This window comes from Anas acuta, chromosome 24 (genome assembly GCF_963932015.1).
Source record: "Anas acuta chromosome 24, bAnaAcu1.1, whole genome shotgun sequence".
In the NCBI taxonomy this organism is placed as follows: domain Eukaryota; kingdom Metazoa; phylum Chordata; class Aves; order Anseriformes; family Anatidae; genus Anas; species Anas acuta.
In genome coordinates this window covers 4313691-4450653 of record NC_089002.1, presented here as the reverse complement: position 1 = coordinate 4450653, position 136963 = coordinate 4313691, and the positions used below count along the sequence as shown (strand labels likewise).

Sequence of the window (136963 nt, the reverse complement as noted above, 5' to 3'; positions counted from 1 at the left end):
GCCACCCCACAGTGGGATATAGCCAAAGCCAGCCAGCAGAAGGGACCAGGAACCTTCCCCATCTCCAAAGGGCCATATCCAACCCTGCATATGCTGTGTGGCCTGGGAGTCCATGGAAGACTCCACAAACAGCCTGGAGAAATGCCCCAAACCCAAGATTTCAGCAGAAAGGAGGTTCTCAACCCCCTCTAGGGCAGCCACAGATGTGGCTGGAGATGGTTCCCACGCTGGGCTGTCCCCTCCTATGCAGCACGGGGACCTCCTTCCCCATTCCCTACCTGGGGGGTTAAGCCAGAGCTCCAAAAACCAGAGAACTCACACAGAGACCACTCAGTCACCAACCACGGCTGCCAACTCAGGGTTTCTTGGTGTCCTGCAGGCCACGTCACCCCCGCCCGGCTCCCAGCAGCATTTCCAGGCTCCCCGTCACTGCGATATTCGCGGCGCGCTGAGTCAAGAGGCCAGGGCAGGCGGCAGGTGGGCTGGGACGTAGACAAGCTTTCCGAATTGTGCGCCACACGCAAGCAGAGGCTTACTTCACCCCGCAGCAATGAGTGCAAGCAGGGGCTCCTGGGCCGAGCGGGGACATGGGCTTGACCCCTCTCCTGAAGTCCCCCAGGCAGGAGATTGAAGATTGCACGGCTTTAAAATGTCCTTGTCAGGCGTAGAAAACACAGCCAGGCACCAGAGATGCGGCCAGCTTGATTCAGGGTGTCTCTGAGCTCCCACTGGGATCTCCGCCAGGCACAGAAATATGGTTTGTGCAGCCGCACCTGGTGCACGCTTGGCGATGTCCCCATTGCGTGGTCACGCATCAGCTCCCAGCACCAGCACCCAGCATCACCACGGCTCCATTCAGCACCTGGGGTTCCCCCACCCTCAGCATCAGCCCGTTGGGTACCCGGAGCTGAAGCCTTCCCACTGGCATCGAGAGCTGCCAGATGTGGGCAGGACTCAGGGATGCAAACACCCAGCCCCACCGGCATCTTCGGGGTGCTATTTTTGGGCAGCGATGGGATAACTCTCCTCCAGGCTGGCAGGGAGAGAGAGAAGCAGAGAAACCCACGCGGGGATGCCTGGGCTTTGCCCAGTGCCTCACTGGGAGCTGAGCCCAGCTCAGTTTCCCCGGGGATGGCACCATGATGGGGACACCACGGTGGAGCGGCATCGCCGCTGCGGTCCCCTGGCACATCAGGACGCGAGGTCGGCACAGGGCAGGAACAGTGACCTCCTGGGACAGGACGTGACGGGCTGGCAGAAGCACTCACGGACCTTGGCACCACATCAGTTGCCTGCCGTGCCTCTGGCACCCAGAAGCGATGACAAACCCAGGGCATCGCTCTGCCTTTGGTGGCTCTTTTTTCCAGTCCTGCCCCAGCTCCAGGGCTGCCAGCAGGAGCTTACCTAGGACAGGCTGAGCCCACGCCAGCCCCACTGCCCACAGCTTGCCTGGGGGTCACCTCCACTGAGGGTAGGGGACAGCAGCTGGGGACACCAACAGGGCTCTGTCACCACCTGCCCTGCCTGGTCCCACTTTGGGACAGGGAAAAGCTGCAAACAGCACCTTGCGTTCTGCCCTCCTTCATCAAATGTCAGGTGCTCTCAAGTCCCAAAATGATCCAAGCAACCCCTGCTATTTTATATCAGATTTTCCCCTGGGGGTGGGGGAAAACACAGCCACACAGCTACATGTTTCGCTCCCCGAGCTGTGCCCTGGGCCAGCAGGCAGGGAGTTGGGATGCTCTGCAAGAGAAGGAACCAGCCCAGCCCCGGGCTCCACCAGTACCAAGGGCAGATTTCTTCACCATGCCAGCTGCTTGCTTGGGTGCTTGCTCACCTTACGCAGGGACAAACATCCCAGCCCAGAGTCCTGCCTTGCTGACCTCTGTGCCTGCAGTCCCAGACAGTACCCAGTATGTCCCAGTTAGCCCAGCCCTACTGTAAAAAACACACCACTGGCCCACTACAGCCTGGGCACATGCTCCTGGTCTCACTGGACCTTCAGCATCCCCTTACCTCCACCAAGGCCTCCTCTGGTGTTCTCAAGGCTCCTCAATCAGGATCACTCTCTGCTTCCCTTTCCCAACTCCTCCCTTACATTTTCACATCCACACCCCTCATTTCTTCGCCCTAAATGTTTCCACCTGCACCCTCACCTGCCTCCATCCCCTCCTCCTCTCTGCACCCTCCTCCCCTTGCCCCATGCAGAGTCCTTGTCGTGCTCCACCCCATTGTGGTGGAGCAGGGAATGTTTTTTTTGGCTGAAAGCATCAAAGCTGCTGGGGTCCAGCGTGATGTCCTGCACCCATCCCAGCCCTGGTGGCACCAGGACCAGCCATGGTGTGGATGGGGTAGCTGGTAGCCTGCAGAGGTCCCCAAGGCCACTGTGGTGGTGGCAGGCACCCTGAGGGCTGTCCCTCCCCAGGATGCTTTGAAGCCAAGGGGAGCAAATCCTAGACAAAGAGCAGCAGGTTTTGGAACCCCCCCCCCAAAAAAAAAAACCCTCTTCCCAGGCACCTTCATGTGGGACCCTCCCTGCTGCACCCCCCTCCCTGCAGAGTTTGTTGGATCAGAGGGGCTACAAGGTGTCGGAGCATCCCCGGATCCCAGTGACTCGTGCCAGGCCCCAGTAACTGGGAAAACAAACTGGTTTAGGGTAGTCCAACAGTGGTTCAGCTGCACCCTTCACTGCTGCCACCAGAGAGCATCATGGGGACATTTAATCGAGCAGTCCTCACCCTAGATCCATCCCAAACCCTCCCGATACAGAGCCAGGCTGAGCCTGCTGATGGCTTTTGCCATGAACACGTGCAGGGAGCTGGTTCCCATCTCCTGGGGGTTAGGAGGTGGCACAGATCCCAGGGGATCTGGTGACAGCAGAGGGGGGCTGTGGTCCTTAGGAAGGAGGAGAACCTCCCCAAAAACAGTGGTCAGATGGTGTGGGGAACACCCCAAGATCCCACGACATTCCTCCCCAGCTCCCGCAAAGCCGTCGTGATCCCACAGGTGGCAAAATGCTGCAGGAACGCTCGGGGACATCCAGCCCCAAGTGCCGGTGATGTTGAGAAGCTGATTTAATTTCACAACCTGCAAAGCCCTTGGGGAGGAAACGGGGCCAGGACGCTGGGGCTGGCTCTTCCCTATCCCTGGCACTCTGACTTCAAAACTGAAGCGCCACAGGCGTGCACAAATCCACATCCCTCTCACATCCCACCCTGCCACCTGGATGGGCAAAAACACCCCCGGTGTCCCCTTTCTGCTGCTGCTCGTGACTGGGGTCACCTCCTCCTTGCAGGGCGCGGGGAAGCTGACGTCCTTTGCACCCCAGCACAGCAGCCAGCGGGGACTGGGGGGGAACGGGGAGGGGGGGGAGCAGCCAGCAGCCGGTTATCTGATCCCGGCCGCTCCGGTGTAAACTTAGCATGGCCTTTCGGAAAGTTCTTGCTGTGGCAAAACACGCAGTAAATCACTGCTCCGGATGCCAACAATATTTCGAGATTAGCAAATCTTACAGAGCTCCTTGAGTAAACGCTTGGTTCAGGGTCAAGGTTTGCAGCCCTGTCAAGTGTAACTGGGGGGCTCTTGCTGTGCCAGTGCACCCCGGCCCCCCGGGACTGCGCTGAGCTGCAAATGCTTCTTGCTCTTTGGGGAGAGTGGGGCAAAGTCTCGAGCTCAGCTGGGCACTAATTCTGCACCAGAGTCCCGCTTGGGGGGCGAAGAGGAGGGAGAAACACAGGATAGGGGCAGCAAGCACCTGGGAGCCAGCACCACGTGCACCCAGACGGACGCAGGCTTTGCATGCTGCAGCTGATTAACACCTGAAACACACTGCCAAGGCCAAAGCAGCTCGGAGCTGGCATTTTAAACCAGGACACGTTCCTGGCTCATTACGGGGAGGCTGAGGAAGGTCTCGTGCTACACCTGAGGCGAGGCTGCGCAGCGCGACCCTTTCCATCTATGGATGCCCGCTTGCAAACCAGCGATGCCAGCCCAGCCGTGAGCCTGTAAGCTGAGACGTCTTTGCTCCTCCTGACCACCAAACAGCCCCAGAAAGGAACGGTTTCCCTGCACTATATTTCCATGGAGGGGGGGGGCTGCAGCCCAGCACCAATCCTGCCCTCCCATCCGAGCCCCTCTGCCATGCACAGGGCAGAATAAATCCCAAGGGCAGATTAAAATACTTGGGATTAAAACCATTTTGGTGCAAGGAAAAGCAGATGGATTTGGTTTTCTTTTTAATCACTGGGAGCTTTGCACCCCCCTCTGCAACCACCATGCAAGAAGTAGTCCCTAAATCTAAAAGATGAGGCATTTTCATGCAGCAATGTGTGGTGTGTGTGTAGGGGGTAATTTTGAAATAGGGCTCTCTGCACCCCCTGGGAGCAGGTGTAGGGCCAAAGGGGATGCATCTTGCTAAGAAGCCCCATTTTTGGTGTCCCATGGGGGTTGGCACCTCTCCTCCTCACCCAGTCTGGGACTGCTTCACTCCTGGTTGTGGGACGGAGCATCCCAGCTGGTGCTCAGCCCCTGTGTCCAGGCAGGGCCCCCTGCACCCCTGAGCATCAGGGGAAAGGGGCAGGTGGAGGACGTTGCATGGCACCCCGATTTGGGGTAGAAATGGTGCAAACACAAGTGAGCTGAGCCCACCAGCCCTCAGCAAACCTCCTGAGAGCCGGACAAGCAGGGAGAAAAGTCTCCAGAGGAAGCTTCCCTCTGCCGTCAGCTCTCCAGAGAAGTTTCTTTGCTCGAATGCTGCCATCCAGTGGGACAAACGCCCTGGAGTGGGAAAAAGCTGGAAACGTGGCCGTGGGGGTCCTGGCCCCAGCCCCAAGGCAGGTCAGCAGCCCCAGGCTGCCCAGGGGGGTCCTGCCAGGAACCTGAGCCCCCAGCTCCGTGACCCAACCCTTGTTTTGTTAGGGGGTGAAGTCAACAGTGCTCCCATGCTGCAGAGATGCTGAGCCAAGAAGCTTCAGCTCCTAACATCCTCCCGAAATGTGGCACCTGGTGGGATGGGAAAAGGGGTCCCAGCACAATGCCCAGTGCTCCGCAGGGAGAGGGTTTGCAGCGGGATGTTTGCGTCTTGAATACACCACGCTAGCAGAAAACCAAATACCAGCGTGTATTCATCAGCACTGGGGCTGCAAGGGATAAACAAAACACAAAGCTCCCCGGGCTCAGTTTGGTGAAGCAAAACAATTTTGGCAGCGGCAACGGAGCAGTGCAACGGCGATCTTTGCATCCGCAGTGCCCAGAAGCCCCCCGGATCCCACAATGTGCCCGTTTGTTGTCACGGTGGGTGGCTGGGTTCCTGCAGCAAAGAGCTTTCAGTGGGAATATTCAAAGTTCAACCTCTTTCAGCAGCGCAAGGTTTGCTGGATTGTGCCAGGGGCACAAAGGGACAGTGTTTGCTTGGGAGCGGGGAGGTTTGTGGCTGGGAACACGGCTCTTTTCTTCTGGGCACAGAAGGCATCTGAGCAGAGTCAAGGCGTTATCGAAGCAGGATCATAGTCAGAAGCTTGGCTTAAAGGGAGCAAGGAGAAAATATTTGTGCATACGGAAAAAATAAATAAATAAAAATCTGGGGATTTCTTCTGGCTGAAGGCAGCAGCCATTCTTCCAGAGTCATTCCGGTTTCCAGGAAAGGAGGGATTTTCCTCTGAAATTAAAAGGGAAAACCCCTAAATTTTTATTCTCCTGCTGTGCCAACAGGAAATTTCTCCATGGAGCAACAAACACGCCTGCTGCCCTCTCCTCCAAGATGCACAAGTGCTCTTCCAACCCCTTGAGATCAGCCAGAAACCGTCCCCAGACCAGCAAATCCCTGAGGACCGCAGCAAGGCAGCAGCGGCAGGGAAGGAAAGGGGACGGGAGTTATTGCAGAGCACAAAGGGAAGAGATTTGGTGTAGGAAAACTGGGCTATGTCTGAAAACAGCCACACTCCAGCACAAAGGCTAAGGTCTGTGCATAGCTCGTCACACCTAAAATCCTCATGGCTGTGCCCAAAGCCCCCTCCGTGTGCTTTATTTGCTGTGTAAGCACTGCCTAAGAGAGGCAGAGGAAACATTGAGGGTCTGGGCAGGTGAATGATGAGGAAAGGGGATTTTTTTTTTTTAAGATATCACTGGTTTTAGAGAACCTTTTCCCACTGATGGGTCTGGAGTGGTGAAACCACGAGCAAAGCCCAGCAAAGCAGAATGACCGAGCCCTGCTTCTGAGCTGGCCCCTGGCCTCTGCAGCCCTGGAGCTGGCCCAGCTACCTCTGAGTCACCCGGGGAAGGCAGCAAAGCTCTGCCCACTGGACCAACGCCAGCACAGGTGACTGCACAGCCCGGCCGGCGTTCCCAAGTCCAGACAAGCTCGCAGCCATGGGGATGAAAGTGTCGGGGCAGCGGCAGGGCTGGATCTCCATGCCTCTCCAGCATGCCTCAGAGGGGACCCCAAAACCTCTGACCCCTAAAGGGGGCTGTTCAGCTTCACCCCCGGCTTCGGGGTGTACCCCTGGGCAGCTCCCCACTACCCGGGCTGGGGCCGGCTCCCCACCTTGATACCCACGGGGCACTTCCCCAGTGCCTGACTCCCCCATGCCCAGGTCCCTCTGGGTCCCCGGTGCCCGGTGCTCCCGGTTCCCGGTGCTCCCTGGCCCCTCGTACCCAGGGATGCTCCCGGCTCCCCCACACCCAGGTCCTCCCAGGACCCCCATGCCCGGTGCTCCCGGTGCCCGCTGCCCCCGGCTCTTCCTCCCCCGGCCGCTCCCGGTGCCCGTGCCCTGTCGCTCCCCGTTCCCGGTGTCCCCACCCCCGTACCCCAGCCGGTGCCAGGTGCTGTCCGGCTCCCCCCCGCTCCTCCTCTCTCCTCTCTTCTCCTCTCCGCCCCGTCCCGTTCCGTTCCGTCCCTCCTCCCCCGGGAAAGCGAAAGCGCAACGGCGGGCGGAAGCCGAGCCGTGCCGCGCCGGGGGCGCACGGGGGCCACCATGGCATCAAACATCGGCAACTTCTTCCGACGGAGCCTGCGACGATCGAGCCGCAAAGGTGAGGGCAGGGAGGGGCCGTCGGGACGGGACGGTGCCGGTACCGGTGCCGGTGTCGGTGCCGGCGGAGCGGGGACTTGCCCGGGTAGCGCAGCTCAGCCCCACCGGGAACGGCCCCGGTAGGGTCCCCCCAGCCATGCCCTGTGCCCTCCCCACATCCCCGGTGCCCTCCCCACATCCCCGGTGCCCTCTCTACATCCCCGGGGCTCGCCGCAGCCTCTGCGGGGCTCAGCCCTTGTGCTGCGCCCCGTCCCCGCGGAGCCAGCCCCGTCCCGAACGAGCCCGCTCCATCCCCCGGGGATTCGCCCACCCCCGGGCACTGGCAGCCAGCCCTGGAGGTTGGCACCCACAGCAGGGGCAACCCCCGGTTTCTCTCCAGCCACGTCCCCAGAGGCTTTGCCAGCCCTTTGCCCGCTGAGCTGGCATCGTGGCTCCGGGCATGGTGGCCACACGAGCCCTCGAACTGGCCCGGAGCAGCTCCACCAGCCCCGACAACTACGGGGTGCGGTGCCACCGGGGCAGGCAGCACCGCAGGGCCCCCGGGAGGGTGGCGCAGAGCTTGGTCCTTTGGGATCTGCCAGCACTGCCGAGACAGGGGATGGATGGGGGGCTTTGGCTTGCCCCCACCTCAAGCCGGGGCCAGGCTGGGGATTTTGGGGCTCGGTGTGACCCCCCCCCCCGTGAGCGCTGTTGTGTGCAGGCTGGTTCTCGCTCTCGGTGTGATATCTCGTTTGTTTTTCCACGCTCAGCAGAAAAGGCTCACTGAGGCAAAAGCCATTTCCTCCCCGCCGGGGCAGGTGGGTGGCTGCGCGGTGCGAGCGGCTCACTGCCATGCAAATACACGCGTGGGGCCGGGAGATTTCCCCCAAGCCGCAGCCCAGGAGCTGTTTGGGCAGAACAAAACAGGTTGTGCCGCATCACGAAGCGGCCCCGAGCGCTGCCCTCGGCTGATAAGGAACTCCCCCAACAGCGTGGGAAGCTGTTCATGCAGAAAAACCTCCTTCTTTCAATGCCGGTGCCTTTTCATCGCGGGCCAGGGTGCAGTGCAGCAGCCTTTGCCCTCTCCGTGCCCGTGGGAGGGAGGGGTGGGAATGCACAGCACCAGCAGCTGCTTCCCTTTGGAGCTGCGTCCCCACCACGGGGGGACATTCCCTTCTTGCAGCGGGGGGCTCTGGGCTATTCCCAGTCCCTTCCAGCTCGGACTACAGCAGAGCTGTTTGTTGGCTGAGACAGCAGAGCAGCAAATCCCGTCCTGTGGCAGCAGCCTGCATCCCCAGGATGCGTGGGGAGCTGCTAATCCTGGTGGTTTGGGGGAGTGCTGGGATGCCACATTACACCAGTCCCGTGCTGCACAGCGGTGCATGGGCCCGTACATCCCCAGAGCTCATCTTCCAGCAGCTCAGGGATGAGGTGCTGTGGTCTTGGAGGGATTTAGGCTCGGATATTGAGAGCTTTGCAGCCCAACGTGGTGCAGGGGAGCCCAGCCAGGTGGGTGGCACCGTGCCCTCAGCAGTGCTCTCTGGGCTGGGCAGGATCGTGTGCTGACACCACAGCTCGGTGTCAGCAGCTGCCCCGCCATGGAAGGTTTTCTCTTAAGTGTTTGAGAAGATGCAAATGCAGATCCTGTTGGAGAGCACATCTTGCATTCCCTGAAATACAGGCCTGGACGGGACAGGACAGGACAGGCAGGATTTAACCATGCTTTCACCTTACAACGTGCGAGGGGAAAGCAAGCAATGCTGGCAGCCAGCAAGGACGGGAGCCACCAGCAGCCCTCCCCATGGCACAGCCTGGGCAAGGCGATGGAGAAATGAGAGATGCCTGGGGATAGGTGATTCTGGTCCCTGGGCAGGGACCACCTGTGATGGGACAGCGAGTGTCACCTCCTCAGCCAAGCTTTGTGCTCCTGTCGGCTGCCAGTGGCCAGGAGCGAAGGCTGGAGCCCTGCTTCAGGACTAAAGGAGATGGCTGCAGAGCTGGGGGGACAGGCAGGGTGGGCCCTACCCCAGAACTGCCATCAGAGGAGGACATGGGAGCAGCCAGCCACAGCTGGGTATTGAGCTGCAGGAAGCCCACGGGATACTCCAGGATCCGGGGGCAAACTGCAGGAGTTGTTTCACCCAGGTGTTTATTTTCCTGCCCGTTACACCTAGAAGCAGCTCAAGCATTGCTGTAATGCTGTAATCAGAGGCAAGACCAAGCCCAGGACAGCTGCAGTGCAGGGAATTGGGTATTTAGAAAGTCACAGCTGGCTGCTGGGAGAGGGCAGAGCTGTGGCATGGCCTCAGCTCCCTGCCAGCTCCGGGCTCCTCCACTGCCAGCCCTCGATCGCGCTGCCCCGCGGCACCCACCCCAGGGCCCTCGGAGATGTCAGCTCGGGCTCTTCTCCTTCTCGTTTCTCGGTTTGGGGCTGTGACAGCTGACACTCCCCAGCTGTTTCCCCCAGCCCGCCCACCAAGAATGAGGATGCAGTCGCAGGGAGCTGCTTCGCGCTGGGAGCTGCAGCTTAGGGAAAACCCTCGAGTATCTCGTTTGCAATCAGCAGTTCCCAGGACTGAGGGCATCTGGCAGGGAGACTTTGGGACTCATCGCACTGGAGCTTTTGGAGGTGCTTAAACAGCATCTGTGCAGGCTGTTTGCTGTTTTTTTTCCCCCTAAGAAAATAAATTTAAGTGCTCCAAAAACATTCCCACACATTTCTGCAGAGACCTTCTGCTCTCCACCACCCCACGTGCCAGCTTTGCTCTGGGTACCCCTCTGCCCTCACTGACACAGGGTGAAGGAGTGCTGGGGGTTCTGACAGTGCTCAGATTTTCTCTGAAAGTCTCCTAAAAGATAATTCTTTCTTTCCTTTTCATGTCTTGTGCCAATGGGTCCCTGGCTGTTCACCACCACCCTTGCAGGGTGCACAGGGCATCGTGTCCCACTCCCCTCTGGTCGGATCTCGGGTAGCTCTGCATCTCCTGTCCTGCCACTAGGACACCTCCTGGCCTTTCATTTCACTGTGCTCTCTCTTTCTCTTTTTATTTTTTTTTTTTGGTTTGGGTTTTGCTTTTGTTTTTGGCTACAGAAGGAAAACAGGAGGCCCCTGCTGCAGAAAGCAACTCCTCGCGAGCGCTGCAAGGGAAGGCAGGAGACCGGAGCTCTGTCCTCTACTCTGCCGGACAGTTTTTCTTCGAGTACCTGGTGGTGGTGTCGCTGAAGAAGACTTCAGATGGACGTTACGAACCCAAGATTACATACCAGTTCCCAAAGGTATTTAGCCCCACTTTGGGGGAAAAAAATGAGCTCCAGCAGCAAAATCACCTCTTAGGGAGGTGGCACATGGAGACCCCCCCTTTGAAGAGTATTAGGTGCCTGCACTGTGCCCCGATATCCATGGGGTAAAACAGGCTGAAATTGGGACTTTGGGGAGCTGCTTGCCCAGGGATGTGCAGGCACCTTCTGCTTCGGTCTCACCCAGGGACGCTGGGGCCAAAAGGTTCCCCCCTGCCCCCAGCAGCACCCCGGGGCTTTGGGCATCGCCCTGACTCGTGGCATCACTTTGTTCCAGCGCGAGAACCTCCTGAGGGGCCAAAAGGAGGAGGAGGAGCGCCTCCTGCAAGCCATCCCCCTCTTCTGCTTCCCCGATGGCAACAACTGGGCGCCCGTCACTGACTTCACCAGGTACCCACACCGCTGCGGGGTCCCGGCCGCTGCTTCCCACCCGGTGCCACCATACATGGGGGCTGCGGGCTGGGAGAGCTGCCCCGTCCCCATGCCTTGTCCCTCCTTGCAGTGAAACCTTTTCCTTCGTCCTGACGAATGTGGATGGCAGCAGGAAGATCGGCTACTGCAGGCGGCTGCTGGTGAGCATCCCCCATTAGCCCCAGGGGATGGTGGCGAGTGTGGTAGGAGGTCTCAGAGGAAGGGGAGGAAACTTTGGGAATATGCCAAAGGGCTTTGCACCAAAATTATTAACAACTCTGGCATCCAAACTGCCTTCTCCAGGCCTCAGCACCATCTGCTTATGCAGCATGGGCGTCCTTGGCCAGAGCACCGGCTCTGAAAATCCTCCAGCGGGCAGTTGTTTCTTTTCCTTTGAAATGCCAGAGCCGTTCCTGCCCCTCAAAGGGCATCTCCTCAGGTTCCCAGCACATCTCATGTGGCGAATGGGGCTGGAGATCACTGGGGAGAGCATGGAGGTGGTGTCGTGGGGCTGGGAGGTGCTCCAACCCTTTTCCATCCTCTTCCAGCCGTCCGGCCGTGGCGTCCGCCTCCCTGAGGTCTTCTGCATCATCAGCTGCCTGGGCTGCTTCGGGCTCTTCTCCAAGGTAGGGACGTGGTGGCTCCATCCAGCACCGTGGTGGCCCTGGCAGACACCAAGCCACCCACCGGGGTTTGACAGCTCCTTTCTGCCTCCCCCAGATACTGGACGAGGTGGAGAAGAGGCGCCAGATCTCCATGGCGGTGATTTACCCCTTCATGCAGGGCCTCCGGGAATCGCCCTTCCCGGCACCAGGGAAGACGGTCACCATCAAAAGCTTCATCCCCGAGTCGGGCACAGAGGTTGGTGGGGTTCTGGGGGCTCAGCACCTTCTGGTCTGCTCCAACTGTCTGCTGGAGCATCCTCCATATCTGCAGCACCCATGGGTGCTCCCTGGAGCAGTGGGTCAGGCTGGGGGGGCTTCATGCCCTGGGAGATGTGGGTGCCCCCTCCCTCCTCACCAAGGAGGAGAGCAGCCAGTGGTGAGGATGAGGAGGAGGAGGAGGAGTAGAAAGAGGAGGAGAGAGAAGGAGAAGGAGGAGGAGGAGGAGGAGGAGGAGGAGGAGGAGGAGGAGGAGGAGAAGGATGAGGATGTGAATGAGGATGAGGCTGGATCCCATCCACAGTGATGCCACCTTTCATCTCCGCCAGCCTGGAGCTGGAGCCACCAGCACAAAACCTTGCTCAGCACCGTTCCTTAGCTCACTGCTGCCTGCACGAGTGGCCTGGTGGCACAGTGCCCACGGGGCTCATCTCACCCACGCACAGCACAGGGCCACGCTAGGACAGGCAGAGCCTTTGCTTTTTTGCTTTTCCTTTCTCCTCCGGTGAAGCTTCAGTGAAAAAAATGGGTTGGATCTGTCCTGGCACCCCACAGGATAATGTCAGTGCTGAGCATCGCCAGGGATGTGTCCTGCCAGGGTGGGTCTGGGAGCAGGATCCCTTCTCTCTAGTGCAATTTGGCAGCTGGCTATCAAATTGCAAGAGATTTCTTCATCCAGGAAAGCTTGCGCAAGGGCTTTGCACATTGCTCAATGCTCTGGCTGAGGGCCAGGCTGCAGGGTGCGTGGCTGGGGGTGACGGAGAGGGAGGACACATGGGGACGTTCTTCGAAAGAGATGGGCTTTGGGGCTCCAGGCAGGGGCTGGAGCAAGTCGGGGAGATCCATGAGAAAACAGGAAGGGGGTGAAAATAAATCCTGGGAGCTGCACGGGCTGGGAGCTGGGGACCACGCAGGATTTGTGCTGGAAAGGGGCTGCGGAGCACAGCCAAGCCCTGAGCCGCTGGCTGGGAACACAGCTGGAAGGGTGTCACAGCACAGGGAGGAGAGGGACAACCCCAAACCCAGGAAAAACGGGGGCCAGGGCTGTGATGGGCAACACAGTCCTGCCTGTCCCTGGCTGGTCGCTGTCTGGGGCTGCCCAAAGCGGGGAACAGGCACCCAGCAGGTTTAGGAGGCTCCTCTCCAGGGCAGAGCCAGCAGGACGGACAGACCACCCGCAAATATCTGCTCGATGTTTCACCTTTGGGCCATCCTAGCTGTCACGAGGCGAGCCAGCCCACTGAGGGAGTCTTTTGAGGAAGCTTGTGCGGTTTTTATAGCAGAAAAGTCATGTCCTAATCCTTCCTCCTTTTCCCGGGCAACTTTCTCCACTGTTGCTCACAGGCGAGCTGTCAGCTGCTGAGATCAGGGCACTTCCCTGCTGGGCTCCTGCCAGAGACTCACGAGCACTGGAGAAAAGAGGCATTTTGGTTAAAATTCCATTACCCCAATTAATAAAAGCCACAGTACGCAGCACCACTGCACCTTCATTGCTGTGTGTCCCAAATCACCACGCAGGACAAGGTGAAGTCTGTGCTTTGCAGAGGGTCTTGATGGAGGTGCTGCAAACTCCAGGAAGGGTGTTTGGGCAGCGCTGTGGTCATTAATTGCTCCCAAACTGCCTTCCTGGGGAGCCAGGTCGGTGCTGGGGAGATGTTTCACCTCCTAAGGCGGTTTGGTGGCTCTCCCTCCGCAGCTCATCGAGCTCACGCGGCCCCTGGACGCCCACCTGGAGCACGTGGAGTTCCAGGCGTTGCTCCAGCGGCTCAGCCCCGACCTCATCCTGCACATCTTCGCCTCCGCCGTGTTGGAGCGCCGGCTCATCTTCCTGGCCGAGGAGCTGAGGTGAGTCCTGAGCTCTTTATTTTCTAAAAAAAAACCAAAAACCACAAACACCACCAAAACCTTGCAGGACGCAGCTGAGCTCAGGGTGCTCCTTGTCCTCTCGCAGCGTCCTCTCGCAGTGCATCCACGCGGTGGCCGCTCTCCTCTACCCCTTCACGTGGGCTCACACCTACATCCCCGTGGTCCCCGAGTGCCTGCTCGACACCGTCTGCTGCCCCACGCCCTTCATGGTGGGCATCCAGATGCGGCACCTGGAGCGGGTCCTGGACCAGCCGATGGAGGAGGTATTTGAGCCAGGGAGGGTGAAGGTGGCTGGATGGAGACGTGGATTTGTCCATGGCCCTGCGGTTGTGCTGGCGCCGGGGCTGAAGGCTCAGGTTGTGCCCTTTTCTCTTCTGGAGGGATATTCTCCGGATCGGAGTTTTGTGTCCCTCTTTCTTCTGGCACCTGGGGCAACACCTCCACGTCCCCAGGGTGCTGCCCCAGGACCCACAGCCCTGACCCTAAGGGATCAGGGAGCTGACATCAGCTGCTGGCTGCCGGCATCGTCCCAGCCCTGCAGAAGCAGAGGCTGGGGACAGCCACCAAGCCTGGGGCAAACACAGCCCCTGGGGAGATGCCTGCAGCACAGAGGGACCGAGCCCTCTCCTGCCACCCTCGTGGGCTGCAGACACAGTGGTCTGATCCCAAAATGGGTGGGAGGAGGCCACGGTGCCAGGGGATGTCTTGGTGAGTCTGCTTGCTCAACCTGGTCGCTCTCTCTGCTCTCTTTCAGGCTCTGATAGTTGACCTGTGCAAAGGGAAGATCATCCGGGCGGTAGGTGCCCCTGCATGGGGTCTGGGGCTGGGCTGGGCCCCCTGTCCCCCCTCGGTCCCAGCTGCCTGGCAGCTCTCCCGTTTGGGTGTCAGAACGGCAGGGTGTCCCCCTGCTGCGGTTTAACCCGGCCGGCAGCTCAGCACCACGCAGCTGTTCGCTCACCCTCCCCCTTCCCCCTCTGGGATGGGGAAGAGAAACAGGAAAATGAAGCCTGTGGGTTGAGATAGAGACGGTTTATTAGGGCAGAAAAGAAAATAAAAGAACAATAGTAACGATAATAGTAGTACTAATAAAAATGTGTGCAAAACAAGTGGTGCACAATTGCTCACCACCCGCTGACCGATGCCCAGCCTATCCCCAAGTACAGCCACCTCTATATACTGTTCAGCATGACCCCATAGGCTATGGAATACCCCTTTGGGCAGTTTGGGTCAGCTCTCCTGGGTCTGCACCCCCAGCCTGCCCGCTGGCAGGACAGAGCAAGAAGCTGCAAAGTCCTTGGCTTAGTGTAAGCACTGCTCTGCAACAATTAAAACAGCAGCGTGTTATCAACATTCTTCTCATTCTAAATCCCAAACACAGCACCCTACCAGCTCCTAGGAGGAAAATTAACTCTGTCCTAGCTGAAACCAGGACACCCACAAATGGGTTCCTCCACCCGCTGCAGCTGTCCCATGAGCCAGAGCACCTGGGTCTGTGGGCATGCCATGCCCAGCATCACCGCGCGCTAATTAATTAATGAGCCCTACAGAAAGCCCCGTTGCTTTCCAGGTCGGGGATGAGGAGGAGATCTTGCCCATCAAGCTGCAGAACGAGATGCTGACGTCTCTGAACAGGCACAACAACAACAACAACGTGCACAGTAAGGGCTCCTCGTTACAGGTGGTAAAATACGTGCAGCTGCCCTCTGCGGGTGGCCACGGTCCCCAGCGAAATGGCTTTTCTAATGGCAGCTGGCCTGAGGTGTTCCTGCCCCAAACTGGGGCAAAATGCAGCCCCGGGAGAGAAATGCCTCGGCCCTTCTCCTGCCCTGCAAAACGTGAGAGCAGGAGCAAGTGATTCTGCTGCAAAAATCAGGTTTTGTCAATATTTAGCCTGCAAAGATGCTGCTGCCCCAGAAAGCAAATGCAGCCAGTGCTCCTTTATCAAAATTAGCTTACAGGCAGAGGGAGGTTTTAAGCAAATAACAGTTTGTTGGGATGGAAGCACAGTCTGTGAGCTGGCCAGGTTAAAATAGGACCATCTGTCATATGTCCACAAGTGCCATCCCCACCCCTCATGCTCTGTGTCCTCTTCCAGCATCCGAGCAGGTGAACACGCTCGTCTCCGAGGCCTTTGTGCAGTTCTTCGTCCGAATCGTTGGACACTACGCCTCGCACATCAAGTGGAGTAAAAACGGCCCGGGGACCTTCCAGGAGCGAGCCTTCTGCAAAGCCATCGCCTCCAAGACCAACCGCAAGTTTGTGAAGAAGTTTGTGAAGACCAACATGTTCTCCCTATTTATTGAGGATGCAGAGAAGAGCAGGATCCCGCAGGAAGGTAAACGGCCTCATCTCTCCTTTCTTCACTGGTCGGGTGAGCTCTGCAAAGTCCTGGGGCATTTGGTTAAGGGAAAAAGATGCCCCGTGCCCAGGGCAGGCTGCAGCACCGGGGTGGGGATGCTCAGGACAGCGAGAGGCACCCAGGAACCCATTTGCCTTCCATACTTACATTTCTCCAGCCCTGTCAAGCAATTAAAAAGCCATCCCCAGGCTCATTTTAGATCTTGTCTGGGGCTGAGGCAGGCTTACCAAGGGCTCAATGTTCAGGCAAACATGCCAGTAGCAGCACAAATATTTGGCTTGCACTCAGGCAGCAGCTGGGAGCTGGCTCCTAGCTGTGCTGCCAGCAGGTCCTGACTCATCTCTGCCGCCGGCTCCAGCGCGGATCCGTGGTGGCTGGGTTGGTGCTTCCTCGTGCCCAGGAGGGCACCAGCCCGAGCCGAGCCTCCTCCCAGCTCATGATGAGAGCAAACAGAGGCGAGAGAGGTTGAGGACGTCACCAAAAACATCTGTTGGTGGCCAAAGATGTCGTGGCCTGGGGTGTAGCACAGCAGAGGGCATGTGGGGCAGTGCCACAGGCAGCACCTGGAGCCCGTGGTGGGTCCCTTACAACCCACCTGCAACCTGCCCAGTGGGGCAGAGGCATGGCACAATCCCAGCTTTCCCATCATCTTCCCAGCCCATGTCACCGTTGTGGCTGGTCACAATCTCAGGGCCTCCCACTTTGTTTCCTCCTCGCTGGCTGCATAGGAAACACAGAAATTGAGCCAGAGTGACGGCATGGGTTAAAGCCTTACACTAACCCAAGCGTGACAAAGCTCATTTGGGGTGGGTGGAGAGCGCTGGGTGGAATTGCCACAGCCTCGATGCCACCGTCACCTGGGTGGCAGCCACGCAGCCGGGCCCTCCCCGCACCCTGCTGCTCAGCTCCGTGCACGAGCAACGGAGCGTGGATGCGACAGCTCTGGCACTTGCGGTGTTTGGTGACGGCACACAACTTTTTCTTGTCCACAGTGTATTTCCAGCAGAAGATAACAGAATACCACGAACAGAAGAAGCACCGGAGGGACTCCTGAAGGGTAGCCAGGAGCACCGGAGCTGGAACTGAGCAGGTCTCTGCCAGCAGCGCTGTGCTGGCTTGAGCCGTGCCCCGTCCAAGGGCAGAGCACGCTGGACTCTGCTGGATCTGCCCACCCGTTCCTGCCTGTGACTCATGAGAAGCACCAAACACCAGTTTCAACCCTTTCCTTTCTCCCTCAGGGCACCATTGCACTGGCAGACTTTTGCACAGAGCTAGCACGCGGGCTGTGGTTTCTTTTCCAGCCTTGCTAGCGACAGGGACAAACCACACCTCAGTGCCCAGCTCTGCACCGAGCCTTTGGCCGCACCAGGACCTCACGTGGAGATGGAGGGAAGTCAGGGAGCAGGTGCCTGCTGGCTGCAGGACAACAAGGGCTGTAGAGTAATTGTTAAAGAAAAAAGAAAAAAAAAGGATGAGAAGGAAATGCTGTTATTTCTAATTAAAACAAACCTAGGTTTTGCAAATAAGCAACATCCTATGAAATGTGTTTCCGAGGATTCTGGTATTAGCGGTTGTTTCACTTTGTTTTCTGTCGAGATATGCTCATTGTTCAATGCCAGCAGGAGCAGTCTCAGTGGGTCTTAGCAGTTTCCTCTGTAGTAGCTCTCTTCTTTGTTGGTACTACTTGGAGCAACAGTCCGAGTTTAGCTCTTTGAAGAAACGAAAATACTTTTTCCCAACAGGTTATTTATTCGCACTGTAAGCAAACTGTGAAGGCCACCGGGCTATGTTTTGTCGTGGAGGGAAACAGCAGATCAACAGCTTCGGGCAGGGAGGAAATAATAGTTAAATCAAGTAGTAAAACATCAACATTCTACTTGTTCCTGGTTTTGATGCCAACTTTTTTTTAAAACCTCACTGTTGTGTTTTTTTCAGTGCTGTTTCTGAAATGTGATGCCTGTAGCAGATAAAGCTAAATTGCAGTGCTCCCTCCCTCCTTTTCTAACACATTCGCCCAGGGAACAAGCACTGCAGCACAGACAGCAGGGGCTGGCTGCAGATGCACCTGGTTCCTTCCCAGTTCCTTCCCTTGGGGGAGAAGTGGATGAACAGGGAAGGAAACTTGCTTCTCCCCAGCAAGAGCTGTGGTAAAAAGCAGAGCTTCATCCTCCTCTGTGGGACTGCAGAGCCAAGCTGCCGTATCGCTCAGGAGCTGCTGGTCATATGTACCACACAGAGATGGTTATCAAAACTATCTTTTAATACAGCTTTTGCAGTGGCATTGAGTTGCCACTGAATGCCACAGTGAGAGATTTTATATAAACGTGACAAAATAAGCAGGCTGTCTGCCAGACAGCTTTCACTTTCGGAGCCGTTGAACTAACAAAAACAAGAGACGCAAAGGGCAATTATTTTAGAACTATTTGTGTAGTCATGCACAAATACAAGCAACAGAAGAACGCTTGGACAGAGGATAAAAAATGAACAGCAACGAAACACTCCATCCACGCTGAAAGAAAATCAGTGATGTTTTGATCAACTCCCATGTGTGTTTGAGGGAGAGAACCAAGCACAATTTGTCAGAAAAAAAAAAAAAAAAAAAAAAAAAGAAGAAAAAGAAAAGAAAAAAACAAGTGGTTTTGGCACTGTAAGTACCTTCTTTGACTCCACAAGTTCGCTCTCATGGGTAGAGAGAAGGTTACAAGCAGTCAACAGGAAGTTAAAGGTTAGCGATCTTTCTCTGTGCTCTTTTCAATTGAATCTGCCAGCAGAAAAGGGAAACGGGTGGGGAAATTAAAGGCACTGATCAAGAATTGTCCCTTTGGTAAAGACCACTCGCCTCCCTCTTTTCCTTCTTGCTCACCGTCACTTTGAGAAGATGCTGACCTCTTTTGGTTGTGAGGTGTAACACAACATCTCACTGAGAAAAATGGGAAGTGGTCCTTGCTTTGGCAATGGGTCTTCGAAAGAGTCAGAAGTCACACAAGGGACTGGAAGACTTGCTTCCGCCTCAGAAAAATGTCATAGAAGGTGCTTCCTTAGGTGCTGAAAAGAAAATGGAGATAAGAACCTGCTCCCTAACTTAAAAAAGATGTCATCCAAAGGCAGCCAGTGCTACAGACATGAGCATGGGTTAACTACAGCGGGTTAGAAGGGTTCACGCTCTCCTGCGTGCTTGAAATACAGCCTTAAGCTACTTAAAGCACTTTTCCTTTCGATTTTGTCATGGAGTAAGGGACTTAGATCCATTTCCAGTGACCAGCTCAGGAAAGCATTGTTTGGGAAGCATCCAAGTCCTTAGCTCAGCCTCTCACTTGGCTACAGGGAAGACAAAAGGGGAGAACAGGGATGGGTACAGAGGAACCGGGCAGCTTCCTGGCACTAACCCCTCCGCCCACCGTCCAGCAGCAGCTCCAGAGCTACAAGCAGCTGAGGATGCTGGAGCAGGCTCCAGCCTGCTGGAAGAGGCAGTCCCCATGTGCTGTAAGACGAGCTGTCGGGGAAGAAGACTGGCGTGGCTGAACAGGGAACTTTTGCTGAGTCCCCAGGAGAAAAAGAAAGTTTATGTCCAATGGTAGAAGAGACAGGCAAGTTCGGGAGAGAACAAGGAAATTGCCAGTATATGCAGAGAAAAAAAAACAGAAAGGCTGAAGCCCAGGATGAGCTCAGCCCGTCCACTATGGTAAAAGAAAACAAAAAAATGTTTTTATAAATCTATTAACAGTAAGAGGAGGGGCAAGGAAAATCTCCATCCTTTACTGGATGTGGTGGTGAACATGACTACTGAGGACAGGGAAAAGGCTGAGGCTCTTAATGCCTTCTTTATATCTGTCTTTGATAGCCAGACCAGTTATCCTAGGGGTACTCAGCCTCCTGACCTGGGAGTCTGGGACGGGGAGCAGAAGAAGCCCCCTGCAGTTCAGGTGGAAGCAGTTAAGACCTGCTGCTCCACCTGGGCTGTCAAAAGTCCATGGGGCTGGATGGGATCCACCTGAGGGTGCTGAGGGAGCTGGCAGATGTGATTGCTGGGCTGCTCTCCATCATATATCAGTGGTCATGGTCATCCAGAGAGGTCCCGGATGACTGGAGACTTGCTAATGTGGCACCCATCTGTAAGAAGGGTCATGAGGAGGATCTGGGGAATTACAGGCTTGTCAGCCTGACCTCGGTGCCAGGAAAGGTTAAAAACTGACATTTGAGGGAGCTGGGGTTGTTTAATCTGGAGGAGGCTCAGGGCAGAGCTCATTGCCCTCTACAAGTACCTGAAAGGAAGATGCGGGGAGCTGGAGGTCAGCCTCTTCTCACAGATAACCAGTGATAGGACCAGAGGAAATGGCCTCAAGTTGCAACAGGGGAAGTTCAGGTGGGAAATGAGGAGACATTTCTTCACAGAAAGAGCAGTCAGACATTGGGAGGGGTTGCCCAGGGCGGTGGTGGAGTCACCGTCCCTGGGGGTGTTCAAGGAAAGGTTGGACGTGGTGCTTGGGGACATGGTTTAGTGGGTGACATTGGTGGTAGGGGAATGGTTGGACCGGATGATCCTGGAGGGCTTTTCCAACCTTGATGATTCTGTGTTTATATGAAAGAGGAAGAAAATGGCCCAGGGCCACAGTCTTCCCGCAGACCTCCAAATCCTCCCACTGTTACCCTCCACTCCTCCTGTATCTTCTCCCTTCCATTATGCTGTAAGTCATCCTGACAGCTCTGCCCTCATTTCCTGTGCCTTCACGACTTCAGAATGTACTGAAGAAAATACACTGTTTATTTCTTTGAACTCGGTCTGCCTCTCAAACCAGCTGCTTGTAGGTGGAGGCACAGCATTTGCTGCTAGAGACAGAATCACAGAATGTTAGGGATTCAGAGGGACCTTGAAAGATCATCTATTCGAATCCCCTGACTGACTGAGGTAACGGGGCCTCCCACCATGGGTTCTCCTTGTGCGGGTGCTGCTCTGTGACACCTCTGCTTGGGTGGCAGAGAAAGCTACAATTTTTCCGGATGGCCAGAAGAATTCCCTTTCCTAACCAACAAGGCTAAAGAGGGAACCAAGGCATTGTTACAAGCAATAAGACTGAGATTTGGGTTCCTGCGGTAATTTTATCAGATCTTTTCAACACTTCAACGCTTTGTAATTACAGCTTTAGTTAGCATGTCTGATGCAACTTTTGATGCTAACGTGTACATCTCATTTGTGAAGAGCATTGTATATAGGAAAATAGAGACCAACATTCAGAAAATTTGGGAACATACCAAAGTTCTCCATTGAGTATTTCAAGATGGAGCTACTTAGGGACTCCAAGAGTTGTGCGATAAATTAACCTCATGGTTGCCCAATGTCACCTGGCTAAAACAATTATTTGTATTATTCTATTGCTAAAGTGTTTTATGTTTTGTAGTAAGAATGTCCTAACTGGCTATGAATCCTGGAAAAAGCATCAACTTCGTTAGAAGATAGAATCAGGAAAATACTTTAGGAAGTGCTTAGAAAAAGAAAGTATTTTGTAGAAACACGTAAAAGAATTTACTAAAAGTTTAGAAAATGGGGGATTGGAGTAAGTAATAGATGCTAAAGGGTTAACTGTAGAACTATAGCAGGTCTGGAGAGGTCACCCCAGCTGATTTTGCAAGTTTTAGCTAACACAGATGTATATTGTAAACTAATCACAAGGGCAGGACTGAGACAGGATAGCTCTGGAAGATAAGGGATTTCTATAGCCCAGGCCATTGTGAACACTAGTTAGCAAGAAAAGAAAAGCGACAAAACGGGAAGATAGCACATTCCTTGTTAAGCAAGAACGGGTTTAGGCGAGTTTTAGGGCTGAAGTGAAAAGTCCATAGCGAGGAAGACGTCCAGCCTTCATCCCGAACACCCCGGCCCACGACCACAAGGTGGCACTGAGCGTGTGCACTTGGGAGGATTTAAAGGCGGAGACAATGGAAACGATTTCTCGGAACTCATTGTAATAAAACCGCCCTTTAAGGGAAAAGTTACGAATATGTATAGGCGTTTTCTTACCGGTGTAACCCCTTCTGTATAAATACAGGGTGAACTACTGTGGTGGGTGCACATGATTGTGGTGGGGTGACCCCCAGTGCTGCCCAGCGCTGAATAGACACACCTACTTTACAACTTTACAGGTTGTGGGGTCTGTTCATAGATTATGGAGTTTGTGTACAGGTTGTGGAGTCTGATTACAGGTTGTGGAGTCTGTTTTCCTCACGTCACCATCTTGTCCCACCTTTCCCTCACGGGCTGAGGCAGCCTCAAGATGGCGACTGTGGGGCGGCCTGTGGGGAGGCAGGGGGTTGTGTGAGGGAGGGCTGCAGGCAGCATGGAGGGCAGGCCCAGCCCTCAGCCATGGGGCTGGGGAAGATGCTGAGACCCTCCTGGAGTGGCCTCGCTGGTCTGGAGAAGGGAAGGAAGGCTGCCTTGCCCTGGCCAGCGTGCCTTTTGTGTGCACTTCGAGCGTTAGGTGAAGCTCTGGGTTGTGAGCAAAGGTGCACGCTAATGAGAATGGTAATTTTTGATGCAAACAAAATAAAGGGAAATGTGCCCAGAAGTCACACCGTCCCGCTTCCTTAGCTGGCCAGTTCCTGGGTGTCCATTGGCATAATGCTTAAGGGTGACATTTCAGTCTCTTTCATGCTTGTTGCAGGAGTCATTGTACACCTTGGGTAATTATCCCTGAAAGGTTGTGCAGAAGAATCCAGTGTTAATGCAGAAGGGATTGTCCAGCGGGTGCAGTGATGGAATTCGTTCAGGGTTGCGTAAGTGTAAGAGATGACCGTCTACCTTCATGTTACCCAAATGCTGTTCTTTCCCAGGCATTCATTCCTTTATAGTCCTGGTTATGTTCCAGAAAGGTGGTTTATTCTTGTTCCCAAACCCTCTAGTATCATGCCATTACCTTTTTTTTTTTTTTTTGGCCAAATTGGTGTACTTCAAATGCTGGTTAGAATGGGGTGTAGTCATACTGCCTGTGTTAATTGTCTAAATTGGAGGGGGGGTGGTGTCCACATAGGTGAGGTAGGGGAGAATTGCCTCCAACAGGCAGTTCAGAGCACCCTGAACAGCAGTCCTCCTGTTTTGGAGTTTTCTTCTGAAAAATCCTTTATTTATTTATTTATTTCCCCTCTGATAATTAAACAGGATCTGGTCTCTTAGCTTGGTCCCTGTTGGGTTCTGTGAAGCCCTCACAGGCTGGCACTCATTTTGGTCCTGAAGAAAGCTGGCCTGCTTTCTGACACTGCATTGCTGGCAGCTCTGCAATCACGATGAAATGCAGAAATACTAGAAGTGTGATTGTTGGTAAATAGAGCAGAATAAATCCTCAAGGACATCACAGCTGAAGATTCATGAATGCAGAAGAGCATGAAGGGCAGTGGCCCAAGGGAATAAGCAGACACCATAGGCCTGGAGGGAATGCCCGTAGCACGTAATAGGTTATCTGATTACAAAGCCACTCAGATATTGATTTTTACAGCTTTTTGCTTTATTCTTAATTTGAAATTCTTTTCAGTTTCCTAACAAGAACAGGAGCAGACTAATTTAAAGCAGTCTTTCGCTTTGGAGAGAAGTTCCTATATCTGCTAATCTTGGGCTAATCATGGTTGCCAGGATCCTGTTTTTTGTTGCTTATCTTTCCTTTCTGGTATTCTATATTTTGCAGTTGCTGGGGATGAGAGAGAAGTAAGGCATGAAGTAGAGAACAATCTAACAGGTATTCTAGAGTGAATAGAATGAATAAAACTTTGTACGACTAACTTGAAGTGGTTAAGTGTTGGATTTTCTCTGTTCTTTAGGTTTCTCATGCAAGAACGCATTGCTGATTCCTTGTATTTTGAGGAGCTAGAGACAAACGTTCCAAAAGTGTTCTTGTGTTTCCATGATTTCCAGAGGAAAAGGAAAAGTATGAAGGAGCCAACTTAAATTTGTCTAGCAGGAAACTCCTTGATTTCTCTAGTTTTGCACCCAAGCAATATAATACAAAATTCAGTTTGCTTTCCCATTTATTTTTATTTTTTATTTATTTATGTATTTATTTATTTATTTATCTGTGGGTCTTTCAGGACATGGAGCAGAACTGGATGGTTTATCTAGTAGCTAATAAAACATTATGCTTTTCATGTCTTTTGCTCAAATCTCTGTGGTTTCTCATGCATATGGCAAATTTTACTCAATTCGCAAAACTGCTGCTGGAAGGCACTTAGGTGGCATCGTACTATGATGACTGTAGCAGAATCTCTAGAGTATAATTTATTATATGATTGCTCTGTTCTTATAGTCCACTTAGGGCAAGAGCCCTTTGCAGTGAGCAGATGAAGCTGCCTAGCCGTTAGTCACATGGATATACTTTTACTACCTATTCGAGATGAAAACAGTCCTCTTAGTGTTTTCTGCTGTTGAAGTGGACAAAGAAGAAACAAATATTTCAGGATAGGCTGCAGAGAATGTGTAGATTTGGGAAGAGTTTTAACTAGACCTCCTGGAAAAGGACAGAGGCGATGTCTGGAGGCACTGGAGTGGAAAGTATTGACTGATAGCGTCAGTCTTAGAAAAAAACTCCTGTCCTCTTACATCCTGTCCACTGTGCCCTACCTATCTCATATGCCCAGTTCCTAGAATGTTGCAAATTTATTTCCTGCTGCTGTCAAATGAAAGATAAGCTGGGAGGATATGAGAGACACTAGCCGCGTGCAACTCTACATCGCTATTCAGCAGCTAATACAGAGCCGGTTCACTGCGTAGATGTTTCTGCCAGGCTTATTTGAAGACACATTCAGGTTTGTAATGTCCCAGATGTCCAGAGGCTGCTTGTACACAACTCAGAGTGCTCCTGAATTCAACAGCTGACTATAGCAGAAGTGGATTAATGTGCTGCTGATGCTCACTAACATAACTACCAAATGTGCCAACCTAAGTTAGTTGTTCCAACAATGCTGCCTTTGTTGAAGGCAGGTCAAGTTACTAACAAGTCTCCTTCATTTACACCTGTAAGATGTTACAAATTTGGAAAGATTTGTGAATATTTCTTGTGTCTTTGTTTTAAAACACCCAGTTACGTATTTGTGTTTCATGACAGAGGACTGGTGCAATCTGTAGAGATAAACTATACCTAGAAATACCCTCAATTTCACCATATGATATCAGATTATCTACGGCTTTGTAGACCAGAAGTGTGTACCAATAAGCCTTGCTATCATGACTTAGTTATTTAACTTCTATGTTTTTAAGATCTGAGGCCTTCAGGGCCTTTATTCATTGCCTAGGTGAAGAATTTATGCATAAAAAGTTTAATTGCATTCAAAGAATCAAAGAAGTTAAATAAGGAATAGAGCTTATATATTGAAGCTTATTATATTAATTATTTGTCTTTCCCAGTGTGTGTAATTCAGACCTTAATGGTATGGTGCCCACACAAATGCTTTTGCTGTCTCAGAAATGATCCAAATGATAAGGGTATCAGTCAGTAAGTCATTAGGCAGTTAGTGAAGGCAGTGGTAAGGAAGAAGGAAAAAAAAAAGAAATAACTTAGCGAGAAGAGAAAACAGGAAGTCAGTATAGGAAGTGAAGAATGCAATCATCTAAGCCTGTTTAGGAAGGAAAAAAAAATGATTTTGTTAGCTATTATTTTATGTTATTTTAATTTTATTTTTTAGATAATTTGCAGTAGAGAGACAAAATAATCTCAGGCACAGTTGTAAAGAGCCTGATGTCCTGTAGCCACATCAGACCAGGCAACAGAAGTTCCTTCTTCTCTCCCCTCTCTTCTCTCCATCTCTCTGTCCTCAGAACTGGACAAGAACCCACAGGCAAGATGAAGTTTACATTTGCATGATATGATTCATGGACATCTCTGCCTTTCCACATTCCTTTTATTCCATGCCATGCAGTACCTAAGCTGGTGCTTCTTCCAATCTTCATATCAACAAATTAAAGCCATTTTTATATCATATTCAGCACCTCTGGGCCCAACTCATGGGATTAAGATGAGAATCTTAGCTGAATTTTGGTATTTATCCATAATCCTTAGTGGATGTTTGTACATATCACTATGATAACAGAATTCAGTAACTTGATCAAAATATGTGTAATCTGTAAAATTCATCAGATGCTTTACCACTTTGCTGATTTGGACCTTATAAGCATGGGCAGTAATTAACATTTTATAGGCAACTATTTATGTGAGTTGTTGAAGATAAAACTCTAGAAGGAAGTGTCATGCTCCCGTATCTCAAAGCCCATTGCTGGCTGTGGCACTGGATCTGTTGCCATGAGAGAATCTGTTTCCTGTATTTGGGTTTAGAGTCATTCATTGTTTAAAAATAGAGCAATTTAGACAAAGCAAATATACTACAGCTTTCCACTACATTTGCTTACTAATAGCTGAATCGTGATGCTGCACTACTGGAAAAGTGTGGTTATTTTTTCAGGGAAGGTTTGTGCATCCATGTGTCTCATCCTTTCAGCAGCTTTCAACCGAGCAATCCCGTGTGTACCCAGCTTCAGCAACCGGTTACAAATGGATCGTTTCTAAGCCCGGTTCAGCAAAATTCTATGAATAAACCCAAGGCTTTGTGCTGCTTCGTTTAGGTGGACCTGTTTTTCTCTTTCTCAGTTCCAGAATGTGGAGCTGTGGCTCTGAAGAAAACAGTAGCGTATTCTACAGGTCCTGAGAAAGCTGAGTTCCCTGGTGGTTCTTCAAGGTGGAATGAAACTTTTGGTGAAGGCTGCACGTTGACATATGTAACATCTTCAGGCTCTGGTTGAGTTTGGTGCCTTAAGACAGCATATGTTGTGCAGTCATTCTTATCCCCATTTGAACTTCTATTTGTATTTTTTCTTCCATCCTTCTGAAAAGAAATGAAGAGTGAGAAGTTACAAAATTCACCTTTTTTTTTTTTTTTTTTGTTATATTAGTCTTGGCTCACTTAAAATTACAAATATTTTTGCCTCATATCGTGAAGCTGGGGAGGAGAGCAGAGGATGCTGTAGAAAAGGGAAAGCGTGCTCAGAGAAGTTTGGGAAACTTCTTTTACACCAAACTTTGCTTCCTCAGTCTTAAGGGACTGGGTAGAAAGGCGCAGTGACAGTTAGCACACAGAATATTTAGGGGGGTTGTAACTAGCAGATTTTTCCTTTGATGAGAAGCTTTGTTGATCTTACTAAAGGTTCAAGGCCAGGGAACTTTCACAATTACATATTGCATTATTTTTTTCTGAGTATTGTAAAGCAAAACATGCAGAGGGGTTATGACTTAGCCAAATAACTGAGTCAGGTTGTGCCTGCTCTGCAGCCACATTTGGCAATCACAAACCCAGACCGCTAGCTGCAGTCTGCTGGCTTGAGCGGATGCTACGTGTTCGCTGTAGGATGTGTGGTATTGTGTGCTTTGTAATCGCCTTGAGTGGTAAGCACAGAGCCACTGTCTTCACGTGACAGAGATCAAACAAAACACCAAGAATGAGGGATTTTTGATGCTCTCTTACCTGCTGCACTCCTTTTCTGAAATCAGGATGTCTGCCAAAGTCCATCTCTTTTCCTGCCACGAATAACAGAGTCTCCTTTGAGTGCAGAACCACACCTTTACCTTTTCATCATAAAAATGATTGCCCTCTCTCTGCTGTCCCTGATTTAGCTCACATGTTGCATTTTTCTCAGCTTGGTCTTGTCTCTTCCCTTTGCAATGATACTACAAGTAAACCTTACTGGCGTTCAGGGTGCTGGGAAACCAGGCCCTAGGGGCAGGGAAAAATAGAGAAGAGGATTAGAGAGCTTTACCTGCTCTTTTCCTTCTGATGTAGCTGGTGACAAGGAGTGTAACAATAGCAATCAGGGCAGCTGTAGCCAGGATGGAACTCAGCACCATGACAGCATAAAGAGTCCTGCAAGGAAAAGCGTGGTATCTCCATTACTATTTACAGCATGAGAGGCGATTAGGCTAATATGGAAGGGGATTTTGTGTGTTGAAAAATGGAGTTTGGTTCTAGGATAAAAAGTCTGCATGCTCTCTCTAAACAAGTTTGGTTCTGGGTGGTCAATACTGGTTTACAGACACAAAGGATCCATCCCAACTGTATTTTCTTTGGCACTTGGCAGGTCCAGGGCATATTCAGAAGCTTGAAATCTCTTCCTGCACTCATTTGCGGTGCTACTAGAGCTCAAAGGCATCCCTCATCAGGATGCAGTTGCCCTTCTCATGATCTCTGATCAGGATCATTATGTTAGCTTTTACCTCTTGTCCTTTTTGCTGGCATCTGTGGGGCTGGCATCCAGTTCCTGTTTTTCCCCTTGAAAAAAGAAACAAAACACAGGAACAGGTGATTTTCCCACATCGATCCATCCCTGGTGACTTTCTCTCATGCTAAAAAATCCTGCACTGCAGGCTGGTTGGATGCTCCAGAGTTATTGCTTGTTTGTTACCCATGAAATTGTGCACAAGAATATTCCTCCTGTGCTATTTACCCACAGAAGACTTATTAATGCAGCAGGCACTAGAGTGGGATCATCCAGTTTGTCGAGAAGGATCTGGGAGTTTTGTTTAGGTTGTTCAGTAGTACTTTTTATCAATGAATCTAAATAAAAACATCAGGTGTAGGCCCAGCCAGACAGCTAGTAGCTAGCTGGACAGGAACAGACATCCTGCGAGTCCAGTTTTCTTCCCTTTTGGTTATAGTCCTCTGTTTGTTTTGGTTTGTTTTTAATTCTTGTGAAATATTTCCTACTGAATTTCATCATGCCTTGGAAAACATACTTATTTGATGACTATATCACGTGCAGAGGGGCAAAAGAGTTGTGGTTTCTGCTTCCCTTTTAAGTTTGGGTTCTGTGACAGATCAAAGGGAAAGGACAGCTACTGTCGGGGTTAAGTTTTGTAGAAGGGATAGGTAAGCCATGAAAATTCATACCATTTTAGAAAGTGATGAGTTGCAATTGAATGCTGTTAGAAAGGAAGCATTTTAGAAAAGGAAAAAAAAATTCTTGTGATCTTTTTCTTAAAAAAGAAATCTTGTGGTTTCCCCTTCCCTCCACATTTTTCACTTGTCAGAAAAATCAAATAGCTTCCACCAAGTATCTTCTGTTTTGCTGCTTTCTGCCCCAGCTAAAAGCAGAAGAAGTAAAGTGTGAAAGCAAATAGAAAAGTTTATTAATGAACAGTGATAAAGAGATGAACTCAGGTAGAAATTCAGGTAAGTGTTCAGATCTCTTGGAGTCTGTTTCATCTGCTGATGTGAATGTTAAATTTCATTAGTCAATGAAGCCAAACCAGACTGCCTCCCTCCCAAGAACTGGCTGCAATTTCTACCATTAGTATGTATCAAAAAATCTGTGTAAGAAAGGAAATTCAGGAATTATCTGTGTCTCAGGAAATTTCAAGGCTCAGAAGAGAGCTCTTTAATGTTGAACTGGAGTCTTTCTTGTCAAGTACTAAGAAACTGCTGACTTTTAGAAGATCATCATTATTTCTTTGATTAACTCACCCAAAACTTCCAGCATGATCCTCTTCAGCAGTTTGTTTCTCCCCTGGAAATGGCTCTCGAGATGGTATTCTCCTGAGTCATTAAGTTGGAGATTTTTCAGCCACACTCTAATCATTTTCCATGAGAAGTCATTCGTCATTTTAGTCCTTCCTACTTTAATGATACTTTGATCAGTGTTAGCTCTGATAATAGGTTGACATGTAGCTCGGGACACCATTTTGCACCACAGAAAATGTTGAAGCTTCCCGACGTTGATTGTCACAGAATAGGAGCAATGAAGGAACAGGGATTTCCCTTTTTTTGCAAATATTATTACAGGTTCTAAAGACAACAAAGTGATGATTCATTAGAGGGGCAAGAGACAGGAAAATGCAATCCCCACAACAGCAGACATCTCACCCAACAAAGAGAACTGGCAGAAGAAGTTAGCAGCCCTGGTATCAGGTTCCAGGGCTGTCCTTGCTGTCAAATTCCCCAGGTGCTGTGACATGGAGCTACCTCTGTGCTGTGTTCAAATTTAGGAGGGTGTTGCTCCATCTCACAAGTCTTTTAACACCTTTAATAAGTCAGCTACTTGAGTTATCAAAGCCTATGTGAAAGATCTCTGTGACTGGAAAATGTTTTCAACAAAATGGAAGACCTTATACCCTCCAAAAAAGTATTATTTTTTGTTTGTTTGTTTGTTTTCATCAACTTGTCTGAAATGTTTCTGCCCCAAACCTAAACCCATTTGTTTTTGATGAGTATAATCCCACAAAATTGTATTCATGGTTTTTGACAGTAATTTTTTAAACAATGATTTCTTTCCCTTTGACTTTCTTTCCCTTTCCCTTTTTGATTTAATGTGGAAAAAAAAAAAATTCCTGGCCATTTCTGCCTCTAGATACATGCGGATACATATTGCATTTTCTTATTGCCCTCGATAATCTCTAGTGGAATCTCTGTGACTAGATACACCATACTTTGCTATGGAACAAAAACTGGAAATGAGGCATCATTCTTGATTTATTTTGGCTGTCTCCCACCCAGTGCACTGTTGACCTCATAGCTCACCCGTAGGTGAAACCACCATCTGTATTCTTTGCAGCAAAATTTGCTTCAGATCTACCCAGACTCCACACTGGTATGTGCCAGAATCCTCTCGTCGAAGTGCTGCCATGCTAACAGAAAACCAGCCGCCTCCAAAGTCTTTCAGCTGAACAGGACGATACTGTGCACGGTTAGGATTAAGCCCTTCTTCTGAAGGGAATCTCAAGGGTAAGCCTGGACAATATTTTTCTGGTTGCTCCTTGCACCAGAATTTCTTCTTGTGTAAATGCTTGTGCACATCATATGAACAGTTAGCTCTGAAGGTGTCTCCCTCTACTTGCAGAAACATGTGCGTGTCCTCTCCTGGCATGCACAATCCTTTCAAAAAAATAAAAAAATAAAAAGAAAATTGATGCTAGAACTAATGTCATCTTATTATGTCACTTTTTCTTACGTTATACCACTAATACCGCTGGGACTGTGAGAAGAGTTATTTAACTCTGCAGTTTTGCATAAATAAACATCCATGCCTAGCCTAGAAAAAGGGTGCCGCTACCCTTTTTCCATTGTTATTCAGATTGTTCCTCTCTGTGGACTCAGTATTTATTGGCAGTAAGAAAGCAAACAGCAGCTAGCCTGTCTGACATTGCTCACAATACCTCATCCATCACGAATCTGGAGCAAGCAACACAGATTTCCCTCCCCATATGCTGGATGATTTCAGACTAAGAATGCTTCAGTGGTGGGAGAGGAAGGTCTAAGAAGGTCAGAAATTGCCAGGTATCCCTCATAAAATTAATTTCTGGACAAACTAACAAACTACTGTAAAGAAAAAAGAGAAGCCAAAAGCTTGTATAATTAAAATAAGCACATTTCAGGCTGAATGTGTCCTCCCCTTGTAGTCCCTCATTGACATCTGGCAGTCTTATTCTGTGTCTGGCCATAGATGGCCTGAATAAAAAGTGTAAATAAGAGTGTGCAATGTACACAACAGCACAGACAGTACCCCGTTCCCTGGAGAAATAAGAAGTCTCTGAGCCTTACCTGGTAGTGCCAGCAAGAGCAGCAGGGCTGGAAAACTGCCCATCCTCAAGTAGAAAGTGAGAAAAAAAATATCCCAGATCTTCTTTATCACTGAGGAATTCTCTAGTGCTGGGAACTTAACTTGCTTTGTCGTTTACAGTCATCTGCTGCCTAGTGATGTTTCCAGTTTGGAGTCACTAACATCTTTTAACCACAATCTTAATATTACTTCCCATGTGGGAAGGCTGCACCATGTTTACTGGCTGCTTTTTTTTGCTTTAAATATATTGTTTTCTAGATAGCCATATTTGGCAACCATGCTGTGTGGCTGGGAAAGAAATGGATATTTTTGGTCTCTAGGGCCACCTTGACGTACTACAGAGCAGCTTTCAGTAGGACGTGTTCATTCTTCCTGCTGTTTTGCACTTAGATGCAAGACCTGCCAACCTGCCTGGGTGTCCTGGGGCACTTCTGTACACTATAAATGTGCCAACATGTTCTAAGTGTTACCATTTGGGAGATGTATTTTGAGTTGGGGTACTCCAGCATTTTATCATGAATCCACATTAAGTAAGATAATCAGTTTTTTTATTTAGCTTTGTAGGCAATGCAAGGAAATACAGAAATATGTGGCCTTGGGTTTGGGGTGTTTGGGCAGTTAGATGCAGCTTCATTTGGGGGAGTGATAAACAATGATCATGTTGGTAACATCCCTTTGAGAAAGTAGATGAAAGGCGGGGAAAAGAACAAAGAGTTCATGCTTTGAACGTTTCACTTGAGAAATGAGGAAGCAGGCTCAGGGTTGTGCGTAGCCTTCACGTCCCTTCCTGTTACATTCTGCAGTTTCGCATCTCTTTCCACACCGACTATCCACTAAGGATCCATTCTGCCAGAGGAAATCTGTGGGAGCTGGTAACCTTGGGAAAAGAGAACCTGTCACCTGGCAGTACTGTGAAATAACATCACGTTGATGGGTCTCAATCCAGACCCCGGTGGAGTGATGCTGGAGATGAGTTTCTGGAATAACTGCCTGGGTATGGAGCAGTTACTCGCAGTGACTAGAGGTGATAGCAGAGCACTGCATGGCCATGAGTATAGCAAAAAGGTCAGTCATTAGAGGGTGGAGTCTCAGTTACAAAACTAATTTCTAGACAATAATACTGGCTTTCAGTACAAAGCACACACTTCTGGTTATATTTCACGCCTCTGGAAGAAGCGTTCAGCGGTTTTGTAGAGGTACAGGATGTGCTGAAAAAAGCTATTAGCTCTTCAATGAATCAAAAGCTCCTTGGGGAATTTTGACAGAACCATGTCTTAAAATTTTTACATTGTCTGTGTGTGCATTCATGAGTTCCACAAGAACACACGGTGGTTGAGCTGCATTACCTGAACTGTTGTTTATGTTCACTGGCATATCTGTGCTTTTATTTACAACAAAGCGTTGTCTGGCCTGGCACTGAGCTGGGGGAAAATGGAGCAGAGCTCTGTCACCTTTACTGTGTCTGGGGAAGCATCTCTGCACATAGGTAAGTCTTTGCTGGATCTCTTGACAAAAATATTTCATATTCCTCTTTCCCCCCAACCCCCAGTTCCATCTCCTTCCACCAGGTTCAGGTGTTGCTGGCAGCATCCTTTCACTTCGGTTGCGTTGGGAAAAGTTGGTCAGCGGCAATGAGAGAAGGTGAGATGGTGACATTGCCTCTTTAGGGCGATAGGTCTGTCAATACCTATGTCCTGTGGGTCATCCTTTTCTTTCTTACAGCAGGTGGCAAAGCTTTGCTGGAAAATGATTGATGTTCATTTCCCCGTCGATTGTCTTGGTTCAGCTCTAAGCAGTGCTCTCGAGGAGGAGCTGATTCCATCATGTGCATGCTTTACGAGGTCACCAGGGAAGGGGAGGACCCGCTGTTCATTCAGGCTTGAGTTGTTCTCCTCTGTCTCTCTGTTTTTCCCACTCTTGCTAATGACAAAAAGATCAGCACGGCCACCACAAACTTGACAGCCAGGAGTCCGCCAAAGACGTAGAAGACAGTGAAGTCAGCTTCAGGATGGATGCTATGGGGAGCCACAAGCAAAACAAAAAAAGGCTTAGCAAGGAGGGGATGGTTCAACCTTTAAAAAAGTTCTTATATCTTGGTAGTACAAAGTGCAAAGATGGTAGCATCTCGTGTGACAAGCAGTCCCTGCCTGGGCATAGCAGAGCCTTGGAGGTTAGAACAACTATTATAAGTTTTAAGTTTAAGATCTCACATATGAATTATAGAATCATAGAATCTGTTTTAGGTGGAAAAGACCTGCAAGATCATCGAGTCCAATCTTTAACCTAGTATTGCCGAGTCCACCATTAAATTGTGATCTGCAGGATTTGTTTTGCCTGTCCCTGAAGCACTGCATTCCATTTAGAAACTACACAGCAGCTTTGAGAATTGTCATGGATTAGGAATAGGCAGAGAATATGCCTGTGGCAGTATTCAGCTTCAAACAGAGGTGCAGAAGCTAATCTAATTTAGTCCTAGGAAAGTTAGAGTTCACGGCCTGAGAAAATGTTTTATGGCTTACCTGGAGATGCTGTGCACAGCTCTAGGCTCCTCTGGCATTTGGGTTTCCAGGACAGCTGATGACAGAAACAGAACAGTTTAGTCTGCAAGTGTTTCTGCGTGATACCTGTTGGTTTCACAAAACCAGTGCCCCAGTTAGGCACAGGTAACCAAGAAGAGACTGGACAATGAGCTGCATGCTAGGAGATTAATCTGGGTAATTATAGATGACGTGTGTTAGATGTCTGTAGTAGTTGCTGTAAATTAGGAACTAAAAAGAGACAACAAAGCATGGTACTTCCTTAGGAAAGTAGATGTTTACCAAAATAAGGCCTTGATATCTGCAGACACGTGAAATTTAAGTTAAAACTCAGGAACTCATAAAACACAGAGCCTCAGGACCTACCTGTCAGCACTTTCACTTGCACCTTCTGTAAGGTGTTTGTTTCCCCCAAGAAGTCGGTCCTGCACTGGTACAGCCCAGTGTCCTGCTTCTTGAGTCGCTTCATGGTCACCGTCAGGACCCCTTTGTGGACGTCATCACTGATGGCAGTGGTGCCGTTCCTGTTCTTCAGGAAGGGCAGCCAGAAGCGGCGGGCGCTCACCACGTGTTGGCACTTGGTCTCATCGATCTGCTTGCACCAGCTCTTTTCTCTCCACCGCTGCTGCCGGGGGTTGTAGGTACAATTGATAGATATGGTCCCCCCCTCCTCTCCGTACACCAGGGTGACGTTGTCTGCAGCACAGGATGCTAGAAGGAGAAAGTGGTGAGCCACATCTCTTTTACATCTATTGCTTATCACCATGTTTAGGCTAAACAAATGCCGTTTTCCTCTTTTACAACTCTAATGATGACTGCTGCCAGCTGTAGGGCTGGCTCACCTGTCTGCTTCCCTCATGAGAGTCTTGGTTCAGACTTTGTTGAAATATGTCAGTAGTGACCCTTTTGACTCGTGTGTCATCTGGCTCGTGCCAGGCAGCTCTTGGGGAAGGGACTGAGGTAACCGTTCCGTTAATATTTCAGATTTTCTGAAGCTCAGCCAATTTTGGTCTTCATCTTCCCCTTCTGGCCCTGTGGTGACGGCTGTGGATTGCAGTCTGGAGCGCAACCACATCACGCTTGCTGTAGTCGTTGGGTTCCTGCCCATTAAGAGGAAGCAGTTGGCCAGCACGACTGGGGGATTAAAAATAAACTTGCATTTTCCTCTTGTTCTGAGGAGCATGAAGCTGGGTATTCAAGTAGATTGACTGGACGCCAGGCAAACTGGCTTGGCTTTTAAGAGGTCTTTTCACAAGGCAAATCATCAAAACACAGCTTGACACAATAATGACCAGTTGTTTCTGAGTAACACTCAGATTTGTCCTGCTGTAACACCCCTACTTTGCAGCATCCGACCTGCCTACCTGAATACAGCTGCAGCAAGGTTCAAAGGTATAGATTCCACATATGTTCAGAAGTATGGATTTGGCTCCAGTGTGCACTCTGCTGTGGAAAAGGTCCTGTGCAGTAAATGCCCATGAAGATTACCCCAATTTTAAGGGCTTTACACAGCCAAAGGGAAGCAAAACAGCCTTGGTGGATGCTGGAAGTGATACCTACAAGTGCCCAGCTAGCTGTTTAGCAGGTTACTTCTTAATCCGAGTCCTGATTCCAGAGTCAGCAGATGTTTTCACCCTGTCTTTTAATATCCTTTTAATTTTAATCCTGTTTATAAGTGATCTTCAGCTTCTTTTTATATATATATATTTATTTTTTTTTTTTATTTTTTGCTTTAGTTCCTTATTTCTGATTTCCATTCCTCTTTGTGGTGGGCAAAGACAGAAGGGACCATCTTAACTATAAATAATTCTGGGGAGGAGTGCAGTGTGGTATTTATGGAAGTATTTGTATTTCTAGTGAAAAAGGCTGAGGCTTCTGTGAAACCATACGTAACACTAAAACAGAAGTAAATTTAAAAAAAATAGGTCATTTTAAGGACTTTGAGCTGGCAGAGCCTTTTAATAATATGTCTTAAAATAATCATAAAAATTCTGAGTGAATTGTAAACTAAAAAAAAAGAACCACTAAAGGTCTTTCAGGCTTTCCTAGAAGAAAGTCTAAAAGTGGAGCTATGCTCTCCAATTATCTAGCACCTACAAGCCTTTATCCTGATATTTTGCTCCACTGGGTACTTCCAGTCAAGGTTTACCTCTCTCCATGCCCAGTCCAGTCCTGTGCAAGCCAACTAAACATGTTAACTCCCTCTCTTATTTCTCTTGTGGACCGTTCCTTGCCCCTAGTTCAGTTACCTTCAGTTCCTTGGCAGCCCCAGGTACTTCTCTTACTGACCAAAAACACCTCTGCAAAAATGTCTTGATCAGAGTCATGGCATTTAAAGATTTGCTGATGCCCCTGTGGAAAAACTGTGTCATTATCTTTTCAGCCAATTCTGCTGACGGGTCCTTTACTGTTTGTTCTCCCTTGTTGCTTGCTTCCGGAAACAATATAGTGGACTTTTTTTCCAAGTGCATTCAGATTTTTGTCATAATTGAGATAGGTTTCTGTGCTCCCAAAGTCTACATCTGTTACCTTTCTGTGCACTCTTTCAGATATCTAGCCTCTCCAGAATTTGGCTGCAGAGGGGAAGCTTTGAGCTGGGAATACCAGCTAGATCCTGTGCCTGGTTTCTCATTGCAAGTGGACATTGCTGTCCAAGCTGAAAATAGAGACTGGGAGTGTTGCCCTCTACAAAGATGTTCTTCTTGGCTTATTGCAATACCTAAGATTTCAGAGGAGAGGCCCCTGCTTCAATGAATTTTATTTTCCTCCTCTGGAACCACAGCTGCTGCATTTTACATTCAACCCCCTACGAATGCAAACAAGTAGGATTTTGCAGTTTCACTCTCAGAAGGCACATAAGACTCCTGTTATAACTCAAAAGGATCCCTGTGAGAAAAGGTGAGTGCTTGGATCATTGCCGGCCCTTTGTTAAATTAAGAGAAAAGAGCAAACTTCAACCATAATAAGAGTTTTTATTGGTCTTCTGAAGAGCTGCATGCTACCACAAAGATGCCTTTGCATCCAGAAGGAGCTACTGTATCTCATGGCCTGTGCAGTCTTTTCCTGTAGTATTATCAATAATCTTATATGAGGGTCAGATCGAAAGTTTATACCAGTCCTTTACCCTGCCCGTTAACTGAAACCCAAGGCCATGCATGCTTTCTTACCTGACAAAAGCAACAAGATGAGGTGCGTGAGCTTCTCCATGTCTGTCCAGCAGAGAAGCAGTCAAGAGATGAGTCTGGACAAAAGCAAAAAGGATCATTGCCCAAGAGCAGCTTGCTTTTCCCCCCTCCTTGCTCTGCCGGAAGGAATGAGCACAGGAACTTGGCATCTTTTTCAGCCTGTGGATTGAGCAATTCGTCAGGGACAGGCATTTCTCTCACAAGCTGAAAATTCAGGCATCAGCATTGCCCACTCACCACCAGAATTTAGTCTAGACAGACCGAAAGAGAACATCATGTGATGGTGTCCAGCATTAGCAAACTGATTGGCTGCCCTTTTTTATTTTTTGATTTATTTACTTGGAGATCTTCCATGCTAGTGCTGGTAAAGCCTTGCTTCCTAACTTACAGAAACAGGCAGATAAACATGCAGATCTACCCATTAATAAACGTACCTTCTTTTTCTTTCCTCTAGTTAGTGTTTAAGAAAATGGTAACTCATAGCACCTAAAAATTCTCTTACACATTCCAGCTCTTGTTCATTGTTGCTCCACTAAGCACAAGTCTGGATTCTCTTTGATCAGAAGCAACTGTGAACCTGAACATGTATTTCTTCCACTTGATTGTCTTTTACTATTACTCTTCCACTGTTTGACCCAGTGTAACTGACTGCAAGGATAGCAAATAGTTAGGGGAATCGTGGGCTGGATGATCCATTTCTGGAACCATTTTTCTTCCTTTCGTGTCGAGATAAACATGGAAACCCTGACATTCTCAAAGAAAAAATCAGCTTCCCTGCTGTAGCTTTAGCAAGAGAAACCGATTGGAAAGCTGGATGTGACTGGCCTGTGAATAACGAGAGGTTCAGGCCCCTTTAATCTGCCACCTGTCTGCAGAGCTTGGTGCAGCTGAAAAAGTGCTGGGGCTTTTGGTCTTTTAGAGGAATTGAGCTGACACCCAGCAAACTAATTTCTCATTGCTCACCAGATGACTGCTAAATAAAGACAGCAAATGCATAATTTAGGGTATGCCCAGCAGAAACAGGGAAGTGATGGTATCCAAGGCCCTGATGAGCTTTCCCATGAAACCTCACATGCATTTCTGGTCCTCTGTGACTTTAGAAGAAGCCACTGGATCTTGCTTTCCATGCTGTAGCAAAAAGTAAAAAAAAAAAAAAAAAAAAAAAAAAAAAAAAGAGTGCATGCTGGTTTTCTCTGGCAGCACTGGTGAATAAGCTGGGGAGAGATGTCTTATAACAGTGACGGGTAGAGACCAAGTGCATGGGAAATACATGTTTGATAATTTATGGCGAGGTTATTCAGGATAACAGGGGGTGATCAGGTCTCTGCCAGTTCAGTGTTCCTTTGGCAACTCTTGGAAATTGCCAGCCTGTATCAGAGCTACACTGGAGATCCATAAATAAATTACATGTTTGACTCACTTGGACATTTACATCAGTAAATAATCCACTCTTAAAGTACTGTCACTTCCCTTCTGTTGTATCACCTGATGTTGAGAACAGCCCTCTTCTTCTTCTTCCTCTGTTGTATTTGTCATACTTCCTGCAACTTCTTTGCTCAGCCTACCAGATTCTTGCTCTGTGCAACTGTCTGTACAAGACCTTCCTCATATCTATATCAGGGCTCATCTTTGCAGCTGGCAGAGCAAGACAAATTCTGTTCAAAAAACACCCCAGTGCCCTCTCCATTCCTCTGATGTAGTACCACGTTGTTCCCTTCCTTCCTTTCTGCAGAAACACGCATCTTGGTGGTCATTTCCTGGCACCCTGACCTCAGTGCTTTGACATGGTCTCCCTATTCTCCTGGAGAAGCTGGCAGCCCATGGCTTGGTCAGGTACACTCTGCTGGGTTAAAAATTGTTTGGATGGCCGGGCCCAGAGAGTGGTGGTGACTGGAGTGAAATCCAGCTGGTGACAGGTCACAAGAGGTGTTCCCCAGGGGCTGGTGTTGGGGCCCATTCTCTTTAATATTGTTATTGATGATTTGGATGAGGGAATTGAGTGCACCCTCGGTAAGTTTACAGATGACACCAAGTTGAGGGGAAGTGTCGACCTGCCAGAGGGTAGGGAGGCCCTGCAGAGGGACCTGGACAGGTTGGGTTAATTGGCGGAGGCCAATGGGATGAGGTTCAACATGGCTAAGTGCTGGGTCCTGCACTTTGGCCACAACAACCCCATGCAAGGCTACAGGTTTGGGGGAGAGTGGCTGGAAAGCTGTGCAGAGGAAAAACCCAATGGCAGCAAAGTGAGAGTTTAATCCTAGAACATTGGAATAAGTTTGCGTGGCCATAATAACCGAACCCTTGGGAGTGGGATAGAGCTTCTACCAGTGAATATAGTTGAAATACCAAACCCACCCATGGCCAGGCAGCTACTGCTCTTTTTCAAAAGGATACTTCACACCTGCCTCTCCATAAGAGTCTGCATTTTAATAGAATCAAAAAAAAGCAAATGTGCAAGGGATCCTGAGAATTAACCAGCACCTCTGTCTGGCCTGAGAGAATCTGCATACTTGTGACAAAATTCACTTCTGGCCTCTAACAGGAGAGGTCTTAAAATGCATAGGCAACATACACATGACAGCAAAAACATAGCTCTTTCCCTGGTGTCCATGCACACATTTTCTACTCCCCATTCCCACTTTCTATTCCAGTTCTTTTTCCAGTTCTTTCCTCCTGTTGCTGGATTGTTGTGGGGTTCTGTGCTTCTTCTTTTTTTTTTTTTTTCATTAACTGTGTGCAATGATAGCATATTCCACATTTTCATCTTTGGGGTTCTTGGGAGCCTGATCCGGTTCAACATTACAGTAGAGAGATTCCTCAGGGCTGCGTTGGGATTTAAAGTCCAGGGTAACATATTTTAGGTCTTTGCTGTCATCCTTGGGAGTTTCCATTCTTTCAGTGCTCTCAAGCTGTGAAAAGAAAGGGTAAGCAACTGTCAGCATGATTCAGCACCAAGACACAGCTGTTATCAAGGGAACGAGATTTTCCTAGGGTAAAGGAGAAGCCATGTAAAATGTTACCTTTGGTCATGACAGAGGTGAAAGGACAGAAAATTCTTTCCTTCATCTCCTCTCCTTGATATTTGTTACAACCTCATCTTCTAGCCTTGCTTTCTAGTCTTTGAGTCATTTCTCAGAAATTACTATAATTTGCTCCACCGTGTTTGGTTTTGTTTGTTTTGTTTTCCCCAGTGGAGTTACCTTCCATTGCCCTCTTTCTCTCCATCTAGCAACATTCCTTTCTCTGGTGACATTAAATGCCATTTCCCCTAATGCTCACAACCAAAAGTGAGCACCAAGGCCCTCATCCCATGGGTCAGCCAGCTCCTTACAGATTATTGGTAAGGGATTTAGGTGCTGTGTGGGAAATCAGTCACTTTCCTTACCTGCGTTGTGTCCTCTGGTTTGTCATAGATGTCCTCTGCTTGCCTGTTACCTTTGCAAAGAACCATAACCATAGGTTTTAGAAACAGAGAAATCTGTGACAATGCATGGGTATTGTCTGTGCTACAAGAGTTTGGGGAAAGGCTTTGGGATTGCCGAGTGAATGAAGCAATGGGTGTGCCAATGGGACCCATCTACCCCGAATCTGGTGAACACGTTGCCCCCACTTCACTTCTCTGAAATGTTAGGACACGTTCTGTGCATGTCTGGAGGAGAGTGGCTTTGACTCACTGTGAGAGGAGGTGACAACAAGGAGCCCCTCTTGAGGCTTCCCAGGCTGTGCATGCCTTATCTTCTCCAGGGCACAGTGAGTTGAGAATAAGCTCACTTGGAGTGGAAAAATGATGGTCAGAGAAAGACAGAATAAAAAATGAGGCATCACCGGTTTCCACATACCTCTTCTCTTCAGCTTTCTGTGGTGCCTGATGCATGATGTTATCAAGATAATAACTACCGGGATGAGCAGGAGGTGCAGGACTGTGGATATTATGATGTAGGTGATTACACCTTGGCTAAAGCAGGAAGAGCAAAGGAGTTACCAGTGTTAGATAACAGCACGGTATGATGCTGGCGTAGCCCATTACCAAACGGGAATCAAAAAAAGGGGCAGGAATAGCTTTCATGTACTTGGAAGGAGGGGATCAGGTTCTTTGGGAGGAATTCTGTCTTGATTGTTGTAACTGGCTGTGCCTTCTGAGTTTTTGCTAAACTTACTATTTGTCCCTTTAAAACAAACCACTGTTTAAAGTTCAGAGCACAATTCCAGGCTCTCTGAAACAGGTACTGCTTTTTTCCTCCTAGATTTTCCTGCACCTTGCAAACTAGAAGATGATGTATGACTGTACTCTTGGGTGCTGATGTAGTATTCATGACAACAGATACCTAATGGGGAAAGAAAATCCTTTACATTTAACAACCTGGCAAATGAAGAATGAAATACTAGCCAAGTATTGCTTCACAGTTAACTATTCAAGGACAAGAATAAACGAAGTCAAGACTGGCTTTGGGACAGAAACTGAGGGTTCCTATTTCTGCAAAGAGAACACCCCAAAGAGTTAGACATCTACATTTCCAGGAAGCTAGGAGATGATTTCATCTGTCCATTTCTCCCTTTGTAATTAGGCTCTGGGCAGGAACTGGACGAGGAGAGGTTGTCCACTGTAAGGACGCCTGTCCCATCCAGCTCCTCTGTAAGCGGGAGTCTTTGCAATGCCCAGAGGCTGCCTCCCCCAGGAAGACTGGGCTGCCATGAACAGGACATCAGTAATGCTTGTCTGTGTTCAAGCTCAGAGGCTTTTTGTTGGTGGTTTTTTGTTTGTTTGTTTGTTTTTGGCCTTACCCTGCTTGTGTGCTGTTGCCAGGAGGGTAATTTTGACTGGTGCCTGTAGTGACTGACAACGTTGTTGCAGCTGGTCCTGCAATCACAAAGAAGAAGAGAAGAACAATTACTGGGCTGTTGTGCATCCCCCATCTGAACGTCCCTGCCATTGCTACCATGGGTGTAACTCCAGGTGTGCTGTGACAGACAACACAGACGAGGCACCCAGACTGCGACGTGTGTCTTCGGGAGCTACCAGGAGCAGACGAAGCAGCAGAAGGATGGAAAGGTGGGAGGGAGAGGGAAGGAGCTGCCGAGGAGCCCTGCTCCGTGAACCCAGCCCAGGACGTGGCAGAAGTGCTGGAAGTGCAGGCAGAAAAGCTCCCTGGCAGGGATCTGCAGGTAGCAGGGAGGTGTTGAACAGCCCTGTGCAGAAGCAGACAGAAGCTTGTACAGACAGAGACAGAGAAGGAGAGAAGGTCGGGTACTCAGTGCTGGGGCACAGGTCAGGAGGGAGAGCAAGCAGGGGAGGCGAGGCCAAAATCTGCCAGCAGGTACTCACGCTTGGCCACAGAGAGCCGGACCTCCATTATCTGGGTGAATGGAAAGGATGTGTAGGGCTTGTAGAGTGCACACCAATACACGCCAGAGTCCTGTGCCTGCAGCTTCTCCATGGTGATGGTGATGCTCCTTTTCTGGGTGTCATCCCAGATCGAGGCTCTGCCTTTCTTGCCTTTGCTGATACTCCGTGGGTAAGTGGTATCTGTGATCACCACAAGATCACACCTGCCAGTCTGACCTGCATATCGGCACCAGGCTTTTCTTTCGGAGCGGTAACCCAGGGCATGGTACGGGCACTGCACAGAGAGACTGTCCAACTCCAGCTTGTGAAACTCTGCAGAACAACAAACCTGGTGTCTGACCCGCAATCTGGGGCACGAGGGATCCATCTCCTGGCACAAGCTGGGCACCTGGGCCAGGCTGTGGCTGTCAGCCCGGGCAGGGCACTTTGGGCAGGGCCACAGGGAGCCGTGCGCCTCGGGGACAGTGGGGTCTGCAGGGCTCCTTCACCCCGTGCTCTGTGAGCAGGGAAGGTGGAGAGTGAGGGGATGAGGGTGGGGGCTGATGGATGAGGTCGGGGGAAGCTGCTCACTGTGTGCGGGAGGAGGATGGAGCAGGGCAGCAATGACGTTGCCTCCTGAAAGGACTGGAGTTTGCGTGGGGAAAAGGTACTCACCCTTGAAAACAGTCAGTGAGATCGTCTTCAGTGGAACATAGTCTTGCCAGCCTTTCCTATAAGCACAGAAATATGTGCCTGAATCCTCTACCCGTAGGTCAGTCATTGTGATGGAAAAAATCCTGTGTATGGGGTCATCCTGTATGGTAATGTACCCCTGTCTGGCCCGTTCTGTGTACAGATCTGTTATTGTGTCAATTATTGTCACTTGAACCTGACATTGTTGATCTATCCAGCGGCACCAGGACTTCAGATCCCGGTACTCATCCTCTGCTGGGTAAGGACACAGCACAGAGAGGTTGCTTCCTTCACGCTGGCTCAGCTCCCCAGGTGTTTGGGCTTGGAGACCTGCGAATACCAGAAGTGGTGAAGGAGAAGGGAGCTGGTGCAGGGCTGTCGTGGGCTGTGAGCCTGGAGGAGCCAGGTGTGGGGTGTTCTGAACTGGGGCTTGTTCTTCCCTTCCCTTCCCTTCCCTTCCCTTCCCTTCCCTTCCCTTCCCTTCCCTTCCCTTCCCTTCCCTTCCCTTCCCTTCCCTTCCCTTCCCTTCCCTTCCCTTCCCTTCCCTTCCCTTCCCTTCCCTTCCCTTCCCTTCCCTTCCCTTCCCTTCCCTTCCCTTCCCTTCCCTTCCCTTCCCTTCCCTTCCCTTCCCTTCCCTTCCCTTCCCTTCCCTTCCCTTCCCCAGCCCCCAGGACAGCCGGTATCGGTATCGCTGTCCCACCACTGCAGGGCCCTGCAGGCAGCAGGACTGGGGACGGGTGTCCCATGGGAAGCCCCAGCCATGCCCAGCCCTCCTCGTACCTGGGAAGCAGAGCGGCAGCAGGAGGACGACTCGCAGCTCCATGGCCTCCCCAGCGCGCCCCGTTGCAACGCGTCTGCCCGGTGAGCCCTCCTGCCTCCCACTGACGCCGCTGGAGGAAGTGCCTGAGGTCTTGCCTTCCCACGGAAGTCCTTCACCACGTTTTGCAAGGCCACCAAATAACAAGAGCAGCTCAGGGTGCGTTAGGGGAAGTGGCCGAGAGCAGAGCACGGCCCGTCCTGACGCCAGAGGCCCTTTGCTGCTCTCCCTTGGCCGTTGTCATGCTCTGCCCTCATGCCAGTGGCAACGGGGCGCTCCTTTGGCATTTCCAAGGCTTGGGAGATGGGGCAGGTCCTTTGCTGTGGCCCTGCCCTTCCCTCTGTGCTCCCCAGGTGCCCCCTGCCCAGGCCCTTGCCCAAAGTCCCCTCAAGGCGTGGTGGCAGAGAGGCCGAGCTCTGTGCAGGGAGCCTCCTCTCCATGCCATGCCTCCTGGGGCTCTCCTCCACCACAGGCAGTCCCCTCGTTGCCCATGCTTTGCCCGGCACCAAGCCCGTGGGCTGCCTGCCCATGCTGTGCCAAGCTGGAGGAACCAAACGGAGCCACTGGGCTTTTGCACAGTTTATTTGACTGGAACAACCGCAGAGGGCCCTGGTGCGGGGACCCATGGGGAAGTTCTGAGGGTTTGCAGGGAAGTGAGGGAAGTGTGGGCACTCTGGGGTGAGGCCGTGCTTGCTGCACCAGCTCTGAGGCAAGAAGTGGCGATGTGCTGCCCCTGGCAGAGCCGGCGGGCGGGTGGCAGAGCCCGGCCTGGGCCGCGTAGCAGGGTTTGCCAGGTGTGGGCTGGTTTCTGTTCTGAGGAGCCCCGGGAGTTGCCGTGCTAAGAGCCCGGGGAGAAAGCGGGCCTCGGTTCGTGGGGGAGGCCGGCCTGGGTTCTCTGGAGCTCAGGGGCGACAGCTTGCAGGTTGGGATTTCCCTCAGGACATGTCTCCAGGCTTGGAAACAGAGATCCTTTTGGTCCTAGGTCTGGCGTCAGCTCCTTTCCTCCTCAGGCAGCTGTCCAGGGCTGCCTTCTGCTGCCCTGCGTTTCTGAAAGAAAGAGGGAGGCAGGCTCCTCAGTGACATCAGCCCATGGAGAGAAGCGTGTGGAGGAGGGCTGCTCATCCATTCTGGAGCATTAAGTGACTGCATTGCACCTCTCGCTCCCCAGTTGGGAGCCGTGGACAAACAGCACGTGCAAGTGCCACCCTGGGGCTTCTCTGGAGCCCAGGTGTGCTTTTGCCATTGTGGGTGTGTGGTTACCTCTTTTCTGCAGCATCCCCTTCTCTGAAGAAAAACGAGGAGCAAGATGACCAGCACCTTATTGATGAAGAATCCTAGGAGGGCCTGAAGGGTGAAGCTCCATAAGCTGTCAAGGAAACAGAAAGGAAAGGGAGCAGATCAGCCCATGGAAGAGAAAAGGCCTTCACCCAGAAGGAGAGGCTGTCCTTCATCCTTCCTTCTCAGTATCTGCACCAACAACACAGCCAGTGGGACCGAGCACACCCTCAGCAAGGCTGCAGATGACACCAAGCTGGGTGGTGCAGTGCATACAGCAGAAGGAAGGGATGCCATCCAAAGGGACCTGGGCAGAAGAGGGCCCACGTGAACCTGATGAGGTTCAACAAGTCCAGGTGCACTTGGGCTGGGGCAATCCCAGACATGAGGACCAGCTGGGAGAAGAACTCACTGAGAGCAGCCCTGGAGCTGTTCAGCATAAGGCTGGACAAGGCCCTGAGCAGCCTGACCTAGCGGGTGGCATCCCTGCCCATGGCAGGGAGGGTTAAGAAGATGATCCTTAAGGTCCTTTCCAGCCCAAGTCATTCTATGATTTTGCGGAGAATCTCCATAGAAATGGGGTTTCCAATACACTTCCAAAAGTGGCCTCCTCTTCCCAAGACATATTCTAATTTGTCCCCTTCCACACTACAAGAACTCAATAATACCCTTTCCTCACACAACATGGAAATAAGGAAAGGCAAAGAGTGCAGAAAATGAGAGTGACCAGGTGGATTCATTGCCACACTGCAGTGAGAGAGGAGAGAAGGCAGTTCCCAGGAAGCTAGGACTTGATTTCATCTGTCCACTTCTCCCTTTGTAATTAGGCTCTGGGCAGGAACTGGAAGAGGAGAGGTCGTCCACTGTAAGGACGCCTGTCCCACCCAGCTCCTCTGTATGCAGGAGTCTTTGCAATGCCCAGAGGCTGCCTCCCCCAGGAAGATGGGACTGCCATGGACAGGACATCAGTAAGGCTTGTCTGTGTTCGAGCTCAGAGGCTTTCTTTTGGCCTTACTGTGGTTGTGTGCTGTTACCAGGAGGGTTACTCTGAGTGCTGCCTGTAGTGACTGACAACGATGTTACAGCTGGTCCTGCAATCACAAAGGAGAACAATTACTGGGCTGTTGTGCACCCCCCAATCTGAACGTCCCAGCCATTGCTACCATGGGTGTAACTCCGGGCGTGCTGTGACAGCCAACACAGACGAGGTGCCCAGACTGCGACCTGTGTCTTTCGGTTCCACCAGAAGCAGGCAAAGCTGCAGAAGGATGGAAAGGTGGGAGGGAGAGGCAAGGAGCTGCCGAGGAGCCCTGCTCCATGAACCCAGCCCAGGATGTGGCAGAAGTGCTGGAAGTGCAGGCAGAAAAGCTCCCTGGCAGGGATCTGCAGGTAGCAGGGAGGTGTTGAACAGCCCTGTGCAGAAGCAGACAGAAGCTTGTGCAGACAGAGATGGAGAGATGGAGAGAAGGTCAGGTTCTTGGTGGTGGGGCACAGGTCAGGAGGGAGAGCAAGCAGGGGAGGCGAGGCCAAAATCTGCCAGCAGGTACTCACGCTTGGCCACAGAGAGCCGGACCTCCATTATCCGGGTTAAACGAATGGTTGGGTAGAGCCTGTAGAGTGCACACCAGTACACGCCAGAGTCCTGTGCCTGCAGCTTCTCCATGGTAATGGTGATGGTCCTTTTCCGGCTGTCATCCCAGATCGAGGCTCTGCCTTTCTGGGCTTTGCTGATATCCCGTGTGTAATTGGTATCTGTGCTCACCACATGTTCACACCTGCCAGTCTGACCTGCATATCGGCACCAGGCTTTTCTTTCAGAGCGGTAACCCTGGTCACGGTATGGGCACTGCACAGAGAGACTGTCCAACTCCAGCTTGTGCAACTCTGCAGAACAACAAACCTGGTGTCTGACCCGCAATCTGGGGCACGAGGGGATCCATCTCCTGGCATGATCCGGGTGCCTGGGCCAGGCTGTGGCCATCAGCCAGGGTAGGGCACTTAGGGCAGGGACGCAGGAAGCCGTGCGCCTCGGGGTCAGTGGGGTCTGTGGGGCTCCTTCACCCCGTGCTCTGCAAGCAGGCAAGGCGGAGAGTGGTGATGGGAGGGTAGGGGCTGATGGATGAGTGATGAGGGGGAAGTCACTCACTGTGTGCAGGAGGAGTATGGAGCAGGGCAGCAATGACGTTGCCTCCTGACAGGACCAGAGTTTCCATGGGGAAAAGGTACTCACCCTTGAAAACATTCAGCGAGATCCTCTTCAGTAGAATAAATCTTTCCCAGGCTTTCCTATAAGCACAGAAATATGTGCCTGAATCTTCTACCTGGAGGTCAGTCATGGTGACAGAAAAATTCCTGTGTATGGGGTCACCCTGTATGGTAATGTGCCCCTGTCTGGCCCGTTCTGTGTATGTGTATGTTCTTGTGCCATTTATTTCCACTTCAGGCTGACATCCTTGAACTGTCCAGCGGCACCAGGACTTCAATTCCCGGTACTCATCCTCTGCTAGGTGAGGACACAGCACAGAGAGGTTGCTTCCTTCACGCTGGCTCAGCTCCCCAGGTGTTTGGGCTTGGAGACCTGTGAATACCAGAAGTGGTGAGGGAGAGGGGAGCTGGTGCAGGGCTGTCATGGGCTGTGAGCCTGGAGGAGCCAGGTGTGGGGTGTTCTGAAGTGGTGCTTGTCCTTCCCTTCCCTTCCCTTCCCTTCCCTTCCCTTCCCTTCCCTTCCCTTCCCTTCCCTTCCCTTCCCTTCCCTTCCCTTCCCTTCCCTTCCCTTCCCTTCCCTTCCCTTCCCTTCCCTTCCCTTCCCTTCCCTTCCCTTCCCTTCCCTTCCCTTCCCTTCCCTTCCCTTCCCTTCCCTTCCCCAGCCCCCAGGACAGCCGGTATCGCTATCGCTGTCCCACCACTGCAGGGCCCTGCAGGCAGCAGGACTGGGGACGGGTGTCCCATGGGAAGCCCCAGCCATGCCCAGCCCTCCTCGTACCTGGGAAGCAGAGCGGCAGCAGGAGGACGACTCGCAGCTCCATGGCCTCCCCAGCGCGCCCCGTTGCAACGCGTCTGCCCGGTGAGCCCTCCTGCCTCCCACTGACGCCACTGGAGGAAGTCCCTGAGGTCTCGCCTTTCCACGGAAGTCCTTCACCATGTTTTGCAACAACACTGAATATTAAGAGCAGCTCAGGATTAATTTGGGGAAGTGGCCAGGAGCAGAGCACGGCCCCTCCTGACGCCAGAGGCCCTTTGCTGCTCTCGCTTGGCCCCTGTCAACGGGGCACTCCTTCGGCCATTCCGAGGCTTGGGAGATGGGGCAGGTCCTTTGCTGTGGCCCTGACCTTCCCTCTGTGCTGCCCAGGTGCCCCCTGCCCAGGCCCTTGCCCAAAGTCCCCTCAAGGCGTGGTGGCAGGGAGGCCAGGCTCTGTGCAGGGAGCCTCCTCTCCATGCCATGCCTCCTGGGGCTCTCCTCCACCACAGCCAGTCCCCTCGTTGTCCATGCAATGACCAGCAGTGAGCCTGTGGGCTGCCTGCCTGCGGTGTTCCAAGCTGGAGGAACAAAACGGAGCCACTGGGCTTTTGCACAGTTTATTTGACTGGAACAACCGCACAGGGCCCTGGTGCGGGGTCCCATGGGGAAGTTCTGAGGGTTTGCAGGGAAGTGAGGGAAGTGTGGGCACTCTGGGGTGAGGCCGTGCTTGCTGCACCAGCTCTGAGGCAAGAAGTGGCAATGTGCTGCCCCTGGCAGGGCTGGCGGGCGGGTGGCAGAGCCCGGCCTGGGCCGCGTGGCAGGGTTTGCCAGGTGTGGGCTGGTTTCTGTTCTGAGGAGCCCCGGGAGTTGCCGTGCTAAGAGCCCGGGGAGAAAGCGGGCCTCGGTTCGTGGGGGAGGCCGGCCTGGGTTCTCTGGAGCTCAGGGGCGACAGCTTGCAGGTTGGGATTTCCCTCAGGACATGTCTCCAGGCTTGGAAACAGAGATCCTTTTGGTCCCAGGTCTGGCGTCAGCTCCTTTCCTCCTCAGGCAGCTGTCCAGGGCTGCCTTCTGCTGCCCTGCATTTCTGAAAGAAAGAGGGAGGCCAGTGTCCCCTTCTCTGAAGAAAAATGAGGAGCAAAATTACCAGCACCTTATTGATGAAGAATCCTAGGAGGGCCTGAAGGGTGAAGCTCCATAAGCTGTCAAGGAAACAGAAAGGAAAGGGAGCAGATCAGCCCATGGAAGAGAAAAGGCCTTCACCCAGAAGGAGAGGCTGTCCTTCATCCTTCCTTCTCAGTATCTGTATCAACGACACAGCCAGTGGGACCGAGCACACCCTCAGCAAGGCTGCAGATGACACCAAGCTGGGTGGTGCAGTGCATACAGCAGAAGGAAGGGATGCCATCCAAAGGGACCTGGGCAGGCTGGAGGAGTGGGCCCACGTGAACCTCATGAGGTTCAACAGGTCCAGGTGCAAGGTGCTGCACTTGGGTTGGGGCAATCCCGGACATGAGGACCGGCTGGGAGAAGAACTCACTGAGAGCAGCCCTGGGGAGAAGGACTTGGGGTTCAGGTGGGTGAAAAGCTCGACATGAGCCAGCAGTGAGCTTGCTGCCAGGAAGGCCAACTGCATCCTGGGCTGCATCACCACAGGAGCAGAGGAGGGAGGGGATGGTTCCCATCTGCTCTGCCCTGGTGAGGTCCCACCTGGAGTGCTGCGTCCAGGTCTGGGTCCCCCAGCACCAGAAGGATGTGGGGCTGTTAGAGTGGCTCAAGAGGAGGGCCACAAAGATAATCAAGGGGCCGGAGCAGCTGTCCTACAAGGAAGGACAGAGCTGGGGCTGTTCAGCACACAGAAGAGAAGGCTCTGGGGTGACCTCATTGTGGTTTTCAGTACTTAGAGGGGGTTGTAAAAGGGATGGAGAGCACCTTTTGCTCAATCAGATAATGACAGGACAAGAGGGAATGGTTTGAAACAAAAAGAGGGGAGATTTCAATTAGAGGTTAGGAGGCAGTTCTTCCCTCAGAGGGTGCTGAGGCACTGGAACAACTTGCCCAGAGAGATTCTGGATGCCCCATCCTTGGAGGTGTTCAGCATCAGCTTGGACAAGGCCCCGAGCAGCCTGATCTAGTGGGTGGCGTCCCTGCCCATGGTGGGAAGGGTTAACAAGATGATCCTTAAGGTCCTTTCCAGCCCAAGTCATTCTGTGATTCTGCTGGAGAATCCCCGTAGAAATGGGGTTTCAAATACACTTCGAAAAGTGGCCTCCTCTTCCCAAGACATATTCTAATTTATCCCTTCCCACACTACAAGAACTTGAAAATATCCTTTCCTCACACAACATGGAAATAAGGAAAGGTAAAGAGTGCAGATTGTGACAGTGACCATGTGGATTCATTGCCACATGGCAGTGAGTGAGGAGAGAAGGCAGTTCCCAGGAAGCTAGGACTTGATTTCATCTGTCCACTTCTCCCTTTGTAATTAGGCTCTGGGCAGGAACTGGACGAGGAGAGGTCGTCCACTGTAAGGACGCCTGTCCCACCCAGCTCCTCTGTAAGTGGGAGTCTTTGCAATGCCCAGAGGCTGCCTCCCCCAGGAAGACTGGACTGCCATGGACAGGACATCAGTAATGCTTGTCTGTGTCCATTCACATAGGTTTTTGGTGTTTTTTTTTTTTTGTTTGTTTGTTTGTTTGTTTTTTGGGGGGGGGGGGGTTTGGCCTTACCCTGCTTGTGTGCTGTTGCCAGGAAGGTAATTTTGACCGGTGCCTGACAATGTTGTTGCAACTCGTCCTGCAATCACAAAGAAGAAGAGAAGAACAATTACTGGGCTGTTGTGCATCCCCCATCTGAACGTCCCTGCCATTGCTACCATGGGTGTAACTCTGGGCGGGCTGTGACAGCCAACACAGACGAGGTGCCCAGACTATGACCCGTGTCTTCAGGAGCTCCCGGGAGCAGGCGAAGCAGCAGAAGGATGGAAAGGTGGGAGGGAGAAGCAAGGAGCTGCCAAGGAGCCCTGCTCCATGAACCCAGCCCACGACATGGCAGAGGTGCTGGAAGTGCAGGCAGAAAAGCTCCCTGGCAGAGATCTGCAGGTAGCAGGGAGGTTTTGAACAGCCCTGTGCAGAAGCAGACAGAAGCTTGTGCACACAGAGACAGAGATGGAGAGAGGGTCGGGTTCTCGGTGGTGGGGCACAGGTCAGGAGGGAGAGCAAGCAGGGGAGGCGAGGCCAAAATCTGCCAGCAGGTACTCACGCTTGGCCACAGAGAGCCGGACCTCCATTATCGGGGTGAAATTAATGGTTGCATTGGGTGTGTAGAGTGCACACCAGTACACGCCAGAGTCCTGTGCCTGCAGCTTCTCCATGGTGATGGTGATGCTCCTTTTCTGGGTGTCATCCTGGATCCAGGCTCTGCCTTCCTTGCCTTTGCTGATACCCCGTCTGTAAGTGGTATCTGTGCTCACCATGAGTTCACACCTGCCAGTCTGACCTACAGCTCGGCACCAGGCTTTTCTTTCGGAGCGGTAACCCAGGTTGTGGTATGGGCACTGCACAGAGAGACTGTCCAACTCCAGCTTGTGCAACTCTGCAGAACAACAAACCTGGTGTCTGACCCGCAATGTGGGGCACGAGGGGATCCATCTCCTGGCACAAGCTGGACACCTGGGCCAGGCTGTGTCTGTCGGCCCAGGCAGGGCACTTAGGGGAGTGCTGCAGGGAGCCGTGAGCCTCCGGGCCAGCGGGGTCTGCAGGGCTCCTTCACCCCGTGCTCTGCAAGCAGGGAAGGCGGCGAGCGAGGGGATGAGGGTAGGGGCTGATGGATGGGGACAGGGGAAGCCGCTCGCTGTGTGCGGGAGGAGGATGGAGCGGGGCAGCAGTGACATTGCCTCCTGACAGGACTGGAGTTTGCGTGGGGAAAAGGTACTCACCCTTGAAAACATTCAGTGAGATCCTCTTCAGTAAAACATAGCTTTGACTGTAAGCACAGTAATATGTGCCTGAATCCTCTACCTGGAGGTCAGTCATGGTGATGGAAAAATTCTTGTGTATGGGGTCATCCTTTATGGTAAAGTGCCCCTGTCTGGCCCGGTATGTGTAGAAGTGTGTTCTTGTGCCGCTTGTTGCCACTTGAAGCTGACATCGTTGATCTGTCCAGCGGCACCAGGACTTCATTTCCCGGTACGCATCCTCTGCTGGGTAATGACACAGCACAGAGAGGTTGCTTCCTTCGCGCTGGCTCAGCTTCTGAATTGTTTGGGCTTGGAGACCTGAGAATACCAGAAGTGGTGAGGGAGAGGGGAGCTGGTGCAGGGCTGTCGTGGGCTGTGAGCCTGGAGGAGCCAGGTGTGGGGTGTTCTGAAGTGGGGCTTGTCCTTCCCTTCCCTTCCCTTCCCTTCCCTTCCCTTCCCTTCCCTTCCCTTCCCTTCCCTTCCCTTCCCTTCCCTTCCCTTCCCTTCCCTTCCCTTCCCTTCCCTTCCCTTCCCTTCCCTTCCCTTCCCTTCCCTTCCCTTCCCTTCCCTTCCCTTCCCTTCCCTTCCCTTCCCTTCCCTTCCCTTCCCTTCCCTTCCCTTCCCTTCCCTTCCCTTCCCTTCCCTTCCCCAGCCCCCAGGACAGCCGGTATCGGTATCACTGTCCCACCACTGCAGGGCCCTGCAGGCAGCAGGACTGGGGACGGGTGTCCCATGGGAAGCCCCAGCCATGCCCAGCCCTCCTCGTACCTGGGAAGCAGAGCGGCAGCAGGAGGACGACTCGCAGCTCCATGGCCTCCCCAGCGCGCCCCGTTGCAACGCGTCTGCCCGGTGAGCCCTCCTGCCTCCCACTGACGCCACTGGAGGAAGTCCCTGAGGTCTTGCCTTTCCACGGAAGTCCTTCACCATGTATTGCAACAACACTGAATAACAAGAGCAGCTCAGGATTCATTTGGGGAAGTGGCAGGGAGCAGAGCACGGCGCGTCCTGACGCCAGAGGCCCTTTGCTGCTCTCGCTTGGCCCCTGTCAACGGGGCACTCCTTCAGCCATTCCGAGGCTTGGGAGATGGGGCAGGTCCTTTGCTGTGGCCCTGCCCTTCCCTCTGTGCTGCCCAGGTGCCCCCTGCCCAGGCCCTTGCCCAAAGTCCCTTCAAGGCGTGGTGGCAGAGAGGCCGAGCTCTGTGCAGGGAGCCTCCTCTCCATGCCATGCCTCCTGGGGCTCTCCTCCACCACAGGCAGTCCCCTCGTTGCCCATGCTTTGCCCGGCACCAAGCCCGTGGGCTGCCTGCCCATGCTGTGCCAAGCTGGAGGAACCAAACGGAGCCACTGGGCTTTTGCACAGTTTATTTGACTGGAACAACCGCAGAGGGCCCTGGTGCGGGGACCCATGGGGAAGTTCTGAGGGTTTGCAGGGAAGTGAGGGAAGTGTGGGCACTCTGGGGTGAGGCCGTGCTTGCTGCACCAGCTCTGAGGCAAGAAGTGGCGATGTGCTGCCCCTGGCAGAGCCGGCGGGCGGGTGGCAGAGCCTGGCCTGGGCCGCGTGGCAGGGTTTGCCAGAAGTGGGCTGCTTTCTGCCCTGAGGAGCCCCAGGAGTTGCTGTGCTGAGAGCCCGGGGAGAAAGCGGGCCTGGGTTCGTGGGAGAGGCCGGCCTGGGTTCTCTGGAGCTCGGGGGCGACAGCTTGCAGGGTGGGATTTCCCTCGGGACATATCTCCAGGCTTAGAAACAGAGATCCTTTTGGTCCCAGGTCTGGCGTCAGCTCCTTTCCTCCTCAGGCAGCTGTCCAGGGCTGCCTTCTGCTGTCCTGAGTTTCTGAAAGAAAGAGGGAGGCAGGCTCCTCAGTGACATCGGCCCATGGAGAGAAGCGTATGGAGGAGGGCTGCTCATCCTTTCTGGAGCATTAAGTGACCGCATTGCACCTCTCGCTCCCCAGTTGGGAGCCGTGGACAAACAGCACGTGCAAGTGCCACCCTGGGGCTTCTCTGGAGCCCAGGTGTGCTTTTGCCATTGTGGGTGTGTGGTTACCTCTTTTCTGCAGCATCCCCTTCTCTGAAGAAAAACGAGGAGCAAGATGACCAGCACCTTATTGATGAAGAATCCTAGGAGGGCCTGAAGGGTGAAGCTCCATAAGCTGTCAAGGAAACAGAAAGGAAAGGGAGCAGATCAGCCCATGGAAGAGAAAAGGCCTTCACCCAGAAGGAGAGGCTGTCCTTCATCCTTCCTTCTCAGTATCTGCACCAACAACACAGCCAGTGGGACCGAGCACACCCTCAGCAAGGCTGCAGATGACACCAAGCTGGGTGGTGCAGTGCATACAGCAGAAGGAAGGGATGCCATCCAAAGGGACCTGGGCAGAAGAGGGCCCACGTGAACCTGATGAGGTTCAACAAGTCCAGGTGCACTTGGGCTGGGGCAATTCCGGACATGAGGACAGGCTGGGAGAAGAACTCACTGAGAGCAGCCCTGGGGAGAAGGACTTGGGGTTCAGGTGGGTGAAAAGCTCGACATGAGCCAGCAGTGAGGTTGCTGCCAGGAAGGCCAACTGCATCCTGGGCTGCATCACCACAGGAGCAGAGGAGGGAGGGGATGGTCTGCGTCTGCACTGCCCTGGTGAGGACCCACCTGGAGTACTGTGTCCAGGTCTGGGGCCCCCAGCACCAGAAGGATGTGGGGCTGTTAGAGTGGGTCAAGAGGAGGGCCACAAAGATGATCAAGGGGCTGGAGCAGCTGTCCTACAAGGAAGGACAGAGCTGGGGCTGTTCAGCACACAGAAGAGAAGGCTCTGGGGTGACCTCATTGTGATTTTATGTACTTAGAAGGAGGCTTATAAAAGGGATGGTGAGCACCTTTTGCTCAATCAGATAATGACAGCACTAGGGGGAACGTATTTAGATAAAAAGAGGGGAGATTTCAATTAGAGGTTAGGAGACAGTTCTTCACTCAGTGTGTGCTGAGGCACTGGAACAGCTTGACCAGAGAGGTTCTGGATGCCCCATGCTTGGAGGTGTTCAGCATCAGGTTGGACAAGGCCCTGAGCAACCTGATCTAGCGGGTGGTGTCCCTGCCCATCGCAGTGAAGGGTTAACAAGATGATCCTTAAGGTCCTTTCCAGCCCAAGTCATTCTATGATTCTGTGGCAGAATCTCTGTAGAAATGGGGTTTCAAATACACTTCCAAAAGCGGCCTCCTCTTCCCAAAACGTATTCTCATTTGTCCCCTTCCACACTATGAAAGCTCGAGCCCACCCCGGAAAACGAAGCGTTTATACAGTGCTGTGCAGGAGATGTATCCCTGCCCATAGGAAAACCATAGAAGAAAAGAACTAGAAATTATCCTTCCCTCACAAAACACAGAATAAAGGAAAGGCATAGAGTGCAGAAAATGAGAGTGACCAGGTGGATTCATTGCCACACAGCAGTGAGTGACGAGAGAAGGCAGTTCCCAGGAAGCTAGGACTTGATTTCACCTGTCCACTTCTCCCTTTGTAATTAGGCTCTGGGCAGGAACTGGACGAGGAGAGGTCGTCCACTGTAAGGACGCCTGTCCCATCCAGCTCCTCTGTAAGTGGGAGTCTTTGCAATGCCCAGAGGCTGCCTCCCCCAGGAAGACTGGACTGCCGTGGACAGGACATCAGTAAGGCTTGTCTGTGTTGGAGATCAGAGGCTTTCTTTTGGCCTTACTGTGGTTGTGTGCTGTTGCCAGGAGGGTAATTTTGACTGGTGCCTGTAGTGACTGTCAACGTTGTTGCAGCTGGTCCTGCAATCACAAAGAAGAAGAGAAGAACAATTACTGGGCTGTTGTGCATCCCCCATCTGAACGTCCCTGACATTGCTACCATGGGTGTAACTCTATGCATGACGTGACAGAGAACACAGACGAGGTGCCCAGGCTGCGACCCATGTCTTCGGGAGCTCCCGGGAGCAGGCAAAGCCGCAGAAGAATGGAAAGGTGGGAGGGAGAGGGAAGGAGCTGCCGAGGAGCCCTGCTCCATGAACCCAGCCCAGGACGTGGCAGAAGTGCTGGAAGTGCAGGCAGAAAAGCTCCCTGGCAGGGATCTGCAGGTAGCAGGGAGGTGTTGAACAGCCCTGTGCAGAAGCAGACAGAAGCTTGTGCAGACAGAGACAGAGATGGAGAAAGGGTTGGGTTCTCGGTGGTGGGGCACAGGTCAGGAGGGAGAGCAAGCAGGGGAGGCGAGGCCAAAATCTGTCAGCAGGTACTCACGCTTGGCCACAGAGAGCCGGACCTCCATTATCGGGGTGAAATGAATGGTTGGGTAGAGCCTGTAGAGTGCACACCAGTACACGCCAGAGTCCTGTGCCTGCAGCTTCTCCATGGTGATGGTGACGGTCCTATTCTGGGTGTCATCCTGGATCGAGGCTCTGCCTTCCTTGCCTTTGCTGATACCCCATGTGTAAGTGGTATCTGTGCTCACCATGAGTTCACACCCGCCAGTCTGACCTACAGCTCGGCACCAGGCTTTTCTTTCGGAGCGGAAACCCAGGGCATGGTACGGGCACTGCACAGAGAGACTGTCCAACTCCAGCTTGTGCAACTCTGCAGAACAACAAACCTGGTGTCTGACCCGCAATCTGGAGCACGAGGGCATCCATCTCCTGGCACAAGCTGGACACCTGGGCCAGGCTGTGGCCATCAGCCCTGGCAGGACACTTTGGGCAGGGCCGCAGGGAGCCGTGAGCCTCGGGGCCAGCGGGGTCTGCGGGGCTCCTTCACCCTGTGCTCTACAAGCAGGGAAGGCAGCGAGTGAGGGGATGAGGGTGGGGGCTAAGGGATGGGGTCAGGGGAAGATGCACGCTGCGTGCGGGATGAGGATGGAGCAGGGCAGCAGTGACGTTGCCTCCTGACAGGACTGGAGTTTTCGTGGGGAAAAGGTACTCACCCTTGAAAACAGTCAGTGAGATCCACTTCAGTGGAACATTTATTTGACTGTAAGCACAGTAATATGTGCCTGAATCCTCTACCTGGAGGTCAGTCATGGTGATGGAAAAATTCCTGTGTATGGGGTCACCCTGTATGGTAATGTACCCCTGGTTGGCTCGTTCTGTGTGCGCGTATGTACTTGTGCCGATTATTGCCACTTGAAGCTGACATTGTTGATCTATCCAGCGGCACCAGGACTTCAGATCCCGGTACTCACGCTCTGCTGGGTAAGGACACAGCACAGAGAGGTTGCTTCCTTCGCGCTGGCTCAGCTCCCCAGGTGTTTGGGCTTGGAGACCTGCGAATACCAGAAGTGGTGAAGGAGAAGGGAGCTGGTGCAGGGCTGTCGTGGGCTGTGAGCCTGGAGGAGCCAGGTGTGGGGTGTTGTGAAGTGGGGCTTGTTCTTCCCTTCCCTTCCCTTCCCTTCCCTTCCCTTCCCTTCCCTTCCCTTCCCTTCCCTTCCCTTCCCTTCCCTTCCCTTCCCTTCCCTTCCCTTCCCTTCCCTTCCCTTCCCTTCCCTTCCCTTCCCTTCCCTTCCCTTCCCTTCCCTTCCCTTCCCTTCCCTTCCCTTCCCTTCCCTTCCCTTCCCTTCCCTTCCCTTCCCTTCCCTTCCCTTCCCTTCCCCTTCCCCTTCCCCTTCCCTTCCCTTCCCTTCCCTTCCCTTCCCTTCCCTTCCCTTCCCTTCCCTTCCCTTCCCTTCCCTTCCCTTCCCTTCCCTTCCCTTCCCTTCCCTTCCCTTCCCTTCCCTTCCCTTCCCTTCCCTTCCCTTCCCTTCCCTTCCCTTCCCTTCCCTTCCCTTCCCTTCCCTTCCCTTCCCTTCCCCAGCCCCCAGGACAGCCGGTATCGGTATCGCTGTCCCAACACTGCAGGGCCCTGCAGGCAGCAGGACTGGGGACGGGTGTCCCATGGGAAGCCCCAGCCATGCCCAGCCCTCCTCGTACCTGGGAAGCAGAGCGGCAGCAGGAGGACGACTCGCAGCTCCATGGCCTCCTCAAGTGCAGGGCAGGGACATTGCCAGGGGCTGCCCAACGCGCCCCGTTGCAACGCGTCTGCCCGGTGAAGCCTCCTGCCTCCCACTGACGCCGCTGGAGGAAGTGCCTGAGGTCTTGCCTTCCCACGGAAGTCCTTCACCATGTTTTGCAAGGCCACCGAATAACAAGAGCAGCTCAGGGTGCGTTAGGGGAAGTGGCCGAGAGCAGAGCACAGCCCATCCTGACGCCAGGGGCACATTGCTGCTCTCCCTTGGCCATTGTCATGCTCTGCCCTCATGCCAGTGGCAACAGGGCACTCCTTTGGCATTTCCAAGGCTTGGGAGATGGGGCTGTGGTCCTGCCCTTCCCTCTGTGATGCCCAGGTGCCCCCTGCCCAGGCCCTTGCCCAAAGTCCCCTCAAGGCGTGGTGGCAGAGAGGCCGGGCTCTGTGCAGGGAGCCTCCTCTCCATGCTATGCCTCCTGGGGATCTCCTCCACCACAGGCAGTCCCCTCGTTGTCCATGCTTTGCCTGGCACCGAGCCCGTGGGCTGCCTGCCCACGCTGTGCCAAGCTGGAGGAACCAAACGGAGCCACTGGGCTTTTGCACAGTTTATTGGACATGAGACAACCGCACAGGGCCCTGGTTCAGGGCCCATGGGGAAGTTCTGAGGGTTTGCAGGGAAGTGAGGGAAGTGTGGGCGCTCTGTGGTGAGGCCGTGCTTGCTGCACCAGCTCTGAGGCAAGAAGTGGCGATGTGCTGCCCCTGGCAGAGCCGGCGGGCGGGTGGCAGAGCCTGGCCTGGGCCACGTGGCAGGGTTTGCCAGGTGTGGGCTGCTTTCTGCCCTGAGGAGCCCCAGGAGTTGCCATGCTGGGAGCCCGGGGGGAAAGCGGGCCTCGGTTCATGGGGGAGGCCGGCCTGGGTTCTCTGGAGCTCAGGGTAACAGCTTGCAGGTTGGGATTTCCCTCAGGACATGTCTCCAGGCTTGGAAACAGAGATCCTTTTGGTCCCAGGTCTGGCGTCAGCTCCTTTCCTCCTCAGGCAGCTGTCCAGGGCTGCCTTCTGCTGCCCTGCATTTCTGAAAGAAAGAGGGAGGCCAGCGTCCCCTTCTCTGAAGAAAAATGAGGAGCAAGATGACCAGAACCTTATTGATGAAGAATCCTAGGAGGGCCCAAAGGGTGAAGCTCCATAAGCTGTCAAGGAAACAGAAAGGAAAGGGAGCAGATCAGCCCATGGAAGAGAAAAGGTCTTCACCCAGAAGGAGAGGCTGTCCTTCATCCTTCCTTCTCAGTATCTGTATCAATGACACAGCCAGTGGGACCGAGCACACCCTCAGCAAGGCTGCAGATGACACCAAGCTGGGTGGTGCAGTCCATACAGCAGAAGGAAGGGATGCCATCCAAAGGGACCTGGGCAGAAGTGGGCCCATATGAACCTCATGAGGTTCAACAAGTCCAGGTGCAAGGTGCTGCAGTTGGGCTGGGGCAATCCCGGACATGAGGACCGGCTGGGAGAAGAACTCACTGAGAGCAGCCCTGGGGAGAAGGACTTGGGGTTCAGGTGGGTGAAAAGCTCGACATGAGCCAGCAGTGAGGTTGCTGCCAGGAAGGCCAACTGCATCCTGGGCTGCATCACCAGAGGAGCAGAGGAGGGAGGGGATGGTTCCCCTCTGCTCTGCCTTGGTGAGGTCCCACCTGGAGTGCTGCGTCCAGGTCTGGGGCCCCCAGCACCAGAAGGATGTGGGGCTGTTAGAGTGGGTCAAGAGGAGGGCCACAAAGATGATCAAGGGGCTGGAGCAGCTGTCCTACAAGGAAGGACAGAGCTGGGGCTGTTCAGCACACAGAAGAGAAGGCTCTGGGGTGACCTCATTGTGGTTTTCAGTACTTAGAGGGGGTTGTAAAAGGGATGGAGAGCACCTTTTGCTCAATCAGATAATGACAGGACAAGAGGGAACAGTTTTAAACAAAAAGAGGGGAGATTTCAATTAGAGGTTAGGAGGCAGTTCTTCACTCAGTGGGTGCTGAGGCACTGGAACAGGTTCCCCAGAGAGGTTCTGGATGCCCCATCCTTGGAGGTGTTCAGCATCAGCTTGGACAAGGCCCCGAACAGCCTGATCTAGCGGGTGGCGTCCCTGCCCATGGTGGGAAGGGTTAACAAGATGATCCTTAAAATCCTTTCAAGCCCAAGTCATTCTATGATTCTGTGGGAGAATCCCCGTAGAAATGGGGTTTCAAATACACTTCCAAAAGTGGCCTCCTCTTCCCAAGACATATTCTAATTTGTCCCTTTCCACACTACAAGAACTTGAAAATATCCTTTCCTCACACAACATGGAAATAAGGAAAGGCAAAGAGTGCAGAAAATGAGAGTGACCAGGTGGATTCATTGCCACATGGCAATGAGTGAGGACAGAAGGCAGTTCCCGGGAAGCTAGGAGATGATTTCATCTGTCCACTTCTCCCTTTGTAATTAGGCTCTGGGCAAGAACAGGAAGAGGAGAGGTCGTCCACTGTAAGGACGCCTGTCCCACCCAGCTCCTCTAAGTGGGAGTCTTTGCAATGCCCAGAGGCTGCCTCCCCCAGGAAGACAGGACAGACAGGACTGCCGTGGGCAGGACATCAGTAATGCTTGTCTGTGTTCAAGCACATAGGTTTTTGGTGTTTTTTGTTTTTTGTTTTTTTCTTTGGCCTTACCCTGCTTGTGTGCTGTTGCCAGGAAGGTAATTTTGACTGGTGCCTGACAATGTTGTTGCAGCTCGTTCTGCAATCACAAAAAAAGAGAAGAACAATTACTGGGCTGTTGTGGATCCCCCATCCAAACATCCCTGCCATTGCTACCATGGGTGTAACTCCGGGTGTGCTGTGACAGACAACACAGACAAGGTGCCCAGGCTGCGAGCCATGTCTTCAGGAGCTACTGGGAGCAGGCGAAGTAGCAGAAGGATGGAAAGGTGGGAGGGAGAGGGAAGGAGCTGCAGAGGTGCCCTGCTCCATGAACCCAGCCCAGGACGTGGCAGAAGTGCTGGAAGTGCAGGCAGAAAAGCTCCCTGGCAGAGATCTGCAGGTAGCAGGGAGGTGTTGAACAGCCCTGTGCAGAAGCAGACAGAAGCTTGGAAGAAGCAAGCAAAGAGCATTGTCTGTGAAAGACTGGGCTGTGGGAATCACTTTGAGGACTGGTTCTGTGCACCAGGGGAGCTTGTGCTGCAGGATCCTGCTCGCCTAGAGTGTATTCAGTCCCTCGTGACAGGATTTTCACCTAGAGCATTAGGCCATCCCCTCTGGGCTTCTGGATCGCCATATCCCTTAGGTGCTGCTCTGCCGAATTCCTGACAGGCCACAACATGGTGCTGGTTTGCTGCAATCAGGTGCCTAATAGTATCACTTACTGTTCAAAGGTAACCCTGAAAGAAAATCTAGCGGTAAGATAATCTTCAACATACAGGTCTAAGTCTATGTTGCAATGAAATAGCCTTTGAAAGCTGAGGGATGAGTTGCCTTAGAGGAACAGAAGTGGTATCATGAGCATGAGTGACAGAAACACCTCCGTGCAGATGACTGCAGCTTCCCTCACAGAAGGGAAGCAACACGGCACAGCTGTGTGGTCAGTTCAGACCCCTGTTGCTATTGCACAGCATGGAGACTGTGAGAAAGTAAAATTGTGTGTGGTTTGGGCAGGGAAAAACTGGGAGGTGTGTGAAGCTGGGCAGCACAGAGGCTTCTTAGGGAATTGGCGAGTAGGAATGTGAGTGTACAGTGTACAACCAGCCCCGGGTCCCTGCAGGACAGTGCTCACCCTCAGCCGCTCTTGGAGCCCCTAGGTTAGCCATGTGGGAAGCAGATGTATTGAGGGCCCCATCTGTGGGAGCTCTGGGGAACCACCCTGAGCCTCTGCTCGGAGCAGTCAGGGCACGAAGGCCTGGGGCTTTGGCTCCATAGGGCTCCAGGGCAACCAAAATCATGTCCACCAGACAGACAGAGACAGAGATGGAGAGAAGGTCGGGTTCTTGGTGGTGGGGCACAGGTCAGGAGGGAGAGCAAGCAGGAGAGGCGAGGCCAAAATCTGCCAGCAGGTACTCACGCTTGGCCACAGAGAGCCGGACCTCCATTAACCGGGTGAACTGAATGGTTGTGTAGGGCATGTAGAGTGCACACCAGTACACGCCAGAGTCCTGTGCCTGCAGCTTCTCCATGGTGATGGTGACGGTCCTATTCTGGGTGTCATCCTGGATCGAGGCTCTGCCTTTCTGTGTTTTGTTGGTATCCAGTGTATTAGTGATATCTGTACTCACCACGAGTTCACACCTGCCAGTCTGACCTGGATATCGGCACCAGGCTTTTCTTTCGGAGCGGAAACCCAGGGCATGGTACGGGCACTGCACAGAGAGACTGTCCAACTCCAGCTTGTGCAACTCTGCAGAACAACAAACCTGGTGTCTGACCCGCAATCTGGGGCACAAGGGGATCCATCTCCTGGCATGATCTGGGCACCTGGGCCAGGCTGTGGCCATCAGCCCGGGCAGGGCACTTAGGGAAGGGCCGCAGGGAGCCGTGCACCTTGGGGACAGCAGGGTCTGCAGGGCTCCTTCACCCCATGCTCTACAAGCAGAGAAGGCGGCAAGCGAGGGGACGAGTGTGGGGGCTGATGAATGGGGTGGGGGAAGTCGCTCACTGTGTGCAGTAGGAGGATGGAGCGGGGCAGCAGTGATGTTGCCGCCTGACAGGACTGGAGTTTGCGTGAAGAAAAGGTACTCACCCTTGAAAACATTCAGCGAGATCCACTTCAGTGGAACATAGCTTTGCCGGCCTTTCCTATAAGCACAGAAGTATGTGCCTCCGGAGGTCAGTCATGGTGATTGAAAAATTCCTGTGTATGGGGTTATCCTGTATGGTAATGTACCCCTGTTTGGCCCGGTCTGTGTACGGCTCTGTTATTGTGCCAACTGTTGCCACTTGAAGCTGACATTGTTCATCTATCCAGCGGCACCAGGACTTCATTTCCCAGTACTCATCCTCTGCTGGGTAATGACACAGCACAGAGAGGTTGCTTCCTTCACGCTGGCTCAGCTTCTGAATTGTTTGGGCTTGGAGACCTGCGAATACCAGAAGTGGTGAGGGAGAGGGGAGCTGGTGCAGGGCTGTTGTGGGCTGTGAGCCTGGAGGAGCCAGGTGTGGGTAGTTCTGAAGTGGGGCTTGTCCTTCCCTTGCCTTCCCTTGCCTTCCCTTGCCTTGCCTTGCCTTGCCTTGCCTTGCCTTGCCTTGCCTTCCCTTCCCTTCCCTTCCCTTCCCTTCCCTTCCCTTCCCTTCCCTTCCCTTCCCTTCCCTTCCCTTCCCTTCCCTTCCCTTCCCTTCCCTTCCCTTCCCTTCCCCAGCCCCCAGGACAGCCGGTATCGCTATCGCTGTCCCACCACTGCAGGGCCCTGCAGGCAGCAGGACTGGGGACGGGTGTCCCATGGGAAGCCCCAGCCATGCCCAGCCCTCCTCGTACCTGGGAAGCAGAGCGGCAGCAGGAGGACGACTCGCAGCTCCATGGCCTCCTCAAGCGCAGGGCAGGGACATTGCCAGGGGCTGCCCAACGCGCCCCGTTGCAACCCGTCTGCCCGGTGAATCCTCCTGCCTCCCACTGACGCCGCTGGAGGAAGTGCCTGAGGTCTTGCCTTCCCACGGAAGTCCTTCACCACGTTTTGCAAGGCCACCAAATAACAAGAGCAGCTCAGGGTGCGTTAGGGGAAGTGGCCGAGAGCAGAGCACGGCCCATCCTGACGCCAGAGGCACATTGCTGCTCTTGCTTGGCCGTTGTCACGCTCTGCCCTCATGCCAGTGGTAACAGAGCACTCCTTTGCATTTCCAAGGCTTGGGAGATGGGGCAGGTCCTTTGCTGTGGCCCTGCCCTTCCCTCTGTGCTGTGCAGGTGCCCCCTGCCCAGGCCCTTGCCCAAAGTCCCCTCAAGGCGTGGTGGCAGAGAGGCCGAGCTCTGTGCAGGGAGCCTCCTCTCCATGCCATGCCTCCTGGGGCTCTCCTCCACCACAGCCAGTCCCCTCGTTGCCCATGCTTTGCCCGGCACCAAGCCCGTGGGCTGCCTGCCCATGCTGTGCCAAGCTGGAGGAACCAAACGGAGCCACTGGGCTTTTGCACAGTTTATTTGACTGGAACAACCGCACAGGGCCCTGGTGCGGGGACCCATGGGGAAGTTCTGAGGGTTTGCAGGGAAGTGAGGGAAGTGTGGGCACTCTGGGGTGAGGCCGTGCTTGCTGCACCAGCTCTGAGGCAAGAAGTGGCGATGTGCTGCCCCTGGCAGAGCCGGCGGGCGGGTGGCAGAGCCCGGCCTGGGCCGCGTGGCAGGGTTTGCCAGGTGTGGGCTGGTTTCTGTTCTGAGGAGCCCCGGGAGTTGCCGTGCTAAGAGCCCGGGGAGAAAGCGGGCCTCGGTTCGTGGGGGAGGCCGGCCTGGGTTCTCTGGAGCTCAGGGGCGACAGCTTGCAGGTTGGGATTTCCCTCAGGACATGTCTCCAGGCTTGGAAACAGAGATCCTTTTGGTCCTAGGTCTGGCGTCAGCTCCTTTCCTCCTCAGGCAGCTGTCCAGGGCTGCCTTCTGCTGCCCTGCGTTTCTGAAAGAAAGAGGGAGGCAGGCTCCTCAGTGACATCAGCCCATGGAGAGAAGCGTGTGGAGGAGGGCTGCTCATCCATTCTGGAGCATTAAGTGACTGCATTGCACCTCTCGCTCCCCAGTTGGGAGCCGTGGACAAACAGCACGTGCAAGTGCCACCCTGGGGCTTCTCTGGAGCCCAGGTGTGCTTTTGCCATTGTGGGTGTGTGGTTACCTCTTTTCTGCAGCATCCCCTTCTCTGAAGAAAAACGAGGAGCAAGATGACCAGCACCTTATTGATGAAGAATCCTAGGAGGGCCTGAAGGGTGAAGCTCCATAAGCTGTCAAGGAAACAGAAAGGAAAGGGAGCAGATCAGCCCATGGAAGAGAAAAGGCCTTCACCCAGAAGGAGAGGCTGTCCTTCATCCTTCCTTCTCAGTATCTGCACCAACAACACAGCCAGTGGGACCGAGCACACCCTCAGCAAGGCTGCAGATGACACCAAGCTGGGTGGTGCAGTGCATACAGCAGAAGGAAGGGATGCCATCCAAAGGGACCTGGGCAGAAGAGGGCCCACGTGAACCTGATGAGGTTCAACAAGTCCAGGTGCACTTGGGCTGGGGCAATCCCAGACATGAGGACCAGCTGGGAGAAGAACTCACTGAGAGCAGCCCTGGAGCTGTTCAGCATAAGGCTGGACAAGGCCCTGAGCAGCCTGACCTAGCGGGTGGCATCCCTGCCCATGGCAGGGAGGGTTAAGAAGATGATCCTTAAGGTCCTTTCCAGCCCAAGTCATTCTATGATTTTGCGGAGAATCTCCATAGAAATGGGGTTTCCAATACACTTCCAAAAGTGGCCTCCTCTTCCCAAGACATATTCTAATTTGTCCCCTTCCACACTACAAGAACTCAATAATACCCTTTCCTCACACAACATGGAAATAAGGAAAGGCAAAGAGTGCAGAAAATGAGAGTGACCAGGTGGATTCATTGCCACACTGCAGTGAGAGAGGAGAGAAGGCAGTTCCCAGGAAGCTAGGACTTGATTTCATCTGTCCACTTCTCCCTTTGTAATTAGGCTCTGGGCAGGAACTGGAAGAGGAGAGGTCGTCCACTGTAAGGACGCCTGTCCCACCCAGCTCCTCTGTATGCAGGAGTCTTTGCAATGCCCAGAGGCTGCCTCCCCCAGGAAGATGGGACTGCCATGGACAGGACATCAGTAATGCTTGTCTGTGTTCGAGCTCAGAGGCTTTCTTTTGGCCTTACTGTGGTTGTGTGCTGTTACCAGGAGGGTTACTCTGAGTGCTGCCTGTAGTGACTGACAACGATGTTACAGCTGGTCCTGCAATCACAAAGGAGAACAATTACTGGGCTGTTGTGCACCCCCCAATCTGAACGTCCCAGCCATTGCTACCATGGGTGTAACTCCGGGCGTGCTGTGACAGCCAACACAGACGAGGTGCCCAGACTGCGACCTGTGTCTTTCGGTTCCACCAGAAGCAGGCAAAGCTGCAGAAGGATGGAAAGGTGGGAGGGAGAGGCAAGGAGCTGCCGAGGAGCCCTGCTCCATGAACCCAGCCCAGGATGTGGCAGAAGTGCTGGAAGTGCAGGCAGAAAAGCTCCCTGGCAGGGATCTGCAGGTAGCAGGGAGGTGTTGAACAGCCCTGTGCAGAAGCAGACAGAAGCTTGTGCAGACAGAGATGGAGAGATGGAGAGAAGGTCAGGTTCTTGGTGGTGGGGCACAGGTCAGGAGGGAGAGCAAGCAGGGGAGGCGAGGCCAAAATCTGCCAGCAGGTACTCACGCTTGGCCACAGAGAGCCGGACCTCCATTATCCGGGTTAAACGAATGGTTGGGTAGAGCCTGTAGAGTGCACACCAGTACACGCCAGAGTCCTGTGCCTGCAGCTTCTCCATGGTAATGGTGATGGTCCTTTTCCGGCTGTCATCCCAGATCGAGGCTCTGCCTTTCTGGGCTTTGCTGATATCCCGTGTGTAATTGGTATCTGTGCTCACCACATGTTCACACCTGCCAGTCTGACCTGCATATCGGCACCAGGCTTTTCTTTCAGAGCGGTAACCCTGGTCACGGTATGGGCACTGCACAGAGAGACTGTCCAACTCCAGCTTGTGCAACTCTGCAGAACAACAAACCTGGTGTCTGACCCGCAATCTGGGGCACGAGGGGATCCATCTCCTGGCATGATCCGGGTGCCTGGGCCAGGCTGTGGCCATCAGCCAGGGTAGGGCACTTAGGGCAGGGACGCAGGAAGCCGTGCGCCTCGGGGTCAGTGGGGTCTGTGGGGCTCCTTCACCCCGTGCTCTGCAAGCAGGCAAGGCGGAGAGTGGTGATGGGAGGGTAGGGGCTGATGGATGAGTGATGAGGGGGAAGTCACTCACTGTGTGCAGGAGGAGTATGGAGCAGGGCAGCAATGACGTTGCCTCCTGACAGGACCAGAGTTTCCATGGGGAAAAGGTACTCACCCTTGAAAACATTCAGCGAGATCCTCTTCAGTAGAATAAATCTTTCCCAGGCTTTCCTATAAGCACAGAAATATGTGCCTGAATCTTCTACCTGGAGGTCAGTCATGGTGACAGAAAAATTCCTGTGTATGGGGTCACCCTGTATGGTAATGTGCCCCTGTCTGGCCCGTTCTGTGTATGTGTATGTTCTTGTGCCATTTATTTCCACTTCAGGCTGACATCCTTGAACTGTCCAGCGGCACCAGGACTTCAATTCCCGGTACTCATCCTCTGCTAGGTGAGGACACAGCACAGAGAGGTTGCTTCCTTCACGCTGGCTCAGCTCCCCAGGTGTTTGGGCTTGGAGACCTGTGAATACCAGAAGTGGTGAGGGAGAGGGGAGCTGGTGCAGGGCTGTCGTGGGCTGTGAGCCTGGAGGAGCCAGGTGTGGGGTGTTCTGAACTGGGGCTTGTCCTTCCCTTCCCTTCCCTTCCCTTCCCTTCCCTTCCCTTCCCTTCCCTTCCCTTCCCTTCCCTTCCCTTCCCTTCCCTTCCCTTCCCTTCCCTTCCCTTCCCTTCCCTTCCCTTCCCTTCCCTTCCCTTCCCTTCCCTTCCCTTCCCTTCCCTTCCCTTCCCTTCCCTTCCCTTCCCTTCCCTTCCCCAGCCCCCAGGACAGCCGGTATCGCTATCGCTGTCCCACCACTGCAGGGCCCTGCAGGCAGCAGGACTGGGGACGGGTGTCCCATGGGAAGCCCCAGCCATGCCCAGCCCTCCTCGTACCTGGGAAGCAGAGCGGCAGCAGGAGGACGACTCGCAGCTCCATGGCCTCCCCAGCGCGCCCCGTTGCAACGCGTCTGCCCGGTGAGCCCTCCTGCCTCCCACTGACGCCACTGGAGGAAGTCCCTGAGGTCTCGCCTTTCCACGGAAGTCCTTCACCATGTTTTGCAACAACACTGAATATTAAGAGCAGCTCAGGATTAATTTGGGGAAGTGGCCAGGAGCAGAGCACGGCCCCTCCTGACGCCAGAGGCCCTTTGCTGCTCTCGCTTGGCCCCTGTCAACGGGGCACTCCTTCGGCCATTCCGAGGCTTGGGAGATGGGGCAGGTCCTTTGCTGTGGCCCTGACCTTCCCTCTGTGCTGCCCAGGTGCCCCCTGCCCAGGCCCTTGCCCAAAGTCCCCTCAAGGCGTGGTGGCAGGGAGGCCAGGCTCTGTGCAGGGAGCCTCCTCTCCATGCCATGCCTCCTGGGGCTCTCCTCCACCACAGCCAGTCCCCTCGTTGTCCATGCAATGACCAGCAGTGAGCCTGTGGGCTGCCTGCCTGCGGTGTTCCAAGCTGGAGGAACAAAACGGAGCCACTGGGCTTTTGCACAGTTTATTTGACTGGAACAACCGCACAGGGCCCTGGTGCGGGGTCCCATGGGGAAGTTCTGAGGGTTTGCAGGGAAGTGAGGGAAGTGTGGGCACTCTGGGGTGAGGCCGTGCTTGCTGCACCAGCTCTGAGGCAAGAAGTGGCAATGTGCTGCCCCTGGCAGGGCTGGCGGGCGGGTGGCAGAGCCCGGCCTGGGCCGCGTGGCAGGGTTTGCCAGGTGTGGGCTGGTTTCTGTTCTGAGGAGCCCCGGGAGTTGCCGTGCTAAGAGCCCGGGGAGAAAGCGGGCCTCGGTTCGTGGGGGAGGCCGGCCTGGGTTCTCTGGAGCTCAGGGGCGACAGCTTGCAGGTTGGGATTTCCCTCAGGACATGTCTCCAGGCTTGGAAACAGAGATCCTTTTGGTCCCAGGTCTGGCGTCAGCTCCTTTCCTCCTCAGGCAGCTGTCCAGGGCTGCCTTCTGCTGCCCTGCATTTCTGAAAGAAAGAGGGAGGCCAGTGTCCCCTTCTCTGAAGAAAAATGAGGAGCAAAATTACCAGCACCTTATTGATGAAGAATCCTAGGAGGGCCTGAAGGGTGAAGCTCCATAAGCTGTCAAGGAAACAGAAAGGAAAGGGAGCAGATCAGCCCATGGAAGAGAAAAGGCCTTCACCCAGAAGGAGAGGCTGTCCTTCATCCTTCCTTCTCAGTATCTGTATCAACGACACAGCCAGTGGGACCGAGCACACCCTCAGCAAGGCTGCAGATGACACCAAGCTGGGTGGTGCAGTGCATACAGCAGAAGGAAGGGATGCCATCCAAAGGGACCTGGGCAGGCTGGAGGAGTGGTCCCACGTGAACCTGATGACGTTCAACAAGTCCAGGTGCAAGGTGCTGCACTTGGGTTGGGGCAATCCTGGAGATGAGGACCGGCTGGGAGAAGAACTCACTGAGAGCAGCCCTGGGGAGAAGGACTTGGGGTTCAGGTGGGTGAAAAGCTCGACATGAGCCAGCAGTGAGCTTGCTGCCAGGAAGGCCAACTGCATCCTGGGCTGCATCACCAGAGGAGCAGAGGAGGGAGGGGACGGTTCCCATCTGCACTGCCCTGGTGAGGTCCCACCTGGAGTGCTGCGTCCAGGTCTGGGGCCCCCAGCACCAGAAGGATGTGGGGCTGTTAGAGTGGGTCAAGAGGAGGGCCACAAAGATGATCAAGGGGCCGGAGCAGCTGTCCTACAAGGAAGGAGAGAGCTGGGGCTGTTCAGCACACAGAAGAGAAGGCTCTGGGGTGACCTCATTGTGGTTTTCAGTACTTAGAGGGGGCTTGTAAAAGGGATGGAGAGCACCTTTTGCTCAATCAGATAATGACAGCACAAGGGGGAACGGATTTAGATAAAAAGAGGGGAGATTTAAATTAGAGGTTAGGAGGCAGTTCTTCCCTCAGAGGGTGCTGAGGCACTGGAACAGCTTGCCCAGAGAGGTTCTGGATGCCCCATCCTTGGAGGTGTTCAGCATCAGCTTGGACAAGGCCCCGAGCAGCCTGATCTAGCGGGTGGCGTCCCTGCCCATGGTGGGAAGGGTTAACAAGATGATCCTTAAGGTCCTTTCCAGCCCAAGTCATTCTATGATTCTGTGGGAGAATCCCCGTAGAAATGGGGTTTCAAATACACTTCGAAAAGTGGCCTCCTCTTCCCAAGACATATTCTAATTTATCCCTTCCCACACTACAAGAACTTGAAAATATCCTTTCCTCACACACCATGGAAATAAGGAAAGGTAAAGAGTGCAGATTGTGACAGTGACCATGTGGATTCATTGCCACATGGCAGTGAGTGAGGAGAGAAGGCAGTTCCCAGGAAGCTAGGACTTGATTTCATCTGTCCACTTCTCCCTTTGTAATTAGGCTCTGGGCAGGAACTGGACGAGGAGAGGTCGTCCACTGTAAGGACGCCTGTCCCACCCAGCTCCTCTGTAAGTGGGAGTCTTTGCAATGCCCAGAGGCTGCCTCCCCCAGGAAGACTGGACTGCCATGGACAGGACATCAGTAATGCTTGTCTGTGTCCATTCACATAGGTTTTTGGTGTTTTTTTTTGTTTGTTTGTTTGTTTGTTTGTTTGTTTGTTTTTTGGGGGGGGGGGGGGTTGGGGGGGTTTGGCCTTACCCTGCTTGTGTGCTGTTGCCAGGAAGGTAATTTTGACCGGTGCCTGACAATGTTGTTGCAACTCGTCCTGCAATCACAAAGAAGAAAAGAACAATTACTGGGCTGTTGTGCATCCCCCATCTGAACGTCCCTGCCATTGCTACCATGGGTGTAACACCGGGCGTGATGTGACAGCCAACACAGACGAGGCGCCCAGACTGCGACCCGTGTCTTCAGGAGCTCCCGGGAGCAGGCGAAGCAGCAGAAGGATGGAAAAGTGGGAAGGAGAAGCAAGGAGCTGCCAAGGACCCCTGCTCCATGAACCCAGCCCAGGACATGGCAGAGGTGCTGGAAGTGCAGGCAGAAAAGCTCCCTGGCAGAGATCTGCAGGTAGCAGGGAGGTGTTGAACAGCCCTGTGCAGAAGCAGACAGAAGCTTGTGCACACAGAGAGCAGACATGGAGAGAGGGTTGGGTTCTCGGTGGTGGGGCACAGGTCAGGAGGGAGAGCAAGCAGGAGAGGCGAGGCCAAAATCTGCCAGCAGGTACTCACGCTTGGCCACAGAGAGCCGGACCTCCATTATCGGGGTAAAATTAATGGTTGCATTGGGTGTGTAGAGTGCACACCAGTACACGCCAGAGTCCTGTGCCTGCAGCTTCTCCATGGTGATGGTGACGGTCGTATTCTGGGTGTCATCCTGGATCGAGGCTCTGCCTTCCTTGCCTTTGCTGATACCCCGTCTGTAAGTGGTATCTGTGCTCACCACAAGGTCACACCTGCCAGTCTGACCTACACCTCGGCACCAGGCTTTTCTTTCGGAGCGGTAGCCCAGGGTATGGTATGGGCACTGCACAGAGAGACTGTCCAACTCCAGCTTGTGAAACTCTGCAGAACAACAAACCTGGTGTCTGACCCGCAATGTGGGGCACGAGGGGATCCATCTCCTGGCACAAGCTGGGCACCTGGGCCAGGCTGTGGCTGTCGGCCCAGGCAGGGCACTTCGGGGAGGGCTGCAGGGAGCCATGCGCCTCCGGGCCAGCAGGGTCTGCAGGGCTCCTTCACCCCGTGCTCTGCGAGCAGGGAAGGCGGCGAGCGAGGGGACAAGGGTGGGGGCTGATGGATGGGGACAGGGGAAGCCGATCGCTGTGTGCGGGAGGAGGATGGAGCGGGGCAGCAGTGACGTTGCCTCCTGACAGGACTGGAGTCTGCGTGGGGAAAAGGTACTCACCCTTGAAAACATTCAGCGAGATCCTCTTCAGTAAAACATAGCTTTGACTGTAAGCACAGTAATATGTGCCTGAATCCTCTACCTGGAGGTCAGTCATGGTGATGGAAAAATTCTTGTGTATGGGGTCATCCTTTATGGTAAAGTGCCCCTGTCTGGCCCGGTATGTATAGAAGTGTGTTCTTGTGCCGCTTGTTGCCACTTGAAGCTGACATCGTTGATCTGTCCAGCGGCACCAGGACTTCATTTCCCGGTACGCATCCTCTGCTGGGTAATGACACAGCACAGAAAGGTTGCTTCCTTCACGCTGGCTCAGCTTCTGAATTGTTTGTGCTTGGAGACCTGAGAATACCAGAAGTGGTGAGGGAGAGGGGAGCTGGTGCAGGGCTGTCGTGGGCTGTGAGCCTGGAGGAGCCAGGTGTGGGGTGCTCTGAACTGGGGCTTGTCCTTCCCTTCCCTTCCCTTCCCTTCCCTTCCCTTCCCTTCCCTTCCCTTCCCTTCCCTTCCCTTCCCTTCCCTTCCCTTCCCTTCCCTTCCCTTCCCTTCCCTTCCCTTCCCTTCCCTTCCCTTCCCTTCCCTTCCCTTCCCTTCCCTTCCCTTCCCTTCCCTTCCCTTCCCTTCCCTTCCCTTCCCTTCCCTTTCCCAGCCCCCAGGACAGCCGGTATCGGTATCACTGTCCCACCACTGCAGGGCCCTGCAGGCAGCAGGACTGGGGACGGGTGTCCCATGGGAAGCCCCAGCCATGCCCAGCCCTCCTCGTACCTGGGAAGCAGAGCGGCAGCAGGAGGACGACTCGCAGCTCCATGGCCTCCCCAATGTGCTCCGTTGCAACGCGTCTGCCCGGGTGAACCCTCCTGCCTCCCACGGACGCCGATGGAGGAAGTTCCTGAGGTCTCGCCTTTCCACGGAAGTCCTTCACCATGTTTTGCAACAACACTGAATAACAAGAGCAGCTCAGGATTCATTTGGGGAAGTGGCAGGGAGCAGAGCACGGCGTGTCCTGATGCCAGAGGCACATTGCTGCTCTCGCTTGGCCCCTGTCAACGGGGCACTCCTTTGGCCATTCCGAGGCTTGGGAGATGGGGCAGGTCCTTTGCTGTGGCCCTGCCCTTCCCTCTGTGCTGCCCAGGTGCCCCCTGCCCAGGCCCTTGCCCAAAGTCCCCTCAAGGCGTGGTGGCAGAGAGGCCGGGCTCTGTGCAGGGAGCCTCCTCTCCATGCCATGCCTCCTGGGGCTCTCCTCCACCACAGCCAGTCCCCTCGTTGTCCATGCTTTGCCTGGCACCGAGCCCGTGGGCTGCCTGCCCACGCTGTGCCAAGCTGGAGGAACCAAACGGAGCCACTGGGCTTTTGCACAGTTTATTTGACTGGAACAACTGCACAGGGCCCTGGTGCGGGGGCCCATGGGGAAGTTCTGAGGGTTTGCAGGCAAGTGAGGGAAGTGTGGGCACTCTGGGGTGAGGCCGTGCTTGCTGCACCGGCTCTGAGGCAAGAAGTGGCGATGTGCTGCCCCTGGCAGGGCTGACGGGCAGTGGCAGAGCCCGGCCTGGGCCGCGTGGCAGGGTTTGCCAGGCGTGGGCTGCTTTCTGCCCTGAGGAGCCCCAGGAGTTGCCATGCTGGGAGCCCGGGGAGAAAGCGGGCCTCGGTTCATGGGGGAGGCCGGCCTGGGTTCTCTGGAGCTCAGGGTAACAGCTTGCAGGTTGGGATTTCCCTCTGGACATGTCTCCAGGCTTGGAAACAGAGATCCTTTTGGTCCCAGGTCTGGTGTCAGCTCCTTTCCTCCTCAGGCAGCTGTCCAGGGCTGCCTTCTGCTGTCCTGAGTTTCTGAAAGAAAGAGGGAGGCAGGCTCCTCAGTGACATCGGCCCATGGAGAGAAGCGTGTGGAGGAGGGCTGCTCATCCTTTCTGGAGCATTAAGTGACTGCATTGCACCTCTCGCTCCCCAGTTGGGAGCCGTGGACAAACAGCACGTGCAAGTGCCACCCTGGGGCTTCTCTGGAGCCCAGGTGTGCTTTTGCCATTGCGGGTGTGTGGTTACCTCTTTTCTGCAGCGTCCCCTTCTCTGAAGAAAAACGAGGAGCAAGATGACCAGCACCTTATTGATGAAGAATCCTAGGAGGGCGCAAAGGGTGAAGCTCCATAAGCTGTCAAGGAAACAGAAAGGAAAGGGAGCAGATCAGCCCATGGAAGAGAAAAGGCCTTCACCCAGAAGGAGAGGCTGTCCTTCGTCCTTCCTTCTCAGTATCTGTATCAACGACACAGCCAGTGGGACCGAGCACACCCTCAGCAAGGCTGCAGATGACACCAAGCTGAGTAGTGCAGTCCATACAGCAGAAGGAAGGGATGCCATCCAAAGGGACCTGGGCAGGCTGGAGGAGTGGTCCCACGTGAACCTGATGAGGTTCAACAAGTCCAGGTGCAAGGTGCTGCACTTGGGCTGGGGCAATCCCGGACATGAGGACCAGCTGGGAGAAGAACTCACTGAGAGCAGCCCTGGGGAGAAGGACTTGGGGTTCAGGGGGACGAAAAGTTCAACATGAGCCAGCAGTGAGCTTGCAGCCTGGAAGGCCAACTGCATCCTGGGCTGCATCACCAGAGGAGAGAATCATAGAATCATAGAATATCCTGAGTTGGAAGGGACCCTTAAGGATCATCAAGTCCAACTCTAGAGGGCAGCAGGGGACTGAGGGGATGCTTCCCCTCTGCTCTGCCCTGGTGAGGTCCCACCTGGAGTACTGCATCCAGGTCTGGGGCCCCCAGCACCAGAAGCATGTGGGGCTGTTAGAGTGGCTCAAGAGGAGGGCCACAAAGATGATCAAGGGGCTGGAGCAGCTGTCCTACAAGGACAGAGCTGGGGCTGTTCAACACACAGAAGTGAAGGCTCTGGGGTGACCTCATTGTGATTTTACATACTTAGAAGGAGGCTTATAAAAGGGATGGAGAGCACCTTTTGCTCAATCAGATAATGACAGGACAAGAGGGAATGGTTTGAAACAAAAAGAGGGGAGATTTCAATTAGAGGTTAGGAGGCAGCTCTTCACTCAGAGGGTGCTGAGGCACTGGAACAGCTTGCCCAGAGAGGTTCTGGATGCCCCATCCTTGGAGGTGTTCAGCATCAGGTTGGACAAGGCCCCAGGCAGCCTGATCTAGTGGGTGGCATCGCTGCCCATGGCAGGGAGGGTTAACAAGATGATCCTTAAGGTCCTTTCCAGCCCAAGTCATTCTATGATTCTGTGGGAGAATCTCTGTAGAAATGGGGTTTCAAATACACTTCGAAAAGTGGCCTCCTCTTCCCAAGACATATTCTAATTTGTCCCATTCCACACTACAAGAACTTGAAAATATCCTTTCCTCACACAATATGGAAATAAGGAAAGGCAAAGAGTGCAGATAGTGACATTGACCATGGGGATTCATTGCCACATAGCAGTGAGGGAGGAGAGAAGGCAGTTCCCAGGAAGCTAGGACTTGATTTCATCTGTCCACTTCTCCCTTTGTAATTAGGCTCTTTCAGGAACTGGAAGAGGAGAGGTTGTCCACTGTAAGGACGCCTGTCCCACCCAGCTCCACTGTAAGCGGGAGTCTTTGCAATGCCCAGACTGCGTCCCCCAGGAAGACAGGACTGCCATGGGCAGGACATCAGTAATGCTTGTCTGTGTCCATTCACATAGGTTTTTGGTGTTTGTTTTTTTTTTTTGTTTGTTTGTTTGTTTGTTTTTTGGGGGGGGGGTTTGGCCTTACCCTGCTTGTGTGCTGTTGCCAGGAAGGTAATTTTGACCGGTGCCTGACAATGTTGTTGCAACTCGTCCTGCAATCACAAAGAAGAAGAGAAGAACAATTACTGGGCTGTTGTGCATCCCCCATCTGAACGTCCCTGCCATTGCTACCATGGGTGTAACTCCGGGCGTGCTGTGACATCCAACACACACGAGGCGCCCAGGCTGCGACCCGTGTGTTTTGATTCCACCAGAAGCAGGCAAAGAAGCAGAAGGATGGAAAGGTGGGAGGGAGAGGGAAAGAGCTGCCAAGGAGCCCTGCTCCATGAACCCAGCCCAGGACGTGGCAGAAGAGCTGGAAGTGCAGGCAGAAAATCTCCCTGGCAGGGATCTGCAGGTAGCAGGGAGGTGTCGAATAGCCCTGTGCAGAAGCAGACAGAAGCTTGTGCACACAGAGAGACAGAGATGGAGAGAGGGTCGGGTTCTTGGTGGTGGGGCACAGGTCAGAAGGGAGAGCAAGCAGGGGAGGCGAGGCCAAAATCTGCCAGCAGGTACTCACGCTTGGCCACAGAGAGCTGGAACTCCATTATCCGGGTGAAATGAGTGGTTGCGTAGGGCGTGTAGAGTGCACACCAGTACACACCAGAGTCCTGTGCCTGCAGCTTCTCCATGGTGATGGTGACGGTCCTTTTCTGGGTGTCATCCTGGATCGAGGCTCTGCCTTCCTTGCCTTTGCTGATACCCCGTGTGTAAGTGGTATCTGTGCTCACCACGAGTTCACACCTGCCAGTCTGACCTGGATATCGGCACCAGGCTTTTCTTTCAGAGCGGTAGCCCAGGGTATGGTATGGGCACTGCACAGAGAGACTGTCCAACTCCAGCTTGTGCAACTCTGCAGAACAACAAACCTGGTGTCTGACCCGCAATCTGGGGCACGAGGGGATCCATCTCCTGGCATGATCCGGGTACCTGGGCCAGGCTGTGGCTGTCGGCCCAAACAGGGCACTTTGGGCAGGGCCACGGGGAGCCGTGAGCCTCATGGCCAGTGGGGTCTGCAGGGCGCCTTCACCCCGTGCTCTGTGAGCAGGGAAGGCAGCGAGCGAGGGGACAAGGGTGGGGGCTGATGGATTGGGTCGGGGGAAGCCACTCACTGTGTGCGGGAGGAGGATGGAGTGGGGCAGCAGTGACGTTGCCTCCTGACAGGACTGGAGTTTGTGTGGGGAAAAGGTACTCACCCTTGAAAACATTCAGCGAGATCCTCTTCAGTGGAACATGGCTGTCCCTGCCTTTCCAATAAGCACAGTAATATGTGCCTGAATCCTCTACCTGGAGGTCAGTCATGGTGATGGAAAAAATCTTGTGTAAAGGGTCATCCTGTATGGTAATGTGTCCTTGTCTAGCCCGGTCTGTGTACAACTCTGTTCTTGTGCCAATTATTGCCACTTGAAGCTGACATCCTTGATCTGTCCAGCGGCACCAGGACTTCAGCTCCCAATACACTTTTGGGTAAGGACACAGCACAGAGAGGTCGCTTCCTTCACGCTGGCTTAGCTCCCCAGGTGTTTGGGCTTGGACACCTGTGAATACCAGAAGTGGTGAGGGAGAGAGGAGCTGGTGCAGGGCTGTCGTGGGCTGTGAGCCTGGAGGAGCCAGGTGTGGGGTGTTCTGAAGTGGGGCTTGCCCTTCCCTTCCCTTCCCTTCCCTTCCCTTCCCTTCCCTTCCCTTCCCTTCCCTTCCCTTCCCTTCCCTTCCCTTCCCTTCCCTTCCCTTCCCTTCCCTTCCCTTCCCTTCCCTTCCCTTCCCTTCCCCAGCCCCCAGGACAGCCGGTATCGGTATCGCTGTCCCACCACTGCAGGGCCCTGCAGGCAGCAGGACTGGGGACGGGTGTCCCATGGGAAGCCCCAGCCATGCCCAGCCCTCCTCGTACCTGGGAAGCAGAGCGGCAGCAGGAGGACGACTCGCAGCTCCATGGCCTCCCCAACGCGCCCCGTTGCAACGCGTCTGCCCGGGTGAGCCCTCCTGCCTCCCACTGACGCTGCTGGAGGAAGTGCCTGAGGTCTTGCCTTTCCACGGAAGTCCTTCACCACGTTTTGCAAGGCCACCGAATAACAAGAGCAGCTCAGGGTGCGTTTGGGGAAGTGGCCGGGAGCAGAGCACGGCCCATCCTGACGCCAGAGGCACATTGCTGCTCTCCCTTGGCCATTGTCACGCTCTGCCCTCACGCCAGTGGCAACGGGGCGCTCCTTTGGCATTTCCAAGGCTTGGGAGAAGGGGCAGGTCCTTTGCTGTGGCCCTGCCCTTCCCTCTGTGCTGCCCAGGTCCTTGCCCAAACTCCTCTAAAGGCGTGATGGCAGAGAGGCCATGGCTCTGTGGGCAACCTTGTGGGTTTCTCTTTCCACATGGGGTCAAATAGCAGCATTCCTTTTCTTTTCTGTCTGCCACTTTCTATGTCAAGATTTTTTTTCCTTGCCCTATAATGTTACAGCGTCTTAGTGTCTTTTTATTATTATTTATTTATTTTTAATTTTTGTTTTGTTTGTGAAGAACTTTGGCAAGTAGTTTTGCAACTGTCAGATAAGCTAGGTTATCTTTTTCTGCTCTTACTCACTTGCTTTGCTGATAAAGAAAGGAGATTCTTTTGTCATTTAGGGCAAAAGTGGACATGGCCTGGCAGAATCTGTCCTTTTCTATCCTTTGGTGCTCGGACTGGCCCATGTTACCCCTTTTACCTGGCAGTGAGGGACAACTCACCTGTTTTGTTTTATTTGTTCCTCATTACTGACAGCTGTTTCAGTGGAGTTAAAGGAGTCTTCAGAAATGCAGTAGTAAAAGATGTTTGTTGTTTCACCTCCAAGTAAAATGCATTCGGAGGAAAGACTGACCTTGTTGGTGACAGGAAACAAAGTGGAACTGTGTGGACAGTCGAGTGTGCAGCTGCTGAGGTGATGTACTGACAGCGAGGTCTCTATAGGCAAGGCTGAAGTGATTTTAAGTACAGGGGAAACAGTGGAAATATTGAAATAAGCCATACAAAGCAACTCCTGGCATGGCTGACACTCAGCTTGGTGTGGAAATGGACAGCTAACCATGGCCTCCTGGCTCCGCATGTCCTTTTGATTCCCAGTACGATTCAGGAACTGGAGATGATGTGGCGAGGGAGCTGGGGTTCACAAGCAGCTGAATAGATAGGATGATCTGTGGAGTATAGAGAGGAGAAAATAGGTGGAGGAGGTGGGGCATGAAGTGAGTTCTTCTGCTAGGAAAGCGAGGAGAAAGGAGTTTCTCCAATTAAAAAAAAAATGCATTCACTTATGAAAACAGCCAGCTTAATTTCCTTTATTCGGGAGAGCTGAGAATGATCACAAACGAAAATGATCGCTAGTATTCTCCACTGTCTTGTACTGTGACCTTTTTGATGGTGATGTTGAGAACTCCCTTCTGGATGTTATCATTTATGGTGTATCTTCCTTTTTCAGTGTTATTCTCAGAGGCGCTGGTCATCTTTTCTGTACTGACCAGGACACTCGGCAGAGACAGTCTCCATCTCCCTGGTTTCATATCCTTGGGTTTCTGGATAAGGTCAAACTGGTTAGTAGTGTCCAGGTAAAACATCCAATTGCACCGGTTTCCCACTATTAGAATAAGCACAATATTGTAAGCCAGTTCACAGACATTTTAGCTAGCTATGGGAGGGTCGAATTGACCTGGGATACTAAGTAAAAGAAATTCCAAATATTTTGGTCTCTTGCAAAAAAGTTTAGAATAATAAAACTATGCCTCCAAATAAATCAAAGCATATTGCAACAGAAACCTGTGGAGTCTGTACTCTGAGTTAGACAGCTAAGTTGGTGATCAGAGATAAACAGCCAAGACAGAGAAAGATCTGGGTCACCTTATATATAGAAATGACTAAAACAACTTTTTGGAAAGGAAAGGACAGGGATGATAATGCAGGAGTGTATAAAATTGGGAATAGCATGGAAAGAGCACAGGAGCAATAATTCATTGTCTTACAAGAAGCAAGTCACTAGCTAGAATACAAGGAAAAAAGGAAATTTTCCATGCATGCATGTATGCATAAAGTGTGGAGCTCACTGCCACAGGATGTTCACGTACCAAAAGTTTTTATGTGCTAGCAGAACAAATGGAAGAATTAAAGCGATAAAAGAATTTAGTCATTGCTCTTATAATAAAAATGCCCTCTGCAGGGAATTGCTGCAGGCTAGGAGAGTATTCTGGACAACTGTTTCTTCATGCCTCTCTGTTTCTATACTCTTTCTTAACTAATTATCTGCTTTAGCCACTGTTGGAGACCTTTGATCTGACCTACTATGGCTATTGTGATTCCTAAATAACCTGGGAGAGGGTACTACAAACCACTGAAAAGCAGAAAGAAATGAGGTAGAAATCTACAAAATGCCCCGCATTTTCCTCGGAAAGAAATAATCACTCGTAGAAACAGACAGCTTAATCTCAGTTATTCAGGAAAAAATGAGAATGTGCATAGTGTGGACACCAGCACAATACCGAGTCCTGAACCTGCAGCTCCTGCATTGTGACAGTGATCATCTCCTTCTGGGTGTCATCAAGCACCGTGCTTCTCTCTGTACAAACCTTGTTGAGATATGATGATAGACGGTAACCAGTGATGACTAAGGTATCATGTTCATCTTTAGCACTAGGCTCTCTTCACATCACTGTAGTTCTGGATGTTACAGGGACGTATGACAGAGGGTGGTAGTGGACCACTGCAAAGCATAAGGAGCAGAGTATAAATCTTGGCTAAGAGACACACATCTTCCACAAACTACATGCCCACTATGGGATAAAGTCTTCACAGGTGAAATCTTGTCCCTGATTTCAGCCATGTCCCAGCAGAACTAAAGGGAATGGCCTCAAGATGCAACAGAGGAAGTTCAGTTGGGAAATGAGGAGACATTTCTTCTCAGAAAGAGTGGTCAGGTGTTGGGACGGGTTGCCCAGGGAGGTGGTGGAGTCACCGTCCCTGGGGGTGTTCAAGGAAAGGTTGGGCCTGGCACTTAGGGACGTGGTTTAGTGGGTGATAGTGGTGGTAGGGGGGTGGTTGGACCAGATGACCTTGGAGGTCTTTTCCAACCCTAATGATTCTGTGATTCTTTTCCCACATCGTCCTGAGTTCTGAGAAGAAGAAGCTGCTGGATTTAGGTGCAGCAGCAGTTTTTTGATAGAAGGACTCCACCTCTTCTTTCCTGTTACCACCACAGCAGAGCAGGGAGAAGCATATCAATGTTCACACCTGAGTGGCTTCAGCACATTAGCAAATGTGTTAATATAAAACTCCTGCTAGGGAGAAGTTTTTCACTTTTTCTGACTCTGTGGAAGAATCTAGCAAGCTAGCAATTGCTGAGTAAATTCTGAGGCTGCTTTATCTCAAGGGGTGTTGTTGGGGAGAGGAAAAAAAAAAAAGATTCCTGCAAAAAATTTTGAAAGAATGTAAAATTGAGGTAAGTCTTAAAATAATTTGACCTTTTTTTTTGACCTTTTTTCATAGAAGTGGAGACAAATGAGACTAATGCAACTTTTTTTGCTGTTGTTATTTTTTTTTCTGCTTAAGAGCATATGCCTGTTCTTGAAGAGGAAACTGCACCCTGTGTGACTTGGCCCCTTGGCTGGAGAAGCCAGAATCTCTATGTAATAGGAACTGGAGTTGACCCTCTTCCTTTCCCAGCAGGGTAGGGAAATTCTCCATCTGAAGAGAAACTTGGTTTTGTGGTTAAACTTTCAGGAACTTCTTCTTCTAATGCTGGAACACTATGCGTTGTACAGGATCTTAGATAAATGCAGGAGAAAAATTCTACCCAGGATCCCTTTGCCTCTCCTCCTGCTGCATCCCTTCCTTACCTAGAAAAGAGAAGAGCAGAAGCAGGAGGAATCATAACTCTGTGCCTGTGCTGGAGCCAAGAGAGAGGGCAGTGCTGAAGGCAGATCAGAGCAATAGCAGTTACCTTCTCTCTGAACCCTCCTATCCCACACTGGCATTGTTAGAGGAAGTGACTGAGCTTTGTGGCTTACTACTTGGCTCAGCACAGAAATCTTTCACTACAGTTTAACAACCAAATTCATACTTGAGTAATTTAATTGTCTTCTGAACTGGCTGAATCCTATTGATAAGGACATCGAGGTGTTAGAATTCAAGGACAAGCTGTTGTCTTTGAGAGACCCCTGGGACAGCCTCAGAAAGAGTGCTGACACTTGCACTAGCAACATCATTAAAGTCGGCCAGCCCTTGGCCTCAGAATTATAGAGTAGTTCAGTTGGAAGGAGTCTATGAAGCTCATCAAGTCCAACTGCCTGAGGACTTCAGGGCTACTCAAAAGTTAAAGCATATTATTGAGGACATTATCCAAAATGCCTCTTGAACGTCACCCGGCGTGGGCAGCCACTACCTCTCTAGAAAGCCTGTTCCAGTGTCTGACCACCCTCACAATAAAGAAATTTTTATTATTGTCTGGTCTGAACCTCCTCTGGCACAGCTTTGTGTTGCTCCCGTGTGTCCTGTCATCAGTTACTGGGGAGAAGGGACCGTTATCTCCATGTTCCTTCCTCAAGAAGGTGCAGAGAGCAATGAAGTTGCCTTTGAGCCTTCTCTTCTCCAGACCAGACAACCCAAATATCTTCAGCCCTAGTGCTCCGCAGCCTTGGCTTCAACCCTGTGGAGGTATGGGGAGGAGGAAGATGTGGTGGGTGCAGTGCAGCCTGTGTTTGTGCAGCCACTGGGCAGAACTAATGGAGGGAATTCAGCTCTTCCACAGCCATCTCTGCCTTGGGTGGCTGCCTTGGGAAGCACAAGCAGTGGCAGGGTTTACTTCTCTTGTACTTTCATTCTAGCTGTTGCAGGGACAGAGCAGAGGGACAGTCCTGCTGCTGCTCCCCAGACATCTTGTGCTTGCCACAGTAGGAAACATTGCTCCAGTTGGTGTGGCCTGGCAGATTCCCTCCACTTGAAATCACCGTGCCTTTCTCTGCCCTTCAAGACAGTGACAATAACAAAATAAAGTGGCAGTAAATTCCTCTGCCTTCCCACCACCATCAGATGTGCTCACAGTGGTCTCCCCTGAGCCAGTACCTGCCTGCCTTGCTCTACCAGAGCAGTGCAGAGAGACTGTACTGACACCCTGGCTGCAAATAACTTCTAATTATATGAATAAGCAGCTTATTAACAATACGTTTTGGCTAATCATTTTGTGCTAGATATCTCCGCATTGTCTTTTCCCCAAATCCCTCTCTCATCAGGCACTTGATGCTCAGTAACAAGAAGGAGGAATGCACTGGTTCTCTTATGAACGAATCCCAAGAGCCTGCAATTAGTTCAGTTTCTGCAACTGGTTGCCTGCAAAGTGAGCCAAGAACTGTGCCGCAGTGCTGCAAGAAAGGCTGAGGCACTGCATCCACGTTTACCATGCCCAGCGGAGGTCCTGCCTTGGAGCAGAGGAGCTCTCAGGGGCAGGACAGGTCGTGAGATGTCTGTGCAGGACCCAGCATGCCGGGAGCAGCAAAGAAGCAATGATGGTGGTCCTCTTGCTGTGCCTCTGACAGAGGATCAGTATGGATTTTAATTACAGCAGCGCAGAAAAGGAGTCGGATGGGATCTCAGGAGGTCACTTAATCCACCCCAATGACCCACAGTAGGATCACCTCCTCCTGTGCTGTGTCTGAGGATCTGTTTAACCAGTCCAGGCTGCAGCATTCTCCTGGTGACCTGTTCAGTGCTGCACCATCCTGACGTGAAAGCTTTCCCTCCCACCTGAGCCTCCCTGCTATTAAACGCCTCTCTCCTTTCTGTGACACGGAGAACAGATGCTTCCCTTCCTCCTGCTTTGCAGGCTCCTGCACAGCCTTTCCACCCCAGACTAACCATCCCCAATCCTTTTAATTTCCCCTCCCAGGCCGTGTTTCTGACAGCTTGAATCCTTTTAGTTCTCCAAACTAAATCATCAATCCGCCTCTCTGCCGACTTACTGAACATCCCCAAAGCCCCCCGAACTTTCCTCCGAGCTTGCGCATCCTCTCGGGGATGCAGCCTTGCCCTTCTCTCCCCTTCCACAGAAACTCTCCCTCCTCGCTGCCCTTCCTCATGGCCACAAAACCCCGGAGTCGCCTCCTGGGGGCTGCGACCACCGCCTCGGTGTCCCCGCCATAGGACCGCTAGGGGGCAGAGGGGGACCGCGAATGGGGCCGGCCCGGGGGGGGGGCTCCGAGGGGCGCCAGCTTCATGGAGCTCTGGATTTTGGGGGCCTCGTTGGTTCTTTCCCCGTGGCCGGAGTGAAAATGCAGTGCTCTGCTCAGCCCATGGGGCTGGAGCTGGGGGTGCGATGTCAGGGTGCTTCGCCCTACAGGGCTGGTGGGGGTCTCCTGGGCAGTGGGACGTGGCCTGGTGTGGCAGTTTGGCACGCTGCACAGCTTCCCCTGGCACTGAGATCATAGCATCATAGGATATCCCGAGATGGAAGGGACCCACAAGGATCATCGAGTCCAGCTCCTGGCATCGCACAGGTCTACCCAACAATTCAGACCGTATGACTAAAAGCACAGTCCAAACGCTGCTTAGACTCCGACAGGCTCAGCGCAGTGACTCTGTCCCTGGGGAGCCTGTTCCAGTGCACGACAACCCTCTCGGTGAAGAACCTCTTCCCGATATCCAGCCTGAACCTCCCCTGTCACAGCTTGCCACCATTCCCCCAGGTCCTAACGCTGCAGGTGTCTGCGCGAGGCCACTTTGTGCATGCTGCAGAATCCCTTAAGATAAGCTGCACAACTGCAGTGTGCCCAAAGAGATCAGCCAAAGACCCCTCTTCCCAAAACTGTAAGCAGGCTGCAGCCCTAAGGCCTTTTCTGCCAGACAGTGGAGCCTGCCAGGGGACACCACCGTCAGATGCGTCTTCAGCGGGGAAACACAACCGCGTGCCTCGTCCTCATCCAGGCCTGGTGCTCTGCAGGAGGTGCAAGGCAGTGGAAATTGATGCTCGGTAATCCTGGCTGAAAGGATAGCGCCGGGATAAGGGAGGAGACGGGGGCTTGTCTTATATCAGGGTGGTGGGAGGTGGCCGGGGGAAACGGGAGCGGTAGCGAGGAGCCGGGGGCTGCGGGGTGTGCGGGACCGGCACTCGGCACGCAGGACATGGGCCATGGGCTCGGCGCGGCTCTAAAGGAGAAGAGGCCCCACAGCAGCAGCTTAGCGAGAGGCCTGGTGTTTGGTCTGTTCCACATCAATGGGGCGTCCAGCTGTGGCTGAGGATGAAAGCAAGCGAGAGAGAGAGGATTAAAGGCTCCCAGGGTCTCCTCTAACCCGCCTAAGACTCGCTGAGAGGGCAGCGCGCGGCTTCAGGAAGGTTTCTTCATATGGAAAATATTATGTGAGGGAGAGAAAGCGAGGGGGAAGGGAAGAGGGAGACTTCTGTCCAGGGAGAGAGCTGATGGGGGGGGGGGGAACTGGTCACAAAAAACATGTTGGAGCCTCAGACCCAGCCCAAGGAGGAAGCCCAGAGCCTCAGCACACCTCGGGGTGCGGCAGGGCACAAGCGATGGGTTTGGGAGGTTTGGGGAGAGTGAGACCCGAATGCGGCGAGGGCAGACGGCAGCAGAGAAAGAAAAGGATGAAAGGAGAGGTAAAGAGGAGCCGGGGAGGGAAGAGGAGCCCGGCAAAAGGGAGGAGAAAGGGGAGAAATGAAGGGGGAGGTGGTGAAAGGTGGAATGAGGGACACGGAGGAGAGCGAGAGGTGGTGAAAGGCCGGCTGTCTGCTCCATTGTGTTATTAACCAGGTCGCCAGGTGGAAGCGCCCCGCACGCAGCCCTCCTGGCCCGTTTCCTACCCCCGGCCAAACTTCTCCCAGGAATGCCTGTGATGGGGAACAAATTGCTAACAGAAGTGAGACATTTTGCACCAAACGCAAGCAAGTTTCCAGTGAAAGGTTTCCTGTCAGCGGGTCGGGACTGTAGGGTGTGGAGCCTTTCTGCCTGCTCTGGCAGAATAATCCCGCGAGTTAACACGAAGCATTGGTTATAGCGCAGGATAAAGGACCCGAGGCTGGGCTTTCCTGCCTTCTGTTTTGGCTGCTGCCGTTTGGCTGCTTTCATTCACCGTTATTTTCTGCTTCGCCCGTGTGTGGCATTCTCGGCCTCATTAGCTGCTCCTCCGCTCTCCCTGGCCACCCCCCACCGGTGAGATCTCCCGAGAATTCACAGGCTTCCACTCTACTTTCCTCCTTGATTTATACTGTTGAACTGAATGACCTTCCCTGACCTCATTTTCATGACAGTGTGAGCACACACAGCAGCACTCGGCGAATGGCAACACTACTCCCTCCCTTGCAGTCCTGCCCTCTGAGCTGCAAAGACACCAACCCTCCCGTTTGCATGTGGGGTAGGTTTTGGTGTCTGCTTGTGGCTGCCCCATTGCCTGAACCTGCAGCTCTTACACAGTGGAGCCCGGAGATGTGGAAGGTGCTGGTCTACATGTCTTTGTACGGATAACATTTAGCTGAGCTGGTGGGCATGCGAAAGCAGCATGCAGGAAAACAACTCCTGGGTATTTTGCACTGTTTTGACATCCAGAACTTTGCCCTCCTCCATGTCGAGGAGGCCCACAGATACGTGGCGCCTCCCCGAGAGAAATGCACACCGATAATGTCTCTCTGTCCGGGTTTCTGGGTTCTTGGTCATTGCTGCAGTAGCTGAAAAAATGCCAGGTGGGCCAGACAACCCAAAACACAGAGCTGAGAAATGTGCGTTGACTCCCTGGTATGGCCACGCTTGTAAGGTGAGGGAATTTCTATTGCCACAAGTATTTTGGTGCCCTGTGGCTCCTGATTAGATTTTTACAGGAGAGAGAAGAGATCACTTCTCCCTAGAAAATGCACCTGAGTCTCTGCTCCTGGTTCTCAGGAAGTTTGCCTGAACTTCCTGAGTGTGAAAGCAGCAGTGAACTGAAAAGTGTTGCTGGGTTTTGGCACAGCATGGCAGCTATGAGCCAGTTTGCCATACCCCGGCTGTACCCCACCCAGCTCCCACTCCGACCTCCCAAAGCTGACCGTCTTCCACCCTCTTTCTAAATAGTTGGCAAAGCAGCCTTGCCCCCTTCCCCAGCACAGCGGTACATAAATCCCTTTGTCCCTTAGCCTGGAAATCTGCCTTCCTGTCCCTCCCTTCCCTGCCTTCCTGGGAAGTCAATGTGGATACGGTGCTGCCGGCTTGCCTGTCTGAGCTGCTTAGTTAAGAATAATAAACAAACTCCTAAATGGAAGGATATTCTTTAAACCTGCCTTGTGCTGCCTGCCAGGGAATGCAGGCAGCAGAGCCCACCTCCTGTCCCCCTCCAGCCCTAGCTCCAGGCTCTCCTGAAACCTGATCTCCTTTGCTTTGGAGCTGCACCATGGCCTCTGTGTGCACCTTCCCCCCTGACCCTGTCTGGATTCTCCTGTCCTTTTCCTGACACACACCCAACAAGCACATGCTCGGCGCTCAGACACACAGAACACAGGGGCACACGGTGACACCGCCACATCTGGGCTACGAGACGCGGCGGTGCACAGTGCCCACCACAAAGACGTAGTAGATTTACACACTCGTCCTCCTTCACACAATTGTACACAAACACTATTAAGAGCGATGCAAATAGCCCCTGTGCCAACAACTAGGGGCTGTTCGCCTCCATGGGAAACCTGCCTAGGCAGTGTATGCAAACCTGAGGCAGAAAGAGTCGAAAAAGAGCACAGACACACGCAGGCAGTGCCCACGCAGCCCCAGACGACACGGCACCAGATGTGCAAAGAAACGGCGACCTCAAATCATAACCTGATAGCAGAGCGTATCCAACAGCAGACACAGTGATAAAACTGACTAGCACGTGCCCTGATTTCTCTCACACTCACCTACTTCTGTGGATGTGTCTGTCCCTCTCTTTCCCTATTTTTCTTGCTTTCCTTTCCTGTTTGTGTGCTCTCCTTTCACTCCTTTGCATCCCAACCTTCCTGTAGACTCCATTCTCCCGTTCCCTGGAGGTTTCTCTCGCACGAGGTTATGCCACACACACATCTCTCCCTTGCATACATCTCTCCGTATGCCTCTGTTCCTTGGCCACTAGGTTTGTACACCTCTGACCCTGCACGCCTTTGAATTGCCGACCTTCCTATGCACGTGCTTTGCTTTCATACACTCTCTTCTCCCACATAGGTATGTCTTTCCTCGTCTCTCCACGTTGCTTCTTTGCCTCTTGTTTAGGCAGACAGGCATCTCCTGCTGCTCGCTCCCCCACCTCCAGCCCACACAGCTTCCCAGCTTTCCTTCTCTGTGGCCCATTTTCCTCATGCCAGCATTCGCAGCCAGCAGGAAGAGGATGTCAGTTAGAGGCTAACCAGTCCCTGGGACCCTCTGGCCCTGCCACACTTTTCAACCCACTTCTAATTTTTCTCCTCTTTTCACAATTTATTGTTTTCAGCTCTCCTCCTCCTCAGTGCCTGCTAAAGGGAGCTCAGCTCCTCGCCTCTTCTGTTTTCATCTTGAGAGGAAGGGAAAAACCCATTTTGCTCTTTCCCCGGCTCCAATTCCCCTTCCACCCCCATCCCCTCCCACCCCCCTTCCCAGCCCTGAAACCTTTTCCTGATAGTGTTGCTGTAACTGTTCAATTAAACGAGCAATTACAAAATCAATCAAACCGAAACGTGTGCTGTGCGCTGAGGGGGGACCGACTGCGGAGCGGGGACGTCGCCTGAGCCTGTCCCAGCCTGAAGGCAGCTCAGCTCTCAGCTCAGCTGAAATTGTCTCGTTTGATGGTGAGGCATCGCTCTGAGGACAGGCACACCGTGGAGCTGCTCTCTGCCGTGTGAAGCCAGCACCACCAGTTTTGCACCAAATTTCCCCCGTGTAAGGGAAAATCCTGGCCAAGCTGTTAGTAGTGCCCGTGGCCTTTGGTTTGAGCTGGCCAGTAAGGGCTGTGCCACTTGGATATGGAGCGGTCAGGCGGGGATGGCCTCTGCAGCGATAGGAAGGGAGGAATGTGATGAGGAGAAAATGGCAAACCCAAGTACAGGTCCTGTGTAATTTCATCAGGTTATGCCTGCAGGCTTCCTCCTTTCTTTTGTGCGTACGTTGCTGCTCCTGCTACACACTTAACATATGTCGAATCAGTGTGCGCCGTGGCTCCTTGCCACTCTCTGCTGTTTTCTCACCAGGTGCCACTCGCACTGTCTCACTCCCCACTATCTGCATCTCCTCAGAACAACATCCGTGATTTTCACCGCAGGAATTCCCTTTGGGCACCTGCAGCACTCTGGGTGCTGTCATAAGCGAGCAACTAGACTGTCCCTGACAAAAAAAAAAAAAAAAAAAAAAATCTTCCAAGCTGATCACAAACGAGAAAAGATGAGTGGGAGAGCAGGTTGGGTTAATGGGGAAATGTGCAAAGCAGACGAATTTTGGTTCGTGTGTGGACAGAATCGTGGCAGCTTTCCAATGGCCTGAGGAAGCCAGCTTTAGCATACAGCACTTACAAGGAGACCCAGATCCTGCTCACGGGGGGGACATCCCATTACCATCCCATTCCTTGAGTGACTGAGGCAAACTGTCTGAGAATTTTGGACCAGAGAGCTTAATGGAAAAAATTGGGAAAGCTTGCTTTCTTGGGAGCAACAAGCATGGAAAGAACACCTTCTAAAAACCCTTTTCTCTTCAAATAATCCATCTGGGCTGCCAGGAGCACACCTTCATCTTGCTGGTGGTTCCTGGTCCTGCTCGTAGAGGAAGACTTCCCTTCAGATTGGAGGGAGGTAGCACTGGAGCTATTTAATGAGGCACTCGTATCCCAGACTTGACCCTGATTTTGCACAGTCAGAAGAGCAGCATCCCAAAGGCTTATCATTCCTTTAAGAGCAGAAATCTGGCGAGTTTCCTAAGGCAGGAGTCCAGTTTGGCTTTAATTTTCAGTGAGTAATACTTAAAGCCTGGTCACCCTGCAGGTCCTATGGAAACACTGGACTGCGTTGACACATTTTTCTAATGCAGGCTACTGCAGGAGGATGTATGCAGATCTTAAAATCAATTTGCAAAAATGCTTCAGCAAGCTTTCACACCCCATTTTTTAAAATTATTTTTTCGTTTGGTCACACCATGATTTTCCAGAGTTTTACCTATATTAAAATACTGAGGATAAGCACCAATACACAACTGCTGCATTACCCTGTTCCAAAGTTCCCTGTGTCTGATGGTGATATTCAGTGATGTTGTTAACCTCATCTACTTATACCAGCCACCTGGAAATGACAGGTTGAAGAGGGCTGGAAAAGGAGAAAATTTGACAGGGGGAGCAGTGAGGATAGGTTGATATTTTTATGCCACTTGTCTCGCTGGCCCCTTGTTATCTTGGACTGCACTGATACCATTTAGGGTGTATTTATTGGGTATGCCAAGATGCTTGGAGTCTACGGCCCTGGTGTTTGCATAAATCTGAATAAATGTGTTTCAAAGCACTTTAAGGTCTGTGGCATCAGCCCAGCTGCACAGCCCTCATGCAGGCGATGCATGAGGTCTGTCTGTGAGCACTGCTTCTTGGCAGGGAAGGCTTTGCATGGTGATTTAGGTGATCTCTGCTTCTGGCTGCTGGAGTGATCTCAGGTCAGTCACCTACCTGCTTGTTCCCAGTTTCCTCCATCATCTGTAAAACAAGGATAACGACAATACCAAGATATATTTAATTTTGTGGTTTGGATATACTTTTGTCACTCCTTTTGCAACAACACACAGCTGCCAGGCTTCCCCTACCATAAAGTTTTGGATAAAGCACCGTCCCCTACATTATTTTTTTTTTTAGCATTTCTGCTGTTTTCTGGTCCGTAAGTATGAGAGATGCAGTGCAGAGAGAACATCCTGACCAGAGAAGTAACCAACCCCAGAAGCAGTTTGCAGAGCTGCAATTTCCATGGGAGTAGAAAAATACCAAATTTATCAGTAAACAAACAGAACAGAAATTGAAAGGGAAATACTTGATTTGATTTTTCCATCAGAAAAGAGCATCTCAAAAGATGATTAACAGAGAGAATTTGGGGAGGGATTAGAGCCCTGCAGCTCAGGCTCTGAGCTCCCCACAGCTCCCCCACCTTCCATACTCCAAATCCCAGTAAATGGAGCCTGGATGCCCAGTGCTGCTCTCCCAAGCCAGTAAAAGCAGATGCTCTCTAAGGGAAATTCCCACCCAGCTCCATAGGGACAACCAAGAGGCCACGTCTTGGTCTCCCAGCCTGGAGTTCGACTCATGTGGGGGCTGCACCCCTCCAGAGAGAGGAATTAAACCCAAAACCAAGAGGCTGACGTCTCCAAGGCCATGCTCTGTGTCCTGCCCAGTCCTACAGGGACTACTGGACACTTTGGACTATTTTCATCTCTTTCTGTGGGTTCATCTCCGGGAACTACTTGAGGTAAGTGGTATGTGTGCCCTTTGGATCTCAGTCCTGGAAATATTTCAGCTCGTGACCTTGAGGATGAGACAGGTCGCTACCCCTCTGTGTCAGCCTGGGGTTAGAAGGACCAGGTGCAGAGCCCAAAGCAGATTTCTGTTTTTTCTCATTGGGTTTGGGACCCAAGCATTCTGGAGAGGACAGTTGTGAAGAGATTTGTTTGTGGAAAAGGTCCAAAATGCCAAAGAGGGACAGGGAGGGATGTTATTTTGCAGTCCCTTTGTCCAAAAGCTACAAATCTCTTCCCTGTCTCTGCCTTTCCCTCAGCTCTCCGCTCCTGCCGGGTGCATGCAATCACGTATGTGAAAGCTTGGCCTGTGCCCCTGCCAGACATACGGCAGGACCATTACTCAAGCCGCATATGGGAAGGAGCAGGTTACAATTTGCTGATTAGGAGGGAGGAAAACCCGACCGACTCCTTGGAGGCCGGCCTCGGGCCCTGCAGCAAATGAAGGCTACGAAGGGGCTGCCGGCTGTGGAGGCCTCGCAGCCGCTCCCGTTTGCTGCAGAGCTCGCTGGGCCTCAACGGAGGTGGGTGAACCTCTGGAAGGTGGGGAGGCTGTTGTCTCCTAGAAATTGTCTCCTGATTAATGAAGGAGGCTTGCAGCAGGAGGAATAAGAGGGAAATTTGCCCTCTGATTAGCGGAATGTGTTACCTGCTCTGAGAGAAACGTAACACACACACCTACAGACCCAGGTAACAGCCTACAGATCCATGCTGGCATTTCTGCGGCCCCAAAGCTCCCCCTGCCTTCACCAACACCCCCTGAGGCCTGATCCTGCCATGGTGGTGCTGAGCGAGGGCCCTGATGCTGCAATGGGACTGACAGGGCCAAGTTGGGCTCAGCGCCGCGTGCTCGTGGCACCGCCAGACACCAAACGGGTGGCACGGCGCAGGAGCCTTTGGTCACGTCCAGCCGCCCGTTTGCCATCTATATTTGGTTAAAAAAAGCACGATTGGGAATTGTTTGTTTGTGGCTCCTTGGAAACTCCCCTTAAGAAATGGCTTCTTTTGTTTGGTTACTGGGGGAAAAGATATTTTCCCCTCCTCCTTTCACTATTTGGAAACCTTAAAAAAAGCACAGCTTTAAAGAGCCCGGGGATATCGAGGACAGTCTGTCAGCAGCAGCCCGTGTCTTTCTGAGCAGCTCAGTGCTTGCCTTGGTCCTCATCTCTCCCAGACACTCTGCTCCACCTTCTTGTAAATGCTGACAATGAAAACACTATTTAAATGTCCTCAAAGTTTCTCTTTCCATTGAAAAAGAGGATTTATTCTCTCTCTCTTTTTTTTTTAATCAGAATTAATGTGATTCTAATGTGTTCCTTTTGATCTTCAGGGGATTTTTTACGCTGATGATCCCTAATTTTGAAATGATTTTTTTTTTTTTAATTGTTTTAAAAAGCTTTAGTGAAGGGGGAAAAAAAATCCATCCTACTTCTTTGGCACATCTTTAACCTTTAAGTACCTCCGGAAAAAAAAATATTTAAAATATATTATACATTTTTAAACAGGGTGCTTTTGACAGGTCAGTTTCAAACCTCTCTCTCTTTTCTTGTGCTGTGTTGGAATAAGACAATTTTGCGGCTTGGATTTTTTTGACAGTTAAATTGCAATGTAGGCAGAGGGTGGAATAGGGATCCTGTCTCTTTAACTCTCTAACTAGACAAAGACTTTTCCCCTTTGAGAGCTGAGCCCGGGATCAGAACTGTCAGATGATCTCGTAGCACTTGGGAGAGTTTGCAAAGTCATAATTATATCTTTTAACCTGTCTTGCTCTTTGCAAAAGAAAGGTCCTATTATATTGAAATGAGATTATTAGCCATCAAATACTTTCTTTCTTGGGATTCTTTTCTTTAAAAAAAAAAATTCAAATACCTTAACTACTTTGCAATTGAATTTTTATAAGATTTACTTTTCACTAAATAAATGTTCTGTAGCAGCTTTTTTTTTTAAGTATTTTTAAAAGGGTGTTTTCAATATGCAGATGCAAAAAAAAAAAAAAAAAATCAGACTAAATGTCTGAAATGTCACCTGTATAATTAAAGGAAGGTAAAGTTTCAGAGCTCGGTTCAGTTTTATTCCCTGGTTTAGTTGGTGAGCTTCAGTACTCAAAACCCCTACTTCTTTTGCTGATTTCATTGCCAAAAATATTTTTTCCTGAAAACCAATAATTTTCAACCTTCAATTTTCTCTCTATTTTTTTGTGTCTTTTCTTCTTCCCTAAACACAAAAAAAAATGAAAATGAAACCCCAAATAACTGATTTTTTTTTTATCCACACAGTTAAAATCGCTGCACTGCATTGTCAGGATGTGCTTTAACAAAAGATGACAACTGCATTAAAGCAATCAGGGTAACACCAAAAAGGCTACTAAAATATGGTATCAAATTCAAGAAAGAGCCTCTTTAAACCAGCCCATCTGAGTACCAGTTGGCAAAATACTTACTTACACTCGGGCCTAATTTGAAATCTGAGATTAGTTCCAGGTTGCACAAACAATAAATATTTAGCACGTGTTTAAATATCTAGCTGAATAGGGATTGAAATGAATGTAAAATCGGTGAAATACATGAACAAGCTGGGCCTGGTCCAAAGACCTTTGATGACAATGGAGGATCCTTCCACCTGCTACAACAGCTTTGGATCAGGCACCCCTTTGTTGGAAGTGACTGGTCACTTTAATCAAATGATTAGAGTGCTGTCATTTATAGCTCTATAATTCAGATTGTGTCAGCCTTTCCATTATAAACTCTCTTTCTTTTCAAGGGTGGGTTATGTCTTGGCCATAAAAAATCATTCTGAGATTAAATTCAGCATGTTCTGGTCTAACAAAGGGATCGATCCTTGTGTGAACAAAACTCCCCTTAAACTCGCAGGATTCCTGGAGGTTACAACTGATTTACATTTTTAAGGGTTCAGATGCATTTAAATTTTTTTAATTTCAATTTTATTTTTTTTTTAAATGTGGAACACACAGGACCAAGTCCTGCAGCGCTCACAGTTGTGGGAGTCACTTTGCCAGTGTGAGTGGTTGAAGACAATGGGGATTATTGCCAGGAGTAGTTACTCGTATGTGTGTTTGCCAATAGCGTCTGGTATTTGTTGGGTGCACACCTTCAGGAAGGTCCTTAGTTTCATGCTGTCATAATCCGTGTGTATTTTTCTGTTGACTATATATATATATATTTTTTTTCCTATTCCAGAAACTAACTAAGAATAAAGACCATTATTTAATACACATTTCCTCAACCTTCCAGAAAAGATGTCTCAGTCATAATGAAAACCAGGAGACTGACAGATCAAAAGAACCTCCCTGATGTTAAATAAGGCCCCGATTCTGAATAAGACCCATCTGGGGAAACTTTGTTCATGAGGAACCCCAGGACAGGAAAATAAGGAAATTCATTGAGCTGCACTTTATATAAACCTAAGCACCTGCTGAATGTTAAGCACATGTTTTCTATATCTCTAGAACTCCCCCATGCTCCTGTTGCTTTGGTATTGAAACACCTCCCTTTCCTACATGTTTTTAATTCTTGCAACCCGATTACAAACGAAAGATTTTTTTTTCCCTTGGTTTACAGGACAAATCCAGCGCTGACAAGAAAACTACCTCAGGCTGTATCAGCAAGCATCATCTGTCCATCCAGCTTTCCATTCCCATCTTTACATTATATCTAAGTTCAAGGTAGGAGCAAATGTCTGATTTCTACTTCTGCATTTGTGCCCTTGTGTTTTTTTTCCACTGGGATGAGTCAAGAGGAAACAGTGGCAGGTATTCGTGTAGTACCTCAATGAGCTACCTCTAATTGTCCATGGGAGCTGCAGAGCAAGGCAGGTATCACTAGAGAGCCAGTTCAACCTGTGTAAATTGGCAGTGTCCCCTGGACTCACTGGAGCAGCTCCAGTTTACACCACTGAGGATCTGACTCGGAATTTCAAGGCTTTTCAGTCACCATCATAAATATCTCTTCTTTTTTTTGGCAATGAAATGATCTATAGAGTAGTTCCAAAAAATTAAAAGAAGTTGTTGGCAGATGTGTCTATTAGTTTGAGACGGAGATTTTTGGCTTTTTTGAGATCTGAGCTCAGTCACTGGGTAGCATGAAGGCTTCTTAATGTCCACGGTAGCTTTACCTTTGGCTGTGCGGTCAGCTGAGCCATCTCTAGAGAAACGCACTTTGTTTCCCCCAGTTGATTGTAGAGAGCCACAGAAGACACTTATGGGAAAGCCTGAAAATATGTAATATGAGGAATTCTGTTCAAAACCTACCCGTTGTCTTACTGACAATAAAGGTGAGTCCATGAGAAGCCCACTGCAGTCAGTACCTTTGTTGCAGCTTTTGGCAGAGATGGTGTGGAAACGTAAGCAGTAGGTGATGTCTCACTCTGCCTTTTTGAAACGTGAAAAAATAGGGCTTTTCTCAAAGGCAGATTCCTACGGAAAACGTTCTCAGCCTCCTGGGAGTGAAATTCCTCTGCAGGGCAGGAGGTGCTCTGCCTTTGGAAGCCCTGCAAAGCCAGGCCTGTCATTGCAATGGAAGGAGATTGGGGTTGGCGCCTCCGTGGGTGTGAGCGTAAACATCCATCGGGGTGTGCCAACTAGAACGTGCCCTGGCTTTGTTACTACGAGCGCCCGGCTCCACTTCAGCTTTCTCCTGAGTGATTATTGACGTGCTCGCAGTTCCGGGGGACGTGGAAATTGGCTTGTTTACTCAAATTTGGCAGCAGCGAGCTGTCAGCCCGGTGAGGAGGCACTGAAGGACTTCCTTGAAGTGAAGAGTTGCTGCTCAGCAACTTTGCAGAGCCCATATTTTGGACGGAAAAATGAGGTCCCAGTTGGTACAGCTCATCTCAGCCGCAGCCCGTGCATTTCTTCCTGCTGATCCTCCCGTAGCTGTCTCCAGCCTGCGCTCAAGACTCACCAGTGCCAGCACAGATCAAGGTGAAAGGTTGTATAAATTCCTGCTCGGAGCTGAAAACGCCTTGATTTTTTAATTTGGTCCTGGGACTCGTTCAGGAAAAACGTCAAAGCCTTCTGCTCAGTTATTTGTGCTGATCTAAAAATAACTTTGGGGGCCCCACCGTAACTGAATGCGCTCCCTTGAAAACAGAGCAGTATGCAGATTCCCATGTGCTGGTTCTCTCTAGATTTCTGGCAGCCAGAAACCCAAGTCATCAGAAGCTAGAAAACTATTACTCTTTGTGGTGTCACCCTTCCTGATAGAAATTAGTGGGTCTGTTGGAACACAGCGAGTGGCAGCTCAAGCGCAGGGAGGAATGTCTTGCTTTATTTCCAGCTGGACATCCCCAAGCCTTTAGTCAGAGCCTCCGATGCAGTATTTGTCACTGTTGATGGCTTACCACCAGCGTAAAGAAAAAACACTCCTCAGCGAGGGAGCTGCTCTCTGCACTGTCTTTTTCTTCTAGTAATTGAGCAAAAAACAAACGAGGAGTCTAGGCAGCACCTTGAGAGCTCAGGTGCTGTGTGCTCAAGCCAGTCATGGGTGAGTGCACCTGGGTGAATTTATGTTATCAGAGGAGGGTGATGCTCTTGCCCTCCAGGTCCTTCACCTGTGGGATGTGTCTCATCCTTGGAACTGTAGTGTGTTATGCTCCCAAAAATATGTTTGTGACCTGTTTCTTCATCAGGTCTCTGTGATGACTTGGAAGAGATTTTTGGTGGGATGCCCAGATAACCAATTTTACATGTGTGCCTGTATTCTTATCCCTTATTCTTGCCATGGTGGTGATATCTGCTGGTATGAAATGTCATTTGCTATTGCCAGAGACAATTGCTGACAGTATTTTAACTTCCTAAACTTTTGTTAAGTGGAGCATTGCCCCTAAAATAGCTCCTCTTCTCCTTTCTGGCAAGATAGTCCTATCACCCTCAGGTACTCAGTGTGCTACAGGTTGGATCAATGGGCAATTGTTCCAGAAACACGTTGAACATGCCCTGTCTGGGGGTCTTTTGGTTATTTTTTATTATTATTTTTAAACATTTAACAACCCCTCTGGAGATTTGAGCAAAAAAAATAGAATAAGAAAACAAAAGTTCTATCACAACTTTTGTTAAGGGCAGAGAAATCATTTCCCAGCCTGCTCTACTCCTCCTTCGCAGCCCCAGAAAGGTTTTACGAGCTAAAGCAATCCGTCTCTCAGGAGGTGCTCGAGAGGAAAAGGGAGACCACGAAACCAGGGCCATATTTCCATCTGGTGTAAAACAGCAGCGTTACAGCCGGTGGAGGCTGAGTGCTTCCCCCCAGCCACGGCCCGGGCTGCCTGACCCCGCTCCGTGCAAACCTCTCACATCCACATCAGGGAGCTGGCACCTGGCTCCTCGCCGTGGTGACCGTTCCTGGGGACCGAATACATCTTGATTCCATATTTTGATTTTACAGGCCCCGCACAATAATCACCTCTTAATTCACCCTCCCACCCTCCTGCCTCTCTTCTCTTTCTGCTGAGGAACAGCAGACGGGAGATTTCATGTGCCATAAATATTTAGATTGTGCCTGTGTGTTTATAACACTTGCCGAGAGTGTAACTGGAGCAGCTCACACTCGGCAGCAACACCTGATGCTGGGGAAAAGTTTTCCATCACCTCATATGGACCAAACAGCCGCGAGCAGAACACGCACCGGGGACCAGTAGCCGCGTCGTCCCTGCCCCTTTCTCCCCCTGCCATGCTGGTGAATAATAACAACAATAACAATATGAACGTGCTCTCGTGTCCCTGCGGAGCTGCTGCTCGAAAGGACGCTGGAAAAAAAAAGCTGTGGTTGTGATTGAATGGAAACTTCCCTGCAGCATCACCCTGGGTGTGCAGCACAGGGGAAGCACGTCTCCTGTAGGACCTGTAGGTTCTAGACCACAGAGCTCATGGAGCAGGAGAGCTCATGGGGCTTGTTATGTGTCTCAGCTCCTCCTATGCAGCCCAAAAGTCTTTGTTAAGTGTGGCACAGCTGCATTTAGGAAGATGGGCTACCCAATGCAGCTTTTTGAGAGCAGCGTAGACCTCAGGAAAAGGGCAGCAAAGCCGACCCTTATCTGGGAGCACAGGAGCAGCCTGGCTGAGGTCTGGGCCCCTTTCCACGGTGCTCGAATCAGCCAGGCTGGGCTTCTTGCCCTGCCTTAGGGGGAATGGGCAGCTGGGCAGCCCAACCTCTGCAGCCCTCCCCGCTGGAGCAGCAGGGCTGTGCTGGCCGCAGCCCCGCAGCCTCGCTGGCTTGCACCCAGCGGTCAGCCCTGCGCTTTCCAGAGCATCAGGTCTCTTAAGTGTTATGGAATTTTTTGTGCTTTAATAAATGTGTTTTTGCTAATGTTTCTTCAGGGGAAAATATTTTTCTTTTGTTTCTCTGCGTAGCCTCTTTAGGACTTTCTGGGGAAGTGAAGCCAATAGTACTAGCTTTGGCTCCTTTTCTTCCCTCTCCTCTGCTTTTTTTTCTCACTTTTTTGGAGAGGAAATAAATCTCTGTTTTTAGTCCCTTCCCGTGCTCCTATTCCACTTACCTGCTGGGTTCTCTCTTCTGTGGCTTTGGAAACAGGAGTAATGACTCACTCACAAACTTAGGAAGGATTTTCCTCTCCAGGCAGGCGATTTGCTGCTTGTCTTCTGTGGGCATTACTCAAACCTTTTTCCTGGAGGCTTTAGGACTTGCCATGGTCAGAGGTGAGACACTACGACAGAAGGGTTGTAGGTGATCTCTAGTTTGGGTTTTTTAAAGGCAGGTGGTTACCACCAAAGGCGAATTTTGAACTTGGTGCAGTGAGGACTGGACTTAGGAAGGAAAAACTAGAGAGAGACAACCCTTCCTCATCTTGTTTTAGAATCAGTGGATGGAAAGGAAACATAAACTCAATTTTATGTGGATTATAAGGCACCTATAAAGAGAGTCATATGAACTGAGACACTTGGCTCTGTTACCCTAATGATACCTATGGAACAATATGTGAAACCTATTACACTATTCTGGATATATGTGTATATATATATTTATATATATGTACGGAGAATGAGAGAGAGAGACGAAATATGGGGCCTTTATTTTTATTGGCTTCTGCAAAGAATAAATTACACAGCAAGGGCAAGGTTAAATTATTGTAAATGTCTGTATGAAAGGCATCACTTAATTATTAACAGTCTGCTACAAATAAAAGGTACATATGCTAAAATGGCCTGACCTGCTGGATTGTGGGTTTTTGTTTAAAATTGTTGGTGAGGCCCACAGCTGACTTGTTCTCTGTCAGGCAGGCTGGAAAAAGAGGCAGGGTAAGATTTCATTGCAGAATGGCTTATATCCCTCTCTACCAGATGTCAAGTGAATGCCTAGAAAATGGGTAAGGGGAAGGTGGGGCCTTTCTGAAAGCAGGGAGAAACCACAGAAAGGAATACAGGACGTGTAAAACCACCTGGATGGATGGGGGAAGAGGGAAACTCCAGGCGGTGACCAGTATTACTCACTGCAAAGCATGTCTTGCAGTTTCTCTGCCTTAAAACTTGCATACAAAAGAGTAAGTCCACAAAGGATACAAGTTTCTTACAGTTGAGCTCTTCACTTTTCCCAGCTGGGAAGAGGTTGGAACCCCTTTAAAGAGGTCCTGAGCCCCCGTGTCCCATGGATCTGCTCTGCATATTGCCAGCATTGCGAGCTGTGCAACGAGCAATAAACTTGGTGCTCCATTTGTGTGCTTAGGCAGTCTTTGGATATACACACAACACTGCTTTATCTTAGTTTTTATTTCAATAGTATCTCTGTGAACAAATAGCACCATAGGGCAGAGCCATCTTCCCCGAGAGACTCCCCTCCAACAACAGCCCAGGCTGACTGAGGTCCAGGAGAATCCTATCAAATGCAGCCCAAATGTCTGAGCAAGGCATCGTCTTCCTATTTGCATCCACACTTAAATTTGCAGAGCTTTTCAATCCTGCCCCTGGAGGCCTTCGCCCGAGGAGTCTGCAAAAGGTAACTCAAAGAGAAAACCATCTCAGGATGGGATTTCCAGAGGGAAACTTGGAGGCTTCAACAGGTTGGAAAAAAAAAAAAAGGCTAAAAACCCACCAGTCTACATGAATGAAAGAACTCAGTGGAAATCTCTCCCTTTCACTCCCTTGCAAGATTAAAACTGCTTTTGGCAAAGCAGGAGACGTCTCCGTGATTTCACATTCAGCTGCGGGGCCAGACGGAATCCCTCGGAGCTCTGGGCTGACCTCCTGCACGCCGCTGGCCAGGGATTTCCACCTCCGCTCCGAGCAGTCCCTGGTGGAGCTGGGACGTTGTCTCTGCGGGAGAGGCATCCCATCGTGCTGCAGGGATCACAAACAACTGGGGAATTCGCTGCCTCTCCCCACCCTGGTAAGCTCTTCCAAGGGCTGGATGTGCCAGCAACGCCATTTGCTCATATGGAAAAACAGGATGACTAAGAAAATACTCAGTGTGAGCTTGGTCCTGATAGATTTTAATGCAGTTTGGCACATGAGGGGAAGGGAAGAAGAGGAGGAGCCTAAACCATCACTATCCAATGTTCCCAATGCCCATCTGTAAGTGCAAAGCCTCCTTACCCTTGTCTTTAGCACTTAGGTTTAGGAAAGCCACCTCACCTGTTACTATACCATGCTTTTACGGTGGCTTTTCATCTTCTGTCTTCTGTGCCAGTAAGACATATCCCCAAAATGTCCATCTCCTCCATATTACTCAAATTCCCACCAGGGGCTGCATCTCTGCTTCCTGCTTTGTCTCCATCTGTTTGACAGTACTCTCTGCAGGAACATCCAGGGCTGCTCAGCATGTGCTGCTTGGCCTTCTTCTTATTCCACGGCTCAGGTTTGTGCAGAAGGTGTTTATAATTGCTCCAGAAAAGTTGAGTTTCGATGCACTTTTTCATCACATCAGGCTTTGCTTCTGCGTAAAGGTTTGCAAATGCAAGCCTTGAGTGGCTGGGGAAATTTCAAGCCTAGGTGAAGACTGGTTAGATGGAATTAGTGACGGGTAAAGTCTGTTCTGCGTCCTTCGTTAGGCCCTGTCTCTCTATTTCACCTCGGTGAGAGTCTAATCTTTCCCCTTAAGGCCTTTGATGACAGTGGGAGCAAGAAAACACTTAACCCAAGGCTTCTTTTAGTTCTGGTCGCATATGAAAGAAGAGCAGAGCGCTTTCGCTTCAGTTGCAGACAGGAACAGAAATCCTCGCTGAGAAAACCCGGCTCCACAGGAGGCACGTCTCAGAACAAGGGAGAAGCGTGTCGTGGCCACGCAAGCCAACAGTAGCACAGGCTGCTACAGACCCCATGGGCTGCCGAGAATCTCTATCATTCACATCTCCTGAACTGGCTTGGCGCATCTCCAGAGGACATTGGCAGCTGTTCAAGGCCCTGCAAGGTGCTGAACACGCAGAAGTTCCCCTTGTCTCCAACGTGTGCTTGCGCACGGGGATGGATTACCTGAGTTCGCCAGCGTGAGGGGGATTGGGATTTGGCCGGGCTCGTGCCTGTCAGTGGTGAAGGCTTTGGAACAGGGCTTTCCACTTCGCCTGTGAACTGCAGCTGCTTCTCCAAATGCAGTAGTGGCCTGTGGGTTACAGCAGCCGCTTGGACCCTAATGTTGCGTGGCTGCGGGTTAGGCCATGGGGCAGGCGTCAGGGCTGTGGATGAGATGGATGCACGTGAGGACAGGAATGAAGAAATGCTGAAAGCCCGCTGTGTTGGTGCCACAACGGAGAGGGAGAGTGGGCCATGGTGATGCTGCTGGTTGGGGTTAAATGGTAAAGGGTAACTGATGCGGTTTGAGCTCTGCACGCTGTCACTGGGTGCGTGATTTTTAGCTGGCGTTGTGGATAGGTGGGAAGGGCCGACTGGGGAGCAGGAGCAGGAGAACTGAAGGAGCTGGGGGCAAGCAGTGGCCGTGAGCTGCGAGCAGGGTGTGAAGGAGCCCTGGGGGTGCAGGACCATTTCCCAGGGGTGAGAGCGGGGCAGGAAGGGGGGCACAGGGTGTGGGAGAGCCCTAGCCCATGAGCGTGCTCTTAGCACGTGTGTTCACGCACGTGGTTCGCTCAATTGGTCCTGAAAGGGGCTGCGACTGGGGATAAAATGTCCTGGTAGCAGCCAGTGGCTATAAAACCCTGGGTCTAAACGAAAGGGAAAAAGTGACAAGGGGAAAAGCAAGGTCGGCCCCACCTTGCAGGGTCTGCTCTGGAATGTGTTTGCACTCCAGGGTGTGCAGTGCCTGAGAGTGCGTTAGCAGCAGTGTTGAGTTAGTAATACGAACCCTATACAAATACCTCCGGGGCAGACAGGTCCATTTCAGGCTGTGTTTATTTAATAAAGAGCCAGTGAAGTAACTGCAATTTCATTGTCAATTTACTAATGCGTTACAGTTATGTTTCTTAACCTCATTGTTTGGGCTCAGGAGCTTGCAGTGCCTGGCCAAAACTTTCCTTTTTTCTCCCCCTTGTTCCCCCCCTCAAGTGTAAAACACGTTTTATTATGACTAGAATGTCTTCTATTTATCAAAAGCTGGGATTAAAACCCTCAACTCCCCCCTTCCATGCACATATCCAACTTGGCAACAGGTCGGTTTATTAACCTCCTAAAAGCCTCGCTCGCTTGCTCGCCTTTTTCTATTTTTTTCTTTTTTTAAAGAAGAAAAAATACATGCATTTGCGCGCACACTCACACACATTCACACACGTATATTTTTAAAGTTCATCTGGGAAGAATACAATGGAAACTCTGGCTGGAAAGAGATTGAGCTGTGCGTCTTTGTGGTCTGGGAAGTCTGACTTCGGCCTCCTACTCTTTTGGATGGAAATCTGGGTTTCAAACACGCTTGCACGTTCTCAATAAAAAAGAAAAAAAAATAGAAAAAAAAAACCTTCCCCAATGCTGGATTGAAAAGAGGAATGAGCTTTTGGGTAAAGGTGGAGAGAGGTTGCTGGAGTGGCTGCTGCGGAGCTGGTTTGGGCTCAGCAGGTCCCTCCTGCGGGGGGGAGAGGAGGAAGAGGAGGGAAGGGAGGGAGCCTTCAGCTGAGCTTTGGTGCATCCCCTGGTCCCACCCAGGCGTATTTTCCCAGCAGGTCCCCACAGGAGAGGACTTTCCACCTCTCAAAGCTGTGAGAAAAGCTTTGGTCCAGCGGGTCTGACATCAGGAAAAGGAAACTAAAGCTTTTTTGTTTGTTTTCCACGACAGCTCCTCTTGCAGCGGGTTTGGTGGCCGGGCTGCACATGGGAAGCATGGCCAGGTTTTTAGCTCAGTTTTTTTCGTTTTTTGTGGCCCCACCAAAGGCTCCATCGCACCACCAGATGAACTTGCTCTGAAACTACCCCAGTACCCGTTTGAATGCAGGCAAGTTTTTGATTTCAATCCATTGGTTTGTCACCAAAAGATTTAGGTAGATGGTGTTATGCTGGAAGGAAACAGAAGGTGAGAACCCGGGGGAATGGTTGGAGAGCTGCGATGATCAGTGAGAAATGCCCTTGGTCCCGTCTGTGTCCCCTTTACCCAGGGGACACACACACCTTTGGACTGTTCTCCAGCCACGGTCCTCATGTCCCAGCCCTCGTCCAGGATTTGTCCTCAGCTCTGCCACTTCTGGGCAGCTCTGGCTTCACCTGCAGGTGGAGGTTGATAGTGACAAAGTGACGCTGGGAGAGGGAAGAGATGGGATGTGGGAGCAGGACACGGGTCCCTTCTAGCATTCCCACCCAGGCAATAGTTTTTTCTTTGCACTACTGAAATATTTCTTACCCCACCATTGACAGGGACTGGTTTTGGGGAGTGTCTTTGTGTGCATGAGCATCGTCACACCTGCCAACAGGACAGATGGCATTCAGCAGGCGAAGCTCATCCTGTCCCCATTTATTTACCTGCCCTTCACATTGCCCCAAAGCAGCAACTCTCACTTGGGGTTTCGCATCCAGCCCAGAACATTTTGCTCACTTAAACACAATGTTCCCGGTGCTGTGCCTTGCAGATAACTGTCCACATGCTAACATCTGGGCTGCCACCTCTACCGGGATTTTTTTTTGTCTCTCCTGCTCCTGCCCAGCAGCTTGGCGGAGCCTTTCCCTGCATCTCTCAAGGGGTCAGATTTTAGCCCTTCATGCCCTGTCGGCAGCCAGGCTCCTCCACAACACAATCAGCCAAATTGTGACAAATTCCATGGGCTGGCTTCAGGGTGGGGGGCTGAGGACCGACCCTCTAGGAGGAGGCTCCTTCCTCCAGCAAATTCGGGCTGCAGAGGCGGCCGGACTCGTTCAGTAATTAGAAGGAAGATTTCGGCTAATCTCCCTCTAAATGAGGGTCTAATTCCGAGAGCAGGGGCTTGTCAGCTGCTTGTTAACAGCCTCCAGGACCCCCGCTCATTATTTTAGGAGCGTTTTCAGTTGGGCCTTTTTAGTTCGGAACAGGAGCATAAACTTTGCCTAAACGTGGGCCGGTGTCTGTTCGCGCTGGCCGTGTTAATAACACGCTGCTTAAATCAGATGGTTCGAGAACGAAATACAGCAGCAGTGGTAGTGAGGAGGGGGGACATTTAATATTGAATTTGCCTTTTTTTTTTTTTTTTTAAATGTGGAAACTTTTAGACACAATCCCGGCCCTGTGTTTAAGTCATTAAAACATCTTTAAGCATTTTCTGGTTTTAGTTTTCTTAGCAGCAGTCCTTTTCCTGGAATGTATTTTATTTTTCTTTTAAGTTGATGAAAAAAAAAAAAAGGAAAAAAAAAAAAAAACGCCCCTTGCATTTCCAGGCGATTTTTTAAGGGGAGTGAGGAGAGGGAGGGCGAGGGGAGGCGGAGGAGGTTGTGAGATGAGGAAAGTGAGAGAACAGGGCCCTTTCTGTGTTTTATTTCTAATCCGCAGGAATCCATTTTAGCCTTTTATGGCTGTTGCACTTGCTGACAGGATTTACATTCTCCGTATGTTATCTGAAACATCACAATCTGCGGCTGTGGGATTGTTTCATGCCTGGGTTAAAAACACGCCAGCGCTTCTGGGAGGCTACGGGGAGGCAGGCAGGGAGCAAGGTAAGAGCAGGGAGGAGAAGAGAAAGCTTTTTTAAAAAAGGAAAGAAAGGGGGGGGAGAAAAAAAAGAGCTAAGCACTTTGCAGGAGCTGCTGTTGGCAGAGTTCACGCCCCAGACAAACTGATGTTTAAGTGAACCAGGGAGGGTATTACGATCCCTTTGATTCCAGCAGCGTTGGAGCACAGATCTGGTCTAGGAAAGCAGCTATGGAAAGAAACACCCTGCTCCGACCCCCCAGAGCCCCCCCGTGCCCGGTGCCTTTCGGGTGTACCGCTACCAGCAGCGCTCCGTGCCGGGCTGGCGCGGATAAAAGGGTGGCTGGATGCAGCTTCATGAGCTTCTTGAAAAAAAACTGATTTTTAAGGGCCTCTTTGGAAGAAACCAGCGATGTTGCTGTTAAAAATTCAGACATTTTCAGGTGGTGCTTGAGAAAAGAGTAAACAGTGCGAATGCGACTCTGTTTTCCAACAGCTACAAACGGTGCGGTGCCAATCCAGGAGGATCCGTCAAAGCACCCTGTGTTTTCAGAGCGCGCCGAGCCTCTGTCATCTCCAACACACATCCCTCCATCTGTCTTAGCCTGGATACCCCCAAAAAAATCGCTCGTCTCTTTGTAGTCTGGGCTGTTCTCCTCCGAGTGTGCTGGTTCTGCAGTACATTCGGCTATTCCCCACGAAGGCAGTGGGTTGTGCCTCTGCATGCACAAGAAGGTGCCATGCTGCATAGTTGGATTTCTGATCATGACCAAACTCTAAGCTCTTAAGGTAGAGACTTCAGGTTTTTAATAACTCACGGGAGAACCCAGGGAAAATATAAGTTTTATGGAGTCTAGAGAATATTTTTAAAAGATTTAGATGTCTGGAAAAAGTGTCTTAGGAGGTTTAAGTGCTTTTCAGTGGAAAAAAGATATATTAACAAATATTCCTGTTTCTTTGTTAGGCCCTTCCGGAGCAGAACAGCAGCCACGTGTGCTGGGGTCTGTGATCGGGAGGCCGTGGGCCAAATCCCGAGTTGGTGCAAGGCAGCACAGCCCCACGTGGGGTGGGCTGGAGCTCGGTCCCGTGTGTTTTACAGGGCGAGAACACCGTGATCACTTTCAGAGATCATTATTTTGGGGGTGGCCTAAAGCTCCGTGGGTTGTAAAAAACTCCGTGTTTGATGCAATGTGTAATCAGCAACATTATCTAAGAGCCTAATGCTGTTTTATCCATTTATTCTGTCCCATTTTATCCATTTCATGGCAATCAAGTCCTGCTCTGCAGGAGGTGCTGGCAGTGCATCATGGCTGGGCACCAGCCGGGGGGTCCTACAGAAGCAGGAGGTGATTCCAGGTTGGTCTGTGCAACCCAAGCCCTGCACGTGTGGATGTTTCCAGCGCTGTGCATCACACTCCAGGCACCTTGCTGAGCACATTTGCTGCACACTCCGACGTGTGCCTGCTTGCACGTGCCCGCAGCACCACGTGGGGAGCGTGCAGGGGCCACGCTTACACGCGTGTGTGTTGCCAGCATCATCCCCACGAACCCCTTCCTCATCATAACCTCGATCCAGAGCTCAGATCCAGCCTCCCTACCACCCAGCACCCCTGCCCGTGCCCATCCTGCCCTGTCTGGGCACGCTGGAGCTGGTGTGGTTACTGCAGCCCGCAGCCGAGCCCCTGCCCCACAGCCCAGCACCAGCAGGACCCACGGCCCCCACCACCCTCCCGTCTCCCCTCGGCCAGAGGGAATCAGGTTACGTTCCCCATCCCTGCGAGTGAAAGAACCCACCTGTGTCTGCGGGGCCTGTTTTGGATTCCTGGGAAACTTTAACCTCTATTAATACTACTAAATTATTTCTTCATATGGCAAAGTACTTATGTAAACCGATCTCCTCCCGCCTTCCCCTCCTGACTCGGAGGAGGCAGGCACTCCGCTCTCGCTCAGATGGATCTACCTGCTCTCGGGGGGCTTTCAAACCCTCCACATTCCTCCGCGGCACTGCTTTTTGTTGCAGGAGGACGTGCGCTTGCTGGAAGCGAGCACGTGATGGGGAAGAGGGGGGAGAGAAAGGAGAAGGAAGGGAGGAGTGAGATCACCCAAATAATTGGCTCGGAGGCCTCTGGAGCAGCAGCAGGTTGCGGCATACATTTGTCTGTCTCTCCGTCAAGTTTTCCTGAGCCGGTGTCTGCCCCGGACCTCCCCAGAGCTGGAGTAAATTAGGAGTAGGCTCGCTGGGGTCAAGTGGGCTTAGTTGTCATTTACACCGACACCTCTTTATATATCACACCAGCTTCCAGTGCTGCCAGACTGGTGTGATGGGACCTTGGTGGAAATGAGAACCAGGCCCGGGAGGCTGTTTGTACCGGTGGCAGCACCAGATATTCCCAGCCACGAGCAATCAGAAATTGTGAGATCACGGGACTGTCCCAAAATTCTTCAGATTTAAACATTTTTCTTTCATTCTTATTTATTTATTTATTTATTTATTTATTGGTCTTAAGGCTTCTGTCTTCGGCCGCAAGGGCTAAAAATGTTCTTTTTTTTTAATGCGAAGAACTGAATGAACGATAAATGTCTCATGAAATCACGGGACTCCAGCAGATGGGGCTCAAAGAAAAGAATGCCAAAAAAAGCTACGAACTGACGGTGCTGCTCGGTGCCACTCCGGGCAGAATCGTGCCTTCCCCACGGGTTTCACTGGGTGGTTTTGCTTTTCTTCTGGCTGTCACCTGGATGATAGATCTTAGCTTTCAGGTTTGTTCAACTCAGTCGAAGCTCCTAGGGCTTCACTGAAGCAAACAGTCCTGAGACCCAGAAACGGGTCCTGGCTCCAGCTACTGGGCATCCAAATTGGCCTTTAACCTGGTGGAAAGCCCCCAGTCACAAATAATCCAGTACCCTCACAAAAGACATCGGCTTTTCAAACCCAATAGCAGAACAGGCTGGAAAAATGAGGGGAAAAAAAATCTGCAAAGTTTTAACCCTGTGCTCCCCCAACAGGTGTTTTGTTTGGCTTGTTTTTACAGCCAGAGCTGGGATTTGAAATTCCACCCAAGTTTGGAAATTCAAAACCCGTTTTCCACTTCTGCAGCCACCCTTTCTGCAAAGCGAAGGAGAAGGGACTGGTGAAAACCTTTTACTTCAGATTTGCACCAGGTCAGAAGTCAGCCTGTGGGCAGCTCGTAGAGTCCCTCTGAGAAGAGTTAAACTTCTGCACCCCTATAACTCAGCTGCGTAGGATTTTCTGTCCACGCTGCCATTAAACTAACCTTGTGCAAGGCAACTGGCACAGTGTGTGTTAAAGTAATGCTAGAAAACAAGGCTTCTCTCTCAGCCTCCACAATGTGTGGTCACATGCAGTAATGCAAAATCAGTACGAGAATATGGGATTGTAAGTAGGAAAGTCAGCTGTGTTGTCTGGGTTTGGCCTGCTCTTTGGCACCAGCCAGAAGGAGCTCATTGCCAGTGTCCACAGGCTTTAGGGCGACAGGAAAAATCTGATCTCTGCACCATATTTTAGTAATGCAAAGAGCTGGGTGAGAGCTTTTATTTTGGTTTGTATGCCCCATTTCAATTGAATGAAAAAAAAAAAAAAAAAGGTGCTCGAACCAGAGCCACTCTGTCTTCTGCATTTTTTTTCCCCTCTAAATCAACTAAATCATTGTCTGTTCCCACGTTCAGTCTCCTACCAACAACTCTTTGGTCAGTGGAGAGGAAAGGTGATGAAAATGGTCCATGCATTATCCAGTTACCAAGCTGTAATCAATGCATCTCGTCCTCCGCTGGCTCCCTAGGCTGACCGAGCGCACAAAGGGCAGTAAATTTCTGAGAGGACTGGAGCAACGCGAGGCACCAGCATCCTCACAGATGGGAAACAAAGACCAAGAGTGACCAAATCACCTTAGGTCTGAAACAAACTCAGGTAAAAATGATGGAAGCTGAAAGCCTCTAACCTGGGCACAGGCCAAGTGCTCGTCTTTTAGGGGCAATGTCTTTATTAAACAACACCTGCTGTGATGGGTTTTGCTGGTGTCCTTTCCTCAGTTAGCACTTTCCTCCTTCAAGCTCTGAATACAACAGGTAACAGGTTTCTGCTGTAGCTGTGAGATGACACCATGAAAATGGGCTGGATCCAAGTGTCCATGCAGGATCCAGAAGGTATTTATTTGGGTCCCCACCCGTGACTTCTCCCAGTGCTGGAACCAGCCACTCTGGGAGCCAACGAGGTGCCCCAAAACTTCATGGGTTTGGGATCGAGGCTGCCTTTCTGGAAGGGGCGTTTTACCCAGCACAGGGCATTGGGTTAAGTCTGGACAAACCGAGACACAGGAATTACCGAGTAAAATGTCCTGGCCTGTCTTCTCCAGGAGGTCATCTAGATGATCTGTTTGTCTCTTCTGGCCTTTAAATCTACTAATCTATTTTCCCTTCCAGGAAATATAACTATATTCTGAGAACAACAGCCCCTTAGGAAAAAAAATAAATAAGGAAGGAGAGCATGCCTTTGAAAAACAACAGCAAAGAAAAAAACCTTTCAACTATAAAATAAACTAAGGTACAAGATGCAATTAACAATGCACAAACAGCAGAGCCTGGAATGTAAATTGTATTTAAATAGGGCTGTGAAGAATGTTTCAGTCCCCTAAATGGCTTCTCTCTCCTGCTGCCTTGAACCTCCAATCAAGCCCTGCCTGGGAGTAATTTGGTGCTGGAAATTGTTGCCACACGAACAGCTGAAGGCTGGCAGGGTCACCGGCCCCCCGTGTCACACCCTGTCATTTTAGATTAAGATATGCAAAGGCGACACGGCTGCGAACTTTCCCTTTGCTGCCGTGGCTGTGTCCATCCCCTCAGCTGTAATGAGAGGAAGGCGTAATTGGAGTCAACTGCTTGATTATGATAATTGCTACTGTCTGGGGGAAGAAACATTTGAGTCCTGGAGCTTGATCCGCGCTGCACCTTTGGGGTGATTGCTGTCTGTTTGCCAGCAGATGGGCCTGGCAGAAAGCATCCTTTTTGGCCCCACTTTGGCCCCTTGACCTCAGCTTGACCACTTGTTGGCTCCACGATTGCAGGCAGGGTCACGGGGTTTTTCTGGCTCTTCTCTGCTTCCCACCAGAGGATTTGTCCTGAAGGATTTATCCCCTAAGAGGGAAAGGGCCTTTTGAAAATTTATCCCCAGCTCTTCGCGGCAACACAACTGGGAGATGAGGAGCCGTATATTTTCCACCGGGATATTTATCGCTTTTCATTGTACGTCCCGGCAACAGTCGGTGGGAAATACCTCCAGGAAGCTGGGCTGGTCAATCTGTTCCACCCTGCCTGCCTTCATCTGCTGAGAGCAGAGACGGTCCCGGAGGTCAGGGCACGGCGATGGGGGCAAGGAGGCGGCTGCTCGATTTTTGGAGCTTCCAGCAAACCCTAATGCGATCTTCCCCGAGTTACTTCATCCATCTCTTTGCATCCGTGCCCCTTTGAGAAGAGGAGATGGCTCCTTCTCGGCACCAGTTTGTTTGTCAGGGCTGTTAAACGGTCCCGAGATCCTGCAATATCGACGGGAGGATCTCACAATTAGGGTGTGAACCCAGGGGAAGCGCTGTGCTGCTCCCGGATCCACCGCAGGCTCGGGCAAGTCTCTGAGGCTGGGAGCCTCGGAGCGATTTGCAGTTTCAGTGGGAGTTAAACACTTAAATATCCCCGGGAAGCTTGGCCACAAGCTCCATGTGCAGCGATTTCCCCTCCACTGGTAACCCTGGCTGGCACTGGTGTGAGCACAGAGGCATGTAAAAGCCCTGGGCCTGAGATCACACAAATAAAATTAAGGTGGCGAGAGGCGAATTGTTAATTCATGGCTATTATTTATTAATATCAACCTTAGGTGCAAAGCTCAACCCTAGCTGTGAAGCAACGAGCGCAGCCTGAGCAACAACAATAAATAACCAACAGAGTAATTGGATAATTGTTTCCTTGGTATCTTAAAAGTTTAACAAGATTTTTTTATTTATTTTTTTTCAAATGTTCACATTCAAGAGCATGGAGGGGAAAGCACGGCTTGCAATAAAGGGCAAGATGTAAAAAAAAAATCATTATAAATGGGAAAAAAACAGAGCCACAGGTGATGCTGTGGGTTTTAATTTCTCCTCCTAACCATGAGGTTTCGCCCTGCTGATGGCCAGCTGTGAGGGGCCGGGGCTTTTGGAGCTTCTTGGCAGAGGCAGATAGTTCTCTTGCTCGGGTAAGTTTAGAAAATGAGCTTGTTTGGATGGATATGATTTTTTTTCTTTGTTATTAATGAGGTGTCTCTCGGCAGGGTCCTGGTGGGCTCTGTATTAGCAAGCAGATCTTTCCGAGTGTATCAGGCTGGTTATCCCGAGCGTGGCGTGCAGCCCTTGTATTTTAGGGTCAGGCAGAGAGGGATCCTCGTGCAGTTTGATAAGAGAGGAAGAAGTTTAAGCTGCTTTACAGGGTAGATTAAGAACCCCTGTAGGCTGTAGCTACACAACAGTGTTAGTCTAACAGCACAGAGATCTCTGAGCAAAGGTGTAGCCGTTATGCTGAAGGAACTATCTGGATTTTGTTAACAAATAATCTGCTAACATGTCGTTAAGAACTGAGTGCTCTAAATAACCCTGTGACTGCTGGCAAAGCAGCCACCTTTTCTTAGGCTGTAAGTGAGAGGAAAAAAAAAAAAAAAAAAAAAAGAAACAACAACTGCCTGGGCTCCCCCGTGATAAAGCCAGAGACTGAAATCCAAAAGTTTCTTGCACTGGAGCGTACTTTGTGCACCTAACACCCACCCAAAGGTCCAGACCCATGGCTTAGCCTGCCTTCTGCTCAGCAGTTATTTTCCTAAAAATAGTTAAGCCATGGTGTGAACATAAATGTGCTGTGAACTCCAGCTAATGTCTGTGCAGGCAGGGAAGGCAGAAACTTTTTCTGGCCTGTACGAACGCCGGGGATTGCTCCTAGCATGTCTGAAGGCTCGTGTGCATCCTAGGAAACTTCTTGCCAGGTCTAGCCTATTCATACGAGATCAAAGTCGAGGCAGGCTTCAGTTAGAGCTCACACCCTTTCCTCCCGAAAAGATTCATGTGTTGTTACTCATTTACTACTACGGCCTTTTTTTTTTTTTCTTTTTTTTTTTTTTTTACATCGCTGTGAAACACGTGAACGGCCACTGCCAGCCTGGGCTCCGGCTGTGGGCGCTGCAAGCAGCACGGCCACCCCCAGGTGCTCGTGTGCTTGTGGCACTTACAAAATGCTTCAGGACCCCGGGGCTCCGGTCTGTGACACTACTGACTCTTAATTTATGGGATAACCAGTCCCTCGGGAGAGTTTCGTCCTGATCTCCATTAGTTAGAGATTGCTTTATCCATCCATAAGCTTTCTTAAACTTTATCACTACGATTCCGGATATAATTTATTTACATCTGTCTCTTCTTTTCACTTTGTTTTTTCTAACCCTACCGCACTCTGGCCCCAGGAATGTTTTGGGGAATCGGCAGAATAAGGTCTGGAGGTGAATTCTCCCTTCGTGTGTAAATACAGATCCTTCTGACAGTTTTGTTTTATTTCACCGAAAATTGCCAAAATACACTCAGAGCCTGTTCTCTCACTACATTTTCATTTTAAATAGGAAATGCCAAAGGCAGCTGACAAAAAACCCTCTTCTCATATAATTCCAACTTTATTTTACCAAATCCTGAGGGCTCCTTTGCTGCCAGCAGCTCCACCTCTTTCATCCAGGAGCTGGTGACACCGCCGTCACTGCTTTGATGGCACTGCAGGTGTGGGTTTAGCAGCAGGACGTGGAAACGAAGCCCTGGGGACCGAGCATCCTGCCAGACCCCGAGGCAAGGCTGCAAAACCCCCGGCTGTATTTCACAGGGAGCTGCTAAGAAGCTGCTTTGTCCCTCAAGGAGCTTTTGGAGACCTTGCTGGAGGTTCCTCCTGCGGTGCCAGGGAGAGGAGCCTGTCCGTAGGAAGCTCCCGATACCACTTTTGCCATTTCGTTGTGGGCACGGGGACCACCAGCACCCTCTTGGCTGAGGACTGACCTTCGGGACCCCTCGCGTGTGCCGGGCGGCCGCGTCCCCTCGTGCTGCACATCATGCAAATAAAGCTGTGACCTCCAGCAAGAGGCAGGTCACAGCACCGGGCACTCCGGGCTGGATGGATGGATGCAGAACTCAGTCATTCCTCGCCACCACCGCGGGGAATGGGAGACTGAAAAACGTTACCTGGGTGTTAGTAAAAGATCTGCTTTTCCTGAACTTTCTCTATTTTTAAGTGCTGAACTTTTTTTTTTTAAGTGCTGAACTTCCTCTATTTTTAAGTAATTTTCTCTATATTTAAGCGCTAAAGCAAACCGTGGGCTTCAGGCTGTTACAGCTTTTCTGTCTCTGATCACAAGGCAAACGTAAAGGAGGTTTTCGTAAGCCTTCAGCACTCAGAAAATATTGCCGTGCTTCCCCCATGTTCCAGGAGGAGTGAGGAGGACCCTGCCTGGTGGGACCATCCTCTTCCTCAGCCCAGCTCAGCTCCGAGGCTGAGTCTCATGGGGAGAGGAGCAGCATCCCTTTGGGCAGCTGCTTTGGGAAGCCTGGTCTGGCAGCTCTGCCTTCAGCTGCAGGGTGATTCTGAGGCAAATGAGCTCTCAGCGCCCATTTCCCTTTGAGGATGGAGGTGAAGATGTGAAACACTTGAAGCTGGGTGAATGCAAATTGCTGCATAAAAGCAGTTTTTCCGCTGCTGCCCTGGGGCAAGCGGGGAGATGGGCTCTGTATCACCGTCCACTTTCTTCCTATGCACCTACTGCAAAGTCTAAGGGGAATCGGGTGTTCTCCGTTAATTAAAATGCTCAGGAGGAGAGTTGAGTTTGTGGCTACCTGAGCTTCCCCAGCCGGCTGCGAGGTGCTCGCCAGGGCCTCTTACTCCTGTCTGGGTGTTTTACCACTGCCAGTTCCTGCAGTTAATAGGGAAGGGACAGGAGATGAAGGCAGTGATGGGGGAAAATGTGTGATGGGGGGAATATGGACAGAGCCTGGCTGTCCTGAGTCCCCAGCTGGGCTCTGTCCTCGGCCCAGCACGCTGTCCTGCCTCTCCCAGAGCCCAGGAGAGGAGCAGCAGTGCCTCCATCTCCCCTGGCCTCCGAGCATGCCTGGCATGAAGGGACCGGTGCCGAGGGTCAGATGGCTTCTGAACATCAGATGAAGAAGCAGAGGGATGCATTAAAAAAAAAGAAAAAAGAAAAAAAAAAGGAGGTGGGGGCAAAAAAAGAAACAGTAAACGCATCAAATAATAATAAAAACCCACCCTTTTCTTTGAGCCTGAATGTATGCTGGTGCAGTGCTTAGGGGATTAATCTCTTAAAAAATAAGTGCCATGTGAGTAGACAGGCAGTGATTAAGGTTTTAACTGATCAGTCTGCGTCTGACAGTGAACCAGCTATTATCTTAACGGAATCAAACGAACATTCAGAGCCTCCGCTCAGCCCCAAACATGAAAGGAGATGTCATCTGCTGGCAGTTGGCAAGCCGCAGGGGAAGGGAGAGAGAGAAAGAAGGAGGGAAGGAAAGCAAAACATGGGTGAGAAAAAGGAGGAGAGAGGCACAGGCAGAGAAAGGAGCAGGGAGGAGGAGTGGGAAAGGGGGGAAGAGTAAATAAAAGGAGGTGGCCCAGAGAAAAGGGAAGGTAAAAGGAAGAGCGAGCAGCAGAGGCTTGGAGGAGTGCGTGCCTGCTCTCCTCTTACATTTCTTCCCTTCCTGCTCTCCTGCACGGTTTGGGAGCTGTTCCCTGGGTGAGCCGGGCTTTCAGCAGCCCTCTGCAGCTCTTGCCCTGGCTTTTCCCACACTGGCTGTCACGCTGGCTGCCAAGGTCTCCTCTGAACCAGGGAGGTCTAGCACTCTTGAACCTGAGGTCAAAAACAAGAGGGAGGAAAAGAATGGCCTTCAGGCCAGAGGAAGAAACCAGGGCAACCAGGCTCTTAACGTGATAAAAGGGCTTTATCTCAAAGCACTTAAACAAAACACACAAGCCGGAGAGAAGAGGTTTTCTTGTCAAGTATCCGCCAGGGCCATCGGGGAAAATTGCAAATCCCCGCAGGACAGAGGGGCTCTGTCTGAGCACTGCAGCCCCCGAGCTGGGGCCGTGCAGGTGATGGGTGCTGGGGAGGGGAGGGCAGGGGGGGATTTACCTTGGCCAGAGGCCGGCAGCCAGAGCGGAGGCAGGAATTCCTGGGAGCTGCTGAGCCTCAGAGCGGAGCAGCCTGGAAGCGAGCGGTTATTAAAGAAAACATCAAGGGCACGGGGAGCAGGCCTGGAGAGAGGGGCAGGAGGGAAGAGGAGACGTCCAGGAGCGGGTGGACACGGTCCCGTTCCCTCCCTTTTGGGGAGTTAGTGTAAATTAGTGTCATCGGTGGATTGGTGCAGTTTACAGGAGCAAAATCAGGAGCCAGGCTGGCCTGGGGGGCAGAGCATCTTCCCCTGGGAGACTGAAGTGGGGCAGCTGCAGTGTGCAGGGCAGGGTTTGCAGGCTGCAGGAGGGAGATGCTGCCTGGCAGAGTTTGCCTGGTCAGCTCAGCATCCAGGGGGACAGCAGGATTTATGGCTATAGGGCAGGGAAGTAGCTCGGGCTGGAGGAGGACTGGAGATGAGGATAAATGGCTCGATAGCCCAGGGGGCTGCCGTCGGCAGAGCAGGGCAGCAAGGCTGGGAGATGGCTGGGACCAAAAAGCTGAGTGGGTAGGGTACGGATTCAGGGGCTTGGTGGCCTCTTGTGGGACATTACAGGCAGGATTATGCCATGGAGAGAGAGGGAAGGTCTCTGGGCTGCAGATCCCCTCCCCAGCTGATCGACTCTCCCCGAGGGGCTAAGGCAGCTCTGATCCTTCTGGTGCCCTAAACAGACGGGCTCTTTGCTCCACCTGATCTTCTCCCTCATCCCTTTGTGACCCAGCCCCATCCCTCCCCATTTCCCACTGAGAGACGTGATGCTGGGTGCCAGAAATCCCCACTTTTTGGGGAGGCATCCTGCCCTGGCCGAGGGTGCTGCTGCCCATCTGGCTGCCAGGCTCCCCTCCTCATCCTGCAGGCCTTGGCCAGGGCCACATCCTCAGCCCTACACTTATAGGGCCGTGTGGGGCCCCTATGGAGCCTGGTGGCCCTGCTGTCCCTTCCCTTTATATCCCTTTTGGCCCAGGCCCGTGCTGCCCGCAGGACGAGGACCTGCCCAGGGAGTCCCAGCACGTTGAGATCCTCGTGGAGCCACCCGGCCATGAATTTCCCTCGGTGCAGACACCGCTGCCAGGCTGTTATTCCTCCCTGCTCTCCCTCCTGACTCCATCTGTCTGCGTGGTGCTACCGCTCCATGCCAAGAGGGCTACGGGACCGCCAGGGTCACGGCTGCCCCATTACGGGGCGAGATTTATCATTGGCAGGTGTGCTGCGGGATGGTATATTATCCAGGATTATGAACTGTAACAGGATAATCTCTCTAATGTAATTCAAGCTCTCGACATGGCTTATGGCTCCTTAATGTACCTCAGACTGAAGAATTACAAGAACATTTTCCCCCCTCCCTACCTTGTCAGCTCCTAAATGATTTAGGCAATCGCCTGAAGCCAGATCTTGGCCTCCAGTCATAACTCAGAGCAGTTCAGTAAATATGATGGGGAAGGAGTTTTCCTGGCTTTGCTCTTTCTTCCTTCCACCGCGCTCAGCTCCTAGCCAGGAGCGAGCAGGGGGCCGGGGCACCCAGCCCTGCCCTCACCCCCCTGTTATCCTTCAGTGGGCACCCTCTGCTCCCGTCCTGGAGCTTTTGGGATGATTTGCTGCCCTGTGAACCCTTGGGAGCAAGACACACGGGGTCCCAGGCAGGAAAGTAGTGCCTGTGGGAGCATCTCCCCATGATGTCCCCTTGCCTGTGCCCGGGACGTGGCACCAAGCCACCTGCAGCAGCCAAAGGCACCTTCCCAAAGTCCCCACAACATCCCTGAGAGATGAGACCCTCCTCTGTGTGCACTGGCAGGGTGAGATCTCTGCTACCAGCAGCAAGACAGATCTGCAGCCACCTGAAAGAGGGTTTTCCCTTTTTTTTTTTTTCCCCTTCCTGAAAGCTTCTCCAAGACGTAGCCTCATAAATCTCACCTCCCAAACCCCTCAGGCGGCCCTGTATCTGCATCCTCTCCATCATCCTCTCTTTTCCCCCCCTGCCAGGCACTGGGAGGCAGGCAAGAGCCCGAGGTGGGAGGCAGGAGCCTGGCCCTCGTGTCCCTGCCGTGCCAGGCGCCTGCTGCGACCCTGGTGACATTGAGCAGTGCCACCAAGCCTCTGCCTCCTGCTGGGGGGTCTCCCGGTGGGGACAGTGTGGCCGAGAGGGGCTGTCCTGGATCTTCCTTTAATTCCTAGCCAAGAGGAAGCTTTCCCATCTTTTATATCATTGGCTTTTAATTCTGCCTCTGTGTTCGCTGCTTTGACCCTTCTGGTGGGGTTTGTGGCGCTGATTTTAAGTGGAGACAGGCTCAGTGCCCTGGAGGAGGCCTGAGATGTAAAGACAGCTCCGGGAAGGGCGCCTCCATCTCCCCAATATTCCCGGCCGGGGCTGCAGGTGCTGCACCAAGGAGGTGGGGAGCAGCAGGAAGGGAAGCAAAAGAGGGGAAAAAAAGCAGAGATTAAGAACAGGAACTGCAGGGATACAGCTTCCACCCGGCAACTGACTTAAAATAAACATCAGATATGCAGAGCGGGACGGGAACCCAACGCAGCTTGGAAAAAAAGCTGATGCTGGAAAAAAAAATAATATATATATCCTTTAGTATTACCAGTTTTAGGCCAGACACGGCCTCGTTACCTGTTGCTAAAGTGAGTGTGGCAGATGGGTGAAGTGTGAGTGATGGCTGGAGGGGAAGGAGAAGAGGAACGTGCAAAAAAAGGAGGAAGGGGGAGACGGGAATAAGGCGCAGGGGGAGCGGGTGGAGATGCAGCATGGAGCTGGTGAGCAAGGGGGTAGCTGAGCTGCTCCTGGGGGCGAGGGCAGGGATTTCCCTGCAGGAACATCCCAACCTGGTCCCTGGGGTCCTGCCCAGAGCCTCAATGAGGCTGACAGGGTCTGCAGAGCCCCAGCTCAGTGCATGGGGTGCGCGATGTGCAGGCTCCTGGAGAGATGGAAAGCAAAGGAGCAAAAGAGAGAAGGAAGGAGATGTGCTTCAGCAGGAACTGGTCGTGTTGGCTCCGTGATTTCTCCAGAGGACACATCCAGGGGCCACGGGTAACCGAGGAGAGGAGACCCGAGGAGAGGCAGCAAGAAAGCTGAGGGTCCTCTGGAAATGCAGAGGCCGAGCGCGTCGTGCCGAAGCGTGACGCCCTTCCTGAGCCCCAGCCCGCGGGCAGGGCACCAGCCGCGAGCTCCAGGCAGCTGTATTTACTGTTGCTATTTGTTGTCGCCCTGGCAGCCTCCGCAATGTGAATTTTCTGTGTCACTGGCTGAGAGGATTCCAGGCAGGTTTTTGATAATGTGGTGGTTTTTTTTTTTTGGAGAGGGGGAAAGAAGCCACGGGCTAGAAAACTGCTCAGGCCAGAGCTTTTAACTCCTTCCCCACCAAGTGCGTTTGGCTGGGGCTTGTGGGTGAAGCAGTGGAGTTTTGCTGGGATCTGGAAATGACAACAGCTGGGGAAAAGGGGTTGGTGTGCGGGCCAAGCAGGTACCAGCACCCGCTGAGGTGGTTTTGGGCCAGTTCTGTCGAACCTGACACTTCCACTGTGCACTTCACGGAGATGCCAGCCCGTCCCTTAGCTCCCTGCATCAAGACATCAACCCCCAGCTGCCCTTCTCCCCCTGCTGTCCCCCTGTACCCACCCCCAAATCCCTTAACCTCAGGGCACGTGCACACTGAATCGCCCCGTGCCTCAGTTTCCCCTCCTGGAAGAGGGCGGAGAGCTCAGAAAGCAGTGCCCAGCCGGTGCCACCGCTCCTTGGGTGCCACCTTTACCCAGGCAGGTCCCCGCCTGGCCAGGCTGTGTCCCCCCAGTCCATAACCTGAGGCTTTTGCCACTTGAAAGCCAGACGGGCTTGCGGCGGGTTTGATCTCGCCATAAGCAAACTCAAAAGCCAAGTGTAATCTTCTCCTCCTTTGTTTTCGGGCAAACAGAGCAGCAGCATCTGTCCCCTCCCTCCTCTGCTGCCAGATCTCTCAGCGTGCGGGGAAAGCCAGCACCAGAATCTGTTGTTTCTTCCTTTCTTTTTTTTTTTTTTTTTCTCCTTTTCTTTTTTTGTCTGGTTTGCGCTTTGGGTAATTAGTGCATCACGGAGAGATAGTGTTGTGGGACAGGAAGGAAAAGCTGTTTATACAGTGAAGTAACTGGCAAAGCATCTTCAGACCTGTCTCTGCTTCCCAGGTGGCACCTCCGGCTTAACCGCTGCCGTGCTGTGACACAGAGGGGGGATCGCTGCCAGCCTTCCCCTTCTCCTCCCCAGCCACCCCTGTGCTTAACCCCTCACTCGCCCTCCCAGAGGATAAAGAGGGAATTTCCTTCTTTTCTGGCACCGAATATCTAAGTACGCATTGCTGGAGGAGGGGGCAGCGCCTCCAGGACCGTGCATGGAACAAATCTGGGGCTTTTCAGCCCCATGGGATTTGGTTTGGCAGCCAGCAGTGATCCTCTGGGGTGCCCGTGGTCATCCTCAGCCCCTTTAGGAGTGGGGAAACTGAGGCACCAGCTCGTGGAGGCTCACACAGCAAAGCGGTGCCAGGCACCGGGTCCAGCACACCTCCCCTGCCAGCTCTGAGGTTTGACATCCCCCAGACCACATCAGACGCTGCCGGTCACCTTTGCTTTCCCAGCCGGCAGCCCCGTGGATTTAACACTTCTCGCACCCGGGCAGGAGCGGCTGCGAGAGCTGACCTGATTGACACTTGATTGACAGAGCCAATTAGCCAAACTAAGCCAGCTGCATTCAGCTCGGGCCTCCAGAAGGCTGGGGGGAGGAGGAGAGAAGCAGAGGGGAGGCCAGAATCCAATTCCTCTCCCATCAGGCGTGATTGCTGTTTTTGTTTTATTCTCAGTCTTTTTTTTTTTTTCCATTTTTTTTTTAGATGTCTCCGAGACGCCGCATCTCGTTTCCTGGATGCCATTCAAACGGCGCTCACCAGCTTCCCATTCGCTTGTCAGGGAGTGCGAGGGGGTTGTCATCACCTGGGCACGTCCTCCCAGCTCTGGGATTTCCCCAGGTAAAACAGGGAACTCCTCGTGCCCTAACACGTTCCAGATGCACGCCTGATTCAGGGACGAGGAGCAGCCCGGGCACGGGGATGCTGCAGGAGGATGCGAGGTGCAGGCAGGGTGGGATGGCCGCAGAGGTGGGCAGGGAGCTGCTGGGGCTTTCTTTCCCCTTCTGCTTGCCCCCTCGGCGTGGGGAGTTGGTGGCAGCTTGAGAAGAACCAGGTCAAGGAGGCTCGGTGGGGAGAAGGGAGGCCGGGAACACGCAGTCACAATAAGGACAGGCCGTGCATGGAGTTTGTCTCTCCGGAGATCTGCGTTTCTTCTTTCTCAATGTTTTTTGACTCATTTCCTCAGCTCGCAGTCAGATATTTACTTAACCTTGCAACTGCGCTGCGCCGGGAACGCCAAGTTTGGGGGCTGCAAGCACTCTCCCTGCTGCCGTGTTTATACATGGGGGCTCACACGCTCTGCACACACGCACGCGCGGGCACGAGCAGCCCCCGGGCACACACACAAACGCTTGTGCATGGGGACACAGCTCGCTCCCTGCTCACGGCAGGGCTCCAGTGGCAGCGGGGCACCGCTGCCTGCCAGCATTTGAGCATCCATCACGCTCCGTCCGGGCACAGGCGGTGCCGTGCCAGACCCGCCGTGCATGCCGCAGACAGATTTGCCCGTGCCAAGCACGCACGGCGCAGGAGACGGATCTCCGTGCGTGTTTCGTGCGGCTGGACCCGAAGCCTTGCGTACCCATCAGGTGTACCGTGCACGGAAATGATCACAGGCTGGCTGCACGTGTTTTTATCCAAGCACGGAGCAGGCGATGCACGGATTGAGGTCTCTCTGTCGTGCTGCGGGCATGTCCAAGCACCACGGACACTGCAAAGTGAAGGAGCCCGCTCCAGGGGTCACGCTTTTGCCAAGAGCCTTGGTGGGGTGGGCAAGGCATGTCTGTGGGCTGTTGTTCGGGCCTCTCTTCCTTCCCAGATGTTTTTCCCAGCCAGCTCAGATGTTGCCGTACTCCCTCAAAGGCCGCCTTGTGTTGGCTGTTTGGGACCCAAAGCCTCTTTTATGGGTGTAGAGTCAGCCCTTGGTGACCACCGCCAAGGTCTGGACGGCTCCCAAAGCCTTTACAGATTGTGACCACTGTTGAAAGGGTTCATTTCTTCCCCTAATGAGATGCAGCCCTCGCTGGGGGCACCGCAGCATCTGTTTAGCAGCTCGTAGCAACCCGGCACAACAACTCGGGCCGGGGATAGAGGGGGGGAAAGCAGTTTTCAGCCAGGCCAGGAGGTTTGCATGACTCTTCCTGCAACACTTCCCCAGCTTCTGCAACAGCCGGAGCCAAGAGATCCCATCCAAGCAGCAAGACTTGGACGGGGTCAGCGCAGACGGGGAGGAGAAAGCCGCGGCGAGCGCAGGGCTTGCCCGGTCCCTGGGGCCCGGCTGGAGGGCAGCGGGGCCGGCCCTGACTCAGAGGAGAGCGTCCAGCTCCGTCACCCAGCTTCCTGCAGAGCCGCTTGCTCAACCCCAGCAGCTTTCACCTGCCCCGGCCGAGAGCAAACAGCTGAAATCTCCTGGACGGGGGCCACGAGCGCGTCGCGCAGCCCGCCCCGCGTGCCAGGGAGCCTCCTCCTGCTGATGGCAGGGGCTCCCCGAGGGCAAACAGCGGGCAGGAGCCACAAGCAGGCAAGGGGAGCCCCGGTGAGCACTGAGGTCTCTCTCCCGTGTGTCTTGGGCTGGGAGAGCAGAGCACAAAGCCCCCTGCAAAATGCCACCAAGACACAAACTCCCCGGGAGCCTTCCCGCAGGCAGGTTGTGCCCCAGCTGAGCGCACATGAAAAAGCCATTCCAGGAGCCACTCGAAATCACAGCCTCTCACTCTTACATGTGTGCACACAGTCAGGGTGTCAAGTGATTTCAAATCGGCCAAGAAAGGTCCGATCAGCGCTGGGTGAATGGAAAGAATCCGGCTGACTTAGTGAGCTTTGGATCCAGCCCGGAGTTATTAGGAAGTAGCTATCAAGCCTTGAAGCAGGCAGCTGAGAGAAGTGAAACTCTACCCAGGTGTTAAAGATCCTTAAACAGGGAAGGAATTTTTCTTCCCCTTGGCCCTGGAACAACAACAATAACGGTGATTTTTTTATTTTTTTATTTTTTTTTTAAAGCCTATTTCTGAAGAAAGCAGGCAGCCAATTATCATCGGGGTTGTTATCTGAAGCTGTTTGCAGGCGGGAGCGGTGGCTTTGCCAAGGGATGGCACCCTCCAGCCTCTGCCAGCAACCCTTACGAGTGCAGCCCTGGTTTCTGCCAGGCTCTGGTCCTGCGGGGCACTTCCAGCACCGAGCTGCTGAATGCACCGCGCAGGCAGGGGTTTGCCAAGGGGACCCGTGGGGCGAGGTTTTTAAAGCGAGCACGGCAGAGAAGGAGGAAACTGGCAGCAGGCCTGGAAATTTAAAGCCTTTTCACTGCCCGGCGCTTAAAAATAATAATAATAATAATAATAATAAAAAAAGTATTTGTGATAAATTAATGAATTAATAGTGTTCTGCCTTCCTAAGTCATCTCTCTTGTGCCGGGGATGCCTGGCCTCACTGATACCGCCTCGCCGCCTCTGCTCGCCCCAGCTGCCTAACAGCGAGGGGAGTGTAATTCCCCTAATTCCCTTGATCCCAGTAACACGTCCCGGGAGGGTCTGTGGCTGCCAGGGAGGTTCCTGCCCCGCGTTACGGCCTCGCTGGCTCGTGCAGGTCCTTCCCGGAACCCGCCTTCCCGGCTTGAGCGTTTCTGGGAATGAGGTCCCAGGGCTGTTGGTTTGGGGCGCCTGCCAGGATGGTGGGGATTTGGGGGAAATGGATGGGGCCCCTGCTTCGGTTAACCCCTTCCCCGCCACCAACAGGTTGGGCACGGCTCTTTGGGGTGGCTGTGGCGTGGCGCAAAGGACGGCACCTCGCTCGGCACCTCCAGCTTTGGAAGCGAGTGTCCCGGCCTCGTGCATCCCCCCCCTTCTCCGTGTCTGCCGAGGGATGATGCTTTCCCTGGGTTTCTGGCGGAAAAAAAAAAAAAAAAAAAAAAAAAAAAAAGGAGAGAGGGAGGGAAGAAATTTCCAGCCAGAGCTCGGCAGCCAGAGCCAAGTCTGAGCCTTGCAAATCTCCGGCCCCATACTTCACGGGTTAAGCGAGCCGAGAGGGCTGTGTGCGCTAAGGTCAACACAGGCTGCACCTGCCCACAGGCTCCTGTGCGCGGCAGCACAATTGATGGCTTGTTCCTTTCATAAGTGCCGTTGGAGCGCGGTGCCCAGGCCCCGAGCCAGCCTGCTGATCACATAAAATATTATTTGTGTTTAAAAATTCCAGTAATTGACTATGCACCGTTTTTTTCCAAGCCCGCTGCCAAGGGCAGTAAAATCAAAATCCGTCCCAGGTTATTTTCATCATGCAAATTCCCATTTCTGTAAACAGGAGTAAAAGCGGCAAGACCCATTGCCTGCAGCCGCCAGCCTGGGCCGGCGGCCAGCGTGCGGCGGGGAGCGCGCCGGGGCCGGCGGCCGGAGCAGGGGGAGCAGGAACAGCCCCGCAAGGTGCAACCAGGGTTGGGGGGACGTGGACGTGGGGCTGGGCTCCCCCCTTGTCCCCTCTGAGCCCCGGACAGCCTGCGTCTTCCCCTCTTGCTGTCCCAACTCCTCCCTGCGCGAGGTCTGCTCGCTCCTGCCCCGCCGCTGACTCCTCGCTTGCAGCAGCTGCCGAGCGCCCGCCGGGTCTGGGGATGCTCTGATCTTACGCAAGGATCTGCCCAGCCCTCACCTCTCATATATCAACCCAGGCCGGGAGAAGGGAGTGTCCGTTAGACGGGAACTCAGCATTTCCTAATGGAAACCCCCTTGCAGGCTGCGAGGAAGCGGAGGCGTCTGTAGCTGGTGCACGCTGAGTCCGGGCTGGGTGTCTTTGGAGAGCTGCCCCGGTGGGTGCCCCCCACGTATCCACACGGTCCCAGGGCACTGCTCAGCCACAGCAGGGCAATTCTGCCTCCCCCCAGCTGCCCAGCTCCAGCACTGCTTTCTTGCACAGCCAAAATGAGGTGCAGGAGCCCGATGGGAGACCCGTGGGGGCTGCACAGACCCTGGTGGCAGGGGGCTTTGGGTTGCTTTGTGGATGGTGTGCAGGTATCCAGGGCCACTGCAAGAATCACAATATAAGGAGACGTGGGCACAAACTGGGACACCAGCCCTAAACTCTTGGGGGAAGACTCTTTAGCTAACCCAAATGTTTCAGGGCAAGGCTAGAGGAACAGTGATCCCCAAATGCTGGGAAATCAGGGGCAGAGCTGAAGGAGAACCTGGTTATTTTATCACAGCTTCCAGAGCTGCAGAGATTTTGTGCTAAGGACGGCGTGCATGTGCAGCACGTCACCTGTGGAACTCATCGCCACAGGGTTTTGAGGCCAGAGTTAGGAGAAGCTCTCAAAATCGAAGGAAAGCTTTAAAAAAAAAATACCCAAACTTCTAAAATTGCATTAGAGATAATAACAGCTCTAAGTATGCCTTGGGGCATGCACCAGCACGGATGGGCTGAGGTTAGGGCGATCAGCTAGATGAATTATCCCATTCTCACTCATTATGAGACCTCTTTGTACCCATTTTGGAAACATGTGGGAACAGCTGGGGTTCAGGGTGGGACGCTGGGCCACGCAACCCCCTGACCTACTTGGAAATGGCAGTTTTGTGTTCCTATGGGCCCTTTGGTTTTGCACGCATAAGCAAAGATGACATTTTATCCTCTTTAAGGAGAGGGGCGGGAGACCTTGCTAAGAATTCACATCTGTTTTGGAAACAAGTCAACGCAGGAAAACTACCCACATGGAGAAGTAATGTGGTTTTGATTGTATTGCACTCTATAGAAAGTAGTGCACACATATTAAACTATATTAGACAGTATAATAATAGCTTACAGTTAGTCTGCCTTTCATCTGGACGTGCTTCACAAACGTCACGTCGATGCAAAACCCTCTTTCACTGCCACTGAGATGCAACCACCTCGCTGCATTTCCGTAGCTTTGGGTCAGCACAGCAGCATCAGCCTCCCAGAAAAGCTCATCGGGATGCCAGGAAGCTGGACTTTGGGCTCCAAAAAGCTCCTGTCCCCCGCATGCCCCAAACCTAACATCCAGGGAACAGAAAAATCGAGTGGCTGAATAAGGACTACAGGGAGGCAACTGCGTTATGTTTTATTTTAAGGTGATCCCTGCAGTCTGAATCTTGGCTAATTACTTTGGCTCCATCTTAAATGTTGCATGATTAATAGATATGGATGTGTGTTTAACTAAAACCTATCACGTTTGAAGGGAATAATAACAATAATAAGTTTTTCCATCCATTGAGATCCAGACCACTTATGATAATTAAAATTGCATGACACTGCCAGTGAGGGTCTTGAGCTAGTTTCCAGTTACCCAGGTAATCCTGTTCTGCCTCCCTTTATTGCTCCAGGGATCTCGAGTGGATACTGGCATTTTATTTTATTTTATTTTCCCTTTTCCTCCCGGACTGCTGCGTTGCTCCGTAACACAGCCGCCAGCCCTGCTGCATGGTCTGGAGAAGCACTTTTTGATGCGTTTGGTGCAAAAAAAAACCAGTTACGGAGCTGCAGGATCCGCACCAAAGGCTGAGTGCCATCGAGGAAAGCTCTGGATCCGACCGGGAAGGGAGGCAGTGATGGAGGAGAAGATGCTGCTCCTGGAGTTTTGCCTGCTGGGCCCTTCTTTGGTCAGGGTCCCACTCCTCACTTACGTGACTCGTCTCATGGCAGAGGAGATGACTGCTCGCCTGCGTTGTTTATACGACGGCAGTGACTAACAGGCTCAGCTCGGCAATTGCAGGAGGCTTTGTACAAACAAGGAGATGAGAGGCAGAGGGGAGGGATCGGGGCTTGAAACACCAGCTGTAAACACAACACGTTTCAAGCAAAGACAACTCGTGGCAGGGTGAACCAAACTAACAAATGTCGCAAGAGCGGAGCAACAGGGAGGGCGACGCGCACCCGTGTGCCGGCGCAGAGCTGAGCTTTCACAATAAATGATTAAAGCATGGTTCAGATCCCGTCAAATGGAACGGTGCTAATCTAATCACAATCCATCTGGCACTGCCACATCTGTCCCAACACCTCCACCTCTTCATTTTCAATCAGCCTTAAATAGTACATAATTATTAATGTCTACCCGCCTGTCAGACGGCGCGGGGGATTCACTTATCTCTCAAGATCGGCTAAGGCACGGCGCGGATATCGATGGATGTAGCGCCAGGCTGGGAGGGCAATCAGCCTTTTGCCCTTGGTTTCAGTCCTCCCCTGGGCACGGTGGCTGCGGGGACAGGATGGGACAGTTGTGCACAGACCCTGGGAGCTGGCCCTGGCCAGGGATGTGGCAGCTGGTGGCAGTGACCAGCTCAGCAGTGCCGCTTCTCTCCAGCACCTCTCGCCCGCAGCAGCGGGTCCAGGTGGGTGGCTGGGGCTGGGGCTGGGCAAGGAGATGTGCCTGAGCTTGAGTTTGGAGGCGAGCATCCTGCTCACATAGCCTAGGGGCAGCACGGGAACCTGGAGCCTGAATATCTGGGCAAGGCTGTCGTGCTCCTTGCTGGCACCAAAGGGTCCCCATCTCCCCCTGGCCATCTCCTGGCCATGCAAGGAGAAGGTGAGGATGCAGGTGGTGCCCAGAGCAAAGTCTTTGGGCAATGAGCTTCCATCTGAGCCTAAAACTTTGGGATCCAGTTGGCATTTGGCATCAAAAGCTGCCAGCACCGGTGTCACCAGTTCTTCCAGCAGGGGCTCATCTGCTGCACAAAGTCCTTGGGCCTGGGTGCTGCAAGGGTGCTTGGTGCAACACAAGTGGGCTGGGAAGAAAAAGCTCGCAGGGAGTGAGAAAATTCACCTAAACCTCATTGGGTTGCTTTTCTCAAACGCAGAGTTCGCTGGCTTTCACGGAAGCTGTTGCAATAGTTTTATTTGGCTCTTCCAAGAAACAGGCCAGCACCAAAGCCCCAGCTGCAAACACGTCCTGTGCCTTGGACAAAACCTGGGGTCAGACCTTTCTGTGCGGGCTCTTCACAGCTCTGGGCCACGCTGACCAGCCAAACTAAGCAGCCCAGCATCATACTGAGCCTGAGGATTTTTATTGTGAGTCTCCCAGAATTTGGAGATTTTTAAAGCCTCAGGAATCATGTGGTTATGTGAAAATCTCCGCTCTTCCCTTTTTTATAAAAAAAATATTTTCTTGTCCTTGTGGCTGAGATAAAGCTAGAAAATATGAACTGGAGCAATGTGAAACCCAGAAAGTAAACAGTGGTTTTTCCTTGATGATTTTGAAGCTCGCTACCTCAGGTGGGGAGACATGAGCCGTGATTTCCTAATGGTCAGGATTAAAGTCCTTCTTTGCCCAGATGGAGCAGGCAGGACCAAGCCTCCTTCCCAACCCAAATACCTGCTCTGCTGCAGCCGCTGAGCTTGGCTGAGCCATGGGCAGGGAGCGAAAAGCTGGATGGCGCAGCTCAAAAACAGCCTTAAGAAAGTCGAGGCGAGAGCTGGGAGCAAATACCTTGTGAAAGTTGAGCGAGCCACCTCTGGATGTTTACAGAATAAGTTGCCAAATAACCAGTGTCTTGGGGATGTCTGGTGAGCCCTTGAAACAAATATTCATTTTTTTGATCAGCGCGATCGATCTGCTGCTGCCGCTCGGTGCTTAGGTGGATTTGGAGGTTGAAAGACGCTCCGTCGCAGTTCACAGTTTGTTCACAGACAAATCCTGCTGGTTTGTTTGTTTGCAGGCCTTTCTTCTCGGAAAGAGCCTGCTCAGCACGTCCAGGTGAGAAAGCCGCTTCCACACCATCCTGGGCATTTCAAGCAGGGAGTCAAAGGCAGCTTGGAAGGAGGGGAGAGCGGAGCTGCAACAAGAAGGGCTCCTCTCCTCGCCCTTCAGCTCGGGAGGGGCTGTTCCCAAAGGGTTTGTAAGGAAAGGCAAGCAGTGGGAGCTGCTGCATGGGGTGGTGATGAAGGAGACCCATCCTGAGCCCCGTCGGGGTGTAGGAGAGGGGTAAAAGACCCATTTATTCCCCAGGGTGCTGCCATCTCTGCAGGCTTCATCGGAGCCCCGAAAACTGAGACGTGGGTTGGGTAAGAGCCCGAGCTCTCGGGTTTGGGGTTTGGGCTTTGAAGGGGCGAGAGCAGCTTGCTCTGGGCTGGGTCCATCCCAGCTTTCCAGCAAATGTTGGCCCACGGACTGTTTTGCTTCAAAAATCGGAGTAAATCAATGGCTTCTCTTGGCTCGGAGGCAAAAAGCTTGGGAAACGGCTGTGATTTATTGGCCTCTGGTTGGTTGGAGCTGCAGGCTCGCTCAGAGTCTGGGCAGAAACGTGGAGGATGCACAAGGGAAGGACGAGCCCAGCCGCAGCTAGCTGAAGCCGGTGGGGATGTTACTCAGGCCCCGTGCTCCATTTACGGATCTTTTTGGGGTCCTCAGCCATCGGGGGTGACTTTTGGGGTGGTTTTGCTCCTCACCCCAGCAAGGTGTCCACGGAGGGGGACGGCGCATGGCACTGCTCTGCTGTGCCCCTCAGGAAAACGCAACCAAAGCTTTGTGGGTTTTCGGGTACAAACAGCAGCACCTAAAGATACGGCTGGCCTCAAGGCCAATCCTGCCAGGCTCCTCGTGCCCCCAGCCTTATCAGCCTTATTCCCCTCACCCCCTTCACATTGCACTTGCTGTGCTTGGGCCAGTCCCTGGGGCTGGCATTGGCTGGGGCTGGGGTCTCGGGACCCCTCCTCTGTTTCCACCCCCTTACCGTGGGTACAAACTGTTGCAGCAAGGGGCAAAAATGGGAGTCATAGCCCCTTGCGAGCTGTTTTCATCAGCTCAGGACAGGTGGGAACGGGAGGAGAACCCCAAATTCCCTGAGGTTGCACCGGCACGCACAGCACAGGCAGGGTTTGGGGTTGGCGATGGGACAGGAGCCACCACTGCCCACCGGAGCAGGGCGATGGGATGGATGGAGCCGAGGGCTCGTAAGGGGCAGGGGCACAACCAGGGCTGGATCCGGCCCCATCCCAGCGGCTGCAGCCAGCAGAGGGCACGGTGCAGCCTGCGCAGCGCCCGCAGCATCCCCGGCTGCAGCTCCCGGCTCCCAGCGCAGCCTTCCCAGCTCAGCCCCGCTTTTCTTCCCCCTTTTCCTTGCCCTTCTTCCGTTTTATTGTCTCGACCGTCTCTGGACACTGGTTTCACTTTGATCTCCAGAAACTTTGGCACGGCTCCTAAAAAATATATGTATATACTAGGGGAAAAGAAAAAAAAAAAAAAAAAAAAAAGAAAGAATAAGAAGAGAAAAGCCGAGCCTTTGTTCCCCACAGCTGTTGTCATGCTGTAGCAAATCTCCACGCAGGTATTAAACGCTTACCATTGATCAAACAGCCGGTGGTCCAGTGTTACCGGCACGGACCTGCTGCAGCCAGGTTATTTACACTGGAAATAATTTGCTTCCTGAGGTCTTGCTTGAGTTAAAGAGGTAAAAATAAATAAAAAAATAAAATAAAATAATAATAATTAAAAAAAAAAAAGCCCGGAGCAGAGAGGAGCAGAGATGGGAGAGCTGCTGTCCCCTGAGGTAGCACAGAGGGACGTGGGACGATGCTGGGACAATGCTGAGGGCCAGGAGCACGGGGCTGCGAGCAGGGCACCCCAAAAATATTCAGCTCTCGGAGCTCCCCCACCCCTCCTTGCCATACATCTCCTGCAGTCCCCTCATCCTGGGGCTGGGACATCACAAGGCTGTGCCAAGGCATCCTGCAGAGGGCACGGAGGGAGAGTTGGCACTGGCCAGAGAGGTGGAAGCATCCTTCCTCCTCCTCCTCCTTTTCCTTCTCCTCCTTCTCCCAGGTGCAGGGCATGGAGCAGAAGCTGGGGGATCTGGGGACAGTGGGACAGGGACCAGGGGCACAGGACAGGACCACGGGCACCGTCCCAGGGCCACCCCTCGTGGCAGGGGACGAAGCGAAGCGCGGCGGGTACGGGAGCGAAGCCGCCGGAGAGGCCGGGGCATCGTCTGGCTCCCACATGTGCCGAGGCTGTTAGGAAGATTTATAGGGCAGAATGCGAGCCTTTTTCTTTTGGGCTTTATAATAATACATTAGGCTTTTAACCTCTGACCGGGAGCTCGGGGAAGGGGATGATCCAGGCGGCATCGGGCGGCTCCCAACCCCGCGGGGAAGGGGAGCACCGGGGAAGGGTCCCCACGGTGGGGACCCCGGCACAGCCACAGCCGTGGGGGCCCGGGCGCGGTGCCGGAGGGGTTAAAGCAGCGCGGAGGAATGTGAGAATTTAGCGAGAGGCGTCGGCTGTCTTGAGGTCACCTGTGAGGGATTAGGCGGGCAGGCAGACAGTTGTTGTTTGAGGACTGTCTGAGGCCGGGGAAGGGGCGGCGGTGGGCCGGGGAAGGAGGGGGTGGCTCGGGGGGCCGCAGGGAGCGCCCCAGCCCCGCGGGTGGGATCTTCCTGCCCTGCTGCGCCGCTATCAGATGCGTTGGTGAAAGCCCAACTGTAAACTCGCCGTCCTTGCCGCTAAGGAAATAAATCTATCACTGGTGGCAAGGGGAGGAAGAGGAGCGGGGGAAGGAGGGACACCCCCGGAGGTGGGCTGCAGCGTGCCAGACCCCAGGTGGGCAGCAGGGATGCTGAGAAGGGATTGAAGTGGTGCAGGCATGGCTGAGGTTGTCCCTTCCAGGGCTGGGACCACCGGAGATATCCCTCCGTGTGGTCAGCTTGTCCTTGCTGGTGCTGCCTCTGTTGAATTCCCCAGAAAAAAATAAAAATGTTGCACCAGGCTGAGCCTTCGCACCCTACATTCATATGTGCGCCCACAAATTGTTCCTTTGGAAGCACAGAATAAGAGCAATGAACACGACTGCGATGTCGGCACAGACTCACAGATTCAGGAGGTTTCAATGAGCACCGACCCACCGTGGCACCCAGCACCTCCCCGGCATGTCAGACCCAGCACAAGTCTTTCCTCCTGTGCCTCCGAGCCTGGAGAAAAAACCCCACCGTGATTCATGGTGAGGTTGGCCAGCTTCTTTGTGTTTGTGGGGGTTGCGAGGGCTAACCCTATGTGTGGGGTTCATCGCAGCCAGGCAGAGGGGTGTGCAAGGGCAGCACAGAGCAATTAGCCCTGAGCCCAATCGAGCTGGTGTTTTGTACACCTACAGCTTGTTAAAACAGATCCAAGGCTTGCTTGGGACCACCATACCTGCCTCATCGCTGCCTTCCTCCTGCCTCCCTATAAAACTTTGCTGCCTCCACCGCTTTGTCCTCTACCCCTGGCTTTGCCCTCCCCGGGGCAGGGACCGGGCCATTTGTTCTCCTCCCACGTGGCGTGCGATCCGAATCAACGCATGAATTTTTCCTGTACCCACTGCTCTAATATCTGGTGTGCCTCTGCAGATGAAAGGTATTATATGAGGATAAATTCTTAATCATCACAATAATCAATCATTCTTTACCTATAATTTAGTTGAAATTAATCCAGCAGACAAGCAGAGGGCCAAATGGTAATCTGTGTCCTGGATATCTTTATTGACTTGGAAGGAGAGCAGGAGAGCATCTTCCATGAAAATAAAGGGGAAGGCTTGAGAACGTGCACCCAGAAGTTTCCTATTTCAAAACAGAGAAATTAAAAAAAAAAAAAAAAAATCCCACGGAGCAAACATGTTGTGCTTAAAAAAACTACTTGGGATTTTTGAAGTCAGTCTCAGGGTTTGGGTTTGATCTGACTCATGGTTTTGAATGCTGAAGGGAGGGTACGGAGCTGTAATAAGGAGGGAACACCCAGTGCTTACCTGCAGGAGGTTTATCCTTGTGGTTTATTTCAATAAAGGAGCCCAAGTTGCATTTCAGGGCTTGCAGTTGCTCTTACGCACGGGGTTTACATCAAGGAGACCTCACTTTTGTGGAGCACTAAGCAGGTTTGGTGATAAACCAGGAGGCCACGTGGCTGTCCTGCCCAAACTCTGATTGAGAAACCTCCTAATGCAGAGAGAGGTTCCCTGGGGCTAATGGATGCTTTTATTGCACCAGCACGGTAATAAAACACAAAATAAAACAATTTTATTGAAATTAAAATGTAAATGGAACATTTGTCTCGTGCCCCATCCCTGCCGCCAGCTGGATCCGTGGCTGGCGGCAGGTAGAAATCCCGGCTCCATCCCTGCCTCGATGGGACATGAGCCCAGGTCTGGTGCTGGCACCGAGTCTGCCTCCTCTTGCAGCGCTCTGTGAGCACAGCCCCTGCATGGCCCTGGGCAGGACAGGCTCTGCCCTCCCGAATTTGTGACCAGGACCAAGAAAGGGCAAGGGGACGAAAAGCTCCTGCTTTCCATGAGCTGAAACACGGAGGGAAGGGATAAATTGCTCGGAGTTTCCCGCTGGGGGATATTCGTAGCTCTCGGCTTTAATCTGCTTACACTCCTCGTGTAGTCAATGAATAGGAATTTATTTTTTTTTTTCTATGGCAATGCGGAGCACCCAAGGGACCGGGGAACAGATTGGTGGCAGGGGGGACCTGGGGGACGGTGGCACCCCGCATGTGCCAGTGGTTGGGTGCAGGCACAGCCCTGGTGGCTCCGAGCAGCCCCATCCTGACTCATCCCTTCCACTCTGCCCCGGAGAGGCTTCTTTCCCACCCCGTTTTCACAGCACAGACACACGGGGTTTTGAGGGACCTCTCAAGGTGGCACCATCCCGCTGGTGGTACCTGGTGGCCAGTGCGGGTCCCCAGAGCAGCGGGCATCTCACCAGGAGATGCTCAGGTCTCAGGCTTCAGGGGAAATCCCTGTTCACACCCCGGTGCTCATGGGGCAGAGCCAACCCTGAGCCTCTCAGGGCTGGCAGCAGCAAGGGGTGCCCATCCCCGAACCCCAAATCCTGCCCACCCCCCCCAGCAGCAGTGGCAGGGCTCTCCCTGGCCAAATGCGTCCCAGCTGCTGGCTGGAGGAAGCGTTCCCGGAGCCGGTGGAGGGTTTCTGGTAGCGGGTGAGGGCCAGGATAATAAAACAGGAAAAAATTAACATGTAAGAAAACAGAGCTGCACCTGAAGCAACAGAGGCAAGGGGAGCCGATGCAATTCCCCTCGATGCCAGAAAGGAACTGCAAGTCAGAGGCGCGGGCCGCTGCGGCCTCCCTCCCCTCCCGCTCTCGCTGCCTCCTATTTCAAAGGCAGACAAACAACACCCTGTACTGTGTGGCATCTCCACTCCTAAATCTTCCTGTCCTCGCATCCGTGTAACGTGAGCCGGCGGGGCAGGATCTGACCCTCTCGCCGAGCCGTCAGGGGGCACAGCCTCGGCTCTGGTGAGAAATCCCCCGGTCTGATCCCCCAAAGCCCCCCGAGCAAGCCGTGGCTCGTCCTCCTGGGAGGCAGCTGCCCCAAGCCCTGCTGCAGCCTCCAGTCCTTGGGGCCTTGGTGTCCAACCTTGCAGGCAGCTCCTGGCACCTGCAAGGCCAAGGGTGATACTGGAAGGGCGCAGTGGGGCCAGGGCTGCACCCAGCGGCGTCCCTACAAAAGCTGCTTGGTGTAAACCCCCCCTGCCCCTCAGCTTCTCTGTTTGGTCTCTGCTCAGACGTGGCAGCCCGAAAAAAGTGTGTCTCCAGAGCTCGTTATCTCCCCATATCGGACTGGAGAAAGCAGTGGGCAAAGCTGATCTGGGTGTCTGGGCTGGAGGAGGGACGACGGCTCCGCGCTGCCCTGCGGCTCCAAGGCTGGAGGGAGCGGTGAGGACCGGGCACACTCCGGTTTTACCTCCTTGCTCTTCTCACCCACAACAAGTGGGGATGGAGGAGATAAATTTGGGGTCCTTGGGTGGGAGTGCCCCCAGATCTGCCTCACTGGGGCTTTCCCTGCCTTGCCCCTTGCACCACACCGGGAGATGGAGCCGATGGATGGAGGTGGCTCCGGCTGGGTGGGAGCTGGGGCTGCCTGGACCAGCACCTTGGAAGTCATCTGCCACGGGCTCAGTGCTGCATCGAGGCTGGCGGTGCGGAGCGCTTGGTTTTGCTTTCTTTCTCTTTTTCTTGCTCTCTTTCTTCCCCTCTTTCTTTCAGGAAAAGACATAATCTCTCCCACTCTCGCTTGCTCTCGCTCTGTGAGAGCTGATGCAGTTAATTGGAGCTTCTTGTAAGTGAACATTAACACAGGCAGAGCCAAGAAGACGTCTTGGCAGCAAAATATCATTATCAGTTCTTGAGCTCCAGCCAAAATCCCCTTGCGGTCAAAACACAATTCTTTAAACTAAACAATTAAAGATTTGTGCAAGTGTTGCTGCCATGAGTTATCAAGGACGGGGAGGGGCTGCTCCGTGCCCGTGTCAGCAGAAGTTAACAGCCCTGCTGCCTGGCAGGGAAGCAGGTGACAGGCTCAAACCTCCACCAGCGTGGGGGCACGGGGAGGGGGCCCTAAAAAAATCACCACTGGGGTCCCCCCGTGCCGGGGCTGGCAGCCCCCGGAGCGCCCAGGCAGCCACGGGGCTCCTCGTGCTGCAGACGAGCTTTCGCCCGTCCTCTTTTCCCTCCCACTCCCCCAATGGAAAGTGACTTTAAGGTTTTAGCAGGAGTTTCTGCCAGAACAGAAAGTGAAATCTCTAGGTTTTCAGCAGTTTGTCAGAAAAATACAAATAAACCCTGTCTGCTTTCCTAAGTGACAAAATATCTTTTCAGCAAGGGGCTGTTTCTCATGTTTGTGCACTCAAAAGCACATAAAAATGCAAGCAAATTTTTTATTATTATCTTAGCTTTTTTTTTTTTTTTTTTTTCCTTGAGAAAAAAAAAAAAAAAGACAGCATTTCCCAGCTAGATTTAGCGTCTGGAGAGAAGAGTTTGGGAATTCACCTTTTCCCCTCGCAGCACAACGAGAGAAAAGCGTGGCAACCTCTCCAGACCTTTTTCTCCTGGCTCAAGCGGGGAATAAATCAGTGAAAAGGGATCAGTTCAGGCAAATGCAGACTCAGATGGGCAGCCACACCGATTCGCCCCTTTGCACGGGGACGCAGCGCCAGCCTGAAATCCATCAGAGCCGAGGTGACATTTCTGGGTCCGGATGAAGCTGCGGCTGCAGCCAGCGAAATGCGCCTGGCAGCTGAGCACTGTGCCGGGAAGGAGGATAATGAAATGTCAGGGGTGGTGCTGGGGGGGGACGCACTGACCGTCCCTCCGGCTGCAAAGAGTTAACGGGGGAAACGCAGCTAGCTGTCGGGGTTAAATCTGTAAGGAGATGCGGAAAAATTCCTGGGTTGGGATTTTTTGTCCTCCTCCGAGTGCCCCGTCAGCCACCTTCCCAGTTTGGTTATCTTTTGCTGAGCGCTGCCAATATCCTCCAGATCTCTTTGTCCCTCTCCCACCCCGTTCCCCTGCTCCCTTTTATTTCCCCTATCCCTTTTTTTCCCCCTACTCCCTTTTATTTTCCCCTACTCTGCCTCTCCAGTAGGGCCTGCTGCAACATTCCTCCACGCAGGACCTAATAGAGGAAATGATAGATAAAATATCGATTGGCTAGGGCCAGGTGTGGAAACGCATCTCTCCGGGCCTCTTATCAGCACAGCGATAAAAGGCAGTGCTTTTTCACAGCAGCACGTGCTTAGGGTTGGAGGATGAGCGTTCAGCCAGACTGTGGAAGAAACCGAGCCAGCACGCGGATACCAAACCCTGCCAGGCTCTGTAAGCAACAGCAGCACCATCAGGCACCCTAAATCTCACGTGTCATGGTTTAAACACACCTGTAATTGTTGTAGATGAAGATTAGGCTTGTGTGATGAGAAAATAAGCCGGCACGGTGCTGCCGAGGGAATTTTAGGGGCTGGGGGTGGCCGGCACGGCGCAGGGCTCCTGCCAGCCCTGCTCACCCCGTGCCAGGCGGCGTGGAGGAGGATGGATGTGTCTGCATGCAAGGAAGGAAAAAGGATTCCTGCTGGGCTGCTGGTGGCAGGGCTGATTTTTCAATGGATTTTTCAGCTTTTCCGAGGTTTGGCCAGCGGAGCTGTTAGGATCCGTGTTAGGATCCTTGTCACAGCCTGGTCAGCAGCGAGGAGCGAGCCCTCTGCCTGCCCCACCAAAGCCCAAATCCTGCGCTTACAAAACCAAAAAATCCTGTGTTGCTGCTGCATGAAACCAGCTCTGTATTTGCTCGACCCAACGTTCCTGCTCACGGGACTGCAGATGGGACACGTGCCAGGTGCCCTGCTGATGCAGTGACCCCATTGCCAATCCTTTCCTCTTCCTTCAGGCTTCAAAATGAACTCCCGCTTCGGGACTGATCCCTGCACCCAGGGAAATCCCCTCAGAGGAGGGCTCGTAGGACTTGGGCGAGATTAGAGGGGAAAAACATGCAAAAAGGGGAGAGCCCTGCAGCGTGGTGACACACGGGGCCGTGTCACAGCAGGGCTCCCTCTGCCTGGGCACAGCTCCCCTGGGCCATCGCCTGTCCCCAGCCACATTCAGCACAAGATCCTGACTCTGCTGATCCCCTCCGGTGCCTGGCTGCACCCAGGGCCGTGTACAAAATCCCTTTTCTCCTTGGCCCTAAATGGCTGGCTGTGGCAGAGGCCCCTCTCGGTGCTTCCTGGGGACAGTCCCGCTGCCACCTGTTCCTATGGAGAAGGCTTTTTATCACAAACACTTGGTAAACAGCTGCAGCCGGAGCCCCTTTCTGCCTGCCCTGCGTTTAT

General features: G+C 52.3%; 7 protein-coding genes and 3 long non-coding RNA genes across 12 annotated transcripts; 3 read left to right on the top strand and 7 right to left on the bottom strand.

Moving 5' to 3' along the window:
• Positions 1-5174: 5174 nt before the first annotated feature.
• LOC137843922 (uncharacterized) lies at positions 5175-6787 on the bottom strand. The gene is made up of 2 exons (XR_011089748.1): positions 6652-6787; positions 5175-5656 (listed from the first exon to the last, which is right to left on the bottom strand). It is a non-coding gene; the product is annotated as an uncharacterized lncRNA (long non-coding RNA).
• An 83-nt stretch (positions 6788-6870) lies between these two features.
• Positions 6871-18454, top strand: DENND2D (DENN domain containing 2D). Its single transcript, XM_068659718.1, has 12 exons — positions 6871-7029; positions 10099-10283; positions 10582-10694; positions 10807-10876; positions 11264-11341; positions 11436-11576; positions 13293-13441; positions 13548-13725; positions 14217-14258; positions 15030-15120; positions 15558-15797; positions 16814-18454. The coding sequence occupies exons 1-12, from the start codon at positions 6972-6974 to the stop codon at positions 16873-16875; spliced, it is 1407 nt and encodes a 468-aa protein (XP_068515819.1). The 5' UTR covers positions 6871-6971; the 3' UTR covers positions 16876-18454.
• A 4797-nt stretch (positions 18455-23251) lies between these two features.
• LOC137843920 (trem-like transcript 1 protein) lies at positions 23252-31508 on the bottom strand. Its single transcript, XM_068659722.1, has 7 exons — positions 31377-31508; positions 30357-30710; positions 29304-29624; positions 28058-28112; positions 27604-27707; positions 27312-27364; positions 23252-26675 (listed from the first exon to the last, which is right to left on the bottom strand). Exons 1-7 carry the CDS (start codon positions 31417-31419, stop codon positions 26412-26414), a joined length of 1194 nt encoding a protein of 397 aa, XP_068515823.1. The 5' UTR covers positions 31420-31508; the 3' UTR covers positions 23252-26411.
• Positions 31509-31921: 413 nt separating this feature from the next.
• Positions 31922-37154, bottom strand: LOC137843919 (triggering receptor expressed on myeloid cells 2-like). The gene is given in 5 exon segments (XM_068659721.1): positions 31922-33326; positions 33329-33410; positions 33915-33969; positions 34299-34643; positions 37100-37154. Coding segments are annotated over 5 exon segments (696 nt in total). The 5' UTR covers positions 37140-37154; the 3' UTR covers positions 31922-33152.
• A 2371-nt stretch (positions 37155-39525) lies between these two features.
• LOC137843921 (polymeric immunoglobulin receptor-like) lies at positions 39526-68022 on the bottom strand. The gene is given in 10 exon segments (XM_068659724.1): positions 39526-40026; positions 40503-40552; positions 40957-41072; positions 41900-41975; positions 62140-62472; positions 62815-62894; positions 62896-63151; positions 66443-66775; positions 67122-67469; positions 67880-68022. Coding segments are annotated over 10 exon segments (1818 nt in total). The 5' UTR covers positions 67923-68022; the 3' UTR covers positions 39526-39843.
• Positions 44760-53256, bottom strand: LOC137843917 (uncharacterized). Its single transcript, XM_068659719.1, has 6 exons — positions 52908-53256; positions 52119-52457; positions 46777-47109; positions 46241-46316; positions 45211-45316; positions 44760-44997 (listed from the first exon to the last, which is right to left on the bottom strand). The coding sequence occupies exons 1-6, from the start codon at positions 53107-53109 to the stop codon at positions 44941-44943; spliced, it is 1113 nt and encodes a 370-aa protein (XP_068515820.1). The 5' UTR covers positions 53110-53256; the 3' UTR covers positions 44760-44940.
• On the bottom strand, positions 53485-58309 carry LOC137843918 (polymeric immunoglobulin receptor-like). The gene is made up of 6 exons (XM_068659720.1): positions 58035-58309; positions 57053-57391; positions 56377-56709; positions 55836-55911; positions 54181-54286; positions 53485-53967 (listed from the first exon to the last, which is right to left on the bottom strand). Exons 1-6 carry the CDS (start codon positions 58225-58227, stop codon positions 53911-53913), a joined length of 1104 nt encoding a protein of 367 aa, XP_068515821.1. The 5' UTR covers positions 58228-58309; the 3' UTR covers positions 53485-53910.
• Positions 68023-68458: 436 nt separating the features above from the next.
• LOC137844231 (polymeric immunoglobulin receptor-like) lies at positions 68459-77726 on the bottom strand. The gene is made up of 11 exons (XM_068660438.1): positions 77443-77726; positions 76751-77092; positions 76075-76407; positions 75541-75607; positions 73838-73943; positions 73573-73624; positions 72566-72763; positions 71807-72208; positions 71131-71463; positions 70601-70667; positions 68459-69054 (listed from the first exon to the last, which is right to left on the bottom strand). Exons 1-11 carry the CDS (start codon positions 77696-77698, stop codon positions 68883-68885), a joined length of 2328 nt encoding a protein of 775 aa, XP_068516539.1. The 5' UTR covers positions 77699-77726; the 3' UTR covers positions 68459-68882.
• Positions 77727-78302: 576 nt separating this feature from the next.
• Positions 78303-83307, top strand: LOC137844093 (uncharacterized). Its single transcript, XR_011089815.1, has 3 exons — positions 78303-78457; positions 78992-79118; positions 81109-83307. It is a non-coding gene; the product is annotated as an uncharacterized lncRNA (long non-coding RNA).
• A 26141-nt stretch (positions 83308-109448) lies between these two features.
• On the top strand, positions 109449-126376 carry LOC137844059 (uncharacterized). 3 transcript variants are annotated; one of them, XR_011089786.1, is made up of 4 exons: positions 109449-111236; positions 112638-115156; positions 120093-120227; positions 125786-126376. It is a non-coding gene; the product is annotated as an uncharacterized lncRNA (long non-coding RNA). The 3 variants fall into 3 exon arrangements; XR_011089785.1 differs by lacking the exon at positions 125786-126376 and adding an exon at positions 120574-123255; XR_011089784.1 differs by lacking the exon at positions 125786-126376 and having other exon boundaries at positions 120093-123255.
• The last annotated feature ends 10587 nt before the right edge of the window (positions 126377-136963 follow it).

Coding starts and splice junctions, on each gene's coding strand:
- DENND2D (XM_068659718.1), top strand. CDS start 6,972: ATGGCATCAAACATCGGCAACTTCTTCCGACGGAGCCTGCGACGATCG. Junction 10,877..11,263: donor GCTACTGCAGGCGGCTGCTG/GTGAGCATCCCC, acceptor ATCCTCTTCCAG/CCGTCCGGCCGTGGCGTCCG. Junction 15,798..16,813: donor GAGCAGGATCCCGCAGGAAG/GTAAACGGCCTC, acceptor TCTTGTCCACAG/TGTATTTCCAGCAGAAGATA.
- LOC137843920 (XM_068659722.1), bottom strand. CDS start 31,419: ATGGGCAGTTTTCCAGCCCTGCTGCTCTTGCTGGCACTACCAG. Junction 30,711..31,376: donor GCTCTTGCTGGCACTACCAG/GTAAGGCTCAGA, acceptor TTTTTTTGAAAG/GATTGTGCATGCCAGGAGAG. Junction 26,676..27,311: donor TCAGAAAAGGAGTGCAGCAG/GTAAGAGAGCAT, acceptor ATTTCTTTTCAG/AAGGATGGAAGAAAAAATAC.
- LOC137843917 (XM_068659719.1), bottom strand. CDS start 53,109: ATGAATCCTGAGCTGCTCTTGTTATTCAGTGTTGTTGCAATACATGGT. Junction 52,458..52,907: donor GCTGCCGCTCTGCTTCCCAG/GTACGAGGAGGG, acceptor TGGTATTCTCAG/GTCTCCAAGCCCAAACAATT. Junction 47,110..52,118: donor CTCACTGAATGTTTTCAAGG/GTGAGTACCTTT, acceptor GTTGTTCTGCAG/AGTTGCACAAGCTGGAGTTG.
- LOC137843918 (XM_068659720.1), bottom strand. CDS start 58,227: ATGGTGAAGGACTTCCGTGGGAAGGCAAGACCTCAGGCACTTCCTCCA. Junction 56,710..57,052: donor CTCACTGACTGTTTTCAAGG/GTGAGTACCTTT, acceptor GTTGTTCTGCAG/AGTTGCACAAGCTGGAGTTG. Junction 54,287..55,835: donor GGCAACAGCACACAACCACA/GTAAGGCCAAAA, acceptor TTTCCTTGACAG/CTTATGGAGCTTCACCCTTC.
- LOC137844231 (XM_068660438.1), bottom strand. CDS start 77,698: ATGTGCCTCTGGCGTCAGGATGGGCCGTGCTCTGCTCCCGGCCACTTC. Junction 73,944..75,540: donor GGCAACAGCACACAAGCAGG/GTAAGGCCAAAC, acceptor TTTCCTTGACAG/CTTATGGAGCTTCACCCTTT. Junction 73,625..73,837: donor GGGGACGCTGCAGAAAAGAG/GTAACCACACAC, acceptor TCTTTCTTTCAG/AAACTCAGGACAGCAGAAGG.